This window comes from Leptodactylus fuscus, chromosome 5, assembly GCF_031893055.1.
Source record: "Leptodactylus fuscus isolate aLepFus1 chromosome 5, aLepFus1.hap2, whole genome shotgun sequence".
Lineage (NCBI taxonomy): Eukaryota > Metazoa > Chordata > Amphibia > Anura > Leptodactylidae > Leptodactylus > Leptodactylus fuscus.
The window spans coordinates 99,557,563-99,701,741 of NC_134269.1; the positions used below are offsets into that span (position 1 = coordinate 99,557,563).

The window sequence follows — 144,179 nt, forward strand, 5'->3', positions numbered from 1 at the left end:
ATTTAGGTCTCCACGACAGTAAGAAGGTGTGGGGAACCAAAGAGGTTTGAAATAAAATTCATCAAAGAGGCTTTGTGCCAAGACCGTGACTAGAGAAATCTTATGAGGGAGAGCATAGTACATCCAGCGGGAGAGCTGAATAGCCTCATAACAGGCTTGTAGGTCTGGTAGAGCAATTCCACCGTTTTGTCTTCGTTTAACAAGAAGTCTATATGGTAACCTAGGAGGTCTGTGGTTCCAGAGAAAGGCCGAGAAAAGCCGTCGAGTTTGGTGAAAATAAGATCGAGGTACAAAAATGGGTAACATCTGCAATACATATAACATTTTTGGGACAATATAAACTTGCAAGAGATTTTTCCTGCCTAACCAGGACAAATATGGAAGATTATAATCCTTCAGCAGTGACTTGAGTTCAGAGAGCAAGGGAACATAGTTTAGCGAGAAAACATCCTCAATATCAGAGGGCAAATGTACACCAAGATATTTCAAGGACTTAGTTTTCCACTGGTAGGGTGTTGAGCTTTGCAAAACTTTAATCTGGGAAGGTGGCATAGACACATTGAGAATTTCCGATTTCGTGTCATTAATTTTATAATTGGAAAGGGAGCCATAAGTAGCTATAAGGGATTGAAGTTCCGGCAGAGACGTTACGGGGTCAGACAGCAGGAACAACACGTCGTCTGCATAAGCCATCGTGTGTATTGATTTATCCGCAAATTGGAAACCTGAAATATTTGGATTTTGTCTCACTGCCTGAAGGAAAGTCTCCAGGGAGAGGACAAATAGGGTAGGGGAGAGAGGGCACCCCTGTCTGGTCCCGTTGGATATATCAAAGCAGCCTGAAAAGGAACCATTAATCTTAATCCGAGCATGAGGTTGGGCATAGAGAGAGAGAACAGCTCTAACAAAAGGAGGTGGAAGACCAAAAGCTAGTAAAGTTTCCGACATATAGTTCCAACTTACACGGTCGAATGCCTTCTCGGCGTCTACACTAAATAGAAGTAATGGGTTATTCAATTTTTTTGCCAATGCAATAACATGTAGCAATTTATGCGTGTTTTCTTTACCCTCTCTGCCTTTCACAAAACCGACCTGCTCCTCATGTACTAAAGAGGGAACTATATCTCTCAGTCTCATAGCGAGAACCTTAGCCCAGACTTTCAAATCACAATTCAGCAATGATATAGGTCTATAATTGCAGCATTGCGTCGGGTCTTTGCCCTCTTTGTGAATCAAAGTAATATGTGCCTCCTGCGACTGCCGCACCATAGATGAGCCTTTCAACAAAGAATCACAAAAAGAAGTAAGATGAGGAACTAGCTGAGACTGAAAAGTTTTGTAGTAAAGGGAGGGCAGCCCGTCAGGGCCAGGGCTCTTACCACTAGGAAAACTAGATAAAACCTCTTGTATTTCAGATTCTGTGATTGGTCGAAGCAAAGAGTCACTCATCTCTTCTGTAACAGAAGGCAGTTTAAGAGAGTGAAGGAACTCTCGAATTCGTAACGTATCCTCCGTAGTCCTAACTGGACCATGAGGGTTAGTATCCTGTTGCTTTAGGTTATAGAGCAGTGATGGCGAACCTTTTTGAGACCGAGTGCCTAAACTGCAACCCAAAACCAAATAAATTATCACGGAGTGCCAACACGGCAATTTAACCTTAAAACTCTGTGGGTCCACAATTGCGGACCCACAAATTACAGCCATGTGACTGGGGCTTTACAGATCTTGTACTGAAAGGTAAAGGTCTCTGCATTCTGTACTTTTAAACAATTAATTTTCACTATTTACATCGCACAGGATCTTTTTTATAGTTACCGTGCAATGTTATTACATCCTGTACTAATTTCACGTCTGCTATAAAACAAATACTGTGTGATATACATAGTGAGGGGACCCCACACAGTACAATCTGCCCCTCAGTGGCCCCCCACACAGTACAATCTGCCCCTCAGTGGCCCCCCACAAAGTACAATCTGGCCCACAGTGGCCCCCACACAGGATTATACCTGTATACTCCACAGTAGCCCCCTCCCACACAGCATGAACTGGTCCACAGTAGCCCCCTCCCACACAGCATGAACTGGTCCACAGTAGCCCCCTCCCACACAGCATGAACTGGTCCACAGTAGCCCCCTCCCACACAACATGAACTGGTCCACAGTAGCCCCCTCCCACACAACATGAAATGGTCCACAATAGCCCCCTCCCACACAACATGAAATGGTCCACAGTAGCCCCCTCCCACAGAGCATGAAAGATCCACAGTAGCCCCCTCCTACACAACATGAAATGGTCCACAGTAGCCCCCTCCCACACAACATGAAATGGTCCACAGTAGCCCCCTCCCACACACCATGAAATGGTCCAGAGTAGCCCCCTCCCACACAACATGAACTGGTCCACAGTAGCCCCCTCCCACAGAGCATGAAAGATCCACAGTAGCAGCATAAAATGGTCCACAGTAGCCCCCTACCCGCACAGCATGAAAGTCTACAGTAGCCCCCTCCCACACAACATGAAAGGTCCACAGTAGCCCCCTCCCATACAGCATAAAATGGTCCACAGTAGCCCCCTACCCACACAGCATGAAAGTCTACAGTAGCCCCCTCCTACACAACATGAAATGTCTACCGTTGCCCCCCTCCCCTGACAGTGCAAATAAACACAATATAGTTACCTGAAGAGCTGCCGGGTGTTCTCTCTTCTGTTCACTGCGCGCGCTGATGACTTACGTCATCACGCCCGCGCTTGTTCAGAGGTCACACTCTGTAGTCAGTGTAGGCCGCGTAGTACGCGTGGCCTACACTGAGCTACACTGACAGCTTTCAGCTGGATGCGCATTTGCACAACCAGCTGAAGGCAGCGATCGCTCACTAACGGGGAATTCTGCATCGGATTCGCCGTTAGTGAGCGATCAGGGCGACAGCACGCGTGCCAGCAGAGGGGGCTCTGCGTGCCCTCTCTGGCACGCGTGCCATAGGTTCGCCATCACTGTTATAGAGAGAGGAGTAATAATCTCTAAACTCTTTTGCAATTTCAGAAGTGTCATAAGTCAGAGAGCCATCTGTTTTCTTAATTGCTGCTATATGTGCACTTGCTCTCTCCTTTCTCAGCATTGCGGTCATAATTTTACCCCCCTTATTTCCATGAGCGTAAATATGGGCTTTAGAGTGTAAGAAAGCCTTAGCTGAGGAAGCGTTCAACAAATTTTTCAACTTTTCTCTAAGTAGCAACAGATCCGAGTGGGCAGATAAAAGGGCATTACGTTTCTGCAGTCGCTCAAGGGTGGCAATCTGAGCCATCAGGGAGTCAATCATTTTTTGTTTCTCCTTCTTCAGGGCTGAAGCTTTTGAAATAAAGAGGCCTCATATAACAGGCTTGTGAGCCTCCCAAACTAATGCCGGAGATACTTCCGGTGACACATTCAACAGGAAATAAGCAGACAATTCCTTACCTATATGCTCTCTAAACTCAAGACTATCAAGTAATTGTTCATTAAGGCGCCAGGTCCACTCTCTAGGGGTCAGGTCTGGAAGTGCAAAGGTGGTAGAGACTGGCGCATGGTCCGAAACACTAATAACGCCAATTTGGGACTTGGTAATATTATTAGCCAACGACTTGGAGCATAAAATATAATCCAAGCATTGGTGTGAATTATGTGGCATTGAAAAGAAAGTATAATCTTTCACAGTTGGATTTACCAGTCTCCAGGAGTCTATTAGATTCAATTCCTGCAAAGCAAGGTGTAGTCTTCTAATAGCCTTCTGGGAAAGCGCAGATTTTTGTGAGGAGGAGTCTAAGAGGGGATCTAACAAGACATTAAGATCCCCGCCGATCAAAATTTCGCCCTCTGCAAACTGAGCCAGAGATTTCAGGATCTGTATTAACCACGAGAGCTGACCCTGGTTAGGGGCATAGAGTGAGGCTATAGTTAGTGGTCGGTTAGAAATGCGACCTTTAACAAAAATGGCTCTCCCTTCTACATCAGCATACTGTTGGGTGATAATAAACGGGAGCGTCCTTTTAATGGCGATGGCAACGCCATTAAAAGGAGGACGTCGGGTGAGTTGAGTAGTACCATCGATCATATATAGTTTTATAAGGCTTAGGAATCCTGTCTGTTCTAAAATGGGTTTCTTGGAGTAACAAAATACCCGCATTAAACTTTTTCGAAAGGGACATTACCCAATGGCGCTTATTTGGAGAGTTTAACCCCTTTACGTTAAAGGATGAGATCGTAAGAGAGGGGGGGGTTACAGAAGCCATAATGGTAAGGTAGGCTAGATGTAAGAGGATATCTATAAAGAGTATAAACAAGACACGTACCAAATAGGGTGTGGATGCCTTCTACACAAAGAACCCTAGAGGGTATCTCGTAACTATCAGGTAGTAAAAGAATATAAGAGTATGCAGTACCTACACAACTAGAACTAGTCAAGAAGTAACCAAATACTAAACTAGTAGACTGATGGAACGGGGTTTTTCCTGATCGGAATGGGACCCTAAGGGTCGTCCTATAAAGAAAAAATTAGCAAGTAAAATACCTGTAGGAGGAACATAGACAGTTAACAACTGAACGAAGTTCGGGAAATCTAAAGAGCACTGGCAGAGTATTGTTGTACCGGTCACACTAAACATCATGGTGCGATAAAGGATGAGTCCAAAGCCAACACGAGGTAATTATGGTATAAAAGGAAATGTCCCAGCGTCCAACTAAAGAGATACACAACTAGATAAGGCTAAAAGAGAAAAAACGAAACAGGGGCCAGACTCTTGCTCAAGAGATAGGCAGTGAGCACAATGTAAAGTTACCGGTAGGTCCATGAACAGATAACAACCAGGGAAGTCCAGGGCATATTAAGGTAAATTCTTTAGTCTCTGAGAAGGCTCTTCCGAGATTTGGGTGACTTGAATTTATTAGCACCAGGCCCATGCGAGAGAGGTGGAAGTAGTGGTATCAGATCCAAATTCTGAGAGGGTAGCCAAGAGGGGATTTCCAGGGGTGATATATCCAAATATGACCATACAGCTGGTAAGTCCCGTGGAGTATGGACAACAATACGTCGTCCGCCACATAAAATAGCCAGTCCAAAAGGGTATAACCATGCATACTGTATATTCCTTGCTCTCAGTTCATCTAGTAAAGGCTTGAGCAATCTCCTCTTTGCCATTATGGAGGGGGCAATGTCTTGGTACAGAAAGATTTCAACACCCTCAAGCAAAATTTGGTCTTTAGCTTTAGCCGCAGTAAGGATGGCGTGTGTGTCTCTGAAGGAGAGGAGACCGCATATTATGTCACGGGGAGGGTCCCCTTGTCTGGGCTTAGGCCGAAGCGATCTATGTATGCGTTCTATGGTCACCTGAGCTGCACGTTCCTGGCCCAACAGATCTGTGAAAATGCTGTTCGCCATTTTGGGCAAGTCCTCTGGGGAGTAAGATTCAGGGACCCCTTTCAAACGGAGATTGCACCTGCGGTTTCTATTCTCCTGATCTTCTATTAGTAGCAAGGAGCGATCAAGTAGCTCTTCCTGTTGTTGGAGATGGTCTGACACCGCCCCAGCATGCTCTCTAATGGACGAGTAAGACTCCTCAAGAGCCTGAACTCTATGAGAAGTAGCTTTAATCTCAGAGGTAATATCCGCCAGTTCAGCTAAAACTGGTGACATCGCATTAGTAATTGCTTTTTCCAAAGTTTTAAGAAAAAATTTCCGTGTGAGTTGCGTGGTATTTGCATCAGAAAACTCACCTCCCGTTATGCTTCCAACTTCAGAGTCGTCCTCTGAGTCCACTTCCGGCTTAGACTCCGGCGCCATCTTAGGGAGAGTGTGAGGAGAAGTCCCGGTCTTCTTTCTAATAAAACGCTGCAAGTCTACCTGATGTTTGGGCATCCTAGGGGTGCTCGGAGCTTCCCCCTGCTTATCCCTGCCAGATTTGCCCATGTTCACCTCCAGGTAAGGCAAGACGACCGCTCAAAGTCCCCGGTATCACGGAGCTCTAGTGACTCGCGTCTACCATGCTGCGCGGTCAGGCCCCGCCCCTCCACAATTTTTGCTACTGGTATATAGTGCCAGTTTCTGACTGAGAATTCAAAGAATATATGGGGGTTACGTGCACCCACAATTTTTGCTACTGGTATATAGTGCCATTGTCTCACTGGGAATTCAAAGAATATATGGGGGTTATGTGCACCCACAATTTTTGCTACTGGTATACAGTGCCATTGTCTCACTGGGAATTCAAAGAATATATTGGGGTTACGTGCACCCACAATTTTTGCTACTGCTATACAGTGCCATTGTCTCACTGGGAATTCAAAGAATATATTGGGGTTACGTGCACCCACAATTTTTGCTACTGGTATACAGTGCCATTGTCTCACTGGGAATTCAAAGAATATATTGGGCTTACATATAACTTCAATTCCAGGGAGAAGCTTGTCAGTGTAACGTGGCACTGACGGGCTCAATCGCCGCAACCCAGCTTTCCCAGGATCCTGAATGGAACACACTGACAGTGTATTCCCGTATACCCCATATATACACCCCAAATCCCCGTTCCAACGGTGTGCCCCCCCACCTTCACCTCAGAAATACCCTGCAAGTCCCCTAGCAATAGAATTGGGGCTATATACACCCACTATTTTTGCTACTGGTATATAGTGCCATTGTCTGACTGGGAATTCAAAGAATATATTGGGGTTACGTGCACCCACAATTTTTGCTACTGGTATATAGTGCCATTGTCTCACTGGGAATTCAAAGAATATATTGGGGTTACGTGCACCCACAATTTTTGCTACTGCTATACAGTGCCATTGTCTCACTGGGAATTCAAAGAATATATTGGGGTTACGTGCACCCACAATTTTTGCTACTGGTAGATAGTGCCATTGTCTGACTGGGAATTCAAAGAATATATGGGGGTTATGTGCACCCACAATTTTTGCTACTGCTATACAGTGCCATTGTCTCACTGGGAATTCAAAGAATATATTGGGGTTATGTGCACCCACAATTTTTGCTACTGGTATATAGTGCCATTGTCTGACTGGGAATTCAAAGAATATATGGGGGTTACGTGCACCCACAATTTTTGCTACTGCTATACAGTGCCATTGTCTCACTGGGAATTCAAAGAATATATTGGGGTTACGTGCACCCACAATTTTTGCTACTGGTATATAGTGCCATTGTCTGACTGGGAATTCAAAGAATATATGGGGGTTACGTGCACCCACAATTTTTGCTACTGCTATACAGTGCCATTGTCTCACTGGGAATTCAAAGAATATATTGGGGTTATGTGCACCCACAATTTTTGCTACTGGTATATAGTGCCATTGTCTGACTGGGAATTCAAAGAATATATTGGGGTTACAAATACCCTCATTTCTTGCTACTGGTATATAGTGCCATTGTCTGACTGGGAATTCAAAGAATATATGGGGGTTACGTGCACCCACAATTTTTGCTACTGCTATACAGTGCCATTGTCTCACTGGGAATTCAAAGAATATATTGGGGTTATGTGCACCCACAATTTTTGCTACTGCTATATAGTGCCAGTTTCTGACTGGTAATTCAAAGAATATATTGGGGTTACGTGCACCCACAATTTTTGCTACTGGTATATAGTGCCATTGTCTCACTGGGAATTCAAAGAATATATTGGAGTTACGTGCACCCACAATTTTTGCTACTGGTATATAGTGCCATTGTCTCACTGGGAATTCAAAGAATATATTGGGGTTATGTGCACCCACAATTTTTGCTACTGCTATATAGTGCCAGTTTCTGACTGGTAATTCAAAGAATATATTGGGGTTACGTGCACCCACAATTTTTGCTACTGGTATATAGTGCCAGTTTCTGACTGGGAATTCAAAGAATATATGGGGGTTACGTGCACCCACAATTTTTGCTACTGCTATATAGTGCCATTGTCTCACTGGGAATTCAAAGAATATATGGGGGTTACGTGCACCCACAATTTTTGCTACTGGTATATAGTGCCATTGTCTCACTGGGAATTCAAAGAATATATGGGGGTTATGTGCACCCACAATTTTTGCTACTGGTATACAGTGCCATTGTCTCACTGGGAATTCAAAGAATATATTGGGGTTACGTGCACCCACAATTTTTGCTACTGCTATACAGTGCCATTGTCTCACTGGGAATTCAAAGAATATATTGGGGTTACGTGCACCCACAATTTTTGCTACTGGTAGATAGTGCCATTGTCTGACTGGGAATTCAAAGAATATATGGGGGTTACGTGCACCCACAATTTTTGCTACTGCTATACAGTGCCATTGTCTCACTGGGAATTCAAAGAATATATTGGGGTTACGTGCACCCACAATTTTTGCTACTGCTATACAGTGCCATTGTCTCACTGGGAATTCAAAGAATATATGGGGGTTACGTGCACCCACAATTTTTGCTACTGCTATACAGTGCCATTGTCTCACTGGGAATTCAAAGAATATATTGGGGTTACGTGCACCCACAATTTTTGCTACTGGTTGATAGTGCCATTGTCTCACTGGGAATTCCACAAATAATTTGGGGATTCATTCACCCTACATCTCAGGCTCTTGCCATATTCACCCAGGTTGTCAGTGCTGCACCAGCTCGTTCCCAGACAGCTCGGCCCGAAAAACACGTTACCTATATAGAGGATTTGGACAATGAAGACAACATGTTCTAAATCTAATGTCTGCACCTTCTCCAGAATTAAAATAAAGGCAGCGTTTAACTTTCAAATAGCACTGCACAAAGGAAGAGCTTATCAGCTTGTCTCATGACATGCTACTGAAAAGTGTCATTTGTGTATCTTAATGTAAATATAGTTGTATAAGCTTTTTGGGTTTTAGGCACTGCCAAGTTATTTATTACCACCCGCTCCCTTATAATGATGATGACGCCAAAGTCACTGTGGGTGTTCAGAGCTCACAGCTTTGGTTGACATTTGTCTTGCTCTCTGTCGGTACCAGCTGTCTTTTTGGATACCGTAAAGTTATGTTGACTTTATTAACAGCTATAGAAGCTTTAGCCAGGTTGTGACGGTGTGTAACCCTAACAACACTAAGTGGGATGCACATTAATAGTCAGTCTATGTACGTTAAACGTATCACTGAAGTAATTTTTTTTCCCTCTCCCCTAATATAAGAAAGGAACAGACATTAGACCTAGACCGGGGTTCGAGGCTTGTAAAAATCCAGTATTATTTGTTCTTCATGATGTGAAATATGTGTTGAAAAGCAACCCAAGATGAAGTCAGCCATGTGTGCCAGTGTGTTACTTGGCAGGCCTTTGCTGGCCCCAACTGTAAGGGTCACTCTCCATTTCCTCCATTTTCCACTCCCCTTCACACCATTTATGGTGAAGCAATGGGATGCACTGAAGTGCACCCTCTAGCCTCGTGTGGGACAGGGACATCAGATGCCACTCCAACCCCCTCGTCTTCCTCCGCCAGCCAACGGTGCGAAGACGAGAGGAGTGTGCTCTGAATGTTTTCTGCCTAGCAGAGGCTAGTTCTCACTTACAAAAATGGCCCCACTTTGACCTGTATATCAGGCACAATGGTGTAGGTTTCAAAGAAACATGGCACCAACAAGTTGAAAAACGTGGGCCATGCGTGGACCGTGTTTGAGTCTGGCAAGCTCCAGATCTGCTACCAGGTTCCAGCCATTATCACAGGCGCAAAAATGCCAGGCCCCAGGTGTAGCAGGGAAAAAAAAATGCCATCTCAGCCAGGATGGCATCCCTGACCTCGGAGGCACTGTGCTGTCTGTCCCCCAAGCTGATCAGTTTCAGCACGGCCTGCTGACATCTCCCCATGCCAGTGTTACAGTGTTTTCCGCTAGTAGCTGGGGTGGAGGTTGCAGCATCGCAGGGTTTCAGTCTACTCCTGCCATGAATTTTGGCCTGGGAGAGGAGATAGGCCACCCCAGTTTGCACCCGGGGAACAGACTCCACCACATTCACCCTGCCTGTCATTAAAGATAAGCACTGCAGCATCCCTGACCACAGGCGCTTGTCCATGTGTCGGTGGTCAAGTGGACCTTGCAGCAAAGCGCAGAGCTCTGGGCCCGACTGATGTTATGGGACACATGCAGGCGCAAGGCAGGGACAGCACACCAAGAGAAGTAGTAACGGCTAGGCCCAGCATAGGGAGGTGCCCCAGCTGCCATCTGCTGACGGAAGGCCTGGGTCTCCAGAAGCATAAACAAACACCAACATCTCCAGGGCCAGCAGTTTATCGATGAGGCTGTTAAAGGCTTGGGCATGGGGGTGGGTTGTGTTGTACTTCTGCCTGCAATGAAAAGCTTGGGAAATGTGGAGTGGCTGGGAAGAGGCACATGATGGTGCAGGCCAAAAGGGCGCATGAGGGTGAACTCCCCAATGTGTCAGAGATAGGTGTGTAGGTGTCCTTGCATCATATACTTGCACCATATTTGGCTTTGGAAGTTAATTTTGTGCCAAAAAGTGGTTAAGACAGCGATCCCTCAGCTACTCCCGTTACACTGTCTAGTGAAATTACCATCTTTGGAAGTGGACCACCACTTGTAAGATCCCAAAGGAAGCAGGCAAGAGATGTGCAGTGCAGAAAAAAAGATGAGAAAATAAGTGTAGGCTGTAGAGCACAGAGGGATCGGAGAGGACAGAGCTGGTGTCGGCCAGGTATTCCCACAACATGCGCCTATACTTGTCCCTCCTGGTGACACTAGGCCCCTGAGTGGCAGTAATTTGTCCAGGGGGGCCATTAACGTGTTCCAGACCTAGGAATAAGTCTTCCAACAGGGTAGAGTTTTGCATGCCTTTGCTTCTACCCACTGTTTTTGCTGCTTAGCTTCCCTCCACATCTACACTGCTTTCACCCCTAAACATGACCCCAGTTTATGCCTTTGTTTCTACCCTGTTTTTTTTTTGTTGAATTAGCTTCTCTCCACATCTACACTGCTTTAGCCCCTAAACATCACCCCAGTTTATGCCTTTGCTTCTACCCTGTTTTTTGTTGTTGAATTAGCTTCCCTCCACATCTACACTGCTTTAGCCCCTAAACATCACCCCAGTTTATGCCTTTGCTTCTACCCAGGTTTTTTGTTAATTTAGCTTCCCTCTACATCTACACTGCTTTAGCCCCTAGACATCACCCCTGTCCATGTGGGGTCGGTGGCCTCGTCATCCACCAACTCCTCTTCCAATTGCGCACTGGCCCCTTACTGCAAACCGCACATGACCACAGCTTGCCCTGATGGCAACTGTGTCTCATGATCCCCACTTAGGTCCAGACAAGTCGGTGGCGGGTCCAAAACCCCAAAATTGGAAGGAAATGGCGGATGCTGCAGTATTTCTAACACCTGTTCCTGGTGCTCAGGCCTGGTCTGTGTTGTACCCTGCACCCTGCTTAACGCAGCTGCCATATTCGAAGTTGTGCTGAGCGCATGCTAATGTTTCGTGTCCAGTGCAATGGATGGGATGGGATTTCACATAAGTCTGCCACCCATGGCCACTCATGGTTGAGCAACTGAGGGAGTTGACTTTGACGAACCCGAGGGTTTTGGAGTTGGAACTACATCAAAGGTCTGTGCTGCTCACACACTCTGCTCAACACATGATATGTTTAGTGCCAGCAGTGTGGAGACGTCGCACAACAGCCGTTGTTCCAGCAGGTACAGGCGTTGTAGGAGTGCATAGAGGCTAGCAGCGGCAACTATAGACTTTAAAAACTATCCGCACAAGCGCCACACTTTCACCAGTAGCTCAGGAACATTGGGGTACCTTTTTAAAATGATTAGCAGCAATGAGTTAAAAACGTGGCCCAGGCATGGAATATGTTGCAGGCTGCCAAGCTACAGAGCCAATCCCAGGTTACGGCCATTATCACACATGACAACATGCCTGGGCCCAGGTGCAGTGGCAAAAACCACATTGCCGTCTCATCGAGGATGGCATGACTCACTTTGTAGGCAGTGTGCTGTCTGGCCCCCAAGCTGATGAGCTTCAGCACGGCCCGCTGACGTCTCCCCACACCAGTGTTGCAGCGTTTCCAGCTCGTAGCTGGGGTCAATTTAACAGCGGAGGAGGGTGGTGTTTCAGCCCTCCTCCCAGGAATGTTGTGTGGGGAGACAAGTCAGGCCACCACATTTTGCGACCCGGTCCACGCCTCAACTACATTCAACCACTGTGCCCAAATTGAAAGGTAGCGTCCCTGTCCGCATGCACTTGTCCATTCGTAACTGGTCACATGGAACTTTAGGGCTAAGCGCTGAATTTAGGGACCACCTCATGTTTGGGGGAAAGTGCTGGTGTGGACGGCACAGTGCGGTGGCGCAGTAGACACTCTGCCCAAAAAGGGCAGAGTGTCCCCCAGCCGGGATTCCAACATCTCCTGGGCCAGATTTCTTGAGATGAGGCCGTTGAAGCCTTGGGCATGTGGGTGGGTTGCGCTGTACTTTAGCATGAAATGAAAGGCTTGGGAGATGGGGAGTTGCTGGGAAGAGGCGCATGATGGCGCGGGCAAAAGGAGAAATGGCAGGAAAAGGTGAGGATAAGGGTGAACTCCCCAAAGTGTCAGAGGCAGATGTGGAGGTGTCCTGGCTGCTGGTCTGGACTGCAGCGCCAGCCCTGTCAACAGTGGGAGAGGCAGTGGCCGCCAGGCCAAACGACGATTATCCTGCGCTTGCTCTCACCCACTGAGCCCAGGGCTTGCCTTCCAAATGATGGCACCCGCAAGAGGTGGTGAGAATCCTCTCCGCAGATCTCCAACCCATCTTGTACTTGCAAATTGCACTAAATTTGTCATGTAACTGACATGTATATGATGAGTCTATCCATTGTCTGTTCATTTTGGTGAAAGTCAGCCTGTCAGCTGACAGACAGCTGTGCTTGTCAGTGATGATGCCACCGGCTGCTTGTACCCCCAGTTTTTGCTGCTTAGCTTGCCTCCACATCCACACTGCTTTTGCCCCTACACATCACCCCTATCCATGCCTGTGCCTCTAGCCATAAGTCTGCAACCCATGGAAACTCATGGTGCAGAAAGTGAGGGAGCTGACTCTGAGGAACCCTTGGGTTTTGTAGCTGGTACTCCATCAAAGGTCTCTGCTGCTCACACACCCTGCTGAACATACGGTATCTAGGGTTAGAGCGTGTGGTGACCTCGCACAACAGTAGGTGCTTCAGGCAGATGTAGGCCTTGCTGGAGTGTATTGCGGCTAGCTCCAGGTACTGTAGACTTGGGAAAGTGGGTGTCCAAGTGCCGCACTTTCACCCTTAGCTCAGCTAATTTGGGGTATGTTTTTAAAAATCATTGCACCACTACATTGAACACGTGGGCCAGGCATGGAACGTGTTGGAGGCTGGCAAGCTCCAGAGCCCTCCAACAAGACAAAAAAGCCTGGCCCCAGGGGCAGCGGGGATAAACAAATTGCCATCTCATCCAGGATGGCATCCCTGACCTCAGAGGCAGTGTGCTGTCCGTCTCCCAAGCTGATGAGCTTCAGCCCAGCCTGCTGACGTCTCCCCACACCAGTGTTGCAGCGTTTTCAGCTCGTAGCTGGGGTCAATCTAACAGCGGAGGAGGAGGAGGGTGGTGTTTCAGCCCTCCTCCCAGGAATGTTTTGTGGGGAGACAAGTCAGGAAAATTCTTGAAACAGGGGAGAGTTTTTCATCTTTGCCCTTGCTGCCTATGGACATCCCTTTGCCTCTAGCCACCATTTTCCCTGCTTTGCTTGCCTCCACATCCACACTGCTTTTGCCCCTAGACATCACCCCAGTCCATGCCTTAGCTTGTACCCCCAGTTTTTCCTGCTTAGCTTGCCTCCACATCCACACTGCTTTTGCCCCTAGACATCACCCCAGTCCATGCCTTAGCTTGTACCCCCAGTTTTTCCTGCTTAGCTTGCCTCCACATCCACACTGCTTTTGCCCCTAGACATCACCCCAGTCCATGCCTTAGCTTGTACCTCCAGTTTTTCCTGCTTAGCTTGCCTCCACATCCACACTGCTTTTGCCCCTAGACATCATCCCTATCCATGCCTCTGCCCCTAGCCATAACTCTGCCACCCCTGGAAACTCATGGTGCAGAAACTTTGGGAGCTGACTTTGAGGAACCCTTGGGTTTTGTAGATGGAACTCCATCAAAGGTCTGTGCAGCTCACACACCCTGCTCAAGATATGGTATTGTAGGGTTTCAGCGTGTGTGAATGACGAACAGCCTGTGTTTGGACAGATGTAGGCCTTGCTAGAGTGTTTTTAGGCTAACAGCGACTCCTGTGCACTTGCAAAAGTGGGCGCACAAGCGCCGCATTTTCAACAGTAGCTTCGGTACATTTGGGTATGTTTTCAAAAAACTTTGCACCACTAGGTTAGACGTGGGCCAAACATGGAACGTGTTGGAGGCTGGCAAGCTCCAGAGCCGCTACCAGGTTCCAGCCATTATCACAGGTGTAAAAATGCCAGGCCCCAGGTGTATCAGGGAAAAAAAAATGCCATCTCAGCCAGGATGGCATCCCTGACCTCGGAGGCACTGTGCTGTCTGTCCCCCAAGCTGATGAGCTTCAGCACCGCCTGCTGACGTCTCCCCACACCAGTGTTTTAGCGTTTGCTGCTAGTAGCTGTGGTGGAGGTTGCAGTGTCGTAGGGTTTCAGTCTACTCCTGCCATGAATTTTGGCCTGGGAGAGGAGATAGGGTACCTCAGTTTGCACCCCGGGACCAGACTCCACCACATTCACCCTGCCTGTCCTTAAAGATAAGCAGCATTCCTGACCACAGGCGCTTGTCCAAGTGTCGGTGGTCAAGTGGACCTTGCAGCAAAGCGTGGAACTAAGGGCCCACCTGTTGTTGAGTGACACGTGCTGGTGCAAGGCGGGGACGCCACACCGGGAGAAGTTGAGACGGCTAGGGACGGCATAGTGAGGTGCCACAGTTGCCATCAGGTCCGGGAAGGCGGGAGTTTCAACAAGCCGGAACGCCCCTTTGATGGTGCAGGAGAAGGAGATAAGACAGAAACAGGGGAGGATGAGGGAGAAGTCAACAAAGTGGCGGAGGCAGATGAAGTGATGTCCTGGCTCGTCCTCTGGAGTGCATCGCCAGCACTGTGAGCAGAGGCAGTGGCATGAACGGCGGGCGACGTTTGTCCTGCCGTTGCTGCCTGCCACTGATTCCATTGCTTGGATTCCAAATGACGGTGCATTGAAGTGGTGGACAGGTTGCTCTTCTCAGGGCCCCTACTCGATTTCGAGAGGCAAATTGTGTAGACGACACTATATCTGTCCTCGGCGCATTCCTTGAAAAAACTCTACACCTTCAAGAAACGTGCCCTCGATGGGGGAGTTTTTCTGGGCTGGGTACAAAAGGGAACATCTTCGGACATTCCGGGTCTGGCCTGGCTTCGGCAAAGCAGCTGACCTCTGCCTCTGGACATGTCTCTGCCTCTAGCTACCCTTTTTGGTGCTGCACCTGCCTCAACATCCACACTACTTTTCCAGCTTGACATCCGCCTTGTCCAGGTGGGGTCGGTGTCCTCGTCGTCCACCACCTCCTCTTCCAACTCCTGTCTCGCCTCCTCCTCCTGCACAATGCGCATGTCAACTGGCTTCCCTGACAGCAACTGCGTCTCATCGTCATCGATGAGGGTGGGTTGCTGGTCATCCGCCACCAAATCGACCGGAGATGGAATGGAGGAGACTCTAGTGTTTGAGCATCTGGACACAGATACTCGTCTGTTAGGTCTGTGGAATCGCGAAATGGAGGGGCAGGTTGCGGTACAGTCAAAGGAAGGGAGAACAGCTCTGGGGAGCAGGGACAGTTGGGGTTATTGTTCTGGGAAGATTGGGAATTTTGGGTGGAAGGAGGACAAGACTGTTGGGTAAGAGGAGGTAGAGGCTGACTGGCTGGTGGACAATGTGCTTTAAGCGTTATCCGACAGCCATTGCAAGACCTGTTCCTGGTTCTCGGGCCTACTAATCTTTGTACCATTCAGCCTAGTTAATGTGGAACTTTTGTGCAAAGCGCAGAACTTAGGGCCCGCCTGATGTTAAGGGACACACGCTGGTACAAGGCTCAACTCACCCTAAGTGCCAAAAACACTGCTGGTGCAAGGCTCTACTCATGCCAAGGGCCTCAATCTCTGCTGGTAGCTCAGCTTAAGGTCCTGTAACTTTGTTTGGAAGGGCTCATGTTAAGGGCTAGAAAAGTGAATTTTGGAAGGTCTTACCACATCACACACACACACACACACACACACACACACTCAAAATGACAGTTAAGGGTGAGGGCTTTTGGAATTCCCATTGCCTATTCCATTTGTGGTTGTCATGGGGAACGTGATTTAAAGGGGTGGTTGTTACTGTTTGTTGAGCTTAAATTGGGGTTTGTGTCCATCCATTTGGGGAGTAAAGAAGGTTTCCAGGTATTTTCCCACTTTGATAGAGGTTTTTTTGAATGTGGAAAGTGTGTAGTTGTTAGGCAGTGATGTTGGGGTAATAGAGGGTCTTTGGTGTGTTAGATGCCCCCAGACATGCTTCCCCTGCTGTCCCAGTGTCATTCCAGAGGTGTTGGCATCATTTCCTGGGGTGTCATAGTGGACTTGGTGACCCTCCAGACACGGATTTGGGTTTCCCCCTTAACGAGTATCTGTTCCCCATAGACTATAATGGGGTTCGAAACCCGTTCGAACACACGAACATTGAGCGGCTGTTCGAATCGAATTTCGAACCTCGAACATTTTAGTGTTCGCTCATCTCTATTTATAACTATTGTTCTAGGGGAATATCTCTGGGGGATATTTGAAGCCAAAGGGAGGTTTATCTATTTTGGGGGGTACATACCATTGATTAAAGCTTGGTTCACATCTGCATTCAGTATTCCATTAGGGGAGTCCGCATGTGGACCCTTCGAATGGAACACTGAATGCATTGATAAGCAGTGAGCACTGAAAGCACACAGACCCATACACTAACATGGGGTCCATGTGTTTTTCTCGTGGTGTCCGCACAGAACATACAGAGAGAAAAGTACTTCATGAACTACTTTCCTCTCTGCATGACTTGTGCGGAAAACACATGAACCCCGTTATAGTCTATGCAATCCAGGTGCTTTCAGTGTTCACTGCTTGTCAATGAGTTCAGTATTCCGTTTGGGGGATCCCCGTGCGGACTCCCCGAACAGAATACCGAACGCAAATGTGAACCAGTTCTCACGTGTATGCTTCGCCTTTATTGAAGACCAGTCCTGCATATGTTTATTCAGGGCTTGTTCATATCTGCACCCAGTCTCCATTCATGCAGGTTTCTGTTTCCTGCACAAAACTGAGCAGGAGACGGAAACCTGCAGGACTCTTTCATACCCATTCTTTTGAATGGGTTTGAAAGATGTCCGGCCGTGAGCGCCGGTGAGCGTTTTATGCTCTCTGCCGCGAAACCATTTTTTTTAAAATCGGACACAGAGTCGGACATGCAGTACTCTGTGTCCGGTTTAAAAAAAAACGGTTTTGCAGCAGAGAGCATAAAACGCTCACCGGCGCACATGGCCCGGACCCGGTCTGACAGCTTTCCGTCTTCTGCATGCAGAAGAGGGACATCTCAGAATGGACTCCAGGCACTAGTGTGAACCTAGCTCAGCGATACATGTTTTACCAACATAATTTGATCCATTAAGCTAATTTAACAGGGACTATAGACCTTATTTCTAACAGTTTACTAGCATACAATTATTTAGATGGCCGTTATTATTACAGTTCATTGTAATGCATGTCTCTTGAATCATGAATCTTGACTTTGTACTCTGGTGAATGTTACAGAATTTAATCAATGAGTTATAGCTCTGTCTATAGATATCCATTGAAAAACGTATAGATTAAAATGTTTGAATATTTGTGATGAAATCATTTCTATGACACTATTTAACTGCCTGCAAGATTTACTGCTGTTGTGATATTTCAATAAAGAAGTCATAATCTACCCTATGGACTGACTGCCATCAAAAATCCTTACAATTGTGACTAGCCATGACAGGACCTTGACTGGCACCATTATATACAGAGTGGGGTCCTATATTTTGCAGATTTAATTTGATCCCTGCATGGGTATGCCTGCTGGTATTTGTGTTCTACACGATTCTGTTGTTTACACTAGATACTGCTAAATTAGTAGATTTTTGCAGCAAAGTAAAAGGGTGCTATGTCTGTGACTATCCCATTGAACTGAATGGGTAGTGCATTCCACATGCTTGTCAACAAAACAACTTCATTCAGACAAATGAAATGGATTTTCAATTGCGAAAATTCTGGCAACAAATCTAATTCTAGTAATTTCCCCCTTACCCCTTGTTCCAGTCCTGTAGGGTCTTGAGACAAAGCATTTTGCATGTTTATATGTGCTGCAGATGACATGTTGGAGGACTCGTGACAATCTGCTGTTTCTGAGATATCTAAAAAAATGGAAAAAGAGATAATCCTGCAAGTCTCCTGTTTTACATGTAAAAGATGATTATTTTATCTGCATGTGTAAATCACCCAATATTCAATTTGCTTTGCATCTACATGCATTCATCTGGAACTAGGTATGATATAGCTTTGCAGATTTATTCTAGAACTTTCATTGCCTTCTTCCTGAAATTCTGGCTATGTTCAAGACATCAATCCCTTGAGAGTGGAACGGCATGTGGAAATAAATGGCAAACTACATCTGTGTACATGAAAATACTGATTGTTTCTTGTTACCATGCCAACTACCTCGGATGCTTCATTAAAAGTACAATCTTTCAAACCTTATCACAGGAATCATATTTCTTTCCTAATACCGTCTTCTCCCAATACTTCAATGCGCACTGATTCTTTATTACCTTGTATCACTGATATGAGAAACTAATGACTTCAGCATGATATCCTTAGATTATACCAGATGCAATAAAATATTCAATATATCAATATATATATATAGTATTTTTATTTTTTTATGGAGAAGATCAAAGAGCCAAGTTAAACAATCGGAGGAACTTCAACCAATCTCGTATTTATGATATATTTTATGGAAATGTCAATCATGAATACCCCTTTAAATAGATGAGGAAGCTGGGTGACAAACCTTGTAATGACAGCTTTATTACCAGGGGCATGCACAGGATTTTCTAACGTTATATGAGAAACTTGGCTGAACTTGAATTGGTGTGCTCTGCCAAAATATAACACTATTCTCTTCCAGTGCTAAGAGAGACAGGATTGGTAATGTCATACAGTATAGTAGACTGTTAGTAGAGGATGTAGCTGCTGGTGATTGGGAGAAACTCAACTTAACAGAGTCTATTGTACTGTACACAGTTACCATGTAATATAGTATCCTACTAATATTATAATATTATAAATGTGAAAGTTTGACGTTTGGATGTTTGTTGCTCAATGACGCAAAAACGGCTGAACAGATTTGGATGAAATTTGGCACATAGATAGTTAACCACAATTAACACATAGGCTACTTTTTATCACGGTAAATGACATGGCTTCATGACTGTTATGAATTTATGTTCACATACTATATTACACTGCTCTTGCAGCAGCTTATTTCAGGTTCTGATGAAGCAAGGTCTGTTATCTCTCTGTGTAAACACACAGCTAACCCTTACTCCATTCTATACATGCATTTGCATATTATCTGATATACTCCAGGCAGTGCTAACACACTGGATGGGAAAACACCTTTAATCCAAATTGACAGTTTGCTATTTTTAAACATGCCGGGATAAAGAAAATCTAATTTGTTGCAGAATTCTAAAACAACGAGAGCTATTAAGGTAGCCAGTAGAGATGAGCGAACACTAAAATGTTCGAGGTTCGAAATTCGATTCGAACAGCCGCTCAATGTTCGTGTGTTCGAACGGGTTTCGAACCCCATTATAGTCTATGGGGAACAGATACTCGTTAAGGGGGAAACCCAAATCCGTGTCTGGAGGGTCACCAAGTCCACTATGACACCCCAGGAAATGATGCCAACACCTCTGGAATGACACTGGGACAGCAGGGGAAGCATGTCTGGGGGCATCTAACACACCAAAGACCCTCTATTACCCCAACATCACAGCCTAACAACTACACACTTTACACACTCAATACCACCTCTCTGACAGTAGGAAAACACCTTGAAACATGTGTATTTGGCACTTGCAGTGAGGAGAGCTTGTCACCAGCAGTGAATTTGGCCCTTGTAGTAAGTTGAGGTTGGCACCAACATTTGTTTTGAAAATCAGGGTGGATTGAGCCTCTAACCAGCAGAGTTTGGGCAAATTCATGGTGGAGGGAGCCTCTAAACACCCCAGTTTGGGCAAATTCATGGTGGAGGGAGCCTCTAAAAACCCCAGTTTGGACCAATTCATGGTGGAGGGAGCCTCTAACCAGCCCAGTTTGGGCAAATTCATGGTGGAGGGAGCCTCTAACCAGCCCAGTTTGGACCAATTAATGGTGGAGGGAGCCTCTAACCAGCCCAGTTTGGACCAATTAATGGTGGAGGGAGCCTCTAACCAGCCCAGTTTGGACCAATTAATGGTGGAGGGAGCCTCTAACCAGCCCAGTTTGGACCAATTAATGGTGGAGGGAGCCTCTAACCACCCCAGTTTGGACCAATTCATGGTGGAGGGAGCCTCTAAAAACCCCAGTTTGGACCAATTCATGGTGGAGGGAGCCTCTAACCAGCCCAGTTTGGGCAAATTCATGGTGGAGGGAGCCTCTAAACAGCCCAGTTTGGGCAAATTCATGGTGGAGGGAGCCTCTAACCAGCCCAGTTTGGACCAATTAATGGTGGAGGGAGCCGCTAAACAGCCCAGTTTGGACCAATTCATGGTGGAGGGAGCCTCTAAAAACCCCAGTTTGGACCAATTCATGGTGGAGGGAGCCTCTAAAAAACCCAGTTTGGACCAATTCATGGTGGAGGGAGCCTCTAACCAGCCCAGTTTGGACCAATTAATGGTGGAGGGAGCCTCTAAACAGCCAAGTTTGGACCAATTCATGGTGGAGGGAGCCTCTAAAAACCCCAGTTTGGACCAATTCATGGTGGAGGGAGCCTCTAACCAGCCCAGTTTGGACCAATTAATGGTGGAGGGAGCCTCTAACCAGCCCAGTTTGGACCAATTAATGGTGGAGGGAGCCTCTAACCACCCCAGTTTGGACCAATTCATGGTGGAGGGAGCCTCTAAACAGCCAAGTTTGGACCAATTCATGGTGGAGGGAGCCTCTAAAAACCCCAGTTTGGACCAATTCATGGTGGAGGGAGCCTCTAACCAGCCCAGTTTGGGCAAATTCATGGTGGAGGGAGCCTCTAAACAGCCCAGTTTGGGCAAATTCATGGTGGAGGGAGCCTCTAACCAGCCCAGTTTGGACCAATTAATGGTGGAGGGAGCCGCTAAACAGCCCAGTTTGGGCAAATTCATGGTGGAGGGAGCCTCTAAACAGCCCAGTTTGGACCAATTCATGGTGGAGGGAGCCTCTAAAAAACCCAGTTTGGACCAATTCATGGTGGAGGGAGCCTCTAAACAGCCCAGTTTGGGCAAATTCATGGTGGAGGGAGCCTCTAACCAGCCCAGTTTGGACCAATTAATGGTGGAGGGAGCCTCTAAACAGCCAAGTTTTGGGACATTCATGGTGGAGGGAGCCTCTAACCAGCCCAGTTTGGACCAATTAATGGTGGAGGGAGCCTCTAAACAGCCCAGTTTGGACCAATTCATGGTGGAGGGAGCCTCTAAACAGCCCAGTTTGGGCAAATTCATGGTGGAGGGAGCCTCTAAAAAACCCAGTTTGGACCAATTCATGGTGGAGGGAGCCTCTAACCAGCCCAGTTTGGGCAAATTCATGGTGGAGGGAGCCTCTAAACAGCCCAGTTTGGGCAAATTCATGGTGGAGGGAGCCTCTAACCAGCCCAGTTTGGACCAATTAATGGTGGAGGGAGCCGCTAAACAGCCCAGTTTGGGCAAATTCATGGTGGAGGGAGCCTCTAAACAGCCCAGTTTGGACCAATTCATGGTGGAGGGAGCCTCTAAAAAACCCAGTTTGGACCAATTCATGGTGGAGGGAGCCTTTAAACAGCCCAGTTTGGGCAAATTCATGGTGGAGGGAGCCTCTAACCAGCAGAGTTGTGGGAAAGCAGGGTGGAGGGAGCCTCTAACCAGCAGAGTTGGTGGAAATCAGGGTGGAGGGAGCCTCTAACCAGCAGAGTTGGGGGAAATCATGTTGGAGGGAGCCTAGTATTAGCAGAATTGTGCAACGCTTATGGTGGATGAGTATGAGGATGCGGAGGAATTGGAGAGGTTGAGTACAGACATGGAGTTTCATGTTGGGGTGCTTTACACAGGTGGGCACAAAAATGAAGGCTCTATCCAGTGGTGGTTCATTTTTATCAAAGTGAGCCGGTCGGCACTCTCAGCTGACAGACGGGTGCGCTTGTCAGTGATGATGCCACCGGCTGCACTGAACACCCTCTCAGATAGGACGCTGGCGGCAGGACAGGACAGCACCTCCAAGGCATATAGGGCAAGTTCAAGCCACAGGTCCAACTTCGACACCCAATACGTGTAGGGCGCAGAGGGGTCGGAGAGGACAGGGCTGTGGTCGGAAAGGTATTCCCGCAACATGCGCCTATACTTCTCATGCCTGGTGACACTAGGACCCTCCGTGGCGGCACTTTGGCGAGGGGGTGCCATCAAGGTGTCCCAGACCTTAGACAGTGTGCCCCTCGTTTGTGTGGACCGGTGAGAACTTGGTTGCCTACTGGAGGAACTGCCCTCCCTGCCGCCAACGTCACATGCTGGAAACATCTCCATCATATTCTGCACCAATTGCCTGTGGCAAGCATTGATGCGATTGGCCCTCCCCTCTACCGGAATAAAAGACGAGATGTTGTTTTTATACCGGGGGTCAAGGATAGCAAAGATCCAGTACTGGTTGTCCTCCATGATTTTGACAATACGCTTGTCGGTTGTAAAGCACCCCAACATGAACTCAGCCATGTCTGCCACAGTGTTAGTTGGCATGACTCCTCTGGCCCCACCGGAAAGTTCAATCTCCATTTCCTCCTCATCCTCCATGTCTACCCATCCGCGCTGCAACAATGGGACGATTCGAAGTTGCCCGGAAGCCTCCTGTATCACCATCACATCATCGGACAACTCTTCTTCCTCCTCCTCCTCCTCCTCCTCCTCCATTAAACGCAGTGAAGCGGACAGATGTGTGGACCTACTCTCCAGCTGTGACGGATCGGATGCTATCCCTAACTCCTCTGTGTGATCTGAGTTATCCCTGATGTCAATCAGGGATTCTCTCAGAACACACAAGAGCGGGATTGTAAGGCTCACCATCGCATCCTCAGAGCTCACCCTCCTTGTGGACTCCTCAAAGACCCGTAGGATGTCACAAAGGTCTCTCATCCATGGCCACTCATGGATGTGAAACTGAGGCAGCTGACTTTGTGGCACCCTAGGGTTTTGTAGCTGGTATTCCATCAAAGGTCTCTGCTGCTCAACCACTCTATTCAACATCTGAAACGTTGAGTTCCAGCGTGTGGGGACGTCGCACAAAAGCCGGTGTTGTGGCACATGCAGGCGTTGCTGGAGAGATTTTAAGCTAGCAGCGGCTACTGTCGACTTGCGAAAGTGGGCGCACATGCGCCGCACTTTCACCAGTAGCTCTGGAACATTGGGGTAGCTCTTTAGGAAACGTTGCACCACTAGGTTGAAGACGTGGGCCAGGCATGGAACATGTTGGAGTCCGGCAAGCTCCAGAGCTGCTACCAGGTTCCGGCCGTTATCACAAACGACCATGCCTGGGCCCAGGTGCAGCGGCTCAAACCATATTGCCGTCTCATCGAGGAGGGCATCCCTCACCTCGGAGGCAGTGTGCTGTCTGTCCCCCAAGCTGATCAGCTTCAGCACAGCCTGCTGACGTCTACCAACGCCAGTGCTGCAACGTTTCCAACTCGTAGCTGGGGTCAATCTAACAGCGGAGGAGGAGGCGGTGGCGGAGGAGGAGGCGGTGGCGGAGGAGGAGGCGGTAGAGGAGGAGGAGGAGGGGGGTGTTCTTCTCGTGTCCCTGCCAGGAATGTTAGGCGGGGAGACGAGGTACACCGGGCCAGTTTGGGAAGCAGTCCCAGCCTCAACTACATTCACCCAGTGTGCCGTCAGTGAAATGTAGCGTCCCTGTCCGCATGCACTTGTCCACGCGTCGGTGGTCAAGTGGACCTTTGTGCAAAGCGCGGAACTAAGGGCCCGCCTGATGTTGAGTGACACGTGCTGGTGCAAGGCGGGGACGGCACACCGGGAGAAGTAGTGACGGCTAGGGACGGCATAGCGAGGTGCCGCAGTTGCCATCAGGTCCAGGAAGGCGGGAGTTTCAACAAGCCGGAACGCCAACATCTCCTGGGCCAGCAGTTTAGCGATGTTGGCGTTCAAGGCTTGCGCGTGTGGGTGGTTAGCAGTGTATTTCTGCCGCCGCTCCAATGTCTGAGAGATGGTGGGTTGTTGTAAAGAAACGCCTGATGGTGCCTTTGATGGTGCAGGAGAAGGAGATAAGACAGGACCAGGGGAGGATGAGGTAGAAGTCAACAAAGTGGCAGAGGCAGATGAAGTGGTGTCCTGGCTCGTCCTCTGGAGTGCATCGCCAGCACAGTCAGCAGTGGCAGTGGCAGAGGCAGTGGCAGAGGCAGTGGCAGTGGCGTGAACGGCAGGCGGCCTTTGTCCTGCCGTTGCTGCCTGCCACTGATTCCAGTGCTTGGATTCCAAATGATGGCGCATTGAAGTGGTGGACAGGTTGCTCTTCTCAGAGCCCCTAATCAATTTCGAGAGGCAAATTGTGCAGACAACACTATATCTGTCCTCGGCGCATTCCTTGAAAAAACTCCACACCTTCGAGAAACGTGCCCTCGAGGTGGGAGTTTTTCGGGGCTGGGTACGAACTGGAACATCTTGGGAGATTCCGGGTGTGGCCTGGCTTCGCCTAAGCTGCTGACCTCTGCCTCTGCCTCTAGCTACCCTTTTTGGTGCTGCACCTGCCTCAACATCCACACTACTTTCCCCGCTTGACATCCCCCCTGTCCAGGTCGGGTCAGTGTCCTCATCATCCACCACTTCCTCTTCCAACTCCTGTCTCATCTCCTCCTCCCGCACAATGCGCCGGTCAACTGGATGCCCTGACGGCAACTGCGTCACATCATCGTCGATGAGGGTGGGTTGCTGGTCATCCACCACCAAATCGAACGGAGATGGAGGAGACTCTAGTGTTTGAGCATCTGGACACAGATGCTCCTCTGTTAGGTTCGTGGAATCGTGACGTGGAGAGGCAGGTTGAGGGACAATGAAAGGAGCGGAGAACAGCTCTGGGGAGCAGGGACAGTTTGGGTTATTGTTCTGTAAAGCTTCGGAATTTTGGGAGGAAGGAAGACAAGACTGTTGGGTAATAGGAGGAGAGGAGGCAGAGTCTGACTGGCTGCTGGACAATGTGCTGTAAGCGTTCTCTGACAGCCATTGCAAGACCTGTTCCTGGTTCTCGGGCCTACTAAGGTTTGTACCCCGCAGTTTAGTTAATGTGGCAAGCAACCCTGGCACTGTGGAGTGGCGCAATGCTTGCTGCCCCACAGGAGTAGGCACGGGACGCCCTGTGGCTTCACTGCTACCTTGCTCCCCAGAACCATTCCCCCGACCTCGCCCACGGCCTCGTCCACGTCCCTTTCCGGGAGCCTTGCGCATTTTGAATTCCTAGTTAGAAATTGGCACTGTATACCAGTAGTAAAAATTGTGGGTGCACGTAACCCCAATATATTCTTTGAATTCCCAGTCAGACACTGGCACTATATGGCAGTAGCAAGAAATGAGGGTATTTGTATTCCCAATATATTCTTTGAATTCCCAGTCAGACAATGGCACTGTATACCAGTAGTAAAAATTGTGGGTGCACATAACCCCAATATATTCTTTGAATTACCAGTCAGAAACTGGCACTATATGGCAGTAGCAAGAAATGAGGGTATTTATAACCCCAATATATTCTTTGAATTCCCAGTCAGACAATGGCACTGTATACCAGTAGTAAAAATTGTGGGTGCACGTAACCCCAATATATTCTTTGAATTCCCAGTCAGACACTGGCACTATATGGCAGTAGCAAGAAATGAGGGTATTTGTATTCCCAATATACTCTTTGAATTCCCAGTCAGACAATGGCACTGTATACCAGTAGTAAAAATTGTGGGTGCACGTAACCCCAATATATTCTTTGAATTCCCAGTCAGACACTGGCACTATATGGCAGTAGCAAGAAATGAGGGTATTTGTATTCCCAATATACTCTTTGAATTCCCAGTCAGACAATGGCACTGTATACCAGTAGTAAAAATTGTGGGTGCACGTAACCCCAATATATTCTTTGAATTACCAGTCAGAAACTGGCACTATATGGCAGTAGCAAGAAATGAGGGTATTTATAACCCCAATATATTCTTTGAATTCCCAGTCAGACAATGGCACTGTATACCAGTAGTAAAAATTGTGGGTGCAAGTAACCCCAATATATTCTTTGAATTCCCAGTCAGACACTGGCACTATATGGCAGTAGCAAGAAATGAGGGTATTTGTATTCCCAATATATTCTTTGAATTCCCAGTCAGACAATGGTACTGTATACCAGTAGTAAAAATTGTGGGTGCACGTAACCCCAATATATTCTTTGAATTCCCAGTCAGACACTGGCACTATATGGCAGTAGCAAGAAATGAGGGTATTTGTATTCCCAATATATTCTTTGAATTCCCAGTCAGACAATGGCACTGTATACCAGTAGTAAAAATTGTGGGTGCACGTAACCCCAATATATTCTTTGAATTCCCAGTCAGACACTGGCACTATATGGCAGTAGCAAGAAATGAGGGTATTTGTATTCCCAATATATTCTTTGAATTCCCAGTCAGACAATGGCACTGTATACCAGTAGTAAAAATTGTGGGTGCACGTAACCCCAATATATTCTTTGAATTCCCAGTCAGACACTGGCACTATATGGCAGTAGCAAGAAATGAGGGTATTTGTATTCCCAATATATTCTTTGAATTCCCAGTCAGACACTGGCACTATATGGCAGTAGCAAGAAATGAGGGTATTTGTATTCCCAATATATTCTTTGAATTCCCAGTCAGACAATGGCACTGTATACCAGTAGTAAAAATTGTGGGTGCACGTAACCCCAATATATTCTTTGAATTACCAGTCAGAAACTGGCACTATATGGCAGTAGCAAGAAATGAGGGTATTTATAACCCCAATATATTCTTTGAATTCCCAGTCAGACAATGGCACTGTATACCAGTAGTAAAAATTGTGGGTGCACGTAACCCCAATATATTCTTTGAATTCCCAGTCAGACACTGGCACTATATGGCAGTAGCAAGAAATGAGGGTATTTGTATTCCCAATATATTCTTTGAATTCCCAGTCAGACAATGGCACTGTATACCAGTAGTAAAAATTGTGGGTGCATGTAACCCCAATATATTCTTTGAATTACCAGTCAGACACTGGCACTATATGGCAGTAGCAAGAAATGAGGGTATTTGTATTCCCAATATATTCTTTGAATTCCCAGTCAGACAATGGCACTGTATACCAGTAGTAAAAATTGTGGGTGCACGTAACCCCAATATATTCTTTGAATTCCCAGTCAGACACTGGCACTATATGGCAGTAGCAAGAAATGAGGGTATTTGTATTCCCAATATATTCTTTGAATTCCCAGTCAGACAATGGCACTGTATACCAGTAGTAAAAATTGTGGGTGCACGTAACCCCAATATATTCTTTGAATTCCCAGTCAGACACTGGCACTATATGGCAGTAGCAAGAAATGAGGGTATTTGTATTCCCAATATATTCTTTGAATTCCCAGTCAGACAATGGCACTGTATACCAGTAGTAAAAATTGTGGGTGCACGTAACCCCAATATATTCTTTGAATTACCAGTCAGACACTGGCACTATATGGCAGTAGCAAGAAATGAGGGTATTTGTATTCCCAATATATTCTTTGAATTCCCAGTCAGACAATGGCACTGTATACCAGTAGTAAAAATTGTGGGTGCACGTAACCCCAATATATTCTTTGAATTCCCAGTCAGACACTGGCACTGTATGGCAGTAGCAAGAAATGAGGGTATTTGTATTCCCAATATATTCTTTGAATTCCCAGTCAGACAATGGCACTGTATACCAGTAGTAAAAATTGTGGGTGCACGTAACCCCAATATATTCTTTGAATTCCCAGTCAGACACTGGCACTATATGGCAGTAGCAAGAAATGAGGGTATTTGTATTCCCAATATATTCTTTGAATTCCCAGTCAGACAATGGCACTGTATACCAGTAGTAAAAATTGTGGGTGCACGTAACCCCAATATATTCTTTGAATTCCCAGTCAGACACTGGCACTATATGGCAGTAGCAAGAAATGAGGGTATTTGTATTCCCAATATATTCTTTGAATTCCCAGTCAGACAATGGCACTGTATACCAGTAGTAAAAATTGTGGGTGCACGTAACCCCAATATATTCTTTGAATTACCAGTCAGACACTGGCACTATATGGCAGTAGCAAGAAATGAGGGTATTTGTATTCCCAATATATTCTTTGAATTCCCAGTCAGACAATGGCACTGTATACCAGTAGTAAAAATTGTGGGTGCACGTAACCCCAATATATTCTTTGAATTCCCAGTCAGACACTGGCACTATATGGCAGTAGCAAGAAATGAGGGTATTTGTATTCCCAATATATTCTTTGAATTCCCAGTCAGACAATGGCACTGTATACCAGTAGTAAAAATTGTGGGTGCACGTAACCCCAATATATTCTTTGAATTACCAATCAGAAACTGGCACTATATGGCAGTAGCAAGAAATGAGGGTATTTATAACCCCAATATATTCTTTGAATTCCCAGTCAGACAATGGCACTGTATACCAGTAGTAAAAATTGTGGGTGCACGTAACCCCAATATATTCTTTGAATTCCCAGTCAGACACTGGCACTATATGGCAGTAGCAAGAAATGAGGGTATTTGTATTCCCAATATATTCTTTGAATTCCCAGTCAGACAATGGCACTGTATACCAGTAGTAAAAATTGTGGGTGCACGTAACCCCAATATATTCTTTGAATTCCCAGTCAGACACTGGCACTATATGGCAGTAGCAAGAAATGAGGGTATTTGTATTCCCAATATATTCTTTGAATTCCCAGTCAGACAATGGCACTGTATACCAGTAGTAAAAATTGTGGGTGCACGTAACCCCAATATATTCTTTGAATTCCCAGTCAGACACTGGCACTATATGGCAGTAGCAAGAAATGAGGGTATTTGTATTCCCAATATATTCTTTGAATTCCCAGTCAGACAATGGCACTGTATACCAGTAGTAAAAATTGTGGGTGCACGTAACCCCAATATATTCTTTGAATTCCCAGTCAGACACTGGCACTATATGGCAGTAGCAAGAAATGAGGGTATTTGTATTCCCAATATATTCTTTGAATTCCCAGTCAGACAATGGCACTGTATACCAGTAGTAAAAATTGTGGGTGCACGTAACCCCAATATATTCTTTGAATTACCAGTCAGACACTGGCACTATATGGCAGTAGCAAGAAATGAGGGTATTTGTATTCCCAATATATTCTTTGAATTCCCAGTCAGACAATGGCACTGTATACCAGTAGTAAAAATTGTGGGTGCACGTAACCCCAATATATTCTTTGAATTCCCAGTCAGACACTGGCACTATATGGCAGTAGCAAGAAATGAGGGTATTTGTATTCCCAATATATTCTTTGAATTCCCAGTCAGACAATGGCACTGTATACCAGTAGTAAAAATTGTGGGTGCACGTAACCCCAATATATTCTTTGAATTCCCAGTCAGACACTGGCACTATATGGCAGTAGCAAGAAATGAGGGTATTTGTATTCCCAATATATTCTTTGAATTCCCAGTCAGACAATGGCACTGTATACCAGTAGTAAAAATTGTGGGTGCACGTAACCCCAATATATTCTTTGAATTCCCAGTCAGACACTGGCACTATATGGCAGTAGCAAGAAATGAGGGTATTTGTATTCCCAATATATTCTTTGAATTCCCAGTCAGACAATGGCACTGTATACCAGTAGTAAAAATTGTGGGTGCACGTAACCCCAATATATTCTTTGAATTACCAGTCAGACACTGGCACTATATGGCAGTAGCAAGAAATGAGGGTATTTGTATTCCCAATATATTCTTTGAATTCCCAGTCAGACAATGGCACTGTATACCAGTAGTAAAAATAGTGGGTGTATATAGCCCCAATTCTATTGCTAGGGGACTTGCAGGGTATTTCTGGGGTGAAGGTGGGGGGGCACACCGTTGGAACGGGTATCGGGGTATATATCGGGTATACGGGAATACACTGACAGTGTATTCCATTCAGGATCCTGGGAAAGCTGGGTTGCGGCGATTGAGCCCGTCAGTGCCACGTTACACTGACAAGCTTCTCCCTGGAATTTAGCTCTTACAAGAGCTGTTGGTTGTCTTCTCCTTCCTATCCTAGCCTGTCCCTGCCTACCCAGAATCTAAGCCCTAGCTAGCTGGACGGAAACCTCCGTCCTCGGTGAATTGCAAGCTCAGAATGACGCGAACCTGGGCGGCGCTGTTCTTTTAAATTAGAGGTCACATGTTTTCGGCAGCCAATGGGTTTTGCCTACTTTTCTCAACGTCACCGGTGTCGTAGTTCCTGGGAAGGTGGGAGGGGAATCGAGTAATGGCGCACTTTACCACGCGGTGTTCGATTCGATTCGAACATGCCGAACAGCCTAATATCCGATCGAACATGAGTTCGATAGAACACTGTTCGCTCATCTCTAGTAGCCAGAAGTCAACAAAGTTCTCCTCAAGTGGAGCTGAGCGGGGCCATCGACGCCAACAACACACTCATTATATGGTGTCCCAGTGAGCTGCTGAAAATCACAGACAAAGTGCGACAAAGTTTAGCAGCAGGCGAGCTTGAGAGCTGCCAAAACACCAGAGAATGCAGATCATCAACGCTAACAACATGTTCATTATATAGCGTCCCAGCGAGCTGCTGAAATGCCGAACAATCACAAGCACGGCGTGAGGAACAAGTTCAGCAGCAGGACAGCTTAAGAGCTGTTGAAATGCCAGAGCAGGCAAACCATCAACGGCAACAATTTGCTGAATATAGGTTATCGACTCCAATGACGCGTAGAAAAAGTCGCAGTAGAGGCTAGTAGTATAATAAAACCAAATAAAATCACCACATCATCCCAAACATTACCACCATATAATGACTGCATATTACCACCATCTCATGTGACAATAGGTCCCAGCATCATACTAGTGCCCCCATTTCTGCCCACACAATATTAGTGCTCTCTCAAAACCCCAACACAGTACTATTGCTCCATTAGTCATCCAACACAATACTAACACAGTGCAAATGTGCCCTCCTTACAATAATAGTGCAACTAACTGACCCTACATGATAATACTGCCCATTTAGAGTCCTTCTCACAAATATAGTATCCTATTACTGTCACTATTCATTAACAACGTCTCCTTTTTACCCCTATTACGTGATACTGTCCCCTACTACCATATGGTTAGTGAGAATGCCCCTTTATAGCCCTAAACAGTAATAGTGGCCCTTTATTTGCCCTTTACAGTAATAGTACATCTTTAATGCCTTTATATAGTAATAGCACTCCTATGTAATAATAGTGCATTCTAAGTGTCTCTACAAAGTATGATTTCTTTCACAGTACTCCGATACAGTGGAAGTACACCCTTCCTGAGTCTATGTAGAGACAATGCCCCTTATTGCCCCTATACAGTCATACACATATAAAGTGGCCCATTACTGCCCCACACAAAAATAGTCAGTGCACAATAAAATTTTTAAAAAGTTGTAAAATAATTAAATACTTATTTTATTGCACCCCCATGACAAACTGCTGCCTGATCTGTCAGAGCATAGCACAGGCTAACTAGCACCAGCCTATGTCACCCTACAGGAACCTTGTAGGTCGTAGACCTGAGTTGGACTGTAGCCTACGAGAATGTATTGTAGTGCAGTGAGGTGACAGCTCTCTCTCTCTCTCTCTCTCTCTCTCTCCATATATATATATATATATATATATATATATATATATATATATATATATATATATAGTCCCCTTGTAATGGAAATGAGGGGACAGTTTTAAAGATCTAAAACTCCCATTACTATTGCACACCACTGGTTGTCATCCAGCATTCAAAATAAATATACATAGATTAGATAAGAAACTGACTAGATCTTTAATAGCAATATGACTGTGGAAGATCTTTGTAATATTTGATACGGCTGTTTGCAGAAAAGATAAAGTGAAATTAAAGCAATAGAATACAGTTCTAAAAGAAAAGTTGACATTTAGAGTAATACTAGGAGATAATACTAATGGAGTGTTCTATGAACAATTACCCCATCAATGACATCTTTGACATGTCACTTTAACTCAGAGGGTATGACGTTTATGTTATGGTGTCTCCATTAGCTTGAGTTTTTGCACCGCAAGCTCTAATGACCTATAGTTAATTAAACGGGAAGTGTCAGCTGGACAGTGTCTTCTCTGAAGCGCGCCATCCCGGAGATCAGCGAACTGCTCTGAACTGTTTTTTTGAGATGATAAGTTATTATCACAAGCTGGAGATGTTTGTTCCTACAAATTTCACATGTAGGGCCATTAGATGGGGAACAGCTCTTTATGGACGCTCTCTGCTCTTTCTCTTTGACAGTGACATGCCCTAGTAGGACGCGCACACTATCACTGCCTAGGTAACATACTTCTTAGAATGAAAGTAAAAATGAATTATCTTAAAAAAACAAAAAACTATAGACAACATCTCCATGTATAGTTCTTCATGCTTAGAGTACCACTTCTGAAAATGTTTTTCATGTTCAGACCTTTAATACAAGGCATACTGATGTGTAGTTAATGTGAGTTTATTTACCTGGCAGATTCTTTACTGTATCCAGTCTCCTAATGGGTCCCTTGGGTGGTCATGTGATTAGCAAGTATACAAAAAAAGATCTGCACTCCTCGATTAGAGGGCTATCCAACCCACAGCAATCCCCAGCAACAGCAATCTTTGGTCTTTTATGCTACATAAGCTGTAATGCAGATGTAGGTCATTGGAGACTGAAATGTCTGGTTATTGACATCAAATATGTGAATATTTTTAATTTTTAAATTATGGCTGCGTGAAAATTTTGCTATGGAATAAAGTTTGATGATATTCAAAACATTTGGCGTGCCGAAGTACTAGATCATCAGTCATGTGATAAGCAGATGGACATGCCAATACACACAGAAGCTGGGAATTCCTGTTTACTATGGAAGCCTGTGGCGGCATGAAATTTAAAGGGGTGTGTTTCTAGCTATTCCTGTGTCTACACCACATGACCTAGCTTCCTCCTTTCAGATAGAGGAGAGGAGCTGCTTTCATTTCTGAACTCGTCTTCTGTTCTCCCAGTTATCAGGCTAGCTAATTCAATTGTGTTCATTATGGCAGAGACAGGCAGTCTCTGTATGTAACACAGAATGGAGTTGCTCCTGTCTGTACTTCATAGTCCAATATAGTGCATATAGTGTTATTTGAGGACCTTTGATGACATCACAGGCCCTTCAGCCGCCCCATAGGATCACGCTATGTGGTGGGCGGAGCAACACACTAATTTGGGGGCAGAGCTAAACGGCAGGTTGCATGTGAAACCCCGCCCACCAAATGACGCAAGAAACCAGGAAGAAAGAAGATTTTACAGCAGTGAAGACTGGTGAGTATGAGACGTGGGAATACCCCTTTAACTCTGTCTCTTCTTCTCTTCTTCCCCCTCCCTAGAACCAATTGCAAACTGAGACTTATTGTGCAGAGAGTACGGACAAAATAAACCAGATAAGAAGTGAAGACAAGAGAAATACTTAAGAACATAAGAACTTTTCAGAACATATACGCATTCACCCAAGTATACATGTGTATGAGGGAACTGGGCTAGATAGTTAGACAAATGTGCATTTGGTTTACAGTGAAAATGAGCAAATTGATTAATATAGAACCATATTTATCCCAAATTTTGCAAAAAACGTTGGATCCAAACCAATTTGTTTAATTTGTATGAATTGGCTAAAATTGCAGTCACCATATGAAAGGATTGACATGGCATTGTGGACCATACCATGATGTCTTGAATAGTATAAGTGTGAAATGACTGATGACTCAATGATGAGTCTCTCACAGGCATTATAAAGAAGCCCAAACAGGAGTAGTAGATGTCTATTTTCTGTGGATTAGTGAAAAAGGAGCATATCTGACAGAGTGACAAATGAAAAATACAGAATAATATATACACAGATAAATGAGATATACAGTGTGGGGAATGTAGCGTGTGAGCAGCAGAAAACTTAGATTTAATTAATAGATTTTCAAGCACATGAGAGATAGGAGACTGGAAGCTCTGGGTTTGGCATGCTGTAAGACTAGCAGCCATTACAGTCTGTCTGTCAGTGAGCTCCATCAAATAAAATGATCATTTCTCACAAACATCCAACTTGTAATGTGTCCAAGATCTGACAATCCGCATGGCACTGTTTTTTGTATGATTCTGGTGTACTTTTGCATATTTCGCCTTGCCATACCCCAAATTAAGTCACACACTGTCTCTGCAGTTCATTGCTTTGTTGCATAAAGGTGCTACAGCAAAATTTATCAGATTTTATTTCCTTGCCAAATGGCAAAATCAAGTTAATCTACATATTGACTCTGCAAGTCATTGTTTTGTTGCATAAAAAAAGCTACGGTAAAATTTGTTGTATTTTTCCCTTGGCAAATGCCAAAAGCATGATACATTATAAACTGCCTCTGCAAATGCAAATCAATGTTTTGTTGCAGAAAAGTGTTACAGTAAAATTTATAGAACGACTTTTCTTGTCACATACCAAACCCAAGTTAAATTACCTACATTACCTCTGCAATTGTTTTGTTGCATAAAAGTGTCTGAATAAAAAATTGTCTGGCATGGTCATGGTAGCATATGGCGGGGTAATGTAGAAGAAGGAAACATCAATGTCATGTCATCCTCCACTGTCAGTAAGAATAGATGATAAAGTGGAACTCAATACTAAAGTCTTGGATAACCCTTTTAAGCATCCCCCTATGAGACTTGGGAACCAGATAACATGTTTATGACAGGGAGGTGCGGCCTGGTGCTGCAACTGGCCAGTCACTGACTCTGTGAGCTCCTGTTCTGAACCTACTATCTGTGTCTTTTGAGGACTCAGCTGCTCCTGATACCTTGCCCGAACTTTTTAGAACACCCAGTCGCTCTGGCTCTGCTGAGGGTCACTTGCCACATGGCAGCATCACCTAATTAACAGCCTCTGATAAGGAAACCCTGGTGGACGCTGGGATCATTGACATGGACCCCGATGCTCCTTTTGCTAAAATTCAACAGCTCTTCTCCACTGAACTCTAAGGCTGTTGCAGACTTTACCAGGCAAATTCAAGATCTGGGCTGAAGGTTGACAGGAGTAGAGGACAGGATGGATGAGGTTGCTGATGCTCTGTAGACTATGCAAAGAAACTCGAAACCATCAATTTGAAGCCTGAAAACTTAAAAAATACATCCAGATGAGCTAATATTTGTATCAGAGCTATGTCTGAGTCCATCGCTGCACTACGTGAAACCGTCACAACCCTGTTTACCACTTTTCTCCCACAAATTGATCCCACATTATAGCAGATGGAACACATTCACCAAGCATTCTGGCGCCCTAAGAACCCGAATGTATCTAGAGATATCATCCTCAAGCTCCTCTACTCAGAGTTCCACAATCAACTACATTCTATGGCACCCATTTGTGTTCTTAATCTTATGTCTGCCAGTTTCCAAAATGCCCAATTTCAATTACTTCAATACATTTTGATGGCAGCTCGAATCCATATTGCTTTTAATAGGAATAAGATCCTTTCGCTTTATAATCAATGTTATCAAATGAGTCGACACATCATTCTACATGAAAAAAATCAATGCCGCTATTTCTGATACTCACCCACTCTTTGATAGAGTCTAGGCACCTTGGGTTAATAGGTCTGGTATCCCAGGTCTACCATACTGTCTCCAGCTCTGATTGAGTTAGTCTGTCTCTCTTTCTTTGATCCTTCCCCCTCCCTAAGTTGATTTATTTTTTATATATTCTTATCCCCTTCCCTTATTTTTATATGTATAATATATGGATAAATTGAGCATGGTAAGTGATGTGACCAAGACTGTCCTCCTCTATCCCAAGATCATTCTTGTAGCCAGGTGACAGCCACACCTACAACATAGTCATTGTCATAATCCTTGCTATCTTCTTCTCCTAGTTTGAATTGTCTGAATCCTCCTCTATTCCATCATCAGTAGGCTGTTATGAGTGCTATGAGTAAGGGATGCAACAACGTGTCCCGAAACGCGTAAGCTGATATTGTTCTCCCTGTCTTGTTCCTGGAGCATGTAAGATGTTTCCTTTTTATTTTTTGATAAAGTAAAAGTTATATTTTATTCAATGGTTGCTGGACATACTTTTTTGTGACTGTTCGAATATTGTTGACCCCATGCAGTCGGGGTTTGTCCGGTGCAATCATATCGGATCTACAATTGAGTCGGATGTACCAGTTACCTTTTGCATTTTTATAGTAATTGTTCATGGATGTTCACAATGGGAAAAAAACTCTGTATAGAGGCCACTATGGGATGTAATATTAAGTGTATAAGGGTCACTATGGGGCATAATAGTATGTGCAGGGGCCACTATGGATCATAATAGTATTTGCAGGGGCCACTATGACGCGTAATAGTGTGTGCAGGGGCCACTATGGGGCGTAATACTGTGTGCAGGGGCTACTATGGGACATAATAGAGCACGCAGGAATGACATGGGACAGTGGGAGTGTAAGCTTAGTAAAGAAGTGTGTAACCTCCAGAGGTTCTTTGAGGAGGCCACCAGATTTGTCAATAAGGACAAATTCTCTATTGCATATGTACTGACAAGCGTATTGTTACCATCAAGCAAAGGGATGAATAGCTCAAGCTACTGTAAGGAATATTCTGTAGATTTGGGGTCACAAAGGTGATAGCTAGTGATCACGGTCCACACTTCACAAGACAGGTAATGCAGTGGATTATGGCAATTCTCCACCTTTGCGGTCCTCTAAATAAAAGTTACCCCCAGGTCTTAATGCCAAAATGGTATCAATTTCACAATCAAAATCAAGGTCAATGTCTGGGTCCTCACTCCAATCCACTGCATCAATCCCACACAATGAGAGTGATGGTTTTGGAATCACCATTTTAGGGGCTAACAATTTTAAAGGGGATAACACTCTGCTGATGCAAAGCTTAGCTCACTTAAAGGGCCTAACACTCTGCCGGTGCAAGGCTCAACTCACCCAAAGGGCAAAAAACTCTGCTGGTGGAAGGCTGACCTAACTTAAAGGGCCTAAAACTATGCTGGTAAAAGGCTCAAGTCACCTCAAGGCCTCAATCTCTGCTGGTAGCTCAGCTTAATGGACTCACTTAATTTGGAAGAGCTCACGTTAAGGGTCAGAAAAGTGAATTTTTGAAGGTCTTACCACATCACACACACACACACACACACACACACATACACAATGACAGTTAAGGGTGGGAGCTGTTGGATTTCCCATTGCCTATGCCATCTGTGGTTGTAATGGGCAACGTGATTTAAAGGGGTGCATGCTAATGTTTCTTTAGCTTTAAATTTGTGTTTCTGTCCATACTGTTGTAGAGGAAAGAAGGTTTAAAAGTATTTTTCAACATTCATAGAGGTTCTATTGAGTTTGGAAAGTGTCTAGTTGATAGGCTGTGATAGTGGGGTAATCCTGGGACTTGGGCGTGTTAGATGCACATCATCTCTGTCTCATGACATCATCTGCTGTAAGTGAATAATCTTCTGATTTGTTTCCATATAAGGTGGTTTGTGGGCCATAATAAATTGTCACCAATCTGCTAATATGGGAACTCATCGCTGCTGACAGTACAAAGTATCGCAGGTGAGCTCTGTAACTGCCCAACTGGTTGTTCTTCATCAAATTTTAGCCAAATAGCTAGGTGAAGATGAAAGTTCTGCTGGATTTGTTGCTTTCTATGCTCTCTAACACTATGTGGATGGACAATACATTTCTTCAACTATATCATGTCACAGTAAGAGACTTGAACTCATCTGAGAGTACAGCCATGTGCCAACTACTAAAACTCAGGGGCTTTCTCTGATAGGTGCTCCTTTCAGCTATGCTGAAATGTTGGACTTCTTATCTATTGAATACTGTTCAGAAAAACACTACTAGAGTACGGAGGAGTAAAGACAATAGTCTTTAAAATAACTAGATTATTGCCACTGATTTGCTTTTGAATTATGTTCAGTTATTGTCTGCTAAGAAAACTGTAAGACTATAGATGGATGTCCTAAAATGTGTTCTAGTTTAGCTTCATAGAAGAATAGATAAGAATAGATACCTGTTAGGGGATTGCATTTTTATAACTTTGATAGAAATACTCTGAATGCTTTTTACAATATTACAGTGTCTTGCAAAAGTGTTCAGCTCCCTTGAACTTTTCAACCTTTTGCCACATTTCAGGCTTCAAACATAAAGATATTACATTTAAATTTGGGGGAAGAATGAACAATAAGTGGGACACAATTGTGAAGTGGAACGAATTTATTGGATATTTTAAACTTTTTTAACAAATAAAAACTGAAAAGTGGGGCGTGCAAAATTATTCGGCCCCTTTACTTTCAGTGCAGCAAACTCACTCCGTTCAATTCAGCGAGAATCTCTGAATGATCCAATGTTGTGCTTAATGACTGATGATGATGAATAGAATCCACCTGTGTGTAATCAAGTCTCCGTATAAATGCATCTGCTCTGTGATAGTCTCAGGGTTCTGTTTAAAGCCAGAGAGCATCATGAAGACCAAGGAACACACCAGGCAGGTCCAAGATACTGTTGTGGAGAAGTTTAATGCTGGATTTGAATACAAAGAGATTTCCCAAGCTTTAACCATCCCAAGGAGCACTGTGCAAGCAATCATATTGAAATGGAAGGAGTATCAGACCACTGCAAATCTACCAAGACCCTCTAAACTTTCATCTGAAACAAGGAGAAGACTGATCAGAGATGCAGCCAAGAGGCCCATGATCACTCTGGATGAACTGCAGAGACCTACAGCTGAGGTGGGAGAGTCTATCCATAGGACAACAATCAGTCATACACTGTACAAATCTGGCCTTTATGGAAGAGTGGCAAGAAGAAAGCCATTTCTCAAAGATATCCATAAAAAGTTTATTTTAAAGATTGCCACAAGCCACTTGGGAGACACCAAACATGTGTAAGAAGGTGCTCTGGTCAGATGAAACCAAAATCTAACTTTTTGGCCACATTGCAAAATGATATGTTTGGCGTAAAAGCAACACAGCTCATCACCCTGAACACACCATCCCCACTGTCAAACATGGAGGTGGCAGCATCATGGTTTGGGACTGCTTTTCTTCAGCAGGGAAAGAGAAAATGGTTAAAACTGATGGGAAGATGGATGGAGCCAAATACAGGACCATTCTGGAAGAAAACCAGTCTGCAAAAGACCTGAGACTGGGACGCAGATTTATCTTCCAACAAGACAATGATCCAAAACATAAAGCAAAATCTACAGTGGAATGGTTCACAAATAAATGTATCCAGGTGTTAGAATGGCCAAGTCAAAGTTCAGACCTGAATCCAATCGAGAATCTGTGGAAAGAGCTGAAAACTGCTGTTCACAAACACTCTCCATCCAACCTCACTGAGCTCCAGCTGTTTTGCAAGGAAGAATGGGCAATAATTTCAGTCTCTCGATGTGCAAAACTGATAGAGACATACCCCCAGTGACTTGCAGCTGTAATCGCAGCAAAAGGTGGTGCTACAAAGTATTAACGCAAGGGGGCCGAATAATTTTGCACGCTCAATTTTTCAATTTTTTCTTTGTTAAAAAAGTTTAAAATATCCAATTAATTTCGTTCCACTTCACATTTGTGTCCCACTTGTTGTTAATTCTTCCCCCAAAAAAATTAAAATTTTATATCTTTGTTTGAAGCCTGTAATGTGGCAAAAGGTTGAAAAATTCAAGGGGGCCGAAAACTTTCGCAAGGCACTGTATCACTGGTACAGTAGAAAAATCTTACATACACTTTGCTAATAACTCTACTAGACTTGCACTTGCATGTTGCACCTCGCACTCTCATGTGTATTGGCAAACAGTGTACCACAAGCTCGTAAAAGCAGCAATATGCTTTATGGTTAATTAAAGTGTTTATGTGATAAGCAAAGGGATGGTGATGATAAAGAAAATAATCATTATAGTCTGTATTAATAATTCATTGCTAATATTTTGTAATCCCATTGTATATATGAATACTGCTAATTTCTTTATTGCTGACATTTTCATATGTGGCCTTGTGATGTGAGCCAGAATGTTAACCCATGATCTAGTTACTTGGAACCTAGTGAGTCCAGAAACACTGCGCCAAAAGTGAGTCAAAATATTAGACAAGCAGTACTTTGGAGCCAATGTTTCGGCCTCATAATGTTCTTTAAAAATGACTATAAGTCACATGCATAATTATGCTAATCCTGCTATGAGGGTGACGGTCACTTTAGGAAGACATTCTGTTGGCTGGTTGCCAGAAATTTGGCTTCAGAACCACTCTTTCGGAACACTTTCCGGACTTCTCTGCCCTATCAGTAGTCTCTGTAGCTATGTCTCTTTCTTTCATTTATTCTTAATATGATCTCTACCTCTAATATTCTATTTGCTGTAACCTCACTTCTTTCATCAGTTTTTATCCAACTTAGAGACAGTTTATCCTTTTGGTTTTGTGTAAATGTTTCCTTAACAAAGTAAATCTTCTCTACCCAGCTCATCCCAACGTTCACCAAGCAGATGACTGACCCTCCCTGCTCCCTCCATGAACTTCTGGGGGAGAAGATTAGAAGAGTACCAGGGACTTTAGTTTTGCTTTGTATTGTCTTGTTCATCCTCCAGTGTGTCAGATAGTGTATCCAGCAGGTTGTGTTGTCATATGGAAGTGGGCACATTGTCCAAAAAGTGTGAAAAAACTTATGTGTGAAAATTAATCAGACCTGTAGGAAGATCAAGGAGGATTTTCATGTACCTCTGGTTGATCATTTTAAAAAATCTGAGGTAGGGACAGGCTTCTCATCATTGCCACTTACAACATGTCCATCATGTTCTATGTCCTACTGCTGCCAATGCTGCTGCTATTGCTACCACCATAGTCCGACATAATCTCCTGCTTTGTCCATCCTATTCAATAGTTCTGCTGACATTGATATCACCACCACATACCTGGACATTTGCCTTTCCTGTCCTTTTCCATACTGTCCTCCACTGTCCCTGCCACTGCTACCACCACCACAAGCCAGACATCCGGACATTATCTCCTGTTTTGTCAGTCCTGTTCTGTAATACCCTGTCATTGTTGTCTTCACTGCTATTATAGAAAAACAATCAGCTACTTTCTGCTGCCTTATCCATCTTGTTCTGTACTTCTTTTATTGACATAATAAAACTAAAGAAACAAAAATGGCATCCTTCCCTTTACAAACACCAAACCTTTTGCTACTCTACAGATTGCGTTAAAGGGGATATGCAGACAGACTTAATCTTGGTCTGAAGTCACATGAAGCTGTAAAGAAAGAAATCTTGAGAGATTCTCCCATCTTCAATAAACACCAACAGGCATCTCCTTATAAAAACATATACCTTTTTTACTTAAACAGAGTCAGTTCTAAGACAATTTGTACTTTTGATGTGGCATAAATAAGTTTGGATGAGAAACAAAATATTTGGTCTGAACCAGTGAATTTGAAACAAAATGAACTTTGTAAACTTTGCTGATCTCTAGCTATCTGAAGGGTATTCCCTGCTTTAGTCATTCAATTGTAACTTCGTGTTCATCTGCCCTTATGTTATTAATTTCCCATGGCCTTTATAGCCTAATGAAAAGTTCACTGTTTGCTCTTGTCCGCTAGTAAATATCCAGTAGTGAATTTCGCAGTTTTGTGCGTGTTACTGTGGACACAGTCATTACAAAGCAGGGAGGTTTACAGAAAAAAAAGATGAAGACTACAGAAGAGTAAAATTTTCAGCACTGTTTGAGTCACCATGCTATCATGTAGAAGCTTTCACCATGGCCTTATGGCTGCGTTCACACGTAGTAAAGTGGAGCGCAATCTGGCACGTATATGGCCGCAACATTACGGGTGCAAAATTGCATGGCGTATACGCTCGTAACTCCCATTGAAATCAATGGGATCTTTTTGAGCGCGCAATCTCTGTCACGCTGTGTACGTGCCAGATAGTGCTCCACTTTACTACGTGTGAACGCAGCCTAAATCTTATATGCTTTGTTCCTTTTCTACTAGGGTTAACAATTATCTGATTTATTTTATCCATTAGAAGAAAAACTGAGAGCAGATCTACAACATCTTTTACATTGTTCTTATTTTTCTGAGTAGGTGAATTCTCTTTTGTCTCTGTAACTCTGTGCTGGGTGTCTCATATAGACTCTTTATACAGCAGAGATCACAAGTATATTTTGTCTCTGAGTTATAATGTTGTAGGAGTTACAAAAATCAATAGCGTAAAACTCTCACCATTGTGTCCCTGCATGTGTGATAAGAGCACTGCTAATAACTCATGTTACCACCTCTTCAATAACTGTACATTGCATATAATATACTGCCTTCATAATAGCCAATGAAGACAATGAAAGTGGCTAAGTGGGGGATGGTTTAAGACAAGAGCGCCTACAAAATATCAAGAAATTCAACAATTTCCTGAAACAGAATGTAAAAACCTGAACAGTAATCTGAAATATATGCTCACAAATGTAAGTCTAGCAAGCAAACTGGGGGAGCTTAAGACCTTGATGTTAACAGATAGCAAAAGTTCTGGGAAAAACAATGTCGATGGCTAATAGAAAATAAGTTGGGTGAACTATGTAAAGTATGAAAGAATCAAAGGAAGTGGCAAGAAAGGAATACAGAGAGAATGGTCCGGCATGGAATACAGCTCTGTGAATGACATGCACTATCGCAGGAGCATTTGTAGAAGGACTGAAAGCTCAGAGCTCAGGCACTAAAGTGTGCCAGACCTGAGTGGTGCTGTAGCACAGGCACACATTGTACATGAGCGAAATGGGATGTTGTCACTGATACCAGGAATATCAGAAGATGCCTTATGTTCCCTACAGTCCCTAGTGTTTATGACAGCAAACCATGAGGTAGTCAGTGTAGAGGAGCAGTTGTGTACCAGATCACTTTTTGGCATAAAGGAAAACCAACATAGGTAAATTGCCAGTATCCTCGGTATTGGTCACATTGAAGCAGGGAGCCTTCCTTTCCAGGTTAAAACAATATCCCTTGAGCCCAGCCCAGGAAGTTTCCATCGAAGTAATGGTGCACTTTGGCTCATCATATTGATAGTAAATACGCTCCTTTTGCCAATTAAGAAGAAAACTGGGAAACCGGATGGTACACAATTTGAGGGCAATGAATGTTGTGACTGAGTGAATTACTCTGGTTATATTGAACCATTATACCCTGTTGGCACAAATACCTCCTACTGCCACACACTTTACAGTCATTAATTTTGCAAACACTTTATTTAGTGTTTCCCTTCACCCCAATTGTCTGTTTCTCTTTGCATTTACCTTCAAGAGTGAACAATACGTATGGACAGTTCTAGCAAAAGGGACTCAGAATTCTCCCATTATGTATACTGCAGCCATGACAGCCACCATTAAAATCTGGCTTCTGTTCCTGGGCACAGTGCTGCTCCAATATGTGGATAACCTGCTTTTTTGATACCTCTCCCAGGGGGCATATGTGAAAGTGTCAATATCTGTTGTGCTTTTTAGCAGAGAATATATGTAAGGCATCTAAACCCAAATTTCAGTTCTGTCTTACTAAAGTTGTCTTTATAGGACACTGCATTTCACATGGATTCAAACATTTAACCTCTGATAGGCTTCAGTCTGTACAGGAACTCAAACCTCCTACTGATGTAGCAGAACTTAGGACATTCTTAGACCTTGTGTCTTACTACATACAGTGGACCCATATTGCATCTCTGGTGATGCAAACTCTTTATGACTGTATTACCAAGCTCTTCTTTCTTATAGAACAGGAGTAGAAAATTTTACACTCCTTCCAATTGGCTATCTTAGGGCCCCTTCACAAGGAGGATACTCTGGCTGATTTTGAACGTGTAAACGTTCTGAATCAGCAGCGTTTAAAACAGGTCCCATTGCTTTCTATGGGAGCCGGCATACGTGCGCTCCCCATAGAAATGAATGGGCTGCTTTTTCCCACGTTCAAAATCAGCCAGCGTATCCTCCGTGTGAAGGGGCCCTTATCTGCACCTGGTAGACCATGAATTACTAACTATGAAAAAGCCCTTTTCTCTTTATTGTACAGAAATGTTGGGTGCTCACTCAGACTCATGGACACCAACAAAGACCAGTCATTTATTTTTCAGCTAAATTAGACTCATAGTGCAGAGGAGCCCCATCTTGTATTAGGAAAGTAGCTGCAGTTCGACTGTCCTTGGAGAAAAGTGACAACAATATGCTGGATTTCCCTGTTACAGTACTTACTCCTTATCATGTGCATGGTATATTGTCCAAGGTCCAGTCTAAGCACATTTCAATGGCTAGATAACCCAGACTATAATGTGCCCTTATTATAGCTCCTAAAGTCCCCCTTGCATGCTGCACAACGCTCATTCCCTCTACCCTGTTATTGATTGATTCAGGGGAAAGGGAAGGACATCAGTCGAAGAACCTATTCCCAGATGTATTTTCTGATGATGATATGGAAGAACATGAATGTGTACAACTAATGCAACATGAAACTGTGGGATTTGCTCATGTAAATGATGAACTTATTGCCAAACCTGATTTTGAGATGTTTGTAGATGACTCTTGATTTGGGATGGATGTCAAATTCTACACCGGATATGCCGTGACTACTGAACATGATTTGAAACAAACTGAACCATTAGTTCTCAATAAAGAAGCAAGAGAAACAATAAAGAAATGCAGGATTTCACAAAAGAAAACAGCCAAAAGTTGTTTGGGCATTTAGTTATATTTTAACCCTAGTTCATTTGAGAGTCAGTTTATAGAAAATAAACCTTAATGGTTGGCTGAAAAGTCAGCTCCAAATGGGGTTGTCTTTGCTTGACCTCAAAGCCAAAACAGGCGTATCGTCTCATGAACAATAGATCATTCTAATGAAATGTTTTGTGGCTGACTGTTTTGTTATCCATGTTTCCCATGTTATCAACTGTTGGGTTGCATAAATAATATTATGTAGAGAATCATGATACAATCAAATTATCACGCAGTGCTTTGCTTCTACAATATAATAGCCAAAATGACACCCAACTGATACTTTGTAAATGTGCCGTGCTTGTACACTACAGGTATGCAGTTTACAAGTCCCCATAATACTGTTACGATGTGTAGAAAAGGCAATTTATGGCTTTAACTGAATGTCAGCAGGATCACAATGACGTATAGTGTCACATCAGTTGTTATAAAGGCTTTTTTAAGAAGTTCTGTTCACAAATACCATTAGAGTCACAGCGGCATATCATCACATTTTGAATACTGTTACTGTATGTCTAATCATGAACAATGGGCAAATATTAAAAATGTAACTCTGAGAACACTTACGTCAATGATCACCCGGGATATTTTTGTGGAATCCTTTGTTACACCTAAAGTGCACACCTTTGTGTTGCCACGTGCATCGGACCTGCAGAGTTGTTCAGATGCCTCAAATCAAAATATGAAAGAAATTTTGCTATGGACAATTGAAGGGATATTTCAGTTGTAATAATAAATAAACCCTTTCCTGACATCTGGAAGTCAGGTGTTTAAATTTGGAGGCCGCACATAGCTGATGGGTCTCCGCTGTGAGCCTGCAAGAGCTGTCCGGTTGTTATGACAGTCAGGAGTCTTGTGAAGGCTCCTAGGCCAGTCTTAACTAAATGCCTATTGAGGCTTGCCTGTGGCAGCCCTCATTAGGAATATAGTGATTTGCTCATCTGTGTGCCAGTCTGAGTCTTAGCAATTCTTTTACCAACCAACTTATATGAGATGATGCGAAAGCAAAAAAGCTATTTAAACAGAACTTTTTACAATCTTAAAGTAATGAGACTTTTCCATTTTTAGCTTGTCAGAATCAAGTTATGATTGATTTATTACATGTTGAATGATTATGAGATTAGAATTAATAGCTTTTTCATGTTATTTATGTATTAAAATGCCCTTGTTGAAAAACATACGTTGAATAAGCATCTCATCCGATTAATATTCAGTTAAATAAACATTGTTCCATTATTTGCTCTATAATACAAAAGAAAAAGGAAGGTTTTAAGAAAATAAAAAAAGCATGGAAAATGACACTTGCAAGATATTTTGTTGAGATAGGGTGTTTGATCTTAGATGATATATGCTTGAAGCCATACGGCATGTTCAACTTATCTAATGAGAGGTCTTTTGGATTTATACTTTGGAGGCGGTCTTTGGCAATCTCATAGAGATGAATGGAGCAGCACCAGACATGAACAATCACTGCTCCATTCAAATGAGGAGACAGAGGATCCCTGTTGCCATGCTATGTGTTTGTAGGACAATCCATTTAAGGAGCTGAACCTGCGAATTTTGGCAGATCAACTGTCTTAATAGTTAATATTCGTTTGAATAGTCAAATATTGAGGGGTGTCAGGGTCTGGGGTTGCTAGGTGGGGTGGCACAGAGACACAAGTCCAGTTTCTTTAGTCCAAAAGCAAAGTATAATTTTATTTTCACTCAAAACAAAATGGTAGTGCAGCAACAAAAGGAAAACAATACAAAAATAAATACCTGCCCGGCTAGGGTCTGACTAAACAGATCAATAGGTTACCTCATCTATGATAGCAGAGTCAATGGCAAAATTGAAGGGTACAAGACACAGCTCCTACAGTGTGACCTTCCAGCTGGCCCTGCAGTCCAGCTCTGTCCAAAGTCTTGCTGCTGGAGCTGACCTTTTAAACCTCACTGATGAGGACAATCCACAGCAGCTGACACGCTGCAGAAACATATACAATGTGTGGACTAGAGGGGGTGTGGAATGACAGGTCCCACTGCCAATCCTACCTGCTATTCCTAAAAAATCCAGCCCAATACTGAGCATGTAACAAAATTCTCAGCAGACAAAAGCTGTCTACTGAGAACAAGTCATTCCTGGACTTTCTCTCATCTTGCCCACCTGAGTAGTCTGGGCGAGATGTACACCCCATCCATTATTTTGCCGGCCATCGACTTACAGGGGCTATTTGAAATGAATATCGAATATTTCACTGTTCGCTCATCTCTAGTGGCAACCCATTTAACAATCACATAATTTTCACTTGACAGTGAATAGCAGTGTGTAGCAGAACAGATCCTGTATACATGTCATATGGCTTCTGACATAACCCACTCTGTCTTTATATTTAAAAAAACACAGATTGTGATATATCCATTAAATTAACTTGAATTTGGGTTCTAGATTTTTTTAAGGACAAGTTGATCCAAGGTTTTATGCTGATTGATAGATTATAGTCGGGAAGGAATTTTTTCCCTTGACAAGGGGCAATTGGCATAAGCCTCATGGGGTTCTTTGCCTTCCTCTGGAGCAATACCGTAGGGATATAGGTTGGACTTGATGGACTGATGTCTTCGTCCAACCTCATCTACTATGTAACTTTGTAACTATGTGCTTTTTCTACACGAAAGAAAATTACTAACACTGATGAAAAAATGCAAAACACATGTAGTTTCAAGAAACGTATATATGTTATTGTGTGTGCAATGCAGATGTGTAATAGCATCCTTATACAGACCAATAATCAGCGATTAATAGGTGCTGATCAACAAATCAGACAGTATGAGGGTGTCACTGGTTGCCTAGTTACATTTTATCTCTCTTCCATTCTTTGTTTAATAAAGTCACTTCTTTCTTCAGTGTCTTAAAGGGCTTTTCCATGAATAAAATATTGATGACCCAACCTTTGGATCAATATTATATTGCTGAGTCTCAGAGATTAGATGTTTGAAGCTTTAGTCTTGCTTTATTGAGTGCCGCTTCCACTTCACAAGCTATGAGATGACATATCCAGTAGTAGTTCAAGTGAATGGGGCTGAGCTTCAATTCCATGTGCAGCATCAAGACAATGTATGATGCTAAGTTTTGTAATTTGGGAGAGGCACTTATCTGAACAATGCATTCTCTTTAAACAGCTAATCAGTGGTCGCGCTTTGTGTTAAACCCCCTACAGAACTGATATTGATGACCTACGTAAGAATAGATCATCAGCGTTTTAGTGTTAGGAAACCTAAGGGTGCATGCACACTACGTGACGCCGGGCGTGTATGAGAGCCGTACACGCCGGCATTACGGCAGACTGCCGAACACTTCCCATTCACTTCAATGGGAGCGCTCGTAAACGCCGCTGTTACAAGCGCTCCCATTGAAGTGAATGGGAAGTGTTCGGCAGTCTGCCGTAATGCCGGCGTGTACGGCTCTCATACACGCCCGGCGTTACGTAGTGTGCATGCACCCTTACAGTGTAACATTGGAGACATAACATGTAACACGAAAGACATAACGTAACATGGGAGACGTCAAAATTCACTAAATGTGTCGATTTATCTGTTATGTACCCAGCTTGAACATATGAACTTAGAGTAGGGGAGTAAATCCTACCCAAAAAGGGACAATAAAATATAACCTTTATTGGTAAAATTAAAACACCCAAAAGGAACAAAAAAACAAACAAAACAAACAATTCCCCATTTAAAAAGAAAGGGGATTAGGCTAGGGAATATAGATACTGTGTCTGTTTAAACACCTAGAAACCCCTGCTAATACAGGAAATCTAGACAAATAACTTCTTACATCGATTTCCTATTAGTCTTTTCCAAATGCTGCACTGCTCCACTAAAGGCTCCGTTTATAGCCTATCTATTCATGCTAGTGCACACAGCACTAAACATTCGTCTGTGTACACACTTAGCTAGGAAAATGTTTGTTTTGGTACCGTGTTAGCCAGTGGTTATAAAATATAACAAAAACAAAAAAAACTTTGCAAGTCTTCAGTAGGTGATACCTTTTTTAATGGCTAACTCATAATGATGACAGAATATGACGTTTCGAAGCTTTCCTCTGAGCTTCTTCTTCAGATATAACTAAAAAACACTTTCTAGAGGCTGCATATTTATGTACAACAGGACACAGGGCTAGAATTACAGGAGGGAGGGGGGAAGAGGCTTATTACTATATACTTATAACAACAAACAATCAATTGCCAGATCCCTCAGTTCTTATCTTAATGGCTGTCTTAATGATGTGTATAAAAAGACATAAACCCACGTGAGATGTTCATCCCATTGTCCAACGTCTGGAATAGGGTCATGGCCTTGTACTCATAAATCAGTCGCTGTTTCCTTGATTTAAAGTTCCCTTTTAAGATCAAGATTTTCATGTCATTGGTGATATTATGATCTTCCTGGCAAAAATGACTTGGCACGGGAAGATCAGTTCTCTGTTGTTTGATTGTATGGCGATGTGAATTAATTCTCATTCGGAGTTTCTGACCAGTCTCTCCAACATACAGATTTTCAGTGGAACATTTGGTGCAAATGATCAAATACACCACATTAGGTGTGTTACAGGTGAACGTACCTGGGATTTGATATTCCCTGTTAGAGTTTGGTATCTCTATCTTGTCAGTGGTCAGTATGTGCGGGCAGGTTTTGCACCTCTTCTGTCCACATGGAAATGTTCCTTTGTTAGTTGGAGGTGACAGTGAGCTGCTAATAATCATATTACTGAGGTTTGGTGGCTGTCTGTAGCATAGGAGAGGGGGGTCAGAAAATATGGATTTTAGACGATTGTCTTTTTGCAGTAGTGGATGTAATTTGCGTGTGATTCCTCTCAGCGTCTCCAGGTGGGGGTTGTATGTGACAACCAGGGGTACCCGAGTGTTCTCCTGTTTGGTATTGTATTTTAATAACTCCGATCTTGGTATCCTGGTGGCTTTGGTGATTTGGTTATCAACTGTTCTTGGATGGTAACCCTGCCTCAAGAATGTGTTTTTGAGGCCCCCAAGGTGTTCGTCCCTATCTGCAGGGTTTGAACATATGCGATGGTATCTGATGGCCTGGCTGTATACAATGGAGTTCTTTATGTGTTTAGGATGAAAACTATCCCATCTTAGGTACGTAGGGCGGTCAATTGGTTTCCGATACAGCGATGTCTCAATTTTGTTGTCCTGTATCTTGATGACTGCATCCAGGAAGTTTATTTCGGAGAAGGAGTGATTGAGCGTCAGGTTGATGGTGGGATGGAACTGGTTGAACTGTTCATGGAAGGTTTTCAGCTGTTCCTCAGACCCGGTCCAAATGATTAGGATATCATCAATGAAGCGATAGTAGGCCCGAGGCCTAATGGTGCAGGTGGATAGGAAGTCACTCTCAAGCTTGGCCATGAAGAGATTAGCGTACTGTGGCGCCATTTTGCTCCCCATTGCGGTGCCGGTCCGTTGTAAATAGATGCAGTCACCAAAGGAGAAGTAATTGTGAGTGAGGATGAATTTTGTCAGTTTCACCACCGATTCAGCGTTCATACCTCGCTTTTCCATGAAAAACTGGCAGACATTTATACCGTCCTGGTGTGGGATGTTGGAGTACAGGGATTCTACATCCATGGTGGCTAGGATGGTTCCATCTGGAAGGGGACCTATAGTGGATAGTTTGTTTAATAGGTCTGTAGTATCCTGTAGGTAGCTGGCTGTATCCTTCACTAGGGGTTTCAGAGTGCCCTCCACCCATCCAGAGATTTGTTCAGTGAGAGTCCCAACACATGAGATGATCGGTCTCCCTGGGTTCCCAGGTTTGTGCAGTTTTGGAAGCATATAAAAAGTCCCTGTCCTAGGGCTTGCCGGTATGAGGCTGCTTAGGCTTGTTGCTCCATCAGATAGGCCGGAGATAACCTTTGGGGTACTCTCCAGGGGACTCTCATTTTGTCCTTCTAAAACCATGGATAAAATTGAACTGTGCAGCGACATGGAGGATTTTTTCAGGAGACTGCGCCTGAGGAAATATTTTCATGACACAGATGACACAGAGGAGACTCAACCTACCCCTTCAGAGATTCCAATCTTAGCAAAAAAGGAGACATCTGATTGGACACCTCCAACTGGACGAAATTTTGATTTGGATAATTACATAGACTGTTTCAGACACATGGTCAAATCCACTATACTGGATACAAATAAAGCACTGCCATCTAACATCAGCGCCCAGGAAAGAAGGGCTATAAAATCTCTTAGAAATAATAACGACATCATCATTAAACCAGCGGACAAGGGTGGCGCTATAGTCATGATGAACACATCAGACTACATACAGGAGGCACACAGACAGCTGAATGACACACACTACTACTCCAAGTTGGATTCAGACCCCACAGTGGAGTACTCCAAAAAACTAAAAAAGGTTATCTCCGGCCTATCTGATGGAGCAACAAGCCTAAGCAGCCTCATACCGGCAAGCCCTAGGACAGGGACTTTTTATATGCTTCCAAAACTGCACAAACCTGGGAACCCAGGGAGACCGATCATCTCATGTGTTGGGACTCTCATTGAACAAATCTCTGGATGGGTGGAGGGCACTCTGAAACCCCTAGTGAAGGATACAGCCAGCTACCTACAGGATACTACAGACCTATTAAACAAACTATCCACTATAGGTCCCCTTCCAGATGGAACCATCCTAGCCACCATGGATGTAGAATCCCTGTACTCCAACATCCCACACCAGGACGGTATAAATGCCTGCCAGTTTTTCATGGAAAAGCGAGGTATGAACGCTGAATCGGTGGTGAAACTGACAAAATTCATCCTCACCCACAATTACTTCTCCTTTGGTGACTGCATCTATTTACAACGGACCGGCACCGCAATGGGGAGCAAAATGGCGCCACAGTACGCTAATCTCTTCATGGCCAAGCTTGAGAGTGACTTCCTATCCACCTGCACCATTAGGCCTCGGGCCTACTATCGCTTCATTGATGATATCCTAATCATTTGGACCGGGTCTGAGGAACAGCTGAAAACCTTCCATGAACAGTTCAACCAGTTTCATCCCACCATCAACCTGACGCTCAATCACTCCTTCTCCGAAATAAACTTCCTGGATGCAGTCATCAAGATACAGGACAACAAAATTGAGACATCACTGTATCGGAAACCAATTGACCGCCCTACGTACCTAAGATGGGATAGTTTTCATCCTAAACACATAAAGAACTCCATTGTATACAGCCAGGCCATCAGATACCATCGCATATGTTCAAACCCTGCAGATAGGGACGAACACCTTGGGGGCCTCAAAAACACATTCTTGAGGCAGGGTTACCATCCAAGAACAGTTGATAACCAAATCACCAGAGCCACCAGGATACCAAGATCGGAGTTATTAAAATACAATACCAAACAGGAGAACACTCGGGTACCCCTGGTTGTCACATACAACCCCCACCTGGAGACGCTGAGAGGAATCACACGCAAATTACATCCACTACTGCAAAAAGACAATCGTCTAAAATCCATATTTTCTGACCCCCCTCTCCTATGCTACAGACAGCCACCAAACCTCAGTAATATGATTATTAGCAGCTCACTGTCACCTCCAACTAACAAAGGAACATTTCCATGTGGACAGAAGAGGTGCAAAACCTGCCCGCACATACTGACCACTGACAAGATAGAGATACCAAACTATAACAGGGAATATCAAATCCCAGGTACGTTCATCTGTAACACACCTAATGTGGTGTATTTGATCATTTGCACCAAATGTTCCACTGAAAATCTGTATGTTGGAGAGACTGGTCAGAAACTCCGAATGAGAATTAATTCACATCGCCATACAATCAAACAACAGAGAACTGATCTTCCCGTGCCAAGTCATTTTTGCCAGGAAGATCATAATATCACCAATGACATGAAAATCTTGATCTTAAAAGGGAACTTTAAATCAAGGAAACAGCGACTGATTTATGAGTACAAGGCCATGACCCTATTCCAGACGTTGGACAATGGGCTGAACATCTCATGTGGGTTTATGTCTTTTTATACACATCATTAAGACAGCCATTAAGATAAGAACTGAGGGATCTGGCAATTGATTGTTTGTTGTTATAAGTATATAGTAATAAGCCTCTTCCCCCCTCCCTCCTGTAATTCTAGCCCTGTGTCCTGTTGTACATAAATATGCAGCCTCTAGAAAGTGTTTTTTAGTTATATCTGAAGAAGAAGCTCAGAGGAAAGCTTCGAAACGTCATATTCTGTCATCATTATGAGTTAGCCATTAAAAAAGGTATCACCTACTGAAGACTTGCAAAGTTTTTTTTGTTTTTTTATATTTTATAACCACTGGCTAACACGGTACCAAAACAAACATTTTCCTTTTACCAAATGGAGGATACCAGAATCTACCGGAAATTTAAGGACCTGAAAACACTTCTGAAGAAACGGGCACAGCTGGACAGCGACATCTTTTTCCTATCTAATTGCAGAAAAGAGAAATTAATTCCTAAAGGACTCAGGCTCACAAACCCCATTGCATCTACCTATAATACTCACTATGCACAAAACTTGTGTTATAGAACTTCAGAGAGACTGCGGAATCACCTCATACATCACTTCTACAGCATCAAGAGTAAAATCCAAATGGAGATTAAAACAAAATGGAACAATATCGAGGAGAGCTCCAGGATAACATTACTACAATACTATGAGAAACTGCAGAAATCTCTGATCCTCAATAAGCGAAAGAAACTCCACAGACTGAGACTTGCTGCAGGATTCTACAAGAATACACACAAAGCAAAATATATATCTAACAACAACCGGGACCACTCACATGTGGATTTGGAAACACAGAACTGTGTTATCAATCTCTCCACCTATGAACCCACCAAAGCAGAATTTGGGGTACTCTCCAGGGGACTCTCATTTTGTCCTTCTAAAACCATGGATAAAATTGAACTGTGCAGCGACATGGAGGATTTTTTCAGGAGACTGCGCCTGAGGAAATATTTTCATGACACAGATGACACAGAGGAGACTCAACCTACCCCTTCAGAGATTCCAATCTTAGCAAAAAAGGAGACATCTGATTGGACACCTCCAACTGGACGAAATTTTGATTTGGATAATTACATAGACTGTTTCAGACACATGGTCAAATCCACTATACTGGATACAAATAAAGCACTGCCATCTAACATCAGCGCCCAGGAAAGAAGGGCTATAAAATCTCTTAGAAATAATAACGACATCATCATTAAACCAGCGGACAAGGGTGGCGCTATAGTCATGATGAACACATCAGACTACATACAGGAGGCACACAGACAGCTGAATGACACACACTACTACTCCAAGTTGGATTCAGACCCCACAGTGGAGTACTCCAAAAAACTAAAAAAGGTTATCTCCGGCCTATCTGATGGAGCAACAAGCCTAAGCAGCCTCATACCGGCAAGCCCTAGGACAGGGACTTTTTATATGCTTCCAAAACTGCACAAACCTGGGAACCCAGGGAGACCGATCATCTCATGTGTTGGGACTCTCACTGAACAAATCTCTGGATGGGTGGAGGGCACTCTGAAACCCCTAGTGAAGGATACAGCCAGCTACCTACAGGATACTACAGACCTATTAAACAAACTATCCACTATAGGTCCCCTTCCAGATGGAACCATCCTAGCCACCATGGATGTAGAATCCCTGTACTCCAACATCCCACACCAGGACGGTATAAATGCCTGCCAGTTTTTCATGGAAAAGCGAGGTATGAACGCTGAATCGGTGGTGAAACTGACAAAATTCATCCTCACTCACAATTACTTCTCCTTTGGTGACTGCATCTATTTACAACGGACCGGCACCGCAATGGGGAGCAAAATGGCGCCACAGTACGCTAATCTCTTCATGGCCAAGCTTGAGAGTGACTTCCTATCCACCTGCACCATTAGGCCTCGGGCCTACTATCGCTTCACTGATGATATCCTAATCATTTGGACCGGGTCTGAGGAACAGCTGAAAATCTTCCATGAACAGTTCAACCAGTTCCATCCCACCATCAACCTGACGCTCAATCACTCCTTCTCCGAAATAAACTTCCTGGATGCAGTCATCAAGATACAGGACAACAAAATTGAGACATCGCTGTATCGGAAACCAATTGACCGCCCTACGTACCTAAGATGGGATAGTTTTCATCCTAAACACATAAAGAACTCCATTGTATACAGCCAGGCCATCAGATACCATCGCATATGTTCAAACCCTGCAGATAGGGACGAACACCTTGGGGGCCTCAAAAACACATTCTTGAGGCAGGGTTACCATCCAAGAACAGTTGATAACCAAATCACCAGAGCCACCAGGATACCAAGATCGGAGTTATTAAAATACAATACCAAACAGGAGAACACTCGGGTACCCCTGGTTGTCACATACAACCCCCACCTGGAGACGCTGAGAGGAATCACACGCAAATTACATCCACTACTGCAAAAAGACAATCGTCTAAAATCCATATTTTCTGACCCCCCTCTCCTATGCTACAGACAGCCACCAAACCTCAGGAATATGATTATTAGCAGCTCACTGTCACCTCCAACTAACAAAGGAACATTTCCATGTGGACAGAAGAGGTGCAAAACCTGCCCGCACATACTGACCACTGACAAGATAGAGATACCAAACTCTAACAGGGAATATCAAATCCCAGGTACGTTCACCTGTAACACACCTAATGTGGTGTATTTGATCATTTGCACCAAATGTTCCACTGAAAATCTGTATGTTGGAGAGACTGGTCAGAAACTCCGAATGAGAATTAATTCACATCGCCATACAATCAAACAACAGAGAACTGATCTTCCCGTGCCAAGTCATTTTTGCCAGGAAGATCATAATATCACCAATGACATGAAAATCTTGATCTTAAAAGGGAACTTTAAATCAAGGAAACAGCAACTGATTTATGAGTACAAGGCCATGACCCTATTCCAGACGTTGGACAATGGGATGAACATCTCACGTGGGTTTATGTCTTTTTATACACATCATTAAGACAGCCATTAAGATAAGAACTGAGGGATCTGGCAATTGATTGTTTGTTGTTATAAGTATATAGTAATAAGCCTCTTCCCCCCTCCCTCCTGTAATTCTAGCCCTGTGTCCTGTTGTACATAAATATGCAGCCTCTAGAAAGTGTTTTTTAGTTATATCTGAAGAAGAAGCTCAGAGGAAAGCTTCGAAACGTCATATTCTGTCATCATTATGAGTTAGCCATTAAAAAAGGTATCACCTACTGAAGACTTGCAAAGTTTTTTTTGTTTTTTTTACACTTAGCTAGAGCATAGATCGCTGTTATCTTAATTGTTTGCTCTCCTCCTATTTGTAGCCTTTGTTAATTAGTAGCCTATCTTTTCGTGCTAATGCACACAGCACTAGTCATTCGTCTGTGTACACACTTGGCTAGAGCAGAGATATCTGTAATCTTTCATTAACAGCCACAGGTTTTGTTAGCAGATAAACGAGTGAACCAGGTATTGTACCCTACCTAATCCCAATTGTAACACCTAGTCTGTCACCTGACGCGTTTCAGTGTCCCCATTGAATGGGACACATCATCAGAGGTATATTTTCTAACATTTCTTTATAAAACTGGAGTGTCAATTGTCTGATAAATGTTAGCCCCCAGCCCCCGTCGGCATTGATGTCAGCCGCCAAATGTTTAGTGCTGTGTGCACTAGCATGAATAGATAGGCTATAAACGGAGCCTTTAGTGGAGCAGTGCAGCATTTGGAAAAGACTAATAGGAAATCGATGTAAGAAGTTATTTGTCTAGATTTCCTGTATTAGCAGGGGTTTCTAGGTGTTTAAACAGACACAATATCTATATTCCCTAGCCTAATCCCCTTTCTTTTTAAATGGGGAATTGTTTGTTTTGTTTTTTTGTTCCTTTTGGGTGTTTTAATTTTACCAATAAAGGTTATATTTTATTGTCCCTTTTTGGGTAGGATTTACTCCCCTACTCTAAGTTAACATGGGAGACGTGGCAGATCAGTGACTCACTCTGCTGTTGCAGTGACCAGTCCTCTATGTCACTACTCCAGAATCACCTTGGTTTCTATAATGGTTCTGGTCTGTCTCACCACTGCATGGGTCTGCATCCTGTCCACTGCAGGAACAATGCTAGTTTTTAGGATCCTGCTTGACTACAGGCCTCATAAAAAAATTTGTGGCTCTACCTTCCACCTCTCAGTGGACTCTCAGATTTTCTAATGCTGTGGCTACTAGGATCAGTTTGCCCTTCCACAGCAGCAGACTATGAAGAGCAGAGGAGGGGAAAAAAATGTGGATGCACTTTGCTCATAAGTGAGAGGGCAGCTATTTGCAGCATCCTAGTGGACACTGTTAAAGGTTCTTGTATTTTATATTGTTTTTGCATGTGCCACTGTATATAGTTTGCATTTATATGTTGTTTTAGAGCTTGCTATCTGTGTCTCTCCCTTTTTAGGAGCTTTCCACAGTGGATCTGGTATGCCTCTCCTTTTGAGTGAACTTGGCTCAGCCCAGGCGATCGCCAGCCAGATCTAAAAGAAGGAAACTTGAAGTCTCCAGAGTCATTTAGTTCAGTTTAAGCTGCAGTAATGGGAATTTCATCTCTTTTCAGTGAGCTGTATCATCTGGTTCTGCTCACTGAAAAGAGCCAACTCTTTTGGCTCCCAAATGGATCCTTATTCAGTTTCAAAGATATTTATTGAAAAATATCAAAAATGCATAACTGTAGCAAATATGAAGACAGTCACAAAGCAATGCAAAAAAAGTGGAAGAAGGCATAAGCATAATAAGCATTGACAAGTCCAAAGGTAGTATGTCTATATAACTGAAAATAGGGTAAGATATAAAAATCAGTAACCAACATCCATGCCTGAAGTTAATGTTTATTTATTTTGACGTTTTTTTTTTTTTTTTTCGTTTTTGTTTTTTTAAACAGGGTCAAAAACTGTTTTCACCAGATATTGTGTCTCTGTCTCTGATTGTTTGGATTACTCTTTTTTTTTTTGAGGAAAGGTGCTTTCTTTATGGAAGCAGAATGCACACCAACATTGTACTGGTTTGGGCAAAGCAATTTTGGAGTTGTTTGCTTTATTTTCTTGATATTGGGCCAACAGAGTGACAGTGGCAAGTGGCACTGGGAACTAAAGAATTTGAAGAAACATTTGTGGCAAACTATCATAGTGCCTTTCACATTAAGGCTGGGTTCACACGATGTCTTTTGGCTCATAATGTGGCACGTAGACGCTGCGGGAGGTTTTGCAGGCTGTATACGCTCCCATTGTTTTCAAACGCTGTGATTTTTCCTGCATTCTGCCGCAAGCAAATCGCGGCATTTCCATCCCGTGTTAAATGATAAAGAATAGACATCATAAAAAAGCCAACAAAATTGTCACAGATAGTCTCAGATGAAACTCCAGATGATTTTTCACTAACAGGACTGACTTTGTGAATCAAAATTATATTAAACACTCTGTGGACAGTCACAGATCAAACTGCTGTATTATAAAACAGACTTAGATAACATTAGATTACTGTCATTGAAACCAACCTTTGTCTGTTTGTATTCCTGCACAAAGAGCTGTGTATTGGTTAAGAAAATTGAGTAATTGCTTTGGATCATGTAGTGATAAATAACACACCCATCCCCTATTTCCACCATTACTGAAATGTCTTGTGTTTCAGCCCACAGCACCTCATATACTGTAAATTAAACCCCCTATCACTTTTGGCTTTCAGCTGATGTCAGGTGACGCAAGAAGGTCACAGTGGTTCGCAAACATGTGTGTCTTCTATATGTGGTGGCCATATTCGTAAATGTGAGATGAATCAGCATTTATTTGATTTCACTAAAAACTATTTGGAATATTCGGGTCGAATCCAGCTTGGAATAAGTCAATTTGCCCATCTCTACTGATAGGGACATATGGATCCCTCCGTATGTTGTAGAGGTCCTTAATTAGATAATTAATTAACAGGCCTAGATGGACTGCAGCCATCTTTCTTTTAGGCCTGGAGAACTGATTAAAGACACAAGATGGTAGTGTATCAAAAGAGTTCTAATTTTTATTGTAAGAAAAGGTAGTTTAAATACATTACAGACAAAGAGCTGGCTTGGCTATTCTAATCAATACAACATGATTGGTCATAGAGATATAAGATAAGCCTGGCACATGGCTATTGGCTGAGGCTCATTATAATCTGCATCTCATTATAACTTTCCACACTGGGATGGAATTTCCCATGAAACAAAGAAGGATTCAAAATACTTGTGTGAGCTAACATCCCAGACTATGTCTATATGTATATATGATGGCAAAATATGACATGTTCCAACTTAATTAACAATGAGCTACATAGATTCTGTGTCTGTACACACTCTAAGTGACCTTAAAATATGACAGAGTGCCCAGATACCAAAAGATTAATACTTTTGTTGGTTATGTGTCCAGACATCATGTAAAGGAGATAAGAGAGACACAAAATCAGCTGCATCTTCTCAAAATGAGGCCCTTGAGAGATAATGATTAGCAACCTATGCATTAACGTTCATTATCACATTCCTTAAAGTCTAACAAAGGGCCTCCTTGACTTAAGCAGAAAAATACATACTTATACAGTTTATATGTGAAAGAGTACAAGATGGCTGCCAAAATACAAAGATGGAGGATTTAACTCTAACACTACTATCTAAATACAGCAGCATTGCAGCCACATATATAACCCAAGAGTCCACAGCATGACACTATCCGGAGGTACCACCTCCTCTATGACCATCCCAGCCTTACAACCTACACCCTTAAAGCTACAGTGTACATGCGTCATACTAAATATGACACAACACAATGAGACTACATGCCTCACAATCTACATGCAAATCAGTGGTGTAACTACCACCATAGCAGCAGAGGCAGCTGCCACAGGGCCTGGGACATTAGGGGGCCCAGCGACAGTTACTCCTGCTACCCCCGCTCTTATCACAGACAAACTGTTGTAACTGTGATAAGATCAGGGGAAAGCTTGTAGGACCTGTAGATGAAGGACCTTGTGTGACGTTATCCGTCACATGACTAGGTGGGCGTGTCTTTATAGCCCGTGCAGTCCTGCAAGAGATGGAGAGAAGGAGAGATGTGGTGCTAGGTAATGAAGGGAGGGGGGATGTGAGATGCAGAATGGAGAGTGTGTGTGTGTGTGTGTGTGTGTGTGTGTGTGAGTGTGTATGTATGTGTGGTGTGGAGGAGGGGAGAGACAGTGTCCTGATATCTGTGTATTAGGAGGAGGGGGAGGTCAGTGTCTGTAGATGGATCAGTACTCTACACATTGTTTGTATTCAGACTTGCCTGCAATTGCTGTTACTAATGTCTTATAGTAGTCAGGGGGCGCTCTGTGTATTGTATTGTATTGTATTGTATTGTACTGAAGGGGAGGAGGGATGTGAGATGCAGAATGGAGAGTGTGTGTGTCTGTGTGTGAGTGTGTATGTATGTGTGGTGTGGAGCAATTGAGGAGCAATAGTAACCTAGGGGCAGAGATGGAAGGGAGGACATGAAACTGGGGGCAGATGGAGGGAGGGCATGAAATGTCATGTGACATCAGTGTGTTATTAAAGATGGCCAACACCACCAAAGACTGCAGCGGAGCCAGAGACAGGTAAGTAACTTTTTTTTTATGTCTGTATCTCCCCTCGGTCTCCGATTATTATACTCCGGGATCTGAAAATACCCCAGTGTATAATAATTGTTCATGGGTGTTCATTATGGGGCATAATCCCGTGTGCAGGGGCCACAATGGGGTGTAATACTGTGTGCAGGGGCCACTGAGGGACATAATAGAGCGCGCAGGAATGCAGCGTGGGGGGGTTGGTCGGTCAAGGTCTTCGGTGTCGGTCAGGAAGGGGGGGGGCCATGTCAAAAGTTCGCCATGGGGCTCCGCCATTCCTACTTACGCCACTGATGTAAATGAAATGCAAACCTATTCACATTGGTATTTATTTCACACAATAAATATTACATTTAGAAGATATAACTGCTGCGTAATCACATATACAGAATACACTGTAGGAACAGAGCATGGGAAACAGAATTACAGTGACAAGCCCAACTGTAATAGTTAAAGTACAGTCTGGATAAGGGAAACGGATGGACAACAAGAGTTGCCATTGCTTTCAGCCCTCCTAAAAGAAATATACTGTAGATCCATGCTAGAAAGCAGTCACATGGCACGCCTGTGAACTTATAGTAATTCACTGTCCTCTAACGGTCACTGGTTTTGAAAAATATCTATATTGGTTCAATAAAGTTAGGAATAAATCAAAGTTATCTCATAAGCCTAATTTAATTTTGCAAAACTATGACTTCGACACTTAATGTTATTTTACAGTGTGATTACAGAAATGTTGTAGAGAACATCTGCTAATGAATTTTTATAAGATAATCTGTACTTGTGGGAACAATATTAGTAACATTTTCAGCATAGATTCTGAAAATGAATAAGTGTACAATACATATATAAACTAAATATGTACAATAAAAATGGTTTACAAATGAATAGAAAAGCATGATCATGGACAAATGAGTCAGACACATATGCAATACTTTAGTCAATCTCTATCACAGTAAAAGCTACATCAATCCTGCCTTGTTCTGCATGAAGAAGAACAATAATGCTAAAGCACAATATCCTAGAAAGACCTAGACACATCAATAATAGACAGAAAGATTTCTGAAGCCATACCCGTACGGCTAGCTTCAGGCTGTATCTTTGTGCTATGTTTGTTGTATTTTTAACCATCTAAAATAACTAGGCAGCTAGATGTTACATGTAATTCAATGAGGAGTTCTACATTCCCACTCATACTGTGTGTTGGTACACTGTGCCTTATTGAGCTCTTGCTGTGTTGTTTTAAAAACTCAGCAAGACCTATCCTTGGTGTTAATGTTACTGTTCTCCACGTTGACTTCAACAGAAAAAGAACATAAGCAAAGTGTATTAATGCTTGCATTTTTAATAGGCGATAGAGGGATATCTCAGAATGTACGAGCTCGCAAGCAGCGCCCTCACTCCTATTGTTTGATATGTTAATTTCTATGTCACATTCAGTGGCGTAACTAGGAATGGCGAGGCCCCGTGGCGAACTTTTGACATGGGCTCCCCCCTACCTGACCAACACCGAAGACCTTGACCGACCGATCCCCCCCGCCGCATTCCTGCGCGCTCTATTATGTCCCTCAATGGCCCCTGCACACAGTATTATACCCCATTGTGGCCCCTGCACACGGGATTATGCCCCATAATGAACACCCATGAACAATTATTATACTCTGGGGTATTTTCAGACCCCAGAGTATAATAATCGGAGACAGAGGGGAGAGACAGACATAAAAAAAAAAAGTTACTTACTTGTCTCCGGCTCCACTGCAGTCTTTGGTGGTGTTGGCCATTTTTAATAAAGCACGGATGTCACATGACATTTCATGCTATCCCTCCATCTGCCCCCAGTGTTATGTCCTCCCTCCATCTGCCCCCAGTTTCATGCACCCCTCATCTCTACCCCCATTTTCATGTCCTCCCCTCCATCTCTGCCCCTAGGTTACTGTTGCTCCTCAATTGCTCCACACCACACATACATACACACTCACACACAGACACACACTCTCCATTCTGCATCTCACATCCCCCCTTCCCTTCAGTACAATACACTACAATACACAGAGCGCCCCCTGACTACTATTAGACAGTCATTAGTAACAGCAATTGCAGGCAAGTCTGAATACAAACAATGTGTAGAGTACTGATTAGAGATGAGCGAACAGTAAAATGTCCGAGGTTCAATATTCGTTTCGAGTAGCCCCTCAATATTCGACTACTCGAATCAAATATCGAACCCTATTATAGTCTATGGGGGAAAAATGCTCGTTTCAGGGGTAGGCAACGTTCGATCAAATTATACTTACCAAGTCCACGAGTGAGGGTCGGGCAGTCTTCTCCTTGCAGCGTCCCTGTGGCGTCTTCTGGCTCTTCTTTCACTCTGCCAGGCATCGGGCCTGGGCAGAGCCGACTGCGCATGGCCGTACTACAAGCGGACATGCGTAGTCGGCTCTGCCCAGGCCCGATGCCTGGCAGAGTGAATGAAGAGACAGAAGATGCCGTGGGGAAGCTGCACGGAGAAGACTTCTAAAGGTAGGAGAAGAACCAGCATTGATTGGCCGAATGTATATCATTCGGCCAATCAATGCTGGTTCTGCATCAAACTTTTACATTCGAACCGCGAGTGGTACTCGATCAAGTACGAGTATTTCGAATACCGTAGTATTCGATCGAATACCTACTCGATCGAGTACTACTCGCTCATCTCTAGTACTGATCCATCTACTGACACTGACCTCCCCCTTCTCCTAATAAACAAATATCAGGACATTGTCCCCTCCTCCTAATACACAGATATCAGGACACTGTCCTCTCCCCTTCTCCACACCACACATACATACACACACACACAGACACACACTCTCCATGCTGCATCTCACATCCCCCTCCCCTTCAGTACCTAACACCACATCTTATCCTTCTCTTCATCTCTTCCAGGACTGCACGGGCTATAAAGACACACCCACCTAGTCATGTGACGGCTGACATCACACAAGGTCCTTCAGCACAAGCTTTACCTGCTCTTATCGCAGTTACAACAGTTTGTCTGTTATAAAAGCGGGGGTAGCAGGGGTAGCGGGTGTCACCGGGCCCCCTAATGTCCCGGGCCCTGTGGCAGCCACTACCACTGCTACCTCGGTAGTTACGCCCGTGCTCGGGGGTCCGAAAAGACCCCCGAGTATAATGATAGCAGCGGTAGTGGCTGTCACCGGGCCCCTAATTTCCTGGGCCCTGTGGCAGCTGCTTCTGCTGCTATGATGGTAGTAACACCACTGGTCACATTGTAATGTTAAGTACTGTCTGTTCATGGGTCTTCTGATTTGGAAAGTGCTGCGGAATATGTTGGTGCTATATAAATAACATTATTATTACTATGGATATCTTTCACATTTTTATAAAAATAACGTATAATGAATTCAAGCTAAATCCTACTTGAATGAAGTCTAAGGCTTGGTCCACAATGTTCATGCTGGGCATATTTGATATAGACTTCCAGTGCTTATTGACTATGGGGCAGATAGTAAAATGCTTGTAAATGGTGTTTTTTATTCTATTCACATGATTATATGCTGATATGCTGATGACTTTCATATCCGCACCTTGGCCTTTCTATCACATTTTTTCCAGGTTTTTGCAGTAGATTTCACTTATCCCAATGATCCAATGGGTTAAATCTGTAGGCAAATCCTACACTAAGGTCCCTAATAAAATGCATGCTTCTCGGCCTTTTGGCTAAGATCAAGTGTAGTATCTGTTCTTATCAGTGTGCTGCCTGCTGGTCTTGAGAGGTCAGAGCTACTGGGTACCCTCCACATTCTTATTTTTTTAAGATTTGTGCAGTGCTGTATATTTGTATATTGGTTGAAAACACCCAATCTAAGTTTATAAATTAATGTTGTTTTTTTTTGTTTTTTTTTGTTTTTTTTTAAGATTTGCACAGGCAAAATCAGCAGTACTTTGCTTTTTAACCAGCTGTATGTATCTAATAAAAAATGTTAACTCTTGCGCAAAAAGGGTAATTTTTAGAGCATTGTAAATGTTATAATGTGTAAAAGCAAGCGGCAGCACAGTGTATGGTTAAACATGGATTTTGTATCCACGGGTTACAATCCATTTTTCCATAGACATACTAGTACATGTCACTTTCACTTTGACATAACTTGACGACTCCGTTTGCCTTACAGAGCTATAAATTGGATTAACTGGTTCCTAGGAGCCCTAAGAGTTTTTTTTATAACTTGTTTTAAGTCAATTTAAGCTGTGTTTCATACCAAACTTTTAAAAATCTTGGTCTCGACCAACCTGAACCCGAAACCAAACAAATATTGACAGGTCCCCCTATCTGTAGTGTCTATGTGTGGATACACAGTATTTGTGTTTTGAATTGCAGCCTGTCAAGAGTTTTAAAAGGGAAATAGCAGTAGCAATTCGTTAGCAATGTAATGCATTACATTAGTGCATATAAAGACACCCTAGGCATCCCCGTACACAGAAATATAAAAATAAAGTTACAGGTGCCAGAATGTGGTGCTTCAAGTAAAATTTCCATTTTTGTAAAGTTTTGGATTTATTTTTAAGGGGTTAAAATGTAAATAAAACTATAAAACTTTGACATCCCTGGAGTTGTACAAACCCATAGAATACAGGTTGATATATCATTTTAGCTGCACAGTGAATGCCGTAAAAACAAAGGTCGCAGAAATGCACTTATTCTACAATTCCACCCCATTCCGAATTTTTTTTACATCTTCCCGTACATTGTTAGGGGGCATTCACACGGAGTAACGCTGGGCGTGTATCACAGCCGTACACACCGGCGTTACGGCAGACTGCTGAACACTTCCCATTCACTTCAATGGGATCGCTCGTAACAGCGGCGTTTACGAGCGCTCCCATTGAAGTGAATGGGAAGTGTTTGGCAGTCTGCCCTAACATCGGTGTGTACGGCTGTGATACACGCCCGGCGTTACTCCGTGTGAATGCCCCCTTATGAAGTACAATAGTGAATGTGGTTTTGAAGGCAGACAGTGAAAAACAAAAAATGAAAAGCTCCTGCAAAGGGAAGGGTTTAAAAATAGAGGAAATTCATTGATCATTTTATTTTAACACCACCCACTGATTCATTCGCACTCAGATGCAAATTTATTTTGACAGACATTCATGTCCTATTTTTGCCCAATTTATTTCCTTGAAAATGGTATGTTTGACTACACCTACAGACTCTTAAAAACAACTATGTAATGTCACATTGCCGTCTTTCACTGTAAGTTTGTGAGCCCTAAGTAGCCTTCATAAGAAATCATAACAGTCCTTAACCAAATTCAGTCCAGTTGAGAGTGGACACATACTGTATATACATGGTATGTAAATAACAGTGCTAAATATTACAATGTCACAGAATGTAGGCACATGCAGAAATGAGCAATCTGGTTCAGGCAGAATTGGTTTTAACCCCAAATTTCTAAAAGTAACTAAAATTACTGCTGCCACATTTATCACAGGGTAGAAGAGCAGAAGCGGAGGATTGCTAGGTCTATGTGACCTAGATGAGATTCTGGCATTATCTGACAGTCTATCAGCCAGTCATGAGTGGTGGATGGAAAGGTTACAGCGCTTGCATCATATCAGCATATAAGATATTGAACAGAGAGTTGAAGAGCCATTTAGTGACACAGCATCCGACAGAGAAGTGAGGCAATTGAGCTTTTACAATTACAGTCCAATGATAAAAAAAACAACATTGCAATAGTACTATTGAAATATAGGAGAGGAGGACTCTGCAGAATCCTTTAGTTAGAATTAAATAATTTTGGACAGATGGAGAGGTAATAAAATCATATGGAGAAGCTATGCACTGTACTGCACAGTAACTGACTAGTCCTCATTGTGTTACACATACGCTTCCTTGGTCACCCTTTCAGTTCTAAAACTTATTTTATTAAGGATTTTTTTGCGGCAGAGGTCTAGAAAAAATACTGAGAAAAATTTGCCTTTAATGTGGTTCTGTGATTTGTGACAGTCTACACAATAGATTTTCCTCTTTTTAGAAATAAAGAAAAACTGTAATTGTCACTACAAATATCCAAGGTGACTATGACTAGGACAGCATTAGTTTTTTTATTTAGATTTTTTTCCCATTACTATACATACTTTATTGAGAACACAATATTAATAGTAAACAAAACAAAAAAGTGACATAATGCAACTCACCCTGCAGGGCCCCATGGTTTACATGGTTCTACACTATTGCATGGGCTCTGTTTTGGATAAATCCACTTCTGAGTACAAGCAATGATTATGACGTTCATCTGTTTTTCCCTTAGTCACAACATCAGCACAATAGTGGGGTATTTCTGCCCCTGTGTGCTGGTAGAACAGAATAGAATATTTACTAAATTACCTATAAATGTTTACATTAACACCCTCCTCCTCCTCTCAAAAAAAGCAAGGATAGTACTGCTCATCCCCAAATGTGTGATTATAAAGCCAAATTGATACATAGGGAGGGAGCCTTGTGCTGCTGTTGGGACTAAGGGAAAATAGATTACCATAATCACTGGTTCCCTTCTGTTCCACCAGCAGCACAATAGTGGGGATTTAGCATGAAGAACCCCCAGGGAGGGCCATCTTGAAGGACAGAATTTACTACGGTACAAGAGTGCCAATCGTACAGCTTGGCAGTTTCTCCATTTGAACATGGTCATCTCGTGGATATTTCAAGACCCCTGGAGAGGAAATTCTTCTAGATCGGCTCCCCAACCTGAAAGCAATGCGTCTGTTGTCAACAGGGTCTAAAGAGGTTGGACCATGAAATCCAACACTTGAGGCATAGACAGGCTTCTAGAGACAGGGAGAATCTATTGTCTAGCCAAGCCAAAAGAAAATTTCATAATGCCCATGGAATCACATCTACAGCTGCGAACATTAGCCCCAAAGCTTTCATGCCCATACTGAAGGGGACTGAGTAAGGATCGGCAGAAACTTTGGAAAGCAATAATCTTCTCCTTTCTGGAGGGTGTAAGTGTGAGCTTCATCAGGCCAGAATTGATAATGAACCCAAGAAACTGTTTCTGGGTTACTGGAGTTATATGGGACTTTTCCCAATTCACTGTCTTCGGTAGAAGACATCTAAAGGTAGGAGAAGAATAGCCTTTCTTAAGGCTATTCCTATGTGTGATCGAGAAAAAAATGTGATTTTAATGATAGAATCTTGAGATGAGCGAACAGTGTTCTATCGAACACATGTTCGATCAGATATCAGGCTGTTCGATGTGTTTGATTCGAATCGAACATCACGTGGCAAACTCCAAAAAAATTTGATTCCCCTCCCACCTTCCCTGGCGCTTTTTTTGCACCAATAACAGCGCAGGGGAGGTGGGACGGGAACTACGACACCGGAGGCATTGAAAAAAATCGGAAAAAGTCATTGGCTGCCGAAATCAGGTGACCTCCATTTTAGACGAATAGTGGATTTCAAATCCGGGTCATATGAGAATGTGAACTTTGTCACTAAGAGACAGGGATAGCTGTACAGGCAGGGATAGCTAGGGATAACCTTTATTTAGGTAGAAATGTTATTAAAAATAACTTTTTGGGGCTCTATCAGGTGTGTAATTGTGATTTTTGTGAGATAAACTTTTTCCCATAGGAATACATTGGACAGCGCTGATTGGCCAGAGTACGGAATTCGACCAATCAGCGCTGGCTCTGCTGGAGGAGACGGAGTCTAAGATCGCTCCACACCAGTCTCCATTCAGGTCCGACCTTAGACTTCGCCTCCTCCGGCAGAGCCAGCGCTGACTGGCCGAAGGCTGGCCAATGCATTCCTATGGGAATGCAGAGACTTAGCAGTGTTGAGCCAGTTCTGCTCAACTACACCGTGTGCCGGTCAGCCCATCAGATTCCGTACTCTGGCCAATCAGCGCTGGCCAATGCATTCCTATGGGAAAAAGTTAGCTTGCGAAAATCGCAAGCTGACAGGGATTTCCATGAAATAAAGTGACTTTTATGCCCCCAGACATGCTTCCCCTGCTGTCCCAGTGTCATTCCAGGGTGTTGGTATCATTTCCTGGGGTGTCATAGTGGACTTGGCGACCCTCCAGACACGGATTTGGGTTTCCCCCTTAACGAGTATATGTTCCCCATAGACTATAATGGGGTTCGAAACCCGTTCGAACACTCGAACAGTGAGCGGCTGTTCGAATCGAATTTCGAACCTCGAACATTTTAGTGTTCGCTCATCTCTAATAGAATCCCTTTAAGGCGTCAACTTCCGCCCACCGCAACTTCCAGTGTCTTACACAAGATGTGAAGAGCCCAGTCAGGGTGGCCATGTGAAGCAGAGGTCTCAAACAGGAACAAGGAGGCGGAAAATGAAGAATAAAACATAGGACAGAAAAAAAACACATTGGGTGGTACTTCCTTATATTGAGAATAGGAGGGTCTTAATTTAACCATTTATAGGTTATTTAGTAAATTTTCCATTCTGTTCTACCTAGTGGCATAACTACCGTGGTAGCAGTGGTAGCAGCTGCCACAGGGCCCGGGACATTAGGGGCCCGGTGACAGCCACTACCCCTGCGGGGTTTTTTCCCTTAATAGGCTGTTACCAGCTGAAGTTACTCCAGCCAGTAACAGACCCCAGGGCTGGCGTTAGCGGGGGGCAAACTGGGCAATTGCCCAGGACCCCCACACCCTCAAGGGCCCCATACCTTCCCTACCATAAGGAGAAGATCGGCATAAGACAAATCACTGCTAGATGCAGGGCTGTATATGATTCTTGTAAAAGCTTCCGCACACAGCAGCTTCCTGTTCCGCCCCTCCCCCTCCTCAGTATTGGAGTGTGAGGGGAGACATCCTGTGCGATGTATCTGCTCTCTTCACTGCTAGACAGAGCTGTACAGCCACATGTAAGTATATTTTTGGATAAAATATGTATAGATGTGTATATGTGTTTACATTATGTGTCTTATATACTGTGTGAGTCCTGTATGTGTGTAGATAGGTGTGTGTATATGTTGTATATGAATGTATGTGTGTGAGTAGATGTGTATACAGTATGTGTAAGTATATACAGCATATCAATGTCTATCTATCTATCTATCTATCTATCTAGCTATCTATCAACTATCTATCTGTATTTGCTTATATACATGTCTACCATTATGCATACTAGAATTGTGATGTTTAGGCCCAATTCACATCTGCGTTCAGGTTTCCATTCGTGGAGTCTGTTTGGACCCCCCAAACAGAAACCTATACGCATTAAAAAGAGGTTACTTTCAGGGTCTCCAATTATTATACTCTAGGGTCTGAAAGGGGGGGGGGCATGTCAAAAGTTCGCCACAGGGACCTGCCATTCCTAGTTACGCCACTGGTTCTACCACTATACAGGGACAGAAATACTCCGCTATTGTGCTGCTGTTGGGACTAAGGGAAAACAGATGAACATCATGATCATTGCTTGTAGTCAGAGGTGGATTTATCCTTAACAGAACCCATGCAATAGTGTAGGAACATGGAAATCATGGGGCCCTGCATGGTGAATTGCATTATTTATTTATTTTTACTATTAATATTGTGTTCTGCCTGTGGCAGTGTCAATAATAATACAGCAATTTTGCCACAGAGGGCAATTTGTCAGTATTGAGGTGTATAGTAAAGGTAATCTTATGGTAAAAGGTGCAAATCTCCCATGGATAAAACATAAACATTTCTGTTGGAACTATGCATAGGCAGCTAGGAGGCCATGGCCATGGCTACCCTTCACTGGCAATCTTATCATGGGTGGTCCAAGGGGCAACTGGGGGGCAGCGATCTTGCCCTTGGACCCTCTGGATACCATGATCACTATTGATCACAGTATCCAGGGGGTTAATTTGCCTCAGTTTGAGTACCTTCCGACTCCAGCGGCTGGTCCTGGCTCAGGATTCTTTTACCAAAATTTTCTATTTCTCCTATAAATAAATACAAAAATATTGATCAATGTTTACCATGAAGTTAAATGTGTCAATTAAAAAACAATCTTAAAATCACTTCTCTAAGTTAAAACATCTCAAAGTTATTACCATATAAAGTTACATCAATTTTGAAAAAGCAGGCTTGGTCCCTATGGTACTTGTAGGCTGTGTCAGTAAGGGGTTAATCTCTCCTCATCTTGTTTTTAATTTAGTAGGTGATCAGACATGAATGACAGAGTAAAGGGTGCTGTCACATGATGTCATTGGTGTTTTCAATTACAATGATTGATTATTGCTTCTTTTTTTTTTGTTATCGGTGTAACGGTTTTGCAGGTAAACCTGGCATATAACAAGTTAACAAGCCCAAATCAATAAAAATAATTGAAAATATATTCAGCATGGCCGACATCACAGTGAGTGGCAATCCCATTAAAGTCACTAGTAAAGTACAATGATCAGAATACTAGTGAGCTGTGTGTTAGAGAGATAAGACAAAGCTTTCTTTAAGAAGGGGTTAAGGGTTAAAAAAACAATCTTTGGAACTAAACTCTGGCAAGTTCTGCTTCTGACCCCTAAAACAATAGCAACCAGGGGCTGAGATCTGAAGTGTAGAAGTATTTTGACTTGATTACATTTGCAACACAGGCTTGATTAAGCAAGGGTGGAAAAGGAGGGAGAAACCACGAAGGCAAAGAAAACCTCAAGCCTGCCAGGCATGCTAACAATGCAGTGTTTCTGCTAATGCTGCCAATTATGGCAGCTGGTCTCAACAAGGTGCTGCTATGTTCAAGGTAATTGACCAATTAGCACAGGGACCGTGGGAAGTCATCTGTTGATGTCATTGTATAGTGGGACCAATCGCTTCATAGGTGTCATAGCAACTGTCATTGCATGTGGCTGAGCTCAGTCTGACTGCTCCATGGTACCCCTTGATGTGTGTTCAAAGGAATGTTAGAAAGAAGCATATAATGTGATTTCATTATCAATGCAGATGTCAAGGGCAGTGCCAGACTCTTCTTGCTGATGCAGATTTAGCAGAAAGACATCTTTCTCTTCCTGTGTTTTATTCTTATATTAATATATGTCAGTTTTTACGTCAACTTAGATTTGTCATTGAGGCAATGAAACATTTGCTACCCAGTAGAAGGCGACAGAAGGATGTTTATAGGATGTTTATAAGGTTTAGGCACTTCTTTTCAAAGGTGTTCTCCAAAAGAATTGTAAGCCTTCTTCCAGACAAACATATATAATCTGAACTGAGGGCTACAAAAGCTGTTCTCTCAATGGAATCAAAAGGTGTCACCTAAAGAAGCAGTCAAGGTGCTGAAGGGTTCAGGTTACGCTGTGTGCAACTTTCTTTCAGGTTTTGTTTTTACAACGTTATCTGGGAAGCTAAAATTCTGTTCAGCTGTATTCTATCTCTCAGTACGAATCCAGATATATCAAACTGTATCGTTTTTCTTTACTTTTTAACCCTTTAAAAAATTCAAAAGAGATATTGTGATACCCGTAACTTTTATAGATTTCCGTGTTCATGGCTACATAAGGCTTTTTTTTTTTTTTTTTGCAGGGTCAGGTGTACTTTTTACAGATACCATTTGCTGAAATGTTTGATTGTTTTTTATTTAAATTTTTTTGAGAGGTGAAAAAAAACCAACAACTTTGGTTTCCTGCCTTCATGTGGAAAAAATAATAATTTTACAGTTTTGTAGATGGTCCAGCACTGAAAACCATCTGGACCATTATGGTATTATTAATTCTTACTTAATTCTCGTCCTATTCCTAACTATTGCTTGCAATTGTAAGCTGTTCAGCACTGATTGCTCTGTATGATGCAGTAAGATATACAGACCCTAAAGGGCGGGACATAATTTGATGGACCAGGCCACAGGACATGTCTTCTTGAGAGGTGGCAGTGGTAGTAGACACTAGGAATCTGTAGCAAAGGTATGGCAGTGCTGCAGGGCATAATATTTTGGACCAGGCTGCAGAACATGTCTGGCTGAGTGGTGACAGTGCTGATAGGCACTAAACAGCTGTGCCATCATGTGTGGCAGTGTGGCAAGGCATAATATGATGGACCAGACCACAGGAAATGTCTGTTGAGTGGTGCCAGTGGCAGTATTGATAGCTATTTAAGAGTAGCTTCATTAACTGTAAATGGAAGAAGATAATAAAGGGAGATAGATACCATTATTCGGAGGCATCAGATGTTTGAAAATCCTCATGGATCCATTTCTGATTAATTTTGATACATAAAAATATTTTTTTCCATGCTACCTGTAGACAGTTTTGTCCTTTTAGGTGTTATCCTCTCGGTGTTATACTTGAGGCTGAACAATATAAAACTCCCATGGCAAACTGGGCCAGCTCCTTCCAATGCTTTAACCTATTGGCCCAGGATTCCATGGGGCCATAGTTATCTGCTGGACTATAGATACACTCTAGTTACAACTGTCCCTGCTGGTGCAGCCGGAGGGTGTCTGTTATGGCTCTGGTTGGTGCTGCAAGTTGAAAGATTTTTGCTTCATTATCTTCCTCACCATAATGACCCTAACAATGACTAAGAGTTGGAAACTGTTCCTTCTCTTGCGTGCATTTTTTTGGGCAGAAACCGGGCAGAAACTTGACCAACCCCATTATAGTCTATGGGTTCTACGGAAACCTTTTGTAAGTGGATTGGGTTTCCATTTTTTGGGTCTGTGTGGGGAAGAATGGAAACCTGAGAGCAAGTGTGAACCTAGAGTCAGATATATAATAGAGGGATCACATCAGTAGTCCCTGCTGACAAATTTGCTGCCTTTTTCAAAGACCTTGAGAAGTTAATGCACTTCTCTCATGAGCCTTCAATGACATATTTCAAAGTAACACATTTTCCCTGTGATATGTTGCATGCAATAATTGTTTACCACCTTCTGCTTCTCTCATAGACATTACAGCATGTTTAGGGTGGCATTCCACTGAGTTTGGGTGTCACAGATAAGGCAAAGACAGACCATTTTGTGACTGCAAATCAAGCAAGGAGTAGGGCGTATTTTGCAACTGAAGAACAAATGAAACGCGTAGCAATTTTTCTGGACACAAGGAGCACCTCTTTTAAGCCACTTTACAGGTTAACAAAATGGCGAACCCCCAAATTAAGAACATGTGCCTTACAGGACAACGCACTATCCATCTTAACTGCGGCGCAGCAATAATATTGGTGACATTTTCAATGGAAACGCTACCCAGTTGTAGTTGGCGAGGAGATGTCCAGCGTGATGCTCCTCTACTGTCTGGCTCCTCTGATCCAGGCTTATTAATTGCAAAACCACATTGTAAATTAGTTGCTTGCACACAATTCTGACTGTTCTCATTCAGCTCATCAAAAATTGGAGGAAAATTGCTCTGACTAGGAGCAGGTCCAACATCATTACCAGGGATCTGTGTCAGTGGAGAATGTGAAGGAGACACAATTGACAGTCCAGAAAGTCCCTGTGGTAAATTACATATTATGGAAGAGGAGGAACAGACAGAAGACAAGAGTCAAGATTACATCACTCGTGGATGTAATATCCTCCCATGACTGAGATGAGCCAGTTAAATAATCAAAAACTTCATCAACATTCTCAGGAAGTACAGCAATACTGTTGCTACTGACGGTACTACCAAAACCAGGTGAAGTGATGCTCTTACCATCCACATTCTTATTGTTAGTAGTAGTACTTGCACAAGTCTTTTCCCCTCCCCTCATTTTTTAAATGTAAAATGTGCTTAATTATTAACCAAAATAATGATCAATATTGATCACAGCATCCAGGGCGTCCGGAGGTAAAATGTCCTCCTCCATTGCCCATTGGGCTCTCTGCAATTTACTTGCCACCAGAACAATCCCTTGCAGGTAAATGGAAATTTCTGCAGCAAAATCACATGCATCTACTCTTACTATACTAGCCCTCCTGAACATAAGGCTGAATTCTTTTATTGCTCTAGAATCCCAGAGTCTAGATTGGAATTAACCCCTTCATTTTCCTAGATCGCCAAATATATTTGTATTAAAGGAAAACTGTACTCATGTTTATGCATTGGCAGCATGGTGCTCAATGATTGACATTGTCTCTGTGTTTTGCTCTTGCTTTGTGCTAATTGATGTCTTTAGAGAAAAAGCTTGGAATTGATCTAAGGATAAGGAAGAAGAGTCTGCTGTGTCACCTCTACTTACCCTGCTTGGCTTAGTTGACTGGTAGAGACTCATCAATCTGAGAAGAATGTGAGCAACCATACAAGAGACTCATTTTCCAATGCCTGAAGTCATCTGGTGACTTTGGCCCATATTTAGATTTAGAAAAGTTGGACAGAATAAACTTAGAGAGTCTGAAAATGTTCCATATTTAGCACTTTGGGTCAGATTTACTAATAGTTAGACAATGCAAACTTAAACCTCATTCACACATCTGCATCCGCGGACTTGTTAGGTCCGTGTTATTCACAAACAAAAACCCCTGCTCATTTGTGGGTGGTATTCTGTCTTTGTTTGAGCCACTTCTCATATCTGTGAAAAGCAGATCAAGTGGGGTTTTTTCTTTCATGTTCTACATTTTTTATGTCTCTGGTCCATGAAAAATGGATGACATATGGATGTCATCTGATTTTTTTTTCACTGTCCCATAGACTTTCATTGTTGTAATTCAAGTGTGATGCATCGGTATCAGTGAATATAAAAGATGTGCTTTGCTTTGTTTCTTGTAGCTCAATATCCTGCAACAAAACACAGATGTCTGAATAAACACATTGAAATGAATGAGTATGTATGGTATCCATGAAAAATACAGATGCCACACACACATGATATGCAGATGTGTAAATAAGGCCTTAGACAGGCAGTTTGAGAAGGTGCTAGATTTATTACAATGACGGATGCTGATGATAATCTGATCTATTAGAATGGCATTTCGGGAGAAAATATTAGAAATAGCAATTTAAAGATTTGTCTGTGTATTTGTGGCATATTGAAGCCTCTGACATTAAAAGAGGTGACTTTAAGGCTGGGGCCCCAGGTTGGGAAAATGCAGTGTTCTGGCGATGGTGGAAATGATGTGCCATTTTACATTACCTGCGAGTTGAATGGGATTCTGGCTAATCCACACACACATTACAGTAAAAAAACCAAAGGGGAAATGTGGTGATTTGAAAAACCCTTGCATTTTTGGTAAATCGCAGGATGTCAATTATACCCACAAAAATACTGTGGACTTTCTGTGAAAAACACAGTGGAAAAAAACATGATGCGCTTCTGCCACTGTCTTTTCCTGTAACGTTTTTTTTTGCAGTGATTGGCTGCGTGGGGCCTTAGTCTAAGTGATGTCTAGGGCTAGTTAGTGAGGTGGAGGTTGACACAGAGTTACTGCTGTAGGTATTGATAGCGGGGATCAATATAGGGGGAGGAGAGTAAAACAGAAATCTGGATAGATATGTATAGGCTATGCTTGGTGTTTCATTGTGAGGAAACATTTCTACAAAGGAAACAACACAACCTGGGTCTAAGATAAAGTAGGCGATCATAACTTGAGATAATAACTTACATATCTAACCATTAAAGATAATTATATGCTTAAATCCTATATAAAGAGAATGACCTTAGAGTAACATATTGAAGGCAAAATATGTTGTAACATGGAGCATGGCTGAGGAGAAAGAAGGAAGGACCTATATTGTCCAATAACCAGACTCAGCAGTTTTAAGATGTTGTCTCTGGGAAGGAGCTGTAAAGCTTTCTTGTATTTGGTTTTCTTGCTCTTCTCCTGAACATGGGGGATTTGAAAGCATGCACTTTCTCCCAAATAGCATGGGCAAGTGTCTTTGGAAGAGCATCAAGTCCTAAAGAGGAGTTATTGATATCTAGAGGGTCTGCTTCTAGATGGTCACAGGCCCGGTTGACATTTGCGTTCTGTATTCCGTTTGGGAAGTCCTTTTGGGGACCACCCAAATGGAAACCTATATGCATTAAAAAGTCATTCGCTAAGAAACCACACAGATCCCATAGACTATAATGGGGTCCGTGTGGTTTCTGCTTTGTTTCTGCACAAAACATGCGGAAAGTGCTGCTTGATTTCCAGATTTCATTGCTTTTGGTTGTCATTGAGCTTAAGTTTAACTTCCAGCAGAGAAGGTTGCTATTTTGTAATCTTTGTTTTCAGAATGTGACTAAGTTCACTTGGAATAATAATATCAGACATGGGGAGCCATAGCTGGTTCATATATTTTAGGCATTCTTAATTGTCACTAGTTATGAGACTCGCGGGACGCCATTTGTCAGCTTTGTGATAAAACCAAATTAAATTCGAAATATTTTCTCATTTCTGTGAGAGATGACCTGGCCATTGCTCAGTAGGAAGCTGTAAATATAAACTACCATTATGAAATGCAGAAAATGTTATGATAGTATGATTATTAGTTATTGTGATGAGGATGACTGACTATAACTGCAAATGGTGATAATGATTTACTCACTCAGTGTGAATGTTTAACGGAAATTATTTATGGGGTAGTGATTTACAGTACTTCTGTAAGTGAAGCATCTCAAATGATTTACCCTGCTGAGTACTCTAAGAAAAGGTTGGTGAAGTTTATTAATAGGAATGCTAATTGCAGATTTTTAGACGAACGGGCTCTTACAAATGGCAGAGGCGCAGCACATTAGATCTACATTTTTCATCCTTTTTCACCATTTTTATGCTCTAAAGTGATTTATAGTTCATCAGACCTATCAAAACAATAGATAGCCAAAGAAATGGAAACAGCTTATGGAACTCTAACTCCAGTATGCCATATCAGATACGTGAGAACAAAAAAGCACAAGGAAGATTCCAAAAGGTGTGCATATCTAGAAAATAAGTGTTTATTTTATGATGAAAATATAATATAGGACAAACAATTAAAAACCATCAAAAAAGAAATTATTATATGTTATTATATTGCAGATTTATTTATTTTTTTTAAAGACAAAAAAGTATGACAGTATATGCTTTTCTGTCTGTTTGAAATCATGCACTGGTACATATAGCCTCTATGACGGTTGCTATATTCCCTTTTTTAATTGGAGGCAATGGGTCCAGAGCCATTTTAACACATTGGTAGATCAAGTGCAAAGATTTCATAATTGGGACCCCCATCACCACCACTTAGAAATACTTGACCTCCACAAATTATAATGCCCCCTCAATGGAGACCACATAGTATAATGCCCCTTAGTGGCTCTCACACAGTATAATGCCTCCCTAGTAGCACCATTAAATATAATGACCCTCATAATGTCAACTTCCAGGTTGACCCCATATTTTTCGGTCCTCCTCCAGGTTACCCCCAAGATGTATGTCCTCCCAACCCCCAGGTTGCTCCCAGAGTATCATGTCCCCACACCCCTCTGGTTTCCCCCAAAGTATCATGTCCCACATCCCCAAAATTGCCCCATCAGTATCATGTCACCCACCCCTCAAGGTTGCCCCCATTATATCATGTCCCTCTCACTGTCATGTCTCTCTGAGGTTTCCCTCACAGTGTTATGTCCCCCAGGTTGTTCCCACAGTATTATGTCCCAACACCGCCAGATTGTCCCAATAGTTTCATGTCCCCCCTAGTTTTCCCCCACAGTTTCATGTCTCCATGAAGTTGCCCCCTCAGTGTCTTGTTCCTCCCACAGGTTGCCCCCAGATTTTCAATCAGAGGCTTTTTTACCTATTGTTTTCAATGGGTAGCACGCGTATATCGGCACCCATTGAAATCAATGGGCTCTGTTTTGAAGCGCCTCGCTCGGACACGTGTATATGTGTCTAAAGGAGCGGCGCGCTACGCCGTGTGAAGGCACCCTAACAGCAACACTAAAGGGTACATGGAAGTAAAGATAAAAACAAAGTTATGTCCTTTACACTAAAATACTATTAATAGTTTTAAAATATGAACTTTTCTGGAATTTTTGTGTGAAAATGATTCATCGGAGAACCCCTTTAATGGGTTATTATGCAATAGATTTCCTAGGCAGCAGTAATACTACTATACTACAGCCTTACAGAACCCGTTGAATAATTTATGTTATCGATGATTGTATAAAACAACGAGAAATATATCAGAAAAGGCTGCACTGATAAATCGAGAGTCATTTTTCACTGCTAGGTTTAATAATTGCAGGTTGACTGAAGTCATAGCCCTGATATTAATGGCACCCTACTTCAAAAAGACATAAGAAGATTTGCCTATAATTGCCCTCCTTCCAGCATTATCAAGTCAGTTTCTATTCATGAACTGGAAGTCTTTTCTAAAACTAGAATCTCTTAATGAGCATAGAATTGCGTTGATGACTTTCTCTACTAATAAGAGTGAATCTGTAACAATCTCCTTCTGTAAAACAGTTGTCTTTGTACCTTCCATGCATTCAATGACTTGCAATGTGTTTAGCATAGTGTTCATCTGGTTTATATGCCTTAATTGATTAAAATACTAAATATAATAAAAAAAATAAATCATATTAACCTATCCTTAGGATAGGCCATCAATTTCAGATCAGCTGTGGTCTGACTCTGGGCATCCCGACCCGCAACTGATTGAAGAGCATGTGGCAGCATCTATCGGTCCTGGGCTCATGCTGCTTCTTAATCACACACGTGTGAATAGCGCTAAGATGAAATTCGAGGCACAGCCTTACACAATGTACAGTACAATGTGTCACATATACAATCCAGAGGCTGCAGCCAACCAGTATTCAATGTGATTGGTCAGACTTAACATTTAAGCCTTCAAAATCCCTGTTAGCCTAAGGCCCCATGTAGCCAAACGCAGTAAAAAAAATGTTGCGGAAGAAAAAAAGGAGCGGAATCGCATTGCGATTTTTTCCACATCATTTTTTGTTGTGCTTTCACTGGATTTTCTTTTGCGGACGTTCTTCCCTTATTATACTTGTAGTGCAAACACTAGCGTTTCCAAAGATGTAGTTGACGTGCTGTGATTTTCCAAAACGCAAAAGACGCTAATCCTATCCCCACTGTAATGTGGGGATAGGATTAACCAGAATTCCATTACATATTTATTATTCTGTACAATATACAATTTTCATTTTTGCGTTTTCTTTTTTTTAATCCTTAAGCTATAATTTTCTAGTTTTTCCGTTTACATAGTCATATGAGGACTTGATTTTTGCACAACAATTTTTAGTTCAAAATGGTACCATTTATTATTCTTTATAATGTACTGGGGAAAAAATTCTAAATAACATGGAATTGAAAAAAAAAAAAAGCAGTACTGCCAATTTCTTATGGGGTTTGTTTTTACGGTTTCCACTTTGTGGTAAGAATGCTATGTTAGCTTTATTCTGCAGGTCAGTAAAATCATGGAGGTGCTAAATTTATATAGTTTTTTCATGTTTTAATAAAATTAGCACATAAAATTCTAAATTTTGAAGAAATAAAAAATGATTTGAATCACCATATTCTGACAACTGTAACTTTTTTTTTTTTTAATATTTCAGTGTATGGAGCTGTGTAAGGTGTCTTTTTTGGAGGACAATATGTAGTTTTATTGACACCATGTTGGGGAATATATGTTTTTTTGATCACTTTTTATTCCATTTTTTTTTTTGGGAGGCAATTTGGCAAAAAATGCCAAATCAATCATTTAAATTTTTTTAAATAGTTGGGTGTTTTCGGAGTTAGGGATACCTAATGTGTTCATGTTTACTTTTATGTGTTTATATTTAGATGTGATCTAGGGAAAGGGGGTTATTTAAACTTTCTTTTTTTTTTTTTTACTTTTTCATATTTATAAAAACTTTTTTTTTAACTTTTTTTTTTAGCCCTCCCTAAGGAACATGATCTTTAGATTATCTGTGCCATAGACTGCAATATTAATGTATTGTACTCTATGGCAGATTTTCTATGCAACTAGTAAAGGATGCTGCGCGCAGGCTTCAGTAGTTACAATACTTTGGCAGAGCTGGGAGTCTTCAGAAGGCTCCTGGCTGTCATAGCAACAGGATAGCTCCCATTATCGTGTCATGGGTGGCCGCCCCATTACCGAACATGAAATGGAAAGTGAAAATACGGCATCTGAGTGGTTAAATGCCCGTGATCAGAGTCGTCTCTGATCACGGGCAATGCTACCGGGTCCCTGCTGTATGGACAGCACATCCCCAGCAGCTAGTTTGTCCACTATTTTTCAGAGCGGCTGCCATACTTAGTCACGTGCACCAAGATGTACATGTACATCCTGGTGCTCATAAGGGTTAAGGACAAAAGCATAGCATTATCTATCTACTCTATCTGTCTATCTATCTATCATGAACAGTGTAATATTCTGCTCATTAACCCCTTCCCGACATGTGCCGTATTAGTACGGCGCTGCCGGGAAGGGCTTCCTGCAAACCGCCGCACTATTACTGCGGCTGCATGGTGCGCACACAGAACCTGTGTGCGCACCATGCGCTGCGGGTGTCAGCCGTATGTTATGGCTGACAATGCTCCGTAACACCCGCGGTCTGAACCGGATCCGATCGCGGGTGTTAACCCCTGATATGCCGGCGGTCAACATGACCACCGGCATCTCCGGGGTTTTGATATAATGTGGTGCCGATCGGTACCCCCCGCGCCGGTTTCAGGGGGTGCCGGTGTTCGTAGGGGGCAGCCCGGGCTCTGATCAGTGACCCCGGGTCTGCCCCATCACTTACCCCGTCCTCGTACCTGGTTGATCCTGCCGTAAAGGAAGCTGTCAGCCTGCGCGTCTAGCACGTGTATTGCAGCATATATCTATTGAAGCGGTGATCAGCCGATCACTGCTTCAATCCCCCATGGGGACAGAAAAAAAAAGTAAAAATAAAAAAGTTTAAATAAGTTTAAAATAAATTAGAAATAAATAAAGCCCCAAAAATCCCTTTTTCCCCATATAAAATGTTTTATTATGTAAAATAAAGAAAAAAAGAAAAAAAACATAACATATTTGGTATCGCCGCATCCATAATAACCTGAACAATAAAATTAAAACATTATTTAACCCGAACGGCGTAAAAAAACCGTAGAAAACCGCACAAAATAATGATTATTCACCACCTTTCCCTTACAAAATGTTCAATAAAAAGTAATCAAATGGTCAGATGAAAACCAAAATGGTACCAATAAAAAGAAGAGGTCTTCCCGCAAAAAATAAGCGCTCAACCAGCTCTGTCTAGCGAAAAATAAAAACGTTATGGCTTTCAGAAGATGGCGATGCAAAAATAATTGATTTTTTTCCCTGAATTGAATTTTATTCTGCATAAATAGCAACGCATTAAAAAATCATATAAATAAGGTATCGCCATAATCGTACTGACCCGCAGAATAAAGGTAACATGTTACTTATGCTGTACACTGCACAGGAAAAAAAATAAATGCTAAAAAGCAATGCCAGAATTGATGTTTCCTTTTACATCCCACCCAGAAAGAGTTAATAAAATGTAGTCAATAAGTTACAGGCCCCAAAATGGTGGCATTGAGAAGCACATCTAATACCGCAAATATCAAGCCCTCATATGGCCACATTGCCAGAAAATAAAAATAAAAATCTAGCTTGTACAATGTGAAGACAAAAACCCCAAAAGTCGCCAAATCATTGGGACATAAGTGGCTGCGACTAGAAGGAAATGTATAAGGTGTGCGAGCGTTTTCAGGGGACACCCCATATTTAGAGCTTATGAAAGAGAATACACCAGCGCTGATCCCCCAGAATGCCCCTCTTCCCCGTCCGTGTCATAGGAGCTGGTGGGAAAATAGAATGGGATTTGGTGTACCCAATTTACTCCGCACAGCTTACATATTCACTCCGGGGTTACTAATGCTCACTACATCACTTGATAAATTCTTTGAGGGGTGCGGTTTTCAAAATGGGGTCACTTTCTAGAGGTTTCCACTGTTTTGACACCTCAAGGGCTTTGTAAATGCGACATGGTGCCTGAAATGGATCACAGCCAGATCTGCCCTCTAAAAGCTCCTTGGCGCGCCTTCCCTCCTGCGTTTTGCTGTGCGTCCATATATTAGTTTAACCCCACAAGTGGGGTACTATGGTAGTCGGGAGAACTTGCCTAACAAATTGTGGGATGCGTTTTCTCCTTTAACCCCTTGTGAATGTGCAAATTCTAGGGCTAAACGAAAATATTAGTAAAATAAAATCAAATTTGAAAATTTCACCTCCATTTTGTATTAATTCCTGTTAAGCACTTATAGGGTTAAATTACTAGGTATATGTTGTTTTGGCTTATTTAAGGGGTTCAGTTTTGAAAATGGGGTGATTTATGGGGGGCTTTAATACAAGGGTCTTTCAAAACCCCTTCATAACTGGATTAGTCCCTTAAAAAATGGGTTTTGGAAATTTCTGAAATATTGTTGTTTCACTTGTAAACCTTATAATGTCCGTAAAAAGTAAAAGGGCGCCTAAAGTTTGATGCCGACACATAAAACAGAGATCTGGGACATGAGATTTATGATATAATTTTGGCAGTCTGACTATCTGTATGCAATGCACATCATTTCAAACTTTATAAAATGCATATTTTTCAAAATTTCCACCAAATTTCCTATTTTTTCATAATTAAACAAAAAACATATCAACCAAAATTTACTAGTAACATGAAGTACAATGTGTTACGAAAAAACAATCTTAAAATCACTTTGGTAAGTTAAAGCATTCCAAAGTTATTGCCAAATAAAGTGACACATGTCAGTTTTGAAAAATCGAGCTTGGTCAGGAAGTCAAAAAGTGCCATCGGCGGGAAGGGGTTAAAGAATATCTAGTATTCTTTACTAAAAAGATACAGTGCCACTGTATTTATATCATTTGCATACTTGGTTTCTGTTCACAGGAGCAATTGACTTGCCATTGCATTCTGCTGTTCACATTCTATAAGGGACTGCAGGCCTTTATTAAGCATGTGATTCTTTGCAATATTTTCATGGATCTGTGCTCTATTACACTCTGTTACACATCAGTACACAGTAATCAGGAACAGCGTGTGCCAAGCATATTCAAGTGAATCTTTCAGCATTCAGTTAGCATTTCCAATAGTGTGCTAGTTGGAGAGCTGATAGGTGGTAGTGGTTGCTATTCTACACAGTGAAAGCGCATATGAAATGTACTTAAATACTGTCTTCATTTTACTTATTTCCAGGACACAGTTGTAAACCCAGCTGGAGCCTAATTTTTATAGCCTTTACTCGTGTTCTCTAGTGAGAAGTAATGTGTGTTGCAAATATGCATATTCTTCTACATTTTCAGGAAAAAAACTGTTTTTCTCTAATAAAGCTGGACAACAATTCTCAACTGTAATTTATGGATTTAACGATTGATAACCTTATCTCATATATCTACAGCACTATAAATAAATGTGCACTGTGTAAGTATACAGGTAAAGCAGGTGTAGTGGCAGAGGTCTTATTTGGATCCTGGGGCCTGCCAGGGCACAATAAGCCTCTCCGTTGCATAAGAAGCCACCAGTATTTTAAGTGGTACATATACTCTCTACATAGATACTGCATTGGGAACTTAGAATAAATAAGTATGATTCCTCCCTCCCTCCTCTTTGTTGTAATTACAATTTCATCATGTCTAAACTTATCTAGAATAGGTTTTAATCAAGAAAGTGTGTATGCAGGATTGCCATTTACATGGACACATGTCATACACACGTTAGACTCATGGCACATGCACACACAGCAGAAACATTTTATAGAAACCCGACTTAAACAATCGACACATACTGTATACACATATCTCACACAGAGAACACATCATGCAATCTCATACACACCAGACACACACACAGCAGACACATTGGGCTGAATTTATCATGAATAAGGCAAACATCCTTGGCCACAGAAATTTAACTTCTAGTGTAGATGGGATTTAGTACATTTAGTGAATATGATGATGATGATGAGGTCAATGGTCCCATTTTGCCCCTGCCAGCTCACTTTGAGAAAAATGACTGCGGCAGGTTGAAAATGCCAAGAAGTCACAGCACCCTTGGCATTGCAATGGGACTCTGTGTGACTTACATTAGTAAATCCAGAACTTATGCCCACAAACAAGTAAAATAAATTCATGTTTATTAAATAAATAAATAAATATACAACAACATTACAACAGGGGGACATAGAAACATAGGAAATACCACAAAAGATACTAAACCAGGAGGAATCTATAGAGATAAAGTTGTGAAAAAGCTGATTAATATATAGTAGACATACGGGGCAATAAAGATCTGTCATAACCTGGCATTATGTGCAAAATTCATCAACGATAAACTGCTACAAAGTCATACATAGATGAGATAGAAGAGTACAAAAATGAATAATGCCACACATCACGTCCAGAGAAATGTTCTACAGTAACTAACCTTAATATTAACCCACCTACAGTTCGGCATCATTGCTGGGCGGGAAGGTACGCCCCCTTCTGAGGCTATGAAAGTCAGGGGGGCGTTCCTCACAGCCCAATGATGATGTTAGGCTGTAAGGCCTCCCCCTCTGACAGCAATGGGGCACAAACTGGGAAAGCCAACAGTGAGCTGAAGTCAGCTTTCTACTGGTGTATAAAACCAAACATTAATGAGGACTAGCGGAAAATTCTACTAGTGGAAAAAAAAAGCTAGCAGAACCCATTGAAATCAAAGGGAGACTTTTTTTTTCCACGTGGAAAATTCCACACCAAATTCATCACCATTTTCCTCCGTGTGAATGCACCCTTAAGGTAATGGTAACGCTATATTGTCAAGGTTGATGAAATTGGCAATCCATCCAGGTAAGTAGAGAAATAGATGAAACAATCCTCAAACACTTTCTGGCTATTAGTTCCTATAGAGAGATGCTCTGGCCGGCAGCGTAGTCTCTCTCAACATGAGTTCCGTCAGGCTCTACCTATTCATATGACTTCACTACATGTCCCTAGATGTGGGATTATATTGTTGCTTTATCTTTTTAAGTTTGGAAAGCTGTGTTTTTGCAGGCAGCACATGTTATTCACACCTTGTCCATTCCTGGTTCCCTGATTGTAGCACAAGTGAATTCACTTTGCAAATAATTGAAAACTTGAAAATTCAAGTTAAAATGTGCTGTAATTGTTTCTACAACTCTAACTGCAATGCTACACTTTGCTCCATCTGTATAGTATATAACAGATAATTACTATTAATAGCCAACTATGATGAAAACATATTAAGATATAAGTTGCTGTTGCTACTGAAGCAAAGATAATATGATGTGGGAATATATTATTATGGAAATGGTACACATGTGAATAATAGCTGATTATAGCGAGGAAGAAATTTTATTAGATGCAGTTGATTGTTCAATGTGACACATTTTGGACACAAATATCAAAGGTTGAAAAGAGGATTACTGACACATTACTATTGATAATAGTGTTAGCCTTTTAGCCTTCTTCACTGTAATTGCACCCAGCTAACTGAGGGATAATATTATCCAACACTATATACAAAGTTAATAAAACATAAAAGAATCCTAAGTGCAATGTAACACTACAGCACGCATGCAATTACATAGTTCTTCGACTATAATTACAAGTCATTTGTAAAGCTAGTAATAAAATGTACTGCCAAGTATGTAGTGCCTAGACATAGGTAAATGTTAACCCTTTCCTTTTAGTCCAAGGAATATATTATACAGAATCTAAAAGACCACTACACTAAATGTAATAAATAAACCTGAACACAAATCCTACATGTAGGATTTTGCTGTCCGCTTTGTAAACGGACACTTAAGGACAGACAAAGACACTTAAGGACACTACATAATATCCCATTTAAAATAATGGAAATTGTAAACGGACACAGCTAGTGCTAAAATCTTCTGAGGACATTAGCTACGGACACTAGCTGTCGGACACCGACGCTAGTGTGAACCCAGCCTAAGGGAAAGTCTGGATAGTAATTCCTGATAACTTAGCAGTGCTGTGAAAAAGAACTGTCACTATATATTGCTGATGTCTCTCTTTTTGACGGGCCTTCTTTTTCCTCCCTAAAGGGGTAGGGAACCTTCGGCTCTCCAGCTGCTGTGAAACTAAAACTCCTAACATGCTTCATTCACTTCCATGGGAGTTCCAAGAACAGCAGAGCAAATATGCATGCTGGGAGTTGTAGTTTTGCAACAGCTGGAGAGCCGAAGGTTCCCTACCCCTGCAAGTCTAACCTCTGCATATAGTTCTATTGTACAGATTTGATCAGTGACAGAAAGAGACAAATAAGTGAAGAGGCAGGCACTTTTCTTAGATAAATTGTAACAGAACATTTCTTATCTTCACTTGAACTATGGATTTATGAAAAAATAATAAAAGTTTAACTTGGGTCAGACAATTGATTGTAAAGTAATAGCTATCGTGTCGCTTTAAATTTGCACTTAAACGGCAAAAAATGTTGTTTTTTTTAAGAAGGTCTGTTAGTGCTAGTAAAGGGTTAATAAATGTACCCATATACCTTTAGAAGTGTTTTTAATGATTTCTGGGTGTGTCTGGGAGTTCCTATTATCTTCTGCATTTGTTTACTTTGTTCAGCTTCCTGCTATGCAACTTCCAAGCTATCTACCTCTCACCTCACACCCCTTCCTCTCTCCCTCCCTTCGATACACCCCCTCCCTGTCTTTCTCACTATCTCCCTCACAACTACTAGCCCTTCTCTAACTACACAGCTCAACCCCCAACACCATTATATGCTTACCTCTCTTCCTTCCAGTCTTGCTTCTGCGGGATATCCATCCTTTTTTTTTCTGACTGCTGGCACCTGCTATAGACTCAACACTGATCTGCAGGCAATGATCCACCTCTACTGCGCAGGTCTCTAATGCTGATCTCACGACTGAGCAGTAGAGGTAGATTAACGGCTACACAGAACAACACAGAACCATAGCACACACTGGCAGTCAGAAAACAGGGAGGAGCTGTCCTGCTGGAAGAAGCCTGGAAGGAAGAAGATAGGTAAGTATGATGTAGTGAATGGGGGTAAGTAGTAGTAACTTTCCGTTTCTGGAAATGGGGTAATGGATCATCACCAAATAACAGCAAATGTCTCTCAGGCGGCCACATAAATATATATTTTTGATAAATGATGTTATTTAGAAAGTAAGTGGGGGTTTAGATTACTGTTGGGATTTAATTCTATCCCAGACAACCCCTTTAAGTATCTAATACAGCAGGGGTCATCAGTAGAGATGAGCGAACAGTGTTCTATCGAACTCATGTTCGATCGGATATTAGGCTGTTCGGCATGTTCGAATCGAATCGAACACCGCGTGGTAAAGTGCGCCATTACTCGATTCCCCTCCCACCTTCCCTGGCGCCTTTTTTGCTCCAATAACAGCGCAGGGTAGGTGGGACAGGAACTACGACACCGGTGACGTTGAGAAAAGTAGGCAAAACCCATTGGCTGCCGAAAACATGTGACCTCTAATTTAAAAGAACAGCGCCGCCCAGGTTCGCGTCATTCTGAGCTTGCAATTCACCGAGGACGGAGGTTTCCGTCCAGCTAGCTAGGGCTTAGATTCTGGGTAGGCAGGGACAGGCTAGGATAGGAAGGAGAAGACAACCACAACAGCTCTTGTAAGAGCTAAATTCCAGGGAGAAGCTTGTCAGTGTAACGTGGCACTGACGGGCTCAATTGCCGCAACCCAGCTTTCCCAGGATCCTGAATGGAATACACTGTCAGTGTATTCCCGTATACCCGATATATACCCCCGATACCCGTTCCAACGGTGTGCCCCCCCACCTTCACCCCAGAAATACCCTGCAAGTCCCCTAGCAATAGAATTGGGGCTATATACACCCACTATTTTTGCTACTGCCATATAGTGCCATTGTCTGACTGGGAATTCAAAGAATATATTGGGGTTACGTGCACCCACAATTTTTACTACTGGTATAGATAGAAAAAAGGGGGAAAAGGAATTATACTCAGCCCTCCTGCAGTAGTCCGTCTTAGATTTTTCTTTTTATCTCCATTTGACTTTTAAATTCTTGCGACACCTTGCCCGGATGAGGAGCTCCCTCGGCATGGAGTGAAATAACCAACATAGAATACAAAGGATCATCCAGCAACGAGATAAGAAAGTCCAATATAAGTCTTCTTTATTTCTTGTTATCGCAATGTAAATAAAACAGCACGCAATGCACAGGAAAAGCCTGCGTCAGACACTGAGCCTGTCCAGACACTGAGGAAGGATTGTTATCTGAAACGCGTCTGTCTGACGCAGGCTTTTCCTGTGCATTGCGTGCTGTTTTATTTACATTGCGATAACAAGAAATAAAGAAGACTTATATTGGACTTTCTTATCTCGTTGCTGGATGATCCTTTGTATTCTATACTGGTATACAGTGCCAGTTTCTGACTGGGAATTCAAAGAATATATTGGGGTTACAAATACCCTCATTTCTTGCTACTGCCATATAGTGCCAGTGTCTGACTGGTAATTCAAAGAATATATTGGGGTTACGTGCACCCACAATTTTTACTACTGGTATACAGTGCCATTGTCTGACTGGGAATTCAAAGAATATATTGGGGTTATAAATACCCTCATTTCTTGCTACTGGTATATAGTGCCATTGTCTGACTGGGAATTCAAAGAATATATTGGGGTTACGTGCACCCACAATTTTTACTACTGGTATACAGTGCCAGTTTCTGACTGGGAATTCAAAGAATATACTGGGGTTACAAATACCCTCATTTCTTGCTACTGCCATATAGTGCCAGTTTCTGACTGGTAATTCAAAGAATATATTGGGGTTACGTGCACCCACAATTTTTACTACTGGTATACAGTGCCATTGTCTGACTGGGAATTCAAAGAATATATTGGGGTTATAAATACCCTCATTTCTTGCTACTGCCATATAGTGCCAGTTTCTGACTGGGAATTCAAAGAATATATTGGGGTTACGTGCACCCACAATTTTTACTACTGGTATACAGTGCCATTGTCTGACTGGGAATTCAAAGAATATATTGGGGTTATAAATACCCTCATTTCTTGCTACTGCCATATAGTGCCAGTTTCTGACTGGGAATTCAAAGAATATATTGGGGTTACAAATACCCTCATTTCTTGCTACTGCCATATAGTGCCAGTTTCTGACTGGTAATTCAAAGAATATATTGGGGTTACGTGCACCCACAATTTTTACTACTGGTATACAGTGCCAGTTTCTGACTGGGAATTCAAAGAATATATTGGGGTTACAAATACCCTCATTTCTTGCTACTGCCATATAGTGCCAGTTTCTGACTGGTAATTCAAAGAATATATTGGGGTTATAAATACCCTCATTTCTTGCTACTGGTATATAGTGCCATTGTCTGACTGGGAATTCAAAGAATATATTGGGGTTACGTGCACCCACAATTTTTGCTACTGGTATATAGTGCCAATTTCTAACTGGGAATTCAAAATGCGCAAGGCTCCCGGAAAGGGACGTGGACGAGGCCGTGGGCGAGGTCGGGGGAATGGTTCTGGGGAGCAAGGTAGCAGTGAAGCCACAGGGCGTCCCGTGCCTACTCCTGTGGGGCAGCAAGCATTGCGCCACTCCACAGTGCCAGGGTTGCTTGCCACATTAACTAAACTGCAGGGTACAAACCTTAGTAGGCCCGAGAACCAGGAACAGGTCTTGCAATGGCTGTCAGAGAACGCTTACAGCACATTGTCCAGCAGCCAGTCAGACTCTGCCTCCTCTCCTCCTATTACCCAACAGTCTTGTCCTCCTTCCTCCCAAAATTCCCAAGCTTCACAGAACAATAACCCCAACTGTTCCTGCTCCCCAGAGCTGTTCTCCGCTCCTTTCATTGTCCCTCAACCTGCCTCTCCACGTCACGATTCCACGAACCTAACAGAGGAGCATCTGTGTCCAGATGCTCAAACACTAGAGTCTCCTCCATCTCCGTTCGATTTGGTGGTGGATGACCAGCAACCCACCCTCATCGACGATGATGTGACGCAGTTGCCGTCAGGGCATCCAGTTGACCGGCGCATTGTGCGGGAGGAGGAGATGAGACAGGAGTTGGAAGAGGAAGTGGTGGATGATGAGGACACTGACCCGACCTGGACAGGGGGGATGTCAAGCGGGGAAAGTAGTGTGGATGTTGAGGCAAGTGCAGCACCAAAAAGGGTAGCCAGAGGCAGAGGTCAGCAGCTTAGGCGAAGCCAGGCCACACCCGGAATCTCCCAAGATGTTCCAGTTCGTACCCAGCCCCGAAAAACTCCCACCTCGAGGGCACGTTTCTCGAAGGTGTGGAGTTTTTTCAAGGAATGCGCCGAGGACAGATATAGTGTTGTCTGCACAGTTTGCCTCTCGAAATTGATTAGGGGCTCTGAGAAGAGCAACCTGTCCACCACTTCAATGCGCCGTCATTTGGAATCCAAGCACTGGAATCAGTGGCAGGCAGCAACGGCAGGACAAAGGCCGCCTGCCGTTCACGCCACTGCCACTGCCTCTGCCACTGCCTCTGCCTCTGCCACTGCCACTGCTGACTGTGCTGGCGATGCACTCCAGAGGACGAGCCAGGACACCACTTCATCTGCCTCCGCCACTTTGTTGACTTCTCCCTCATCCTCCCCTGTTCCTGTCTTATCTCCTTCTCCTGCACCATCAAAGGCACCATCAGGCGCTTCTTTACAACAACCCACCATCTCTCAGACATTGGAGCGGCGGCAGAAATACACTGCTAACCACCCACACGCGCAAGCCTTGAACGCCAACATCGCTAAACTGCTGGCCCAGGAGATGTTGGCGTTCCGGCTTGTTGAAACTCCCGCCTTCCTGGACCTGATGGCAACTGCGGCACCTCGCTATGCCGTCCCTAGCCGTCACTACTTCTCCCGGTGTGCCGTCCCCGCCTTGCACCAGCACGTGTCACTCAACATCAGGCGGGCCCTTAGTTCCGCGCTTTGCACAAAGGTCCACTTGACCACCGACGCGTGGACAAGTGCATGCGGACAGGGACGCTACATTTCACTGACGGCACACTGGGTGAATGTAGTTGAGGCTGGGACTGCTTCCCAAACTGGCCCGGTGTACCTCGTCTCCCCGCCTAACATTCCTGGCAGGGACACGAGAAGAACACCCCCCTCCTCCTCCTCCTCTACCGCCTCCTCCTCCGCCACCGCCTCCTCCTCCGCCACCGCCTCCTCCTCCGCTGTTAGATTGACCCCAGCTACGAGTTGGAAACGTTGCAGCACTGGCGTTGGTAGACGTCAGCAGGCTGTGCTGAAGCTGATCAGCTTGGGGGACAGACAGCACACTGCCTCCGAGGTGAGGGATGCCCTCCTCGATGAGACGGCAATATGGTTTGAGCCGCTGCACCTGGGCCCAGGCATGGTCGTTTGTGATAACGGCCGGAACCTGGTAGCAGCTCTGGAGCTTGCCGGACTCCAACATGTTCCATGCCTGGCCCACGTCTTCAACCTAGTGGTGCAACGTTTCCTAAAGAGCTACCCCAATGTTCCAGAGCTACTGGTGAAAGTGCGGCGCATGTGCGCCCACTTTCGCAAGTCGACAGTAGCCGCTGCTAGCTTAAAATCTCTCCAGCAACGCCTGCATGTGCCACAACACCGGCTTTTGTGCGACGTCCCCACACGCTGGAACTCAACGTTTCAGATGTTGAATAGAGTGGTTGAGCAGCAGAGACCTTTGATGGAATACCAGCTACAAAACCCTAGGGTGCCACAAAGTCAGCTGCCTCAGTTTCTCATCCATGAGTGGCCATGGATGAGAGACCTTTGTGACATCCTACGGGTGTTTGAGGAGTCCACAAGGAGGGTGAGCTCTGAGGATGCGATGGTGAGCCTTACAATCCCGCTCTTGTGTGTTCTGAGAGAATCCCTGATTGACATCAGGGATAACTCAGATCACACAGAGGAGTCAGGGATAGCATCCGATCTGTCACAGCTGGAGAGTAGGTCCACACATCTGTCCGCTTCATCGCGTTTAATGGAGGAGGAGGAGGAGGAGAAAGAAGAGTTGTCCGATGATGTGATGGTGATACAGGAGGCTTCCGGGCAACTTCGAATCGTCCCATTGTTGCAGCGCGGATGGGTAGACATGGAGGATGAGGAGGAAATGGAGATTGAACTTTCCGGTGGGGCCAGAGGAGTCATGCCAACTAACACTGTGGCAGACATGGCTGAGTTCATGTTGGGGTGCTTTACAACCGACAAGCGTATTGTCAAAATCATGGAGGACAACCAGTACTGGATCTTTGCTATCCTTGACCCCCGGTATAAAAACAACATCTCGTCTTTTATTCCGGTAGAGGGGAGGGCCAATCGCATCAATGCTTGCCACAGGCAATTGGTGCAGAATATGATGGAGATGTTTCCAGCATGTGACGTTGGCGGCAGGGAGGACAGTTCCTCCAGTAGGCGACCAAGTTCTCATCGGTCCACACAAACGAGGGGCACACTGTCTAAGGTCTGGGACACCTTGATGGCACCCCCTCGCCAAAGTGCCGCCACAGAGGGTCCTAGTGTCACCAGGCGTGAGAAGTATAGGCGCATGTTGCGGGAATACCTTTCCGACCACAGCCCTGTCCTCTCCGACCCCTCTGCGCCCTACACGTATTGGGTGTCGAAGTTGGACCTGTGGCTTGAACTTGCCCTATATGCCTTGGAGGTGCTGTCCTGTCCTGCCGCCAGCGTCCTATCTGAGAGGGTGTTCAGTGCAGCCGGTGGCATCATCACTGACAAGCGCACCCGTCTGTCAGCTGAGAGTGCCGACTGGCTCACTTTGATAAAAATGAACCACCACTGGATAGAGCCTTCATTTTTGTGCCCACCTGTGTAAAGCACCCCAACATGAAACTCCATGTCTGTACTCAACCTCTCCAATTCCTCCGCATCCTCATACTCATCCACCATAAGCGTTGCACAATTCTGCTAATACTAGGCTCCCTCCAACATGATTTTCCCCAACTCTGCTGGTTAGAGGCTCCCTCCACCCTGATTTCCACCAACTCTGCTGGTTAGAGGCTCCCTCCACCCTGCTTTCCCACAACTCTGCTGGTTAGAGGCTCCCTCCACCATGAATTTGCCCAAACTGGGCTGTTTAGAGGCTCCCTCCACCATGAATTTGCCCAAACTGGGCTGGTTAGAGGCTCCCTCCACCATGAATTGGTCCAAATTGGGGTTTTTAGAGGCTCCCTCCACCATGAATTGGTCCAAACTGGGCTGTTTAGAGGCTCCCTCCACCATGAATTGGTCCAAACTGGGGTTTTTAGAGGCTCCCTCCACCATGAATTGGTCCAAACTGGGCTGGTTAGAGGCTCCCTCCACCATGAATTGGTCCAAACTGGGTTTTTTAGAGGCTCCCTCCACCATGAATTGGTCCAAACTGGGGTTTTTAGAGGCTCCCTCCACCATGAATTTGCCCAAACTGGGCTGGTTAGAGGCTCCCTCCACCATGAATTGGTCCAAATTGGGGTTTTTAGAGGCTCCCTCCACCATGAATTTGCCCAAACTGGGCTGGTTAGAGGCTCCCTCCACCATGAATTGGTCCAAACTGGGGGTTTTAGAGGCTCCCTCCACCATGAATTGGTCCAAACTGGGGTTTTTAGAGGCTCCCTCCACCATGAATTGGTCCAAACTGGGGTTTTTAGAGGCTCCCTCCACCATGAATTGGTCCAAACTGGGGTTTTTAGAGGCTCCCTCCACCATGAATTGGTCCAAACTGGGGTTTTTAGAGGCTCCCTCCACCATGCATTGGTCCAAACTGGGCTGGTTAGAGGCTCCCTCCACCATGAATTTGCCCAAACTGGGCTGTTTAGAGGCTCCCTCCACCATGAATTGGTCCAAACTGGGTTGTTTAGAGGCTCCCTCCACCATGAATTGGTCCAAACTGGGGTTTTTAGAGGCTCCCTCCACCATGAATTGGTCCAAATTGGGGTTTTTAGAGGCTCCCTCCACCATGAATTGGTCCAAACTGGGCTGTTTAGAGGCTCCCTCCACCATGAATTGGTCCAAACTGGGGTTTTTAGAGGCTCCCTCCACCACGAATTGGTCCAAACTGGGGGTTTTTAGAGGCTCCCTCCACCATGAATTGGTCCAAACTGGGTTTTTTAGAGGCTCCCTCCACCATGAATTGGTCCAAACTGGGGTTTTTAGAGGCTCCCTCCACCATGAATTGGTCCAAACTGGGGTTTTTAGAGGCTCCCTCCACCATGAATTGGTCCAAACTGGGGTTTTTAGAGGCTCCCTCCACCATGAATTGGTCCAAACTGGGGTTTTTAGAGGCTCCCTCCACCATGAATTTGCCCAAACTGGGCTGTTTAGAGGCTCCCTCCACCATGAATTGGTCCAAATTGGGGTTTTCAGAGGCTCCCTCCACCATGAATTTGCCCAAACTGGGCTGGTTAGAGGCTCCCTCCACCATGAATTGGTCCAAACTGGGCTGGTTAGAGGCTCCCTCCACCATGAATTGGTCCAAATTGGGGTTTTTAGAGGCTCCCTCCACCATGAATTGGTCCAAACTGGGCTGTTTAGAGGCTCCCTCCACCATGAATTGGTCCAAACTGGGGTTTTTAGAGGCTCCCTCCACCATGAATTGGTCCAAACTGGGCTGGTTAGAGGCTCCCTCCACCATGAATTGGTCCAAACTGGGTTTTTTAGAGGCTCCCTCCACCATGAATTGGTCCAAACTGGGGTTTTTAGAGGCTCCCTCCACCATGAATTTGCCCAAACTGGGCTGTTTAGAGGCTCCCTCCACCATGAATTGGTCCAAATTGGGGTTTTTAGAGGCTCCCTCCACCATGAATTTGCCCAAACTGGGCTGGTTAGAGGCTCCCTCCACCATGAATTGGTCCAAACTGGGCTGGTTAGAGGCTCCCTCCACCATGAATTGGTCCAAATTGGGGTTTTTAGAGGCTCCCTCCACCATGAATTGGTCCAAACTGGGCTGTTTAGAGGCTCCCTCCACCCTGCTTTCCCACAACTCTGCTGGTTAGAGGCTCCCTCCACCATGAATTGGTCCAAACTGGGCTGTTTAGAGGCTCCTTCCACCATGAATTGGTCCAAACTGGGTTTTTTAGAGGCTCCCTCCACCATGAATTGGTCCAAACTGGGGTTTTTAGAGGCTCCCTCCACCATGAATTGGTCCAAACTGGGGTTTTTAGAGGCTCCCTCCACCATGAATTTGCCCAAACTCTGCTGGTTAGAGGCTCAATCCACCCTGATTTTCAAAACAAATGTTGGTGCCAACCTCAACTTACTACAAGGGCCAAATTCACTGCTGGTGACAAGCTCTCCTCACTGCAAGTGCCAAATACACATGTTTCAAGGTGTTTTCCTACTGTCAGAGAGGTGGTATTGAGTGTGTAAAGTGTGTAGTTGTTAGGCTGTGATGTTGGGGTAATAGAGGGTCTTTGGTGTGTTAGATGCCCCCAGACATGCTTCCCCTGCTGTCCCAGTGTCATTCCAGAGGTGTTGGCATCATTTCCTGTGGTGTCATAGTGGACTTGGTGACCCTCCAGACACGGATTTGGGTTTCCCCCTTAACGAGTATATGTTCCCCATAGACTATAATGGGGTTCGAAACCCGTTCGAACACACGAACAGTGAGCGGCTGTTCGATTCGAATTTCGAACCTCGAACATTTTAGTGTTCGCTCATCTCTAGTCATCAGCCTTCGACTCTCCAGCTGCTGTGAAACTAAATACTGTGACATCAAATACCTATCTGACACATTACATAAAATGAAATTGAATTCAGAACACTCGCCAGTTTTTATCTAGCTGTAAATATTGTCTATGCTGATAGTTATCTCTGAGTAACAGCCTATTAATGACTGTACACTGAAAATACAGGATTAGAAATTGCTCTCACTGTGCACAAAGATGGTTGCTATTCACTTTATTGACTACACTACAAGTAACAAATACCTACTATTGGATGAAAGCATTTATACCGAACATACCATGATGATTTTGTGAATAATGAACCGTCACTCGGTTTATATAAGTGGTGACCGGAAAAGGCTTCTCATGGCCATCATAAACAGTAAAACAAGAATTTCCGGCACTCAAAAGCTTTGCTTCCAGTGTGCAAATTTTATTCCGACAATAGTACAGACTTTTTGGTCCAATATAGACCTTCTTCAGTGTGCCGGTAAGGAGTAGATTCGAAGCCAAAAGGTATGGAGTATGGAGTCCAGCCACTACCACCTCTTTACCTGAACTCCATACTCCATACCTTTTGGCTTCGAATCTACTCCTTACTGGCACACTGAAGAAGGTCTATATTAGACCAAAACATCTGTACTATAGTCGGAATAAAATTTGCACACTGGAAGCAAACCTTTTTAGTGCCGGAAATTATTTTATTATTCTTTTTTTACTATACCATGAGGATGGTTAAGTAATGTTAGATTTAGGTCACACAGTGCAGTTTAGTAGATTGTTTTATATTTTGGTCAGTGGAGACCATTCTGAACATATCAATTTGTGCCAGCATATTTGTGCTAAGCATATCTTAGAAAAAAAATGTAATGCTTATTCAATCATGCATATTAAACTCCAAGTATATGCAGGGTGTTTCTTCAGCAGGCAAGTGTCCTGGGATCACAGCAGCAACTCCTCCAATCTAGGCTTGATGAATTCCATTGCTGCATCCTTCATGGTCCCACTATCCCCTGAACAGATTCAAGTTTGTCAACAGTAAGGCATGCATTAGAAATACATCATATCCAAATGAATCCCCAAGTCTCTGCTAGGCATTTCTTCAGCAGGTAGGTGTCTTGGGATCACAACAGAAGCAACTACCATCTAAACATGATTGAAGCTTCTGATGCCTCCTGCATCATCCACTGTTCCTTGAAAGAAGATTTCAATCAAGTCTAAATTTGAAAGGTTATCTTTATGATCGCAGGTTAAGTGCTCAAGAAATGCCCAGCGGCCCCTTGGACATTAATTTACATGTGAAACATGTGTTGTATTATGGTATCACTGCATTACTAATGGCACACATGCGGATATGGGCAAAGTTTATGGCATGATAATTTTAAGAACCGGGGGCTCACGAGGTGTAAACACTGCATTTTACAGTCCCTGCAAAGTGATTCCCAGCCACACATTGCGAAAAAATATGTGTAGTAGATACACTGCACTTTCTAAAACCATTGTGGTTTTGGAAATCAAAGCTTGTCAAATATAACTATGGAAAATCTGGCGGTTTCTGTATAGGTATAATGGAAGCAGAAAATCTGCAGAGGAAAACTCTGCGGACTTTGTGTGAAAAGCGATGTGGGAAAAACTGTGATACATTACCACCGTGGTTTTTACCACAGCTCTTTCTTGCTGTAGCCTGCTACATGGGGCTTTAGCCTAACACTTTCAAACTAGTGCCCATTTTACCCAAAGTAACATTAAGTTCCCTAATGCACAATCAAATAAGAAATTATCTTAAGGCTGAGGCCCCACGTCGTGGAAATGCAGCTCTTTTTGTTGCAGATTTTATCCTTTTTTTTTTTTTTTTTTTGCCAAAACCAAGAATAGCTAGAAAAGGAATGGGAACCATATAGGAAGTGCTTATACTTCTACATTTTGCTCAATCCACGACTGACTTTGACTTCTGACTTTGAAAAACTGCAGCAAAATCTGCAACAAAAAAGCTGCATTTCCGCAACATGAGGTCTCAGCCTAAGAGCCAGTTCACATCTTTGTTTGGGTTTCCGTTCGGGGAGTTTGGGGGTCCAAGCCTTCAGGAAAGCCTCATGAGCGTCACGAAGGGACACCATAAGGTCCTCCATGGATTGAATGTCCTCCACCTTACAGACCCAATGGCGAAGAGATGGGGGGTTAGGGGACTTCCACAGGGCCGGAATGCAGGCTCTAGCGGCATTTATCAGATGTCGGATCGCAGATTTGCGATAAACCTTGCGGGGTACCCTTTTCTTTGTTCTTGTATATTATTTTGGAAAACTTTAATAAAACTCTTTAATGGAAAAAAAAAACCTAACAAACACTAGCTTTGTTCATGAAAATATGTAGATAAAGTTGTGAACAGACCCATTGAAATTCATGGGTTTTATAATGTCCATGTGGCGTTCATTTCTATGGCCCTTGGGATTATCTGCTCATTTGTCAAGTGATGTAGCTGCCTGCTCTCAGGGGGGAGGGAGGGTCTGGGAGCAGCTCTGAGCTGTTTGTGTCTGATATGTAGCGGAGCTTCTCAGATAGGGGACTTGAGAGTTCTGGGATTTCTGAGCTCTTATCAGTAGGTTTAATTGAATTTGGCTGATAAGGGCTGAGATAGGGAGCCCGTTACCTCTATATGTAATGCAAGCTGACTCAAATCCAGCTCTGCTACATCAGCTTCACACTGTGGTAATTCATTTACAACCAATCCCGTGCAAGTGAAACCCTGCCCACCTATGTGCCCAGAAAAGCAGAAAGTGAAGAGAGCACAACAGCCTGCAGGTTAGTGAACAAGCGTCATGGGAATACCCCTTTAATTTGGATATGATGTATTTCTAATACATGCCTTATTGTTGACAGAGGCAGGGAAAGACAGACAAGAAGATTTAACCCTTGTATTTTGTTCCTGCAGGTAGGAACAAAACCAAGAAAAAGAGTCCTCGCAACAGGAGGACAGAAGACAAAACAGACTCAAGCAGGAGCGAGAAGGGTTAAGTCATCCAGAAATCTGCATGACCTCACTGTAGGGAAGGAATAACCTTCCACTTAACTGTCCCACCAACATAGGATAGAGAAAACACATGGAGTGTGGGGGGGGGGGGTTGGTACTTCCTTCCATATATTGAGGAGGGGGAGGGGTCAATTAATTAACCGTTTATCGTCTATTAAAAATTAAAATCTGTTCTACCAGCACACAGGGGCAGAAATGCCGCACTATTGTGCTGCTGGCGGGATGGAAGGGAAGTCTTTATTTATAGCCAAGTTATTCCTTTGCGAAATTTTAAGAGATTTACCATCTCTTTACAACATTTGCATTAGTTTTTTTCCAAAATGATTTAGTACCTGTCCAAGCTTATTAAATGCATTAAGAAGTTGTGCTTTCTACCTAGCACTCAGTTGGTTGACAGTTAAATTATTCCAGATTAGACACAATTGCTGTTTTCTATTCCAGATATGCTGTACAGGCTGTTCCTATATGTGGCTGTTTACGTGAAAAGGGCCCAGATCGTCGATACTAATTATAGAGAAAATAGTCCAAAACATATTTGGGTAAAAAAAATCACAATTTTGTTTTATGCAAAAATTTTATTTAAAAATATGTCAATTGTGCTTTCAATAAATTTTTTTTTGCTGTTTCGGACAATGTTACACCATAACCGTTACAATGATACCAAGAACTCCATATCGACAATGTGGGCCCTTTTCACATAAACAGCCATATATATATATATATATATATATATATATATATATATATCAACACATTACATTTAAAAACAATAACAAGCTGTAGTGAAATATTCTGTAGCATAAAGTGCTAGTGGAAAGCATAATTGAAAACAATATAAATATTGTTAATGTGGAAAATATGTTTGTACATTTATGGTAAAAAAACAGATTATTCAGCCATCAACATGGAGAGGCTCACCATGTAAAATAGTTAATATTATAGAGTGCTGTGAAAAAATAATTGTCCCTTTTTAGATGTTCATTTTAATTCAATATTTGTTACATGGAATAGTGCCTGATTTTTCAATGTAATTTTAGACTAAAGAAACTAGCAAATACTGCTTTTTTATTCTTTCAAAATTTAACAGAGAATTAAGCTATGGTACACTAATTATAAAGCGAAACCACTCCTTTTATTACTCAATCCATCCAGCTGACTATGTCCATCACATGTCTGCTTTGTCAACACATTGTATTCAATGTGTATATTCATGTCTGATACTTGACAGTCCATTTTTCAGAACCATCAAAAAACTGACCAGTAGTGTGTCTTGGCATGGCTAATGGTCAGATGCATGCTGCTTGAGCTCTGATTCGAGTCCTAGGCAACAAGTAAGTTACAAACATCCCCATGGGTAAAACCTGATGTAAAAGCCTCCAGGAGGGCCTTCGACATCCCTGGTACTTAGTGTGCCCATCTCTCATTACTCCAACTACCAGCTGCACCACAGGCTTTCCTTTCATTCCCCATCAGAAGAGGCTGTTTATGCACTCAAGGGTTACCCTCCCTAGAAAGTGTCATGGATAACCTGGCTATTGACCTGAAAAGGGCTTGATGCCAAGATCTCAAAGTAGTGAAGACAGATATAGTGAACCTACAACAGCAGGTTTATTACCTGGAACTCTTCCAGACCTTGGTGTCAGCCTCCATATAATTCCTGCAAATATCCTCCTGTAATACCACTGCTCAGCCTCGCAAATTGTTGTCTCATGTAGACGACAAAGAGAACCGCATCAGCATAAGAATCCATGGCCTCCCCGAGGCCCTGAAATGTGTCCTCAGGGAGTCCTGATAAAGCCAGACTCAAGCGTAAGGTGAAGCAAAGCTCAATTTATTTTCCATATTCTAGACTCTTTAGAGTCACAACATAACCAATTTCTTCAACACTCAACCCTCACAACCTTGACAGCAACTCGCCACAAGATCAGGTCTCTCCTTGAGAATAGGTAACAGGGCAAAGTTCCTTCTACGAATGGGACAACAAAGCTGGTCACCTGCTGGCCAGTGCGGTACTGGATTATTAGGCAGTCACTCACATAATATCTATCAAACCGTTCTCAGGTAGGCAGACAAACATTGCCTTAGTTTATATAAACAACATAATGAATGTAGATGATGCGTTTTGGAACACTGCTTGTTTCCTTAGTCATAGCTTTAAAAAACCATTAAAGGTTAAGTTTTATTGAAGAACGGACTGCTGGAAATCTTATCTTTTCATATTTTGATTCAAGACCCAAAGCCGAGGGAAACACATTCCATGCAATCTTGTCTTCAGAGATGATGCAAGTCAAACATTTTTTGTTTCTTTGCAAGTGGAACATATTTTTCCCCTCCCCCTATATCCTGCTTTGTGATTGTTCTCAGGTTGGGTTTCCCATATTATCGCAGATATTGCCTCATCTTTTCAGGACTACTACAGGTCTATTTATAGTTTGCACCCCCAACAAGACACCCAACCTCCCCCCTTAGCCTTTCTCAGTACATCAAAGACACAGCTTTGCCACCTCTTGCAGCAAATGGCGCAAACTCCATAAGACATACCATTCTCTCAATCGGAACTGGAATTGCATCTCCGGTCTCCCAGGGGGTAAGACCCAGGCTGTGATAGCTAAACAGCCCCTTTTTAAAAAGTCCATCTAACAGAACTCTCCCCTCACCTTCTTAGAGCTTTCAATATCACCTTTTGGAATCATTCTTACCCCCTCCTTCCTCCCCACTCACATCACAGTTTTGCCCAAGGAGGGTAAGGTTCCCAACTCTGCCCTAGTTATAGGCCCATCTCCCTGATTAAAACGGACACCAAATTATTCATCAAACTACTCGTAACCCATCTAAGTAGCCATATGGGGGCTTCATTCCACAGAGGAAGGCCAGGAACATTACCTCCTTTTACACTCTCCCTTCCTGACCTCTCTCTCTCTTACCCTATTTGCCTTCTCTCATCATCTTTTTCTTATTTTCGACTGTTATTTGATATGTATTACCTTATTTATTGCTATTGTGGTGTGCCAAAGCCTATGACTCCTGCTCCTGTCTCATTTTGTTCCCCCCATGTCTTGTTCCTCCTCCTTACCTAACCTGTAATCCCTTTCATTGCATTGTAATAGTTGCTTTACTCACCCTTGTTTCCCTTTTCTTTGTTCTTGTATATTATTTTGGAAAACTTTAATAAAACTATTTAATGGAAAAAAAAACAACAAACACTAGTTTTGTTCATGAAAATATGTAGATAAAGTTGTGAATAGACCCAGTGAAATTCAAGGGTTCTATAATGTCTATGTGGCGTTCATTTCAACAACGTCTGTCACATGAACATTATTCACAGCCATCTGAAAAATGGCTGCCCGTGCACTTTCATGGACACGCTCAGCGTTTTTTCACAGACAATATGTTGAGTGCAGTGGGCCTATTCACATGACAGCAACGGCTATTTTGATAAGACAATGCAATGTATTCGTTTTTTGCTTGATCTTTTTTTAAAGCAATCAAAAAGATTTCCATTCTCTATCTTTTCCACTTTAATAGATACACAGACCCAGTAGAAATCAACGGATTCATTTTTAACTGATTTAGGTCAGGGGCTTCACCTTGCACAATTGCTATGATTTTGCCACAGTATTTTCTTAAACTTTTAAGAATGTATATTTGTAAAAAAAAAAAAAAAGGTCTCTCTCCTGTGGCCTTCTGCACTATTTGCAGTCTCCTACAGTCTCTTAACTATTTGCTCCAGTTCTTTTCTCCGTCTTCTGCTCTAAACTTTGTCTCCATCTTCTTCCTGCCATTTCTCCAGCACTGTCTACTTTGATTTTCCTCTTCTCCTTCCTTCTACAGCCAGTCCATCACTCCCTGCTCCAGTCTGTCTCTCTTCCTACAATGGTGGTTTTCCATCAACATGTTCCAATTTTTCTCTTACTCTCCTCCTTGCAGTCTTTCTATTACCCCTGCTCCAGTTTGTCTCTCCTCTGCCTCCTTCCTGCAGTCTATCACCTCCTGCTCCAGTTAACACCATCTCCTCCATTTCCTCCTATTTTTGCTCTGTGTCTCTTCAACTCCCTCTCTGTCTCAAGTATTTTGTTATGAAGGATCTCTGTACTCCCAGCTCCCGCTTTCCCTTACTCATGCTCCTCCTCTTCCTCTATGTTTATCCTAGTCTCATGCCATATGATACATGTTACTCAGTCTACTGGGATAACTGATATCCATGCACTCAATGTGGTGTCACGGATTAGCATTTTCCATGGGTTTCCTGCATAGTAAATGCAATCTTCACAGAAGTGTTTAGATAAAAGTGATCTTGTTTATTGGAATTTCTATTCCTTTGAATAAATTGACATACGCAGTACTGAACAGAATAAAGCAGTGTCAGTAGCAGTCTATGGACTAAGTGCCTAAATGATTTGCAATGATGCACTGACTAACTGCTCTAGGAAGTCCACAACTTATGAGCAAAGATAGAGACATATTTTTCTCTAACACCATCTGTCATAAAACACAGTTACACTAATGAAACCAAGTAGAAAATGAAACATTTATGCTTATATTGCAGAATTAAGATGCTTAGCAGAACAATGTAAATTTGTCCAATTCCTAGTGGGTACGGTATGAAAGTGATTAGTTTAATCAGGATAAACATCATTCTGCAGAGCCTTCACAAAAATGTGGTGAAACAAACACAAGGGTTTCCACAGAGACAGAGGTTAAACAACTGCATCACATCTAAAATACTGAGAGCAATAAATCAGCATAATCAAAGCCATTGTGTGGTCTATAGCCAAATGATGTATATGGCAAAGCCGTGATGTTAGAATTGAGTTGTATACTGCTGAAGTCAATGGCTCCCCCAAATACCTTAAATTAATGAATTATAATACTATTAAGATGGTCTAAGTGTGCATATATGCCTAAGGTAAAAAATAAATTGTGTTCAGGATCAGTTTTATTAAAATAAGGCAATGACTCTCTGGTCTACGTGCAAAGTAGACAGTCATAATTGCAAAAGTTTAAAAAAGTGATTGGTGAGTGAAAACAGTGGTCCCCTGGCATCTTCTTCAGGTATCTTATGGCCTGATTCTGATGTCACATGCCCTGGGGTCACTGGTGAGGTCTGTGATTAGGTCTCAGTGGTCACGTGACGCACACCAAGTGTTATGACGTCATGGTACTCAGCACGCCCCATGTGATGGTTTAGGCTCAATCACAAGCCTCCGTGATGAACCCCGCAACACATGATATCAGATAGACGCCTCTCAGTGGTCACGTGAGGCACACCAAGTGTCATGACGTCATGGTCCTCAGCACGCCCCATGTGATGGTTTAGGCTCAATCACAAGCCTCAGTGATGAACCCCGCAACACATGATGTCAGATAGACGCCTAAAGAGGACCACCCAATACTGTAAAGATGTCCAGGAGAGGAGAATCAAGGTGAGTATAATCGTTTGTCGTTTTTTTCTCCTCCCCCAGACCCCCATTTATTATATTCTTGTGGCTAAAGAGACCCCTCATTATAATAGTGCTTAATGGATGATGAACCCCCAAAGTTTTGAGTTCAATTTGAGTGCAAAGCTCTTAGAAAATTCTGTTCAACATATCACTGTGTGGGGGCCAAAAAGGGGGCAGTATACTATGTCAGGGTCAAAATGAGAGGGAAACGTTATGTGTGGGGCCAAAAAGAAGAGGGAAATACTATGAGTGGGGGATGAAGAAGGGACAATATACTGTGTGGGAGCAAGTAAAGGGGGCAATATACTGAGGGGGGAGCAGTAAAGTGAGCAATATACTATGTGGGGTTCAGTAAAGGATGTGTTATACCTTGTGGGGGAAGATAAAGGGGGTAATACAATGTGGGGAGCAACAAAGGGGGTGTTTTACTGTGAAGGGGTCAGTTAAGGGGCATTATACTGTGTGTGTGTCAAATAAGGGGATTTGGTGATCTGCAAATGAGGAGGGCATGGCCTATAGAGAGGATAGGTTCACCTCTAATTATACCTTAGATATTACATCATTATAATCCCATAACCAGCCCTTATTCAAAACAAAGACCACGTTTCAAGCATTTTTTTTTTCAGAAAGTACGCCTTTGTAAAGACCCCACTTTGTACTTATACGGACTGTGAATAATCGGTTGGTGAGTCGTGGGGATGAGAAGCTAGCAGTATAGAGCTAGAGAGAGCAGAAAGAAACAATTCTAGCAATAAAAGGTATCATTATAGGAGGAAAAGGAGAAGTGAGCATATCTGAGAATGGGAGGGTGTATTTGTTACAATTGTGAAAATTAACTATTGGGTTTCTAGAAACAGTTTTCTTAATCACAGACTGTTTTTAAAATATATCTGACAACCCTTTTCACTTTACCCAGGTCCACAACATGTTTAAAGGTGGCCCTATGGAGAAAACGGCATAAAGAAAGGGGGGCATACAACACACTTTATGGCCTTGGAACAATGTCATATGCACTTACTGTAAATTGAGGTAACATTATCAGTATGTGCAATGTGCAGTGTAGAAAATACATAAGTGCTTATGTTCCTATTATTTTTATCCTTAGCTTACAAACAAATAATAAAAAATCCTTGAACTTTTCTTGAACCTATGGAGGATTTAAATAATGAAAACCCATGTTCTGTACATATTCTTTCACTGTAAATCTTATTTTATATATTTTAAACCAACTCTAGCATAGTAAGCCATGAACATAAATGAGGTTTTTTTTTTTCATCATAGTCAACCTCCAGTTTTTATCTAGTCACGTGTATTGATTTTTCCTTTTAGCTTTACCATAGAAAATCAAATGTTAAAGGGATTCTATGATTGGATTTTTACATTTTTAACTAAACCTATCTTAATTTAGGCTTTAGAAAGGGTATTGTAGACATATGCAGGTATTGATGCAGCCAATTTCAAGAAAAACTTGTTATGTTCTTATTAGAGATGAGTGAACAGTAAAATGTTCGAGGTTCGATATTCGTTTCGAGTAGCCCCTCAATATTCGACTACTCAAATTGAATATAGAACCCTATTATAGTCTATGGGGGGAAAATGCTCGTTTCAGGGGTAGGCAACGTTCGATCAAATTATACTTACCAAGTCCACGAGTGAAGGTCGGGCTGGATCCTCCGAGCAGTCTTCTCCTTGCAGCGTCCCCGCGGCGTCTTCCGGCTCTTCATTCACTCTGCCAGGCATCGGGCCTGGGCAGAGCCGACTGCGCATGGCCGCACTACAAGCAGACATGCGCAGTCAGCTCTGCCTAGGCCCGATGCCTGGCAGAGTGAATAAAGAGCCGGAAGACGCCGCGGGGAAGCTGCACGGAGAAGACTTCTAAAGGTAGAAGAACCAGCATTGATTGGTCGACTGTATAGCATTCGGCCAATCAATGCTGGTTTTGCATCGAACTTTTACATTTGAACAGCGAGTGGCACTCGATCGAGTACGAGTATTTCGAATACCGTAGTATTCGATCGAATACCTACTCGATCGAGTACTACTCGCTCATCTCTAGTTCTTATGCAAATCAGTCTTTTCATCATCATCCTGGACCTGAATCACTGCCCCCTCTTGCTTGCTGTTCACTCCTTCCTCTATTCTTCTTCTTTTTTTTCTTTTTTTTTGTTAACGTAGATTCTGAGCCCCATATAGGGCTCACAATGTACATCTTTTTCCCTATTAGTATGTCTTTGGAGTATAGGAGGAAATCCATGCATTCACAGGGAGGAGATACAAACTCCTTGCCAAAGTTCTGTCCTTGGCAGGATTCGAACCCAGTACTCCGGCGCTAGCCACTTAGCCACTGTGTTGCCCCCTTCTCTTCTTTCTTCCTTGTCCCGTTGGACATCTTGCACATAGGCTGACTAATTGGCCACTTCAGCTTCGGGCCTGAGCGTACAGTGCATGTGCGAGATTTCATTAGCGCTGACGGGACAAGGAAGAAAGACGAGACGAAGGAGTGAACAGCAAGCAAGAGGGGGTGATGATGCAGGTCCAGGATGATGACGCCGCAGCACAGGGGGAACATCCACCGTGCTCTGAGAAGACTGATTTGCATAAGAAGATAGCAAGTTTTTCTTGAAATTGGCTGCACCAATCACAAAACAAACAGTATGTATACAATAGCCTTTCTAAAGCCTACATGAAGATAGGTTTAGTTAAAAATGTAAAAACCCACTGATAGAATCTAGAGATGAGTGAACAGTGAAATGTTCGAAGTTCGATTTGAGTAGCCGCTCAATACTCGACTGTTCAATCGAACATCGAACCCCATTATAGTCTCTGGGGAATAAATACTCGTTTAGGGGGAAACCAATATTTGACTCAGGAGGTTCACCAAGTCCACTATGACACCCCAGTAAATGATGCCAACACCCTGGAATGCAACTGGGACAGCAGGGGAAGCATGTCTGGGGGCATCTAACATGCCCAAGTCACTGTATTACGTCGGGATCCCTGTCAGCTTGCGTGGATTTAATATCCGGTTCATATGAGCTGAGTGTACAGCAGGGTTCAGCGCATCTCTGATGCAACAGAGCTGAGTGTACAGCAGGGTTCAGCGCATCTCTGATGCAGCAGAGCTGAGTGTGCAGCAGAGTTCAGCGCACACTCAGCTCTGCTACATCTCTGATGCAGCAGAGCTGAGTCTGCAGTAGGGTTCACATCTCCGGTGTAGAAGTGCTGGCCGTGCACTCAACTTGGCTGCATCTCCGGTGTAGCCGAGCTGAGTGCACGGCCAGCACTGCTATATCTCAGCATAGGAATGCATTGACCAGCGTTGGTTGCCGAATGCCATACAGAGTACAGCATTCGGCCAATCAACGCTGGTTTTGCCGGAGGAGGCGGAGTCTAAAATCGGTCCACAGCAGTCTCCATTCTGGTCCAATATTAGACTCTGCCTTCTCACAGATGAGCCTCCGGCAGAACCAGCGTTGATTGGCCGAATGCTGTACTCTGTATGGCATTCGGCCAATCAACGCTGGTCAATGCATTCCTATGGGAAAAAGTCAGCTTGCGCATATCGAAAGCTGACAGGGATCCCGACCAGATAGAGCCCCAAAGAGCTGGGTGAGTGAAATTCCCACCTAAATAAAGGTAATCCCTAGCTAACCCTGCCTGTACATCTATCCCTATCTCACAGTCACATAGTTCACAGTCTCATATGAACCGGATATTAAATTCACTATTCGTATAAATTGGAGGTCACCTGATTTAGCCAGCCAATTACTTTTTCCGATTTTTTTTACGATGCCTCCATTGTCGTAGTTCCTGTCCCACCTCTCCTGCACAGTTATTGGTGAAAAAAAAAAGTGCCAGGGAAGGTGGGAGGGGAATCAAATTTTTAGCGAGTTTGCCACCTGGTGTTCGACTGGAATCGAACATCTCGAACAGCCTGATATCCGATCAAACGTACTTGATCGAAAGCTGTTCGCTCATCTCTAAAAGAATCCCTTTAAAATACAGTAACGGCAGAGTGGCAAAGCGGTTGAGTAGAATATCCACCAAATCTATCAATCTAGAAAATTGCACCTGCAATAGATTATAGGTTTAATGTAATTTGTGCACTGCTAGTGTGCACCAGTGAGCAAATTTTATTATTGCATTATTGATTCTGGTGAAATTGTTGTCATAAAAACAGTCAATTAATAACAGGCCAGCAAAATAATCCATGAATAGGAAGTGCTTAGTCTGTAGCCCAGAGTGTTTGCAATTACCATGTTTCTAAAAATGATTTCCTGATTGCAAAGTAAGTGGTAGATCCAGTCCATTAGACTAAAGTCTTGTGTGTTTTAAACAGTTGGCATTAACCTTCTATTGAAGTCTATTGAGTATGTGATGCCATATGCCTCGGAGGAGAGTGCGAAATGCTGTTTAGGCAGGGGAACTCTTATAATCAGAAGCTGCCTGTGATCTAATTGATTTTTGTTTCCTCTCTGCTTGAAGAACTGATTGAACTGAATTATGGATCATTCTTATAATATGCTCGGTTACAGTGTGACTTGTACATAGTGTGAGTTATTGCTATTCTCTCTTTAGGCTGTAAAGGCTCTCGCATGTGAAGTTAACCAGATGGAATTGGTATATAATAAGTACACATAATCACCAATTGCACCTCTGAGCTTATCTTAAGGTTTATTATTATGAGACTGATACAAAGACTTTATAAATCAGGTTATCCCTAGACCGATAGCAAAACAACCAGTTGCTAGCATTGTTATTTTACTTTATGCTGGTAGTATTGATTTTTTTTTTCTGTGTTGAACTGCTTTAATGTCACTGTAGTTGAAAGTTTTAATCACATTCAGATAATGAATAATAGGGTTTGCAATATACTCACTGGCATGAGGAATAAAACATGGCTTAAAGAGATTCGTCAGGCGAGAAACTTGCAGTCTGTTTAAATGTTGGAGAAAGGTAGGTAAAAAAACATAGAATAGATTTTAGTGGATTGATCCAACATTAGTGGTGAAGTGAATTCAGAAATACAGTCAATGCCAGTTAATGGAAAACTATTTAACTTTAATTCTATTTAAGCCGGGTACATAGAGGAGCATTTTCTGCTTTGGCTGCATGCTTGCATTAAATACAAACACATTCAAAACAGTTCATGCCAAGGATTACCTTCAGTTATGGTGAGTTATGACAAGTTACTGCAATAAAACGCCAGCTCCAACTCTATTATCCATGGTGGGCACACCGATGGAATAGTCAATATCTTATTTTCAGGTATAAACATATATAGCTTTTGCCAAATTTAAAGTGAATCTGCAACTTGGAGGCACATTAGAGATATTTTCAATAGCAATTCCCTACAGCTAAAAGATCATTTATGGTAGTCTGTAAGCTAATAACATTATAAGGACATTTCTGTATGGTATACATTTTTGCAGTTTGTCTGCTCTTCTGGTGATATGACAATCCCAATAAAGATAGGAAGGACAAGGGGCAATCCATACAATTATAAGTAATGCATGAAAATCAGATATGATAGTAACATACTCTTGTATATATATATAAAATTACATGCCACTCAGAAATATATACAAAAAAATGAGGAAAAAAAATATAGCCTTAACTTCGGCCAAACAGAAAGAAACAAAATCCTGCTCATCTGAGCCATGAACTAAACAGTGACAATCAGCTAACTATACCTGTGGCACACTGAAAGCAAACAAATAAGCACAGTCTCACCAGACTCAGAGTGTTAGGACAGACCCAGACACCTCCTCTCACTCTTTGGATCTGCCCTGAAGTGCAGGCTCTTCAGCCTTTTATGAGCCAGCAATGAGCCTATGACCCACACCTGTGATGAAACCTACTCCATATCTGCCCTGGACCACATGTATGTCAGAAACCTTGGGCTGATGGGGCGGGTGGCATATGTGGTTATAATACTTGGCAAAAGAATTTGCGATCTCTGATCGACATGCTCCAGACCATGAGACTTTTCAGGGAAGGACCCTTGATTCTAGGAGGTGACCTGAATATCTCAATCAATCATGCACTAGACTCCTCCTCCACTGCAACGCCCTTCTCACAAAGAGCTCTGAGTGCATTGGTCAAGGCTCTCCAAAGTCTGGACCTGATAGATGTATGGAGAACCCAGCATCCCTCTGTGAAGGATTACACGTTTTATTCTCAGACTGCACTGTCCTATCACAGAATTGACTACCTCTTCACATCGAGTGACCTGCTTCCTTTGGTCAAATCTTCCACAATTGGATCTATAACGGTCTCAGATCACGCACCTGCCACCATAGTACTGGAGCTCAGTCATGTACCTAGAGGCTCGTACTTCTGGAGACTCAATGAATCCATCTTAGGCTCGGATGAAGAAGTCGAGGCTTTGACTGCTAGACTCAAAGAATACTTTCAAATTAACGCTACTCCTGATGTTACCTCTCCAGTATTGTGGGAAGCACATAAAGTATATATCAGAGGCATCTTAATTTCCACAGCATCTAGAATTAAAAAGGCCAAACAGAAATTGCTTGACGATTTGTTGAAGCGAATTGCCTCCTTGGAAAGGATCCACAAAAAGACCCAAGCTGACTTGGCCCTCTCTGAATTGTCTACTCTGAGGGGACAACTCTTGGACATACTGAGCTCCAGGTCAGCCAAACTCCACCTGAGCTACAGGAAACTCTTGTACGCGCATGACAACAAGGGAGGTAGATTAATGTCTGCCTTAATTCATAAAGCTAAAGCTAAGTCCTATATAACAGGTATCAAAAAGGAAGACGGCTCGACAACTGAAAATACTAAAGATATTGCCACTGAGTTCGTGAAATTTTACACTCGCCTGTACAATCTTCGCAATGACGACCCCCCTGACTTTCACCTTGACAAACCTAAACTAATTGAGGAGTTCTTGACTCGACTTTCTCTCCCCAAGATCACTGTGGATCAAGCACAGGAACTTTTGCAACCCTTCACACTGAAAGAATTACTCTCCACCATCAACAGTTTCCCACCTGGGAAGAGTCCGGGCCCAAACGGGTACCCCTTATTGTACTACAAAAAGTTCCAGCAGGTTTTGGCACCCCATCTCTTAGAAGTATGCAACGATTTACTGCTAAACACAGGAAGCGCATATCACCTTGATTCCAAAAGAGGGCAAGGACCCAACCTCGTGTGCGAGTTATAGGCCAATATCCTTGCTCAACTTAGACTTAAAGATTTGGGCAAAACTACTGCCGACCAGAATGAAGAATCTGATTCCCGATTTGCTTAACCCTGAACAATCTGGTTTTACTATGGGAAGAGAGGGGAGAGACAATACAGCTAGACTACTCCCTCTGATACAGCGTGCCCAGTCCACCCGTACCCCGCTTGTACTCCTCGGAGTTGACGCTGAGAAAGCGTTTGACAGGGTGGACTGGGACTTTATGAGAGCTGTTCTTTTAAAGTTTGGATTCCCTAAGGAGTTTTTGGAAGCTATACTCTCGTTATATGACTCACCGCATGCTGAACTTAAAGTAAATGGCACTCTATCGCAAACTTTCTTTATCACCAACGGAACCAGGCAAGGATGTCCGCTCTCCCCTACCCTCTTTATTCTTACGCTGGAAACGCTCCTACAAACAGTCCGCCAGGATGAGAGAATACAAGGAATGAAGATTGGTGAGGTAACTACCTTCTCTACAGCATTCGCAGACGACGTTTTGTTTGTCCTGACTAATCCAGCGATGGGCCTCCCGGCGATCACAGAAATTCTTCTCCACTTCGGCAAAGTGTCCAGATACAAAGCGAACCTAGGGAAGTCGGAGATTTTCAACATCACCCTTCCAGATGAAGAGGTTGCATCTCTCAAGACTTCCTCCCCATATCAGTGGGCTACTGCATAGCTACAGGACCCCAGACTGGCTTCACCACAGGGGTCTCTCAAGTGATAACACCTGTTGGCGATGTTTCACACAAGTAGGGACTTATCTCCACATATGGTGGACTTGCCCTCTTATCGTCCCCTTCTGGAAGAGTGTCAAAGAACGCATCCAGAGGATTACATCGAAACCTCTAGATCTCACTCCTGAAGTCTTATTCTTAGCCTTGCCAAATGAGACCTACTCCCCACGCAAGGATGAGTTAACCACTCAATTACTATCGGCGGCCAAATTACTCATCCCTCACTTCTGGCGTCAGCAGACCGCCCCACCGATCTCACTATGGGAATCAAAAGTTCAAGAGCTTGCACGCTTCGAAGAGCTAGTCGCCTGGTCCGAGAGACGAATCGAAAAGTTCTGCACAATCTGGGCCCCATGGCTGAAGTCTTGATTACTCTTCCTTTGGACCTGTTGCATCTCAGAGGCTGCGCTACCTCGTATAGTGGAACCTTCCAAAGCAATAACAAATGGCTACGTTGCGGAAGACTCAATGACTGGTTGGATACTGGCTGTACCCTCTGTTACACCTGATCCCTCTCCTCCCCCCCTCCTTTTTACGTTCCTCACCTGTCCTTATCACCCCTCTTACCATCCACCTAGCACACACCTTGATATTACGGCGGTTACAGAATTAGATTTACACATGTTATGCTTTAAACCGTCTGGTCAGGTTGCTATTATGCTGATGTCTGCTTCTAGACTACAGTTGTTTGAATTTCCTGTATCCCTACCCTTTTCTTGTTTCTGTATCCCCATAAAATTTCTTTGAAAAATCAATAAAACTTGTTGAATTAAAAAAAAAAAAAGAATTTGCGATCTCTTGAGGATTAAGTATTTTCCCCCCATTTTTAATAACTAATGTATTTTTGCTTTGTCTATTTCTCAATTTGTTGGTGACTTACTTACTGATAGCTGATATAGTCGGTGCCAGTGACATAATTAGGAATGGCGGTGCACCATGGCGAACTTTTGACATGGGTCTCCCCCCCCCCGACCCACGGATGCTGAAGACCTCGACTGACCTCACCTCATTCCTGCACACTCTATTATGCCCCATAGTGGCCCCTGCACACAGTAATATATCCCACAGTGGCCCCTGCACACAGTATTATGCCCCATAGTGGCCCCAGTACATAGTATTATTCCCCATAGTGGCCCCTGCACACAGTATTATTCCCCATAGTGGCCCCAGTATACAGTATTATGCCCCGTAGTGGCCCCTGCACACAGTTTTATGCCCCATAGTGGCCCCAGTACACAGAATTATGCCCCATAGTGACCTCTGCACACACAATTATGCCCCATAGTGGCCCCAGTACACGGTGTTATGCCCCATAGTGGCTCCTGCACACACTATTGTGCACCACTGTGGACACCCATGAACAATTATTATACTCTGGGGTCTTTTCAGACCCCAGAGTATAATAATCGGAGACTAAGGGGGAACACGAACATAAAAAACACTGTCACTTACCTATCCCTGGCTCCACTGCAGTCCTCGGTGGTGTCGGCCATCTTCAACGACGTCGGTACATCACATGACCCAGGACACAGGTCCCGATCATGTGACGTTAAATACGTCACACGACTAGACTGAAGCCTGTCTAGAGCGCGGAGAGGTAAGTAATAGTGTTGTTCCCTTACCTCTCCCAGGCCTCCGATCATTATACTCGGGGGTTTGAAAAGACCCCCGAGTGTAATAAGAGTGTTTGTGGGGCCAATGGCATCAATTACTGTTCCCGGCCCCTTCCAGGATCGGTAAGTATATAGGGCCCGTTACTGGATGGAGTAACTCCAGCCGGTATCGACCTATTAAAAAAAAAATGCAGCAGTAGCGGCTGTCGACAGGCCCCTAATGTCCCAGACCCTGTGGCAGCCGCTACCCCTCCTACCCCAGTAGTTATGCCACTGGTCGGTGTCTACATTTTTTAATGTGTAGTAGGGTGTTAGGTAAAAAGGCTTTTTTATTAGTATCGTCCATTAATTTTATTCAGTGGAGATGTCACCTTATAACCACTTTGTGGGCACACTAGTTGTTTGGTATTTCCAGGAAGGTTATATTGGAGTAATTTGGCTACCTACTTTTAAATTTTTGCAGATCTCGACCTATTGTTGTATGAGTATGTATGTGGTTGTTTAGAGGGGGAGGGGGAATGAGGTTGTGAGATTCTTATAAAACTATGGAGACTGTACTATGGTCAGCCCATTATGAATATCCCTATGCTGGAACTTAGTACTCCTTGAAATAACCACTAATCCATTACTGTGAGGTCAATTTGTTAATATATGTTTTGCATATATGAATAAAATGTAAAATAATTTTCTTCCCCATATAATGTGCGCCAAGTTTCATATAACTCTTCTCTGTATAAAATGTTAAATATATCAGTATTTTTGTCAGCGGTGGTGTTGGAGATCTATCCAACCAAGTGCATAAAATTTTATTGAAGTCCCCACAGAGCAGTAATGTACCATAATGATCTTTCTGTACTTTTGCTAAAAGATGATTCAAGAATTTACCTTGTTGAATATTAGGGACATGTAGGGATACCAAGGTATATGTCTCATTATTAATACTGCATTGCAAGATAATAAATCTATGTTTATCATCATAAATAACCTTATGAATTTGGAATGCTAAGTTGTTCCTTACTAGAGATGAGCGAGTACTATTCGAAATGGTAGTTTCAATAGCATGCTCCCATAGGAATGAATGGGAGCAGCCGGCACGCAGAGGGTTAAGCGGCAGGACGCCGGCCCCGGCTGCACGCCAGCTGTGTCCATTCATTCCTATGGGAGCGTGCTATTCGAAACTACCATTTCGAATAGTACTTGCTCATCTCTACTGATTACTCAATATATGTTTCATGAGAATAGAAAACATCACTCTTTATTGCTAACAATTCTTTCTACGTATTATTCTTCTTTTGAGGACTGGCAAGACCCTTGACGTTAAGGGTAACGACTGTGAATACTGTGTCATTTGTAGTCGTTGAGAGGTTAAAACAGGAGTTGTGGAATTTCTTGCTACTGATTTTCTATCTCTTAAAGCAGATCAGTATAAACAGAGCAAAATGAAAAACATGAAACCAAGATAACAAGTAGGGTATCAGCCTTGAGCAGTCCCAGTTCAATGTGAACCTGCTAAGCAAATGTAGATAGTCTCAGCATAATGGCAGGGGGCAAGTAGTTAGACCATTTTAACTTGTCACTAAAGGTCCATCTCCCTGAAGTAAAGAGCATGTGCTAGTATGAAACTTCTAATGAAATAGACTATTGAGAACAAGGGAAAAAAACATAAATAAAAGGTGCAATGGGTTGTTGTTGAACATACCACGATCACCTTAAGTGTTGACCATATCTTCAGCAGTTTTTATTTTGGAGAGCTTACTTGAGACCATTTCAAAATGATGGAGGAAAGGGATTTTTTTATTTGATGGAGAAGATAATGTTCCTTGAGTGGCAACATCAGCCAAAGGTTTCAGTGGTCCTCCAGGGCTCACGGGCTGATGACCTTACCCAGTAGGCTGGCAGACACCAGGAAAGAAGGCCAGATGTCGCAGCAGAGTCCCAAAGAGGCAAGGAAAGATGAGGATGAGCTGTATATTATTTTGAAGCTCCTCCTTCGGGCCTCCCATTTTTATACTCAGAGTTATGAAGAGACCCCAGTGTATAATAATTTGTAAGTGTCAATCCCCCCAAATCTCAGGTTTGAACAAACGAGATTTTTTTTTTTTTTTCATACGAGCCAGTTATTCTATTTGCTTTGCCTTACCATGTAACACTCCTATGCATGTAGAACTGAGACTGTTCATGTTGTCATCATCAGAGGCTCTAGCATATTACTGCAATACATATTTTCTTCTATGACTCATGCATTTTAAATTGTAACTCCCAGACTTCCTTCTGTGAGCCCAGCAAACACTGGATATGCAGATGAATGGAATCTATGACTCATCATCTTTTGTGACAGTTTCACATTTAATGTAGAGTGTAATTGTAAACTACAGAAATGTCAGTTGTATTACAATGATTCAGTGATATGACAGGACAACAAGTGGAAATGAACTTTGATACCCAAAAGCTGTAAGTGTATTGAAAAGAAACGAGCTGATTATAAAGTAATGCAGTATGTCTCTAACATTTCTGAGTCGTCCTGACATGAAAAAGCATACAGTACAAGTGATCTGTATAGCCCTGAATAGAGATGGCAAAAATGATTCACCAGGTTTCAAATTTACACAAAATCTGAGTGATTTGGTTTTAGAGAATCAATAGAGATTTCTAAAGATTCTTAAGAATCTTTATTCCTAAATTTCCAACTATTCCAAAGGGAAGACTATTGATAAGGGCTCTGATAAAAAGGGTAACTACTAATTTAATATAACCACATAAACACTTAACAAAATATGGAGTGGAGCTGAATTTATCCATAATCCCAGAAAATTGGATGATAGTTTATGGCTGAGAGAATGGGGCTAAATTAGATATTGAACTGAACTAACAGTCAAAAAGAGAGGGGAAGGAGCTCTCTTGTGTGTCGAAACCAATGTGGAAATGGAGCTATTTGGACCTTGTGAATGGTGCAAAAAACAGGTTGTCAGGGCAGCTTTTGAAATTAAAGTAGGCTATTGAGTTTGATTGCTTTACACTTAAAGACATCCATATAGAGAGGAGCTCTCTTGTGTGTTGTAACCAATGTAGAAATGGAGCTGATTGGACCTTGTGAATGGTATGAAAAACAGGTTGTCAGGGCAGCTATCGCAATTGGAGTATGTTATTGAATTAGATTTCTTAGCACTAAAATACATCAATATAACCAGGGGATGTGTGAATACTTGTGGCTGTGTAGAAAAACTGCTTCTCTGTAATCTCATCCATAACTCCCCACAAAGTGGCTAATGTTGCCTTTATGCACTTGCATATACTTTCTCTTGCACCCACTGAAAGGCTCCAAAACATCTCCATTTCTGCAGGCCTATCAGCGGCAACACTGGCTAGGAGAAGAGAGTTTGTAGAATGCACCAATTTTATGAAAGCATAATATCCCTTATAAATGAGGATTCCGTGTAAAGCTTGGAAAATGTCAAGAAACATATTGGGTCCTCCCCCAAGGAAAGTCTTCATCTTTGTCAGAAATGGAGTATAGCATTATCGGAATATACCAGTAGCCATAGCAAAAGCAGCAGAAGAGTGGAACAATGTTACCTATGGGAAACGGTGCTCTACCTGCTTCTGAGAATACCCTTTCTTCACCATAGATGGACAGCTTACAATCTGTTGATAACTTGTTTATCTGGTTCTTTTGTCATTCAAGATGCCTGATATTTCATTGCCGTAAACTTTGCTGGGAAGTTTGTTACTGTGGCCAAGTTTAGCCAAAATGTTGTTTCTTCAGATGGCTTTTGCTCTGATGGCTGAAGACTCGTCCCCAGTGCAACTACCTAATTTGCATAATACTACAAAGTTGTTTTTCTACAAATCTGAAAAAGTGACATACATAACAAAGGTAGATTGTTTACCGCTGTGATGTGTCCTGTAATACGGTAGCAGTTGAATATGCTTAGGGGAGATGATAGGCTCCCTTTAATTGACTTTGGCTCCTTTTAGTGAAATCCTGTACTGTAAATCTATTATATTCCTTCTGTATTCTTTGCCTTGTTTCTCTCACTGGTTTCACAGAAATTACATTAAATTTGTTAATAAAGTGCATTTAACAATGTATTAATGACATTAATGCTGCCAGAAAATCAAAAGTTCTTTGAAAGTTTAGTTATACTTTAAATAGTTGGGGATACAAAAGGTATAATTGATAGGTATAGCTGTCTTATACTTTTATTAAGAGGAGAATGAATGATACAATAATGTAAAATTCACTTCTATTTGAAACAAAGTTTGCTTAGAGTACATCCAATTTCTTTGGATTTATTTAGCTTATATGACTAATAGGCCAATTATCAGACAGATTGCCCACTTTTAACACCTTAAAGGGTATCTCTGGGAAATAAAGAACTGGGGCAGGAGGTTGGGGAAGGTGAAAGATAAAAAAAAATCCCATACTCACTTGTCTCCAGTGTCCCAACTCTGTCCCTTTTCCCCATCAGTGTCAAGGCCAGCGGCACCTGAAGACTTGTTCCTGTGGAAGTCCTCACCACACATGACCCATGAGGCCAAATAGTGGCCTCAGTAGTCACAGGAATGGGCCTGGGAAGTCAATTATATACATTATGTGCGGTGAGGACTACCACTGAAACAAGCCCTCAGGTGCCACTTGACCGGAAAGTGAATGGGACACTGGAGTGCCAGAGAAAGGTGAGTGTGGGTTTTTTATATGTTTCACTTTCCCCAGCCTTCTGCCCCAGTTCTGTATTTCTGGACACCCTTTAAAGACATGTCCAACAACTGCATTAATAACACTGCTCAATTTTTCAAACCATATGTCACTTTATGTGACAATAACTTTGAAACACTTTAAGTTACCCAAGTGATTTTGAAATTGTTTTTTCATAAGACATTGTACTTCATCAATTGGTAGTGTTTTATTTATTAAAAAAATATTAATTAAGAAATTAAATGGAAATTTGGAAAAATTCACAATTTTCAAAATGTGAAACACTTTGCTTTTCAGATAGTCAACTACTCAAATTACTTAATAAGTATTATTTACTATATCGTTGCTTTATATTGGCATTAGTATTTAAAAATCTAACAGCAATTTGTCAAATATACAAGAAAATCTTCCAAAAGGGACCTGCATATTAATATCTACACACACACACACACACACACACACACACACACACACACACACACACACACACACACCACCCTCTTTTCAAACTGCAACCCTTAAATAATTCAAAACAACATTTGAGAACTTGGTTAACCCTTTAAGCATTCCATTGGAATTAAAATAATATGGAGGTGAAATTTAGATATTTCATTATGTCATTGGGCATTTGAAAAACAGATTTTGCAGGAATAGTTTTGTGTGTCAAGTTTCATGTCTCATTTGCAGAACCTCTAAAGTAGTATTACAGTGGAAACCTTCCAAAAGTGACCCCATTTTGTAAACTACATCTTCAAGGAATGTAACAAGGGTATAACAGCATTCTAACCCTATAGATGTTTTACAGATTTTATTAACATTGGAACATAAAAAAAATACTAAAATGTCACTTTATTCCCAAATTTTTCATTTTCATAAAGAGTGAAAAGGAAAAAGCACCCCACAGTTCATTACTGAATTTCTCCTCAACTGACCATACCACATATGTTGCTGTAAACTGCTGTATGGGTACATGGTGGGTCTCAGAATGGAAAGAGCGCTATTTGGCTTTTAGAGGGCAGATTTTGCTGGAATAGTTTTCAGGTGCCATGTCGGATTTGCTGAGCCCCTAAAATACCAATACAATGGATATCTCAAAAAGTGACCCCATTTTAGAAACTACACCCCTCACAGAATTTATCAAGGGGTAACTAATCGATTCTGTCTCTGAGACTTCAAATAAAGTTTGCAGACCTGGGGCCATGGACTGAGTCTTAGAGGGACAATCAGGTATGGGGTTGCCATAAGGGATTAACACCTGCAATCAGAACTAAACTCTGGACACAAGGATTAGGATTCAAGGTTGGACTTCAAAAACCTATGTCATGTTTTTACTTTATCAACCACAGTTATGAAACTAAGGAAATAACTTTTTCCATTATGTGATTACCTATAAGCCTTGTAGAACTGGTCCCAATGATATGAGAACTGATTATAATCAATAGAAATTTCATTGAACAATAATTCAGGCAGAAACTCAGGACCAGTTCAAGATAGACATTAAATGAATTTGCAAAGTTAGTTAGTAAGGTGGATAAAATTTCAAAGCAAACTTTAGCTTCAGTTGCCTAGAGTTACCTTGTGCAATTATGGCATTACCTCACTGTCTGTTTCACTATATTCCTCTTTTATTTAAAAAATCTTCTTCCAAGTGCATCTAGCAACATTAATATATGTTTATCGATATATTTTTATCTTCAGTACATTAATATTGAACCATACTTGCATTACAGTTATCTGTTTTTTTTCCATAAATATACAATTCTGAACTTCCCTAGTTTAAGCTGGTTAGATACAGGGATTAATTTAAAGCTGGTTGGCTATATACCAGACGATTGGTCATGTAAATTTATCATAAACTAACACTAAGTTATAATTTACTATAAATCTTCTACTGTGTATTTTCAGTTTAAGAATAGCTAAATAACAAATACTAGAAAATCTTAAAATGATTATGGTGGACATGAATAAGACCCTTTCACAGTCTATGGTTTCTTAAACTGGTGGTCTTTACTCTTGTTCAAGGTAAGCCCTACCACCTGGCCCTTTAAATACATACATGGGGTTGATCATAGCCATTAGTAATGACTTTAGCTATAGGTATGCCACTGTCTAGGCAAGTGCAGACAGAATTATGTAATATACACTCACCGGCCACTTTATTAGGTACACCTGTCCAACTGCTCGTTAACACTTAATTTCTAATCAGCCAATCACATGGCGGCAACTCAGTGCATTTAGGCATGTAGACATGGTCAAGACAATCTCCTGCAGTTCAAACCGAGCATCAGTATGGGGAAGAAAGGTGATTTGAGTGCCTTTGAACGTGGCATGGTTGTTGGTGCCAGAAGGGCTGGTCTGAGTATTTCAGAAATTGTTGATCTACTGGGATTTTCACGCACAACCATCTCTAGGGTTTACAGAGAATGGTCCGAAAAAGAAAAAACATCCAGTGAGCGGCAGTTCTGTGGGCGGAAATGCGTTGTTGATGCCAGAGGTCAGAGGAGAATGGCCAGACTGGTTCGAGCTGATAGAAAGGCAACAGTGACTCAAATAGCCACCCGTTACAACCAAGGTAGCCAGAAGAGCATCTCTGAACGCCGCACAGTACGTCGAACTTTGAGGCAGATGGGCTACAGCCGCAGAAGACCACACCGGGTGCCACTCCTTTCAGCTAAGAACAGGAAACTGAGGCTACAATTTGCACAAGCTCATCGAAATTGGACAATTGAAGATTGGAAAAACGTTGCCTGGTCTGATGAGTCTCGATTTCTGCTGCGACATTCGGATGGTAGGGTCAGAATTTGGCGTCAACAACATGAAAGCATGTATCCATCCTGCCTTGTATCAACGGTTCAGGCTGCTGGTGGTGGTGTCATGGTGTGGGGAATATTTTCTTGGCACTCTTTGGGCCCCTTGGTACCAATTGAGCATCGTTGCAACGCCAAAGCCTACCTGAGTATTGTTGCTGACCATGTCCATCCCTTTATGACCACAATGTACCCAACATCTGATGGCTACTTTCAGCAGGATAATGCGCCATGTCATAAAGCTGGAATCATCTCAGACTGGTTTCTTGAACATGACAATGAGTTCACTGTACTCCAATGGCCTCCACAGTCACCAGATCTCAATCCAATAGAGCATCTTTGGGATGTGGTGGAACGGGAGATTCGCATCATGGATGTGCAGCCGACAAATCTGCGGCAACTGTGTGATGCCATCATGTCAATATGGACCAAAATCTCTGAGGAATGCTTCCAGCACCTTGTTGAATCTATGCCACGAAGAATTGAGGCAGTTCTGAAGGCAAAAGGGGGTCCAACCAGTTACTAGAAATGGTGTTCCTAAAAAAGTGGCCTGTGAGTGTATATGCTTATCAACATAGAATTAACAACACCAAGTAGGTAAGCTTACGCAAAGAGAGGAAGTAGCAGGTGTTGCTGAGATCTGTAAATGATCACGTTTTCAAGCACCTAGCACCAATCTGGGACATATGGGAGGTACATACACATAAACGCCAGACCTGACAGACCTTATTATTCTCGTAGATCACTATGCCTCTAGACTGAGATATTAGCACTGTTCAGATTGTTTGTCCCACTGGTCGAGAGAACAATGACAAACTGGAATAACAGCAAGAAGTACACAGAAGTGAACCTTTACACTTACAGATCATCTGATTGGAAGAATGATGAATATGGATCCATTCTATACTGTAAGTAAATAGACTATTTGCAAGTAAATAGAATCCTACTAATATAAAGGTGAATGTTTGTGTGTTTGGATGTTTGTGGGTTTGTGTGTTTGGATGTTTGGATATTTGGATGTTTGCTCGGAATTTCACACACACCTAGATATTTCCCAGGAAGGAATGATAGGCTACTTTAAAAGTAGGTCACTCACCCCAAATCGCCACCGTCACCCTCCAAACACCCCTCCGGCCTCGGCTATAGAAGCTGGCATTCTGCCAGTGCTGGTGTGTCCACGCTCCTCCTATTGGTGCATGGCAGCTGTGGGCGGGCTATAGAGCCAGGGCTGCGGCACCCACAGGGTCCCGGAGCTGCAGCTATGGCAGGCTGCCACACATATCGCCGAGGAGGAGGAGGAGGCTGCTGCACCCGACCCATCAGATACAGGTCAGTGCAGCGGGGGGAGGGGGTGTCCCTGAGGAGGGGGGGTGACCGGCGGGGAGAGGGTGTCCTTGGTGTGTGAGGGGGGGGGGGGGAAGGGGGTGTCCCCAGGTCCCCAGCTTCAGTTTCCCCCCTACAGCGAACGCCATGTAGTAACACTCACCTTGCTCTCCTCCGCTCCTGTGTGCACGCTGACTGCATAGACTTTACGGCCGGCTGCCTGTCTGTGCTGTATGACGAAAAGCAAGCTTCAGCGTCTGCTTGCTATGACACCACAGCTTGCACTTCCACATATAGGACACACTGTGTGCTACAAAACCTACACAGGAAATAGCACACCTATGCAGGCAGCCAGCCAGAACACACGAGCAGAAGAGCGAGAGACTAGAGATGAGCGAACACTAAAATGTTCGAGGTTCGAAATTCGATTCGAACAGCCGCTCACTGTTCGAGTGTTCGAATGGGTTTCGAACCCCATTATAGTCTATGGGGAACATAAACTCGTTAAGGGGGAAACCCAAATTCGTGTCTGGAGGGTCACCAAGTCCACTATGACACCCCAGGAAATGATACCAACACCCTGGAATGACACTGGGACAGCGGGGGAAGCATGTCTGGGGGCATAAAAGTCACTTTATTTCATGGAAATCCCTGTCAGTTTGCGATTTTCGCAAGCTAACTTTTCCCCATAGAAATGCATTGGCCAGTGCTGATTGGCCAGAGTACGGAACTCGACCAATCAGCGCTGGCTCTGCTGGAGGAGGCGGAGTCTAAGATCGCTCCACACCAGTCTCCATTCAGGTCCGACCTTAGACTCCGCCTCCTCCGGCAGAGCCAGCGCTGATTGGCCGAAGGCTGGCCAATGCATTCCTATGCGAATGCAGAGACTTAGCAGTGCTGAGTCAGTTTTGCTCAACTACACATCTGATGCACACTCGGCACTGCTACATCAGATGTAGCAATCTGATGTAGCAGAGCCGAGGGTGCACTAGAACCCCTGTGCAAACTCAGTTCACGCTAATAGAATGCATTGGCCAGCGCTGATTGGCCAATGCATTCTATTAGCCCGATGAAGTAGAGCTGAATGTGTGTGCTAAGCACACACATTCAGCACTGCTTCATCACGCCAATACAATGCATTAGCCAGTGCTGATTGGCCAGAGTACGGAATTCGGCCAATCAGCGCTGGCTCTGCTGGAGGAGGCGGAGTCTAAGGTCGGACCTGAATGGAGACTGGTGTGGAGCGATCTTAGACTCCGCCTCCTCCAGCAGAGCCAGCACTGATTGGCCGAATTCCGTACTCTGGCCAATCAGCGCTGGCCAATGCATTCTATTAGCCCGATGAAGTAGAGCTGAATGTGTGTGCTAAGCACACACATTCAGCACTGCTTCATCACGCCAATACAATGCATTAGCCAGTGCTGATTGGCCAGAGTACGGAATTCGGCCAATCAGCGCTGGCTCTGCTGGAGGAGGCGGAGTCTAAGGTCGGACCTGAATGGAGACTGGTGTGGAGCGATCTTAGACTCCGCCTCCTCCAGCAGAGCCAGCGCTGATTGGCCGAATTCCGTACTCTGGCCAATCAGCGCTGGCCAATGCATTCTATTAGCTTGATGAAGCAGAGTGTGCACAAGGGTTCAAGCGCACCCTCGGCTCTGATGTAGCAGAGCCGAGGGTGCACAAGGGTTCAAGTGCACCCTCGGCTCTCCTACATCAGAGCCGAGGGTGCGCTTGAACCCTTGTGCAGCCTCTGCTTCATCAAGCTAATAGAATGCATTGGCCAGCACTGATTGGCCAGAGTACGGAATTCGGCCAATCAGCGCTGGCCAATGCATCCCTATGGGAAAAAGTTTATCTCACAAAAATCACAATTACACACCCGATAGAGCCCCAAAAAGTTATTTTTAATAACATTCCCCCCTAAATAAAGGTTATCCCTAGCTATCCCTGCCTGTACAGCTATCCCTGTCTCATAGTCACAAAGTTCACATTCTCATATGACCCGGATTTGAAATCCACTATTCGTCTAAAATGGAGGTCACCTGATTTCGGCAGCCAATGACTTTTTCCAATTTTTTTCAATGCCCCCGGTGTCGTAGTTCCTGTCCCACCTCCCCTGCGCTGTTATTGGTGCAAAAAAGGCGCCAGGGAAGGTGGGAGGGGAATCGAATTTTGGCGCACTTTACCACGCGGTGTTCGATTCGATTCGAACATGGCGAACACCCTGATATCCGATCGAACATGTGTTCGATAGAACACTGTTCGCTCATCTCTACTAGAGACACAAAGGTGAGTGCTACTCCACGGGGGTTGCTGTAGGGGGGGGAGGGCAGAGATGGGGGGACATGAGACTGGGGGGCAGAGATGGAGGGGGAAACTGGGGGTACAGATGGGGGGGCCATGAAGGGGCCACTAAGGGACATAATACTGTGTGCAGGAGCCACTATGGGGGATAATACTGTGTGCAGGGGCCACTAAGGGACATAATGCTGTATGCAGGGGCCACTATGGGGGATAATTCTGTGTGCAGGGGCCACTAACGGACATAATACTGTGTGCAGGGGCCACTATGGGACATAATACTGTGTGCAGGGGCCACTATGGGGGATAATACTGTCTGCAGGGGCCACTATGGGGGATAATACTGTGTGCAGGGGCCACTGAGGGACATAAAAGTGTGTGCGTAGGGGCAGAGATGGGGGGCAAGATACTGGAGGCACCGATAGGAGTACAAGAAATATAAGCGGTTTGGCGCCACCGCCAACCCGCAGACGAAGTCGCGGGTAACTGCTAGTTATTCTATATATAGTCTGTTTGGATGACAACATAATTATTGGTGTATCTTTTGAGGATTGCTTTAACCTTTTAAGGACACAGAATAGTTTGTATGTTAATGCTCTGCGACTTTTATCATATTTTCCAACCCTGTCTTCCAAAATTCATAACTTTTTTATTTGTTTATTTTTTTTTATTTACATTATATATTTAAGGTGGTTTTTTTTTTATTTATTATCTGTTTATTTATTTTGTGTGTTTTTACTAAGGGGACTTGAATCCTGTTCCTTGACTCTCTGGATGCCATGATCACTATTGATCACAGCTTCCAGGGGGTTACTCCATCAGACTCGATACATCTTCTGACTCCAGCAGCTGGTCCCAGCCCTCAGCTGTGTAACACAGCCAAGAGCTGAAAGTAATTCTGCAGGCACAGCTCCTGTGCCCACAGCATTACAGCACCGTACTATTATGTGCGGCGTACTATTATGTGGCACAGAGCATTAAGGAGTTTATGCCGCATTTACTTTTTGTAGCATGGTGTGTTTTGTTGGTCTTGTAGGCTGCTATGCAGTGTGGTTGCTACCCTGATGAATTCTATTGACTTTAGTTGAAACATGGAATGTTAGGACTTTTGGTATAGATGAGAGATTGTGTCATGTGGTGCAAGTAGTCTGCTGACTAGTTTTTGAGTCTTCTATTTTTTAACCCCTTCCCGACATGTGCCGTAATAGTACGGCACTGCTGGGAAGGGCTTCCCGCAAACCGCCGTACTATTACTGCGGCTGCATGGTGCGCACACAGGACCTGTGTGCGCACCATGCACAGCGGGTGTCAGCCGTAATACACGGCTGACAATGCCCCGTTACACCCGCAGTCAACATGACCGCCGGCACCTCCGGGGTTTCAGTGTAACATGGCGGCGATCGGCACCCCCCGCACCGGTTTCGGGGGGTGCCGGTGTTCGTAGGGGGCAGCCCGGGGTTTGATCAGTGACCCCGGGTCTGCCGCTTCACTTACCTCCTCCTTGCGCCTGGCCGATCCTGCCGTAAATGAAGCTGTCAGCCTGTGCGTCCACACAGGCTGACAGCTTCCTCTACACTGCAATACACGTGTAACACGTGTATTGCAGTGTATATGTATTGAAGCGGTGATCAGCGGATCAATGCTTCAATCCCCCATGGGGACAGAAAAAAAAAGTGAAAAAAAAGTAAAAATAAAAAAGTTTAAAAAAGTTTAAAATAAATTAGAAATAAATAAAGCCCCAAAAATCCCTTTTTCCCCATATAAAATGTTTTACTATGTAAAATAAAGAAAAATAGAAAAAAACATTACATATTTGGTATCGCCGCGTCCATAATAACCTGAACAATAAAATTAAATCATTATTTAACCCGAACGGTGAACGGCGTAAAAAAAAAACGTAGAAAACTGCTCAAAATAATGATTATTCACCACCTTTCCCTTACAAAATGTTCAATAAAAAATAATCAAACGGTCAGATGAAAAACAAAATGGTACCAATAAAAAGCAGAGGTCATCCCGCAAAAAATAAGCCCTCAACCAGCTCTGTCTACCAAAAAATAAAAATGTTACGCCTTTCAGAAGATGGCGATGCAAAAATAATAGATTTTTTTCGCTAAATTGAATTTTATTCTGCACACATAGCAACGCATTGAAAAATAATATAAATGAGGTATCGCCGTAACCGTACCGACCCGCAGAATAAAGGTAACATGTTACTTATGCTGTACATTGCACGGGAAAAAAAATAGATGCTAAAAAGCAATGCTAGAATTGATGTTTCCTTTTACATCCCACCCAGAAAGAGTTAATAAAATGTAGTCAATAATTTACAGGCCCCAAAATGGTGGCATTGAAAAGCTCATCTAATACCGCAAACACCAAGCCCTCATATGGCCACATTGCCAGAAGATAAAAATAAAAATCTAGCTTGTACAATGTGAAGACAAAACCCCCAAAAGTCGCCAAATCATTAGGACATAAGTGGCTGCGACTAGAAGGAAATGTGTAAGCTGTGCGAGCGTTTTCAGGGGACACCCCATATTTAGAGCTTATGAGAGATAATACACCAGCGCTGATCCCCAGAATGCTCCTCTTCCCCGTCCGTGTCATAGGAGCTAGTGGGAAAATAGAATGGGATTTGGTTTACCCAATTTACTCCGCACAGCTTACATATTTACTTCGGGGTTACTAATGCTACTACATCACTTGATAAATTCTTTGAGGGGTGCGGTTTTCAAGATGGAGTCACTTTCTAGAGGTTTCCACTGTTTGACACCTCAAGGGCTTTGTAAATGCGACATGGCTCCTGAAACTGATCGCAGCCAGATCTGCCCTCTAAAAGCTCTTTGGCGCGCCTTCCCTTCTGCGTCTCGCGGTGCATCCATATATTTGTTTACACCCACAAGTGGGGTACTATGGTAGTCGGGAGAACTTGCCTAACAAATTGTGGGATGCGTTTTCTCCTTTAACCCCTTGTAAATGTGCAAATTCTAGGGCTAAACAAAAATTTTAGTAAAATAAAATCAAATTTGAAAATTTCACCTCCATTTTGTATTAATTCCTGTTAAGCACTTATAGGGTTAAAATACTTGGTATATGTTGCTTTGGCTTATTTAAGGGGTGCAGTTTTGAAAATGGGGTGATTTATGGGGGTTTCTAATACAGGGGTCCTTTAAAACCCCTTCATAACTGGATTAGTCCCTTAAAAAATGGGTTTTGGAAATTTCTTGAAAATTTTGAATATTGTTGTTTCACTTGTAAACCTTATAATGTCCGTAAAAAATAAAAGGGTGACTAAAGTTTGATGCCGACATAAAGCAGAGATCTGGGACATGAGATTTATGATATAATTTTGGCGGTCTGACTATCTGTATGCAATGCACATCATTTCAAAATTTATAAAATGCATATTTTTCAAAATTTCCACCAAATTTCCTATTTTTTCATAATTAAACACAAAACATATCAACCAAAATTTACTACTAACATGAAGTACAATGTGTTACGAGAAAGCAATCTCAAAATCACTTTGGTAAGTTAAAGCATTCTAAAGTTATTGCCACATAAAGTGACACATTTCCGTTTTGAAAAATCGAGCTTGGTCAGGAAGTCAAAAAGTGCCATCGGCGGGAAGGGGTTAATAAATAGGCAAAACTATGAAATGTGATATTTACAATGCTGTATTGTAGATTTCGTTACATAAACACAATTGTGCTGTAGTGTAAGGATGCAATAAATAGGTCAGACTTTACAGGGTCTTCTATTTAGGGACTGCTTCCAATTGGGGAGGAAGCTTTATTGGGCTGCAGCTCCTTGGTTAGGAATTTTTAGGGCAGCACTAGAATTTTTAAAAAGGTTTTCATAGGGTTAGACTACAACTTATCCCTGGTCATTACTAGAGATGAGTGAACAGTGAAATATTCGAGATTCGATATTCATCTCGAGTAGAGCCTCAATATTCGACTACTTGATCGAATATCAAATCCCTTTATAGTTTATGGGAAAAAATGCTCTTTTCAGGGGAAACCACTATTCGACTAAAGGAGAGTCACCAAGTCCAAGAGTTGCAGGAGGAGAGTGTTTAGGAGGAGTGCTGTGCAGTTAAAGCACACGGACCCCATAATAGTCTATGGGGTCCGTGCGCTTTAACTTCACAGCGCTTGCAGTTGAGCTGATAAAAAGTAAGCTCACTCATAACCGCAAGCTGCCAGCTCTTGCGACTAGCAAAGACGAGCCTGCGGCAAATCAACGCTGGTTCTGCAGCAGGCTCGTTCTTGCTAGTCGGGAGAGCTGGCAGCTTGCCGTTATAAGGGAGCTTACTTTTTTGTCATAGCAATGCATTGACCAGCATTGATTGGCCAGTGTACAGCATTCGGCCAATCAATGCTGGTTCTGCCGGAGGCTCGTCTGTGAGGAGGTAGAGTCTAAGATCAGACCACAATGGAGACTGCTGTGGTCCGATCTTAGACTCCACCTCCTCACAGAGAAGCCTCCGGCAGAACCAGCGTTGATTGACCGAATGCTGTACACTGGCCAATCAACGCTGGTCAATGCATTCCTATGAGAAAAAGTCAGCACCCTCGTAACAGCAAGCTGCCAGCTCTCCTGACTAGCAAGGACGAGCCTGCTGCAGAACCAGCGTTGATTAGCCGAATGCTATACACCGTATAGCATTCGGCCAATCAACGCTGGTTCTGAATCGAATATTTACTGCGAATAGCTAGTAGTATTTGATTGTGTATGAATATTTTGAATACCGTAGTATTCAATCGAATACCTATTCGATCGAATACTACTCGCTCATCTCTAGTCATTACCCGTATGGCTATGTTATCAGAGGGATTGCCCCTCATGAATTCAACTTGTCCTGGATTTTGATTCAATTTCAAAGATGTGGTAAAGCTTGAAACTATACTTGGCATCTGGAGGGTAATAAGTATTTTCATTTAAAGAGATTCTACGCAGGCGTCGGAGGTTGGACCGACATGGAAGACAGAAGAGGTGGGGTTGCAGCTGAAGATGGAGGTGTCACTGGGAAGTGCTCTCTGACATAAGTGGGGACGCCCCCATCGCCGTTTGAGCATTTGGGGCCATTGGCAGCCATTGCTGCGGAGAACTAATTTGCATCCGGTGCCCTACTCACATTTATTTTGTTTAGTTTGGCTTGGATCATTTCTATGTTTATCCAGTTTAGTATATTGGTTGATGTATCACCAGCATTAGGGGCATTTACTGTATATCGTCTATTGCCTGTTTTATTGTATACACTCAAACTAAAGAACACATTTAGTATCTCTGCTTTTTATTTATGCCGGTGACCAACTCTCCATTACCATTATTTAGGGAATTACTTGCTTGTTTTTTTTTTGTTTTTTTTTGCTTTTATATATTTAAATCATTTTATGGGGGGTAGTTTTGCTTTCCTTAGCCATCTGCCTTTCATTATGTATTTTAGCTGATTTTATTTCCCTTTTACAGATTTTATTAAGTGCTTTGTAACTCTCAAAGGTTGCAGTTAATCCTTTCAATTTATCTATTTGAAAGCTCTTTTTTTTTTTTTTTTTTTTTTTTTTTCATTGCCCTTTTAACCATAGCTGTAAGCCATAGGGGTTAATTTAAGATGTTTATATTTATTCCATATAGGTATACATTTTGCTATATACTTACTCAACATAGATTTAAGTGCCTCCTATTTAACCTCTGTATCACTATTTGACAATAGCTGCTATATCATGAATTGCAGTCCTTGGCCTTGGAAAATTGGTCTTTTTAAAATTGAAAGATTTTGTCCTCTATACCTTTATTTGTAAAATCTGATTCGATTATGGTTACTATTACCAAGGATATCGCCAACAATGACAGTTACAGAAAGTCCTGCATTATTAGAAATAGACAATACTTTGTTTCTATTTTTTTTTATAATTTGCATATCATTAATATGCATATCAATCTTGTGATTTCTAGGATTCTAAGACTTTTCCTTGTTGGTGTTGCAATTCATGTTGAAGGGTGCAGTAGGTAACTAATACACATAGTTCTTATAATCCTAAAAAGTGTAATTAATAAAAGTAGTCTGTCTGTTATATAATACCCTATATTGCAGAGCTAAAAGGCTTCACTTCAGTGGTTATTAAAGAAATATGAATGATATGATGATTGTAATAGATTCTCGTGAGTGATAGAAAACAAGTAGTTGTTATGAAAAAGAGAGTATTACATAGCAGAAGAGCGTAATGTTGAAAATTCACAGAGTACACTAAAAAGGTTCCAATGGCAGTGGCACTTTCCACTTCCATACAGAGAGCACTGGCGCTTTCCCACTTCCATACAGAGAAGAACAGTTGAAGAAATAAAGAGCTTACATAGGGTATGTAAAGTTATTGAAATTCGAGCAAAGACAATTTTCCTGAAGGGGAACCGAGCTACAGTGAAAGAGCCATCTTAAGTTGATTAAAATGACTCTAGATACGAAGTAACAGCAAGGGATTTCCAGACTTATCTTCATATGGCGGCAGAGAATAATTTCACTGCGTGCAGTGATAAAAAGATTGATTGATATATAAAAGCGTTTCTATGAACGGATTACTTATATAAGCAAATATATGGTTCTATTTACATAGTATAATATTGCTGAAGCCCTGAAGAAAATTATCTTTTTTAATGGAACTTATTTAAAGCTCAACAGCTTCAAAATTGATTTTCCTTAAATAATGAAAAGGAAGGAATTTGAGACAGACCATTAACAGTGTGATTTGCCTACATATTTCTTTCTATGCATCCTTTGGTTTAAAAGAGAAGATATGGAATATAAAAAAGATTTTTTTTTTTTGTCTCATTAAAAAGAAAACTTTGCTGTCATATGCGTTACAATACATCTACTGTCTACTTTTTCTTAGCACCAAAATGCAAAAGATTAACTTGATTAAAAATTAATGCAAGTAAACCTGTCTACAGGCTGTTATCTACTACATGACAAAGGAAAATGATAAGAGCCATAACCATTCAACTATCTCAAACAGGAATAACAAGAGAAAGAGCTTATTCATTCTCTACACCTGTTGAAAATACTAAAATACCTTGTAATATTTTTTCTTATTATATTATTTAACTCATAAGGTTCACCCCCTTCAAAAACGTTAAACTGTTTAATAAATAACAATATTTACTAGCCAGATACAAGTTGTCCAATGCTTAATAATTAGAGATGAGCGAACAGTAAAATGTTCGAGGTTTGATATTCGTTTTGAGTAGTCCCTCAATATTCGACTACTCGAATCGAATATCGAACCCTATTATAGTCTATGGGGGGACAATGCTCGTTTCAGGGGTAGGCAACATTTGATCAAATTATACTTACCAAGTCCACGAGTGAGGGTCGGGCTGGATCCTCTGAGAAGTCTTCTCCTTGCAGCGTCCCCGTGGCATCTTCTGGCTCTTCATTCACTCTGCCAGGCATCGGGCCTGGGCAGAGCCGACTGCGCATGCCTGCACTACAAGCAGACATGCGCAGTCGGCTCTGCCCAGGCCCGATGCCTGGCAGAGTGAATGAAGAGCCGGAAGATGCCGCGGGGAAGCTGCACGGAGAAGACTTCTAAAGGTAGGAGAAGAACCAGCGTTGATTGGCTGACTGTATAGCATTCGACCAATCAATGCTGGTTCTGCATCGAACTTTTACATTCGAATAGCGAGTGGTACTCGATCAAGTACGAGTATTTCGAATACCGTAGTATTCGATCGAATACCTACTCGATCGAGTACTACTCGCTCATCTCTATTAATAATATGCAATAATGAATTGTCTATTGTCACCTTATACTAGGATCACATTTGTACCAGGGCACCGAAATGACCAAGGCCTGTACAGCTTTTTCAGTGGTTACACATGGACACTGGCGGACCCCATAAACTATAATATGGCCTGCTTGGTGTTCGTTGGTTGTCCACAGTTTCAAAACTGAAAAATCTTTGGTAGTTTCTATGATAGAGTCTCTAACCCGTTGCCACAGTCTGAGTAGAACTGCAAGAAAAATCTGTGTATTTACTAGAGATGAGCGAACTGATTTGTCTCTAGCTGAATTAAAACCAAATATTCCAAATTGTTGTTTTTTTTGTTTAACTAGACTGAATATTTTGTTCATCTTGTGCAAACATGCATTGCCAGTGAAAATACATATATGTTTATCTTCTATGGTAGAGTCTCTGGAGCAAAAAAATCTGAAATTTCAGTATCTGGCTCACAACAGAGAGCAGTCGAACTAGTTGTTTAAATCCTATACAGTGCTGAGAAACAGATACAAGATGCCCAAACACCTTAACCAGCAGCAGCTGCAAACCCAGATGGACTTATGCTAAATTTAAAGTCCAACTTTCAATGGAGATCAGAACCAGGAAGATAAATTAGAAGAGTGACTGTCCAAGCCAATAGTCATTTCAGGAGGTAATATCAGTGTCAAAATAAGAAGACACGTGATTTTCCAGTATCAAGCCAGAGTTCAGTATAAAGAAGTGCAGCACAAACAATCAGATTATGAAAGCAAACTAGTAACCAAACCAATAGCAGGCACCTGACTGAGAAGGAATCGGGTTTAAAACTGGCTCCTCAGCTGCTAGTCTAAGAGAATTCTTTTACTGCAGAATCTTCCTAGGTCAGCATGATAACCATAAACCAACAGTTCTGATGTCACACACATAAAATAAGATTGTATAAGCAGTGGACAGAGCCATTTTGGGATTGTTCAAATTGTGAGTGATATGTAGTATTAGCATCCTCACTGCATGATCCATAGCAATAGATCCATTTTCTACTGAAGAAAAAAGCAGCACCAGCACAACAGAACTATAAAATAATAGGAGGAGGAGAAGTTGAGCAAAGTTCAATTAGATTTAATCAGTTACAGTGAGGCAGAAAAATCGTAAGAGTGGAGGAAGGGAACATTTCTGCACTGAGCTGTGAGCCTCTGCTGCAGCTTGTGCAGAATTTGACACACAATGGACAGTTAACCCATTTAATGCCAATCTAATTTTGTTAATTCTATTGTGCAATAGTCAGTTTTTTATGTAATACAGTGTCAGATTGATTTTAGACTATCTGTGTCTTAATTTTTTTTTTTTTTACAAAGTCAATCCTGTTAGTGAAAAATCTCTCCTTAAGGGTTTTTAGGCAAGAGTGTTTTATTTAATGCATACAAAGTTCTGTTCTAATGGCAAAATCTGATGCAGTCTGTGGTAGTCCGAAAAATGTCCATAAAAGGAAGCTAGCAGGAAAATTGTAAGCAAAGTAATGACGTTACTTTGTAATACATCTTTATATACTTTCCAAATATACCTGTTATTCAGCATTGCAGCTCTATTATTGAGAAAATAGCTGTTTTATTCATATGAAAATTAGGTAACAAGGGCTTTTAGGGCAGTACTCATCGTCCCTGTGCTTTGTTCTGCACTGTAGCTTACCCCTTCTAACTGCCAGCCAGCTTTTCCTAGGGAAGATCTGTCACTGAAAGGATGGTTGCTTGAACTGGCCAGCAGTGAATTTAATCTACAGTGCATGGCGAAGCCCAGGTGAGATAAAAAAAAATGCCCCCAAAGCCCTTTTTACCCAACCAATAACCGTATCTAGGGCTTATTTTTGTTTCAAACCTACTCCCAAAACCTGACAAAACCAAGCCAGGGCTTATTTTTGGTGTAGGGATTACTTTTGGAGAAACTAACTCAAAGTCAGTAAATTTCCAGATTTTCTACAACCTTGGAATTTAAAACAATTTTGTGTTTTATCTGTAACGTGATATCAAAGGCTGGATTCTGTTACAGCAAAGCGGGACATTTATACATCCCCTCAGATTGTGTGTGTTCCCCAAGCTTGTAATCTGTATTTTAACTAATTATGTTTTCACAGAAGATATTCAGCAGAGTTTGGTATGCACATCATATAGCTACAACTATGCCATTAGAATGGTCCACAGGAGAGCAGGTAAGGCACTCTGTAGGCCCCTTAACCAGATTGGACAACTAGTCCATCAAGAACTGCAAAATAGATGTACGTCATAATATACTCATTGTACATCATACAGATAGGCAGCACACAACATCTCAAGCATTATATGAGTTCATATTATAAATTGGGTAGATTAAACTACCCAGTTTATTACTATATAGACAGAGTCAGGCACAGCTGCATACCAGGTCCACAGGACTAGCTCAATTCTAGAGCCAGTCAGTAGTTCAGAACAAGGACTAGCAAGCAAGCTATTACTGTTTGAAAGAAATGGGGAGGAAAGGGTCAGCACAATTTTAGGAATTTGCAAAAGGTATTGTGAATTATTTCAATGTCGATGTAATGTGGGCCCCCAGAATGAATTTTACTGGTGGGTCCTAGGCACCCCTTCCAACACTGATTGAGGCTCTATGAGAGGTTGTCTGACAACTGTGTTGGCCATTGAACGGGCTGCTTTTGTTTAAGTGGAGGATATCACTGAAGGGAAATAATTAAAATATTCACACACTTTAAGATTGAGGAGAACATATCTGAGACAAGTAGATTTATGTAATATGGTTTTCAGGAGCAAATGCTTTTTAATATGGTAAGCTGGTGGCAGGAATGGTCACAGTCATCTTCTGAAGAAATATAGATCCTAAAATAACACAAGATTTTAATGGCTTCTAGTAGTCAATTTCAAAGCCCTGCCAAGTGTCCAGAAATCCTTATAATTCACACCTAGTATCCTGGCATGGGAATGTATATGGTATAGATATTTATAATCCAGGGCTAATAAGTATCAGTGTAGAATAATGAATTCACACAAATTCAGAGACGCCTTCAATTACCTTCAAGTTGAATAAAGCTAAGGATAAATCAAACGCCTTAAATTTTTAATGTCTTTCAATTTTGTGATTTATCATGTGCCGCTGCCATGTATTTCATGGAAATGTTAGTAATGTTTGTACATTCTAAACATGATTTTTTACTGCAATGTCCCTTTTAGCGGCATTCCAGGTTACTATGGCAACCAAATCCCTGCATACTCTCGCAGCATAAGTGACCTTGCTGTGCTTTAATGGCTTGTAATTTTGAATCGTTTCTGGTTCCATTTTACTTATATGGGAATATCCTCCAAAATGGAATGCTACCATGTCACCTGGACCAAGTAAGATTGTGCCAACACTCCATCATTTGTTTCAATCCAATAAACAAACATCAAGCTATGCTAAAGAAAAAACAAACCAAGATGGCTTTCTTTTATGTATAGATTTGCCTCCATTATGAACCTAAATTGCAGAAAGCAATATACGGTTTGACACATACATATAAATATAGAATGAATAAAATACCGCATTATCTCTAACGTGTCTATTTTACCTACAGCCCTTCTCATGATTTTTGTATTTTAGTCCTATTATCTGTTTTTTTAAGAAGGTCTCCTCTTACAGGGCTGTATATTAATAAAATTCTGTGTATTTATAGCCGAGCTGCACTTTCTCTCAGAGGCATAGCTACGTAGGCTTTCCTGTACAAGCAGCAAAGATTCTCAAGCTTAACCCCATAATGTGCTGCCTGGCTTTGGAGTTAATGCTTATTCTTTTTTTTTTTTGTTAATTTTTTTATTAAATTGGGCATTCCAAATTTTTTTTGGGAAACTGAAAGGCTTGCCTGAGAGCTCCATATTCTGATAGTAACTTTTAATTATTTTTTTTTTATGTTGTGAGCAATCTATTTTTTTGCAACAAGCTGTAGTTTTAATCTATTAATATTTGTATACACTTTTTTCACTTTTTGTTATATTTTATAACTGCCCCACAAAGGAACTTGAACATGGTGTTTGTGATGAAATTTGGATATATTATACTACTGTTTCATAGTTGTGTGTCTATGCAGGATTTTTTTAAATTTTTATTCCTGTATCTAGTTAGGAGATGGGGCCTTTGTATATTGTCTGTGCTAGAGCATTGTGTAATTGGTATATGCAATCCAAGAAGTTCTGCGTAGTTTGTGCAGTTACAGGTGTCAAGGTTGCTAAGTGGTTGGCATAGACCAGGGGTCGGCAACCCCTGGCACGCGTGCCAAGACTGGCACGTGAGGCATATTTTGCTGACACGGCAGCCAGCCCGCAACTTTTATACACTAATTGAGAGAGAGCGTCCCTTCAGTACTCTGGTAGAGCTGCGGTGTAGGACACGCCCCCTTCTCTCCCTGCCACCAATCAGAGGTTAGCCTCTCACTGCACAGGATAAGGGCTCCCTGGACCTGCTGCTACATGTGAGGAGGAGCTCCTGCCGTCTGCAGCCTGAGGAGGAGAGGAAGCTCCGGGGAGCAAAGTGAAAGTAAAAACACCAGGTACGTGTGTGTTACTAACTATTCTTATTAAAGTCAGGCATTTGGGGTTATTACTTTAGTTTTAGTAACTCCATGTGCCTCACATTAATAGCAGTTAACCCCATCATGTCCCTCACATTAACCCCTGTGTGGCTCACATAAGGGTTACTGATGTGTGAGACATATGGGGGTACTAATGAAGAACATATATAATGAAGATATTCACTTATTACCTCCATATGTCTCACATATCAGTGTCCCTTATGTAAAGCACACAGGGGGTTAATGTGAGGGACATGATGGGGTTAACTGCTATTAATATGAGGCACATTGAGTTGTAACCTGCAATTCACATGACCAGACTCTTTATCTACAACTGTGGATAAAAGTACAGACCAATATATTTCAATGGACCCATATATACAGCCATTCTTTTTGTGGCTGTGTATCTGGGCCAAATTGAAGAGCTGAAAACTATTGAAGAGGTCCTATATATGTCCTATACATCCCCTATATCTGTCTGCATTTGTAGCCCTGTCAATTCATTTTAACATATAGATCAGTGAAAACCACATGCGTGCCATTTGTATGCAGGAGGTGTAAGGCTGAGGCCCCACGTTGCAGAAACGCAGCATTTTTGTTGCAGATTTTCATGCGGTTTATTTCAACCAAAGCTAAAAATGGCTACAGAAGGAATGGGAAATATATAGGGAGCTTCTTATACGTTTCCCTTCTGCTCAATCCACTCCTGGCTTAGGCTCAGAAAAACACAGCAAAATATGTAACAAAAAAAGCTGTGTTCCAACAACGTGGGGGCCTTAGGCTAAAGCCCCACGTTGCAGAAACAGCTTTTTTTCGTTGCAGATTTTGCTGTTTTTTTTGAGCCGAAGCCAGGAGTAGATTGAGCAGGAGGGAGACATATCAGAAGCTTCCTATATATTTCCCGTTCCTTTTCTAGCCATTCTTGGCTTTGACGGAAAAAAAAACGCAGCTAAATCTGCAATAAAAAAAGCTGCATTTTTGTAATGTGGGGCCTCAGCCTTAGTGTGATTCTATTGGGTGGTGACACTGTAACTAGATGCAATTAAAGCCAAATCCAGTTCCTGGGCACCAGTGCATTCACTTTGTTGAAAGTGTGACACCGATTAATTCCTGGCTGGGGTTTTGCTGTTACTGCACCGCCAGGAACTAAAAGTGACTGAAATTAATCTGCGTTTCACTTAGGGAGTGTTCACACTACCGTCGGTGTCCGACAGCTAGTGTCCACTGCCACAGGTATGACCTTACTCTGCTCCCAGTCACATACATTACCACTAATTGTGGGTTACACATGTACTTACATTGCTTCTAAAGGAAAAGAACATGTGTATCCAGGCAAATAGTGGTAAGTGCATGTGGCTGGGAGCGCAGTATGACAGCACCCCTATGTTGTGGTTTGTTCTATATGACTTTGGTGTAGGTGTCGTCAGCTTTACAATTATTGCCCGGCACTCCAAGGACCTCATCTTTGATTTTTTAATTTAAATCGGCACGCCGAACAAAAAAGGTTGCCTACCCCTGGCATAGACACTCCACGATATTAGTCTAAAATGTAATTTTATTTGCTCCAACAGACACATGGTACATGCAGCAGCAAAGAAAAATACAAAATAAACACCTGCCCATCTGGGTTCTAACTAAACAAAAAGTTGGTTGCCTAAGGCAGTAGCAACCTCCTAGATGGCTTTCCAGCCAAGCTCTGACCCAGTCTGCTAGGAGAGAAGACTTCTTATGCCTCGCTTATGCCTAGCCAGTCTCCAGATCTCAACCCTATAGAAAACCTTTGGAGGGAGTTGAAAGTCCATGTTGCCAAGCGACAGCCCCAAAACATCACTGCTTTAGAGGAGATCTGCATGGAGGAATGGGCCAACATACCAACAACAGTGTGTGCCAACCTTGTGAAGACTTACAGAAAACGTTTGACCTCTGTCATTGCCAACAAAGGACATATAACAAAGTATTGAGATGAAATTTTGTTACTGACCAAATACTTATTTTCCACCATAATTTGCAAATAAATTCTTACAAAATCAGACAATGTGATTTTCTGGATTTGTTTTCTCATTTTGTCTCTCATAGTTGAGGTCTACCTATGATGTAAATTACAGACGCCTCTCATCTTTTTAAGTGGTGCAACTTGCACTATTGGTGACTGACTAAATACTTTTTTCCCCCACTGTAGATGAATGATTTTATGTTATTTACACCTTTTTGGCACATAGTCTGTAGAAAAATATTGTACTTTTGCTAAAATGTTGCTGCCCAGGGCAAATCAATTATTGTTAATGATGTTCTGCCATATTGTAACTTTGAATAGGTAGAAACAAAATATTGGGATTTATGGTTATCAATCGGGTATGGAGAAAAACGTTATTGACTCAACTACGGATATTTCCCAAGACTCTTCTGCAAATTCCCCAACTAGTAAAGTTTTTTCATAGATCATATGCTTTTTTCCCCTAATTGTGTTCAATGAATACTTACAATATGTCAAAGCTTGGAACCATAATGGACATAGCTGTTTGTTATAACTAATACAGTTATGTTATTCTGGAGAAAATACGCAAGACAACCAGAAGATATGAGCAAATCAATTCATAATGAACCTGAATTTACCAAACGTTTTAGATTCTGTTGAATCAGAAACTTTTGTAATTAACTTTGAGTGAATGTAAAATCCCAGAAGACATGATGTCAGAGCTGGCATTGTGTCTTGTGACCATGTTCGAGGTGGCCTATCCATTGAAATCAATATCAGGTGACTCTTACATTAATACAAATTGGTCTCCATTTGGTAAAAGACTTTAATTTCTCATTAGTTACACCAATTTACAAAAATATCACAACATGGTAAGAAAAAACCCTGAAAGGCTGTGATTCAGACTTTACCTCCCCCTGGATGGCCACACATCAGCACATATATGATACTTAGCACATCACTTCCAGATAACCAGAGAGGAGCAATTGGATTCAGAATGTAATGGATTTGTTACAGCAAAAATGGCAGCCACCAGGTGGAAGCATTGGGAAAAATAGAGAAGTATCACAAAACGGCACTGATATCTCCAGCACTTGGGTGCATACTGGGAAGGGCAGGTTCACATCTGCACCCCGGTCTCCGCTTTTTGGTTTCCATCTTCTGCTAACAGGAGACAGAAACCTGGCAGACAGTGTCTGCCCGTGAGCGCCTGTGAGCGTTTTGTGGTCTCCACAGTGAAACCGTTTTTTTAACCGGACACAAAGTCCTGCATGTCCGACTTTGTGTCTAGTTAAAAAAAAAAGCGGTTTTGCCATGGAGACCACAAAACACTCACACATACCTTCCAACTTTTGAAGAACTGAAAGAGGGACAAAATGTGCGGCGCGCAAAATTTAGCCCCGCCCACTTTTGTGTTGACTCTGCCCACTCATTAATTTTTCATGTGCCCGCACACAGTATAATCCTCCTACAGTCACCCGTAAATTATATGTCCCCCCTCTATCTCTCCCCCAGTTTCATATACACCCTTCATCTGCCCCCAGTTTCATGTCCCCCTTCCATCTCTGCCCCCAGATTCATGTCCCCTCCATCTCTGCCCCCAGATTCATATCCCCTCCATCTCTGCCCCCAGATTCATGTCCCCTCCATCTCTGCTCCCAGATTCATGTCCCCTCCATCTCTGCCCCCAGATTCATGTCCCCTCCATCTCTGCCCCCAGTGTCATGCCATCCTCTCCATCTCTGCCCCCAGATTCATGTCCTCTCCATCTCTGCCCCCCGTGTCATGCCGTCCTCTCCATCTCTGCCCCCAGTGTCATGCCGTCCTCTCCTTCATCTGCCCCCAGATTCACGTTCCACCTCCACATTAAACTTACCTTCTCCTCCGCTCCCTTGCTGCTCTCTGCGCGCCTCTCTTCCTGACACATATACAGCTAAAGCGAGGAGCTGACCTGTCAGCTCCTCGCTTCACCGCTGCTGCCGGTCTCGCTGACATATGCGGCTGAAGCGAGGAGCTGATCTGCGGCAGCGGCGCCGCATATGTGTCAGGGAGAGAGGCGCGCAGCGGCGAAGCGAGGAGCTGACCTGTGTCAGCTCCTTGCTTCAGCCGCATATGTGTTCAACTCAGATCTGCGTCCTCTGGAAATCTGGTTGAAATCGGGACATACCTCCCTCCAACCGGGACCGCAGGACATGTCACCCAAATCGTGACTGTCCTGCGGAAATCGGGACGGTTGGGAGGTATGCTCACAGGCTCTCACGGGTGGACATTTACAAACCCATTCAAATGAATGGGTTTGAAACATGACTGCCAGTTTCTGTCTTCTGCCCAATTTCTCGGGCAGAAGACGGAAACCTGAAAGCGGAGACCGGGGTGAAGATGTGAACCCGCCCAAAAGCTGACAGTGCATTGAATTCAGTTGACTCTCTGGCGGTATATAATACCGCTCAACTCTGAAGACGTGAAAGGTCCTCTGTAGAAGCCCATATATCACAAGAGCTAGTGGTAAGGTTTATATCCAAATGAATTTTATTTGCTCATAGATTTTACCTATTTTGTTATTGAAGACACCATCTGCTCTCACACAACTTTCCCTGATGACTGTGACTGATAAGGAGTATGTAGATGTTTTTGGTCTGTAACCCTCTGTAAAGTGTGTTCCTCGATCAGACGCCACTGTCTCCGATATGCCATAGCCACACACAATTTCACATATAAGCTGCTTCGCTGTGACACTTGCTGTTGCCTTGGCAACAGGTCACACCTCTACCCAAAGGGAAAACATGTCCGTACATACTAAGACATTACATTTAGATATCACTTTAGATATAGTCTATTTGCAATCTCAGAAATAGGTAGTCAGGTTTTATAAGATGTTTCACCTGTAACCTGGTCATTTTGCCAGGATTGTATTTTGCACAAATCATACATTTCTCACACCATTATGTCGCAAACTGTGAAAAACCTGATGCAATCCAGAATTTAACAGCAACAATCATTCCTCCCTTGGAAGGATGAGAAGGAAGGTGAGAAAAATGTGCCAAGAAACAAAATATAAAACTAAAATAAACATTTTCCAATGCATTTTTCTTACAATAGACTTTACAGTCCATCTACTCCAAACTACGTTCTGATTTGGATCAGTGAATTTTTCTTATACTTTTCAGTCCAGCGGCTAACTGAAATGTTCCCACTTTATGAATATCCCAGATCCATTCCCCTGGTCAGTTTGCATCACTTCAGCAAAAACTTGCTGGCCCATGGGCCCTACTTCACACTGATCTTCACCTATATGGGGCAAGGTAGACCTTGGGACGTCTGCATATCTTATTGTGATGATCAGCCAGATCCTTAACTGGCAAACTGATTTCCCATAGGTATACTGCCATACTTCTGTATATATACCTATATATAGCCATACATTTATGGTGGAAAGGACATATACCTTGCTTCTTCAGTTATTATTGGCATTACAAAGCCAAATGATAAACCAACAACACAAAATTCCAGGTATAATTTGTCCTCTAATGGTGTCTAAATTAATAAGGTATTTTCTACATTAACAGTATGATTTTTCATAGACGACAAGCCAGATACAGCTTTCAGGACACGACCTTCAACGTAATGTGCAGATCCACATTAGCTAACACAAGATTAGAATGGCGAATAAACCAAGAAGCAATCACTGAATGTTTTTTCTCTCTTTTCTGGAGAGAGCTCTGTGCCCAAAAGCAGCAATGAGGAAAGACTCAGAGGCTGAGCCAGAGACGTCCGAAATTCATGCCATAAACTGAAGTAGCCAAAGACACTGCAGCCAATGATACTTAACCCTCCATGAATTCTTGTCCTTCTGCTGAACAGGCAGTTAACAACTTACTTGACAAACTCCAAAAAATAGAAAGTCTCTCATGTCCAAGAATCTTAAGGCTCACTTATCTAAAATGCAGTATCCCCACCATGCGCTCTTTACTGCGATTATGAAGGTACATCACACGGAGAAAACGCGTTCTGATTTTGGCAAAAT

The 144,179-nt window shown here is 42.7% G+C and overlaps 1 pseudogene; it reads left to right on the forward strand.

The window, feature by feature from the left end:
• The first annotated feature begins 64,771 nt into the window (after positions 1-64,771).
• LOC142205611 (U2 spliceosomal RNA) lies at positions 64,772-64,935 on the forward strand (annotated as a pseudogene).
• Positions 64,936-144,179: the final 79,244 nt, after the last annotated feature.